We start from the raw sequence: 121,896 nt of genomic DNA, 5'->3' as shown, positions 1-121,896 counted from the left end.
CCCACAAAGGACAACCAGGAGGCCACATGACTGCACATGATGGTGATTCATTGCGCCGTAGACCCGGGATGCACTTTGCTCTTCTTTGTTTCTCCCCAAATCCAAAATCGACCTTACCACCTCATTTGCCTACTCTACACATGAGCACGATCTCAAACCGGATCATAAAATCATGGGCCAAGGGGCAGAATCTCCTTATCCGTCCTTTGTCCAAATCGACACTCCCAACAAATTTTATCCAAAGTCCAAAAAGCATTGATGAAAAGCAGAAGTTGGGTCCATCCCAACAGGAAAAGCAAAACACACTTAGCCATAATCATACAAATCAAAGGCCTAACTTTCTTTGTCCCTTCCTCTCAAATGATTGAAAAAGCCACGAAAAGGTCAAAAAGCTCACTTGCACTTCCCAGATATCTTATGACATCTCTCTCAGACATCCCGTGAGTAATGAGAGATAAGCTCAAGCACAGGAACAAAAAATAATAAAAAAGGAACCTTTTTGTTGTTTCTACAGGCTTCTTCAAGCCAAATTCTCCAAATGCTCCTTCAGCACTTCAAGCATGTGGTAGAAGGTGACGATCCCGATCAAGCTACAGTCCTCCTCGATCACCCACACGTAGTTCACCCGGTGCGCGATCGCCTGAACCATCACCGCCACCAGCGAGCTCTTCCGGTTGCACACGATGGCCTCCGACCTCCTCACCAGCCGAGACGAGTAGCTGAACGAGCGGCTGTTGCACCTCCCCAGCTTCCGCAGCAGCAGCACGCTCGTTGGAGACGTCACGGTATCCTCGTCCGACGACGGCGACGAGGGGTTTGAGTTGCTTGAAGAAATCGCGAGCTCGTTGACCGTAGCTTGGAGACCACGCTCCTCCAGCCTCGCCTTCACCGTCCTCACGAGCTCCTCCGGCGGGCCTCCGCAGTCGATGTACGCCAGTAGATCGCCGCAGGAGAGCGTCGCGACGGCGGCCGCGGCGGTCTCGTCGCAGGAGGCGAGCGCGAAAGGGGATATCTCGCCGATCAGGACTCCGTTCCCGTCGACGACGGCGACGGAGGTCTGGTCGGCGAGGGAGCTGGCAATCGCTCCGACGGCGGAGGAGGCAGGGGAATGGTAGTCCGCGACCAGAACGTCGGCACTGACGATGCCCAGATCGTCAATCGACAAGGCGGGGAGCGGAGAGAAGACTCCGATGGAGTTGAGGAGGAAGCGGACGACGTCTTCCTGCGTGAGCCAGCAGAACTCCCGGCCGTGGTGCAGAGTCGGCGTCGGCGAAGGTTTCTGGTGCTGTTTCCGTCTCGTTTTGGTGGCAAATCTGGTTACGATTGGCACCACTAGATTTTGTGCTCCTTGCAGTATGAGATCAATCGCTTCTAACAAGCTGAAACACGAAGAAGCACAGAACGGATCATCTCCGAAACATTAATCAGACAAATGGGTTCTCAACATATCAAATTTGGCTCAAAATTTGATTTAACGAGACGTCAAGCTTTCACTTCGCACGATTAGACTCTTCATTCTTGTTTAAAAACAGAGAACTCTGTTTCAATTTCAGGGTGAAGTGCATTCTGAGCTGCAATGAAACGACGCGAGCCCGAGACAAGCGACGGGCGACGGAGGACAGACGCGTGTCATATGCAAAAACTCGAATTTCTGGAGAATTCTTTTGACACTGACCTGAATTCAGCATAGATTGTACAGACAAGACACACTTTTTTGGTAAAAATGCACAAACACACTGTCTCCAAAAATGAGAATGATTTGTACAGAAAAGTCAGTAAACTTTAAGTGACGGAAGAGTCAATTGAAGGACCGACTAAAGCTCGCACGAAACGTAACAGCAGAGGAAAATCCCGAGACACAAGCCAAAAAGAAAAGAGACAAAAAGCTACCTGGAAGAAGGGTCGACATGAATGACAAGACCTGGAATGTTGGGCAGGATCGCAGTGAGAGGAGCCTTCAGAGCAGAGGAAGGCGAGGAGAGGCGGCCGTCCTCGCAGAGGTAGCAAATCACGTCCACCATGCAAACTTTCCCGACGCACCTGCAACCGAGCTCGGCTTCGGGCGCGGCCGCATCGCCCGAGGAGTGGTCGCAGCTCCAGACGCTGAGGCAGGTCTCGCCGGAGCTCCTGAGGGCGGAGAGGGCGTCGCCGAGGGTGGCAGTGGCGGGGAGCGACCTCAGCGCGGGCTTCCCGAGACAGAGGTCGGACACGGTGTGGGACAGCAATCCAACGGCCATGCAAAGGATGTGCTCGAGCTTTTTTGGGGTAATGGGGAGTAATGGCGGATGTGGCGATCTGGTGTTTTGGGGTTAGGGATGAGGCGAAGCGAATGCGCTGGGCATATATACAGGAAGACGCTGTGGGGCGACACCTGGGGAGTGGGAAGGTAGCATGTGGGAAGTACGGTCCAGCAGTACCAAAACAACTGTACAGATCGGATTGAAAATGATCCGTCCCAAATTGATACATTTAACCTATGTGACATTTCCATTTAATACAAATTTAGTGGCTTATACACAAATCATACTCAACTCGGCACATATTGCAAGCCCTAGAAAAATTCATATCAAAGCTAAAGTAAGAGTACGAAGCAAGTGAACTCGAGATCTAGTGAAGACGAGAGTCATAAAGGTGGGTTAAGTCTGTCAACTCATTTAACACACATATTAATTTGAGCCTTACCATTTTAAACTCGTTCATGACCCATCTATTTAATATAACAAAAAAAAAAACTCATCGAATATAAGTTAAGAAACGAGTCTATGACTCATTTTGGCAAGTCTAGCTTTTTGCATAGAAAATTGACTAATCCTTTGTTAAGCATATTACCGTAAAAGGTTATACCTTGTAAATCATCATCTTCTGTTAATTGGTTATTAATCGACTTAACAAATAAAAATTGATGTTTTGTTGAATATCTAAATTACGCCTTTCTATCTTTTTGGGCGAAGAAGAGAGGAGTAATTCCAAACTCTAATTATACCTTCTAAGAATAATGGGCAACATGGGGACACAATGATCTCATAAAACCAAACCTAGCACATCACATAGTCTACATAGTTTGAGTAGCTTATCCTAACAAATTAATAAATCAATAGAGATACTAGGACAAATCATCTATATGGACCACTCCAATATATAACGACGTCCTTGATGAATATTCTTCGAGAATATGAATGGTTCGACGAATCGACAAAAGTTGTAGATGGTCATTTATTAATGTTGGACAACAAGATAAATGAAAAGAAACTTAAAAGGACGAACGCTACAAACAATAGTTGCCACTGATGTAAATTGCAGGAAAGTATAGATAAAAAAAAAAAATTGTAGAAGAAAGCTGAGTTCTTAATCTTTTACAACGAATACCCTTGGGTATTTATAACCCTCGCAATTACACATAACAATTGTTGAACTTGAAAGAACAAATTACTTCCTCTTCCTATCAGCAATTACAAGAAGTTACATATCTAAAAACATGCTACTTTGTAGTTATAGGTTGGTGTCGATGGCTTCCATCGCGATGAAATTTCTTGTCAATAACTCACATTTTCTGCCGGTAATTTTATTGGAGAGTTATCGATTCCCTTCTAATTGTCAGTTGTTCCGACTACGTAATCTTTATACACCCAATTTGTCACTTCTTCATAATAACTAGGAGTTTATCAAATTTTTTGCATCAATAATTGCATGTCAGGGCCATGTACTCGTCGTATCATTAAAGGGCATGATTGCTACATATGACTAAGTGCCAAGAGGTTAGTTGCAATTAATTACAGTGTGCCAAATGCTTACTTACAAGATTATAGACTCGGCAAAGATAATGATTAGTTAATGCTCTACATTTATATTGGTGGTAATGTAATTGGCCTCCTGTCAAGTTTCAACTAGCTGTAAAATTGCAACTTGACATCAATTTATGTGGGGCTGAGGATGGCCGGGTCGCTTTCTAGGGTTTTGGTCCATTAGAAGCCTCCAAGGAAATAATGATCAACTTTCTTGCGACGAAATTTACTGTATTAACTAATTACTTCAAGTAATATAATCAATTTTCAAATTATTTAGTTTTTATAAAATAAACAGAGCTTATCTCAAAATGCTAGCAACACTCTAGATATGACCTCCATAGTCCATACCATAAGTCTCAAATTTACTTAATCATCGTATGCAGCGAAATAATATCAATCAAACGAGAATTCTCTCTACGGACAAATCGATTATCTTTAAAGCATAAACCATTCGAAAATGACCCAAAATTACAAGCACAAACATTACTTAAAACCCCACGCATCTAAGCCGGTCTTTACAAGCAACACCAGACGGGGACATAATTGAGAGGGCCGGCAATTTGTGTTGGCATGTCGCCATTGTGTTCGTGATTCGCCTCAATTAATGTGAGTTTGAAATACCTTGATTTTGATTCTACATGCCAAATAATTGAATTACCATGAAAACATGTTGGCTCGTATCGATATGAAAAATTAAGCGTGTCATTTCGCATCGTATTCCAATTTTCCCCTTGTATTTGTACTTCTATTCCGTGTCACACTAACGGGTGGCATCTAGTACCATTAAGCCATATCAAACAAGCAAGTGGGCCCAAGAAAACAAGGAGAGTAAGAAAATAAAAAGGGGCAGGTGAGAAGGATGAAACCGATTGTAGTGATTTAAGTCCATGCTCGAGCTCACACACAGAGTCAGACAAACCGGTTTATCTCAAAAGCTTAAACTTTTAGCAAACGGATCAACACCACATGTATAATGTATGATTTGCCATTGAAAAGGAACATGAAGTGTTTGCAAAATTATGGTTAGATCTGCCACTAACAGCAGTTCTTGCCACTCATTGGTTCTTCTCAAAAAGATGTGATGGCCTCCATCTGAAAGTCCCGCGATAGTAATTGATTGAAACAATTAGGTTAATATAGTCCGCTAATGACAGGGAAAAAAGGGGTTAATCCGAGGGGGACCTTCTTCTTGGAGCTTTTGAAGAGGGAAAGGAGTTTTTTTTTTTTTCTTTTTCTTTTGTTATATCCATCTGGTGGCGGTGATTACCAGCCGAAAGATTCGCAATTGGACCTCCGGACATGATGGTGTCTGACATAAACGTAATCGACTCCTACTTGAGTTTCAATGAAGCTGTTTCTTGAATGGGAGAGAGGTGTCTTGTCTGCTGTTTCGATGTGCAAGCAGGAGGAGACAAAAGGGCAATGATTCATTGACGAGGAAAAATGAGGTTGATATGGAGAGGGAGAATCAAAGCCGGCTTCATGGCGACACCCCTAGTTGTTAGCAACGGCGATTTTGAGTCACGGGGTAGTGCACCAACGCCGTCTCGACCGTTAATGTACAACAAGCCGTCGGATAAACGACACGTATTATTTGTCCGTTATTTCAATTTTGAACGAAGAAAACGGATTTGAGACTTGCAGGAGGTCTCAAGAAAGGCAAAAGTCCTAGTTTATTAATTAGGATTTGTTTTGTTTATATGGTGACAAGGTAAAATTGACTCGTAAAAAGAATTTCGATTGTTATGTGACGTAGATTTTCTTTGTACATAATAAGTTACCACGAGTGATCCAAGATAAAGATTAAATAAGTATGTTATCTCACAATATCGACTAACACAAAACTACTCTGCTCAAATCAAATACATCTAAATCTGATGGTCGAATCAATTAGATTCACCACCATTATTTATGCATAGAGCTTTCCATTCATGTTGGGAAATGATAAAACGACCTGCAGTTTATCGTCCAATCTATAGATTTTCTTTTTTAAACATTTCTGGCAGATATTTTATGATATTTGGAAAAGGAGAGAGAGTATGAATTGGGGGTCCACTGTAATTGTGGTTGTGGGTGGATATGTCGTAACATGGGGACAAGTGGGAAGACCCGGCCATATGGATTCCCTCGCAAGCTTTCAAGCCTTTGGGCAGCCACTGATACCGAAAGGGAGAATTACCAAAAAAAGTCATAAAATTATCAATTTAGTCCTAAGTTCGGCTGACGTCCACGATAGCACCGGCTGGCCCAAATTGATCATATAAATTGAATTGACATAATTATAAAAAATTTAAAACTGAATCTATATATATAACTAAATTGTCATAATTATAATAGATTTAAGACTTTTTTTTATAATTTTTCCGACAACAAGATGTCAACGGGTGATTGGCTCCCGAATCGAAAATCTTCCGCCCCTCTAACCAATTACGTCACCCAAGGGTTTAGACATAAATTTTAATAAATCAAAGGGATAACAAAATAATGTGCAAAGTAATCAAATTCAAGGGCTTTTCGCCGGTGCTTGATCAATTAATCCTAGACCTTGTCTAGGTTACAGTAATGCAAATCACTACAAACTTTTATATTAGGGGCAACCAAGCTCGATAATCAGGTGCTTGTTTGGTAGGTAATATCGCAACATCATACCAAATTTAGGGAGTAGTCCTTTAAGAACCGACTTCGATGACATGAAGAGATTAACACATTGACAGTGCATCCATACACGATTTACAAGCAGGATCATGCCAAACAAGAACGGCAACTGCAATTACTCGTTCGCAGTTTACGAATGACTCCAAACCGTAGTCCGGTCGAACACTACGGTCATCATACCACCTTCTCTTTCCTTGTCTGTTCGTTTTGTCCCTTGTAGCTCGTCTTTATACGGCTCGCATGTAGGTGGGGATGAGAAGCTTTCGTTTTCCCAATCAGTTGTACCTTCATAGAAGCAATCGGTCCATGGCATCCGACGGATTTCCCGACATAGATGTCGATGCCCGTAGTCTAGTTGATGCATTGCTTTCGATTGACCAATCACGATTGATTGATTGAGTGCAGAATCGATGAGAAGTTGGCAATTTTTTTGTTCTTATGTAAACAACTGTGAAAGGAAAATATGTAGTTCTAAGAATGTCGGGTCGCTTTCCGTGGTTATGGTCCATAAGAATTACCGACGAAAATTGCTGGAACGATTATATTGATATTTCGTGTAAAAACATTTAAGATTAAATTAGCGAAATTAAAAAGTTTAAAATTAAATGGATTTATGATTGATTGGATAATTTTCCCAAGCACATGACTATCACATCCCTGTGAGAAGAACCAACGAGCGGCAAGACCTACTGTTATCATGTACGGGTTGGTGAGGCCAATTTATGGGAGGTGAAATGTCATTGAGTTCGACCAAAAATAAAAAAATGTCATCGGGTTCTCTAGACATCGTCACCATGCACTTATGCTAATTAACCCTTTTTTAAGCGTCAATGAACGTCTCATGACAGTCATTGATTGGACAATTAGGCCAATTAGGTCCGCTAATGAAAGGGCAAAAGGGTAAATCTCTGTGGAGCTTTTTAGAGGGGGTGAGGTTTCTCATATGGTGCGGGTGATGATTTCTAGCCAAGGAATTCACAGTCCAATCACAACGACATGATGGTGCGACAAGAAAGTTTTATAAATCGGAAGGACTAAATTGGTAAATTAAAAATTTTAAGATTGAATTAAAAACCGTATGATGAATTTAGGACTTTTTGAATAATTATCCCGCTATTTTGATGTCCAAGTAGGATGGGACGAAGGAAAATTCATTAATTAGATTAATGAGGTGGATATAGAAAATCAAAGCTAATTTTGTAAAGATAAATTATGACTCGTCTTGTTTAAATGGTGAAAAAGTTAAAATAACCAAAAAAAATTTCAATTGCTATGTGACTTAGACTCCCTTTTTGCATAATGGAGTACATACATCATCTTGTTAAGCATCGCCAAAGGGGACAACATCATTTTTCGGTTAGTAAGCGCACAAATTACTCTGGTCAAATCAAATTTGATCTTAAATCCGCCGCTCAAATTAACCAGATTCACCATTATTATCCAAGCATAGAACTTTCCATACGAGCTGATAAATGATGAAGCGACCTGCACCTTATTGTCCAAACTATTCGTGGATGCTTTCTTTAAAGATAAGTATATTGAAAATTCTAAAACTTATCACGAATGTGTAATTGAGTCCTGAAATTTTCAAAAAGTGCAACGCAAGCCGCAAAACTTGTCAAAAAGTGCAATTAAGTCATAAGATTTTCAAAAGTGCAATCAACATAAGAATTTGATTTCACTGACTTGATAAATTTTAAGACTTAATTATATTTTTCAAAAATTTTAAAATTTTCAGCACATTTATTCCTTTTCTTTCTTTCTTATGTGGCAGATATTTTCTGATATCTGATGGGGAAAAGAGAGTGAAATCTGAATCGAGGGTCCACATTATTGGGGGTGGTGGACGGATATGTCGTGTAAAAGGAGAATCACTTGGCAAACCATGTTCGTCTCCTACTTGTGATAATTCTTTCGGGCCTCCGGGCAACCGGTGACGATGAGATGGGAGCAAGCGACCACTTCTTGGACCGAACATCTTCTGGCTCCCCGGCCAACTCCGTCAACCCCGAGGGTTTATATTTTGTAAATTGAAGGGATAACAAAATAGTATGCGCAAGTAGTCAAAGTCAGGTTGGGGTTTTCACTTTTCAGCCTTGTTTGATTGATTAATCGGAGACCCTATCTTAAGTTATAATTATGCTAATCGCGACAAACTCTTATAGAGAGAACGATCGGTAGTTTCATAATCAAGTACTGGTTTGGTAGGTGAGATTTCAAATGTCACATCAAATATAGCGAGTTATCCTTTAAGAACCACCATTGACAACATAAAAGAAATTAACACGTTGATATTGCTTACCGATTTAGCATAGAATTTATAATCTTGATCGATATAGAGGATATAATAATTAATTAGAATCGTAATATTTTGATATATTTTTCGTACATTCGCTTCCTTTCGTTCTTTTAAAGTATTTTTCCGCTTCCTTTCCCAGAAACCATTTTTGTAATTACATGTGTTGTGATTGGTTTCATCCAAAATGCTGGGTCAATCATTCTGTCGGACTAAATATTGGAAAGAAAGCTTGACGAGAGAGGACCACCTTCCCACATCTCATGCCTAACCAAACAGAAGCTCCAATAATTGGAGTTGCTGTCGCCGGCGATGCCTCCTGCAAGACCGGCCATTGCGAGCGACATTGCCGACAGCGGAGGGACACCGTGAATGGCGGACCTCTCACCCTTTCTCCGACTTCTTTACCGTAGAGAGGTTTTCTTTTTTGGCTTTGTTGTATCCATCATCATACAATGGAGAAAAAATTGGCGTTGCTTTATATATATCATTTGTTTATTGCCAGCTTAGCTTTATACGCCCACAAGTAGGACGGGTTCAATGTATGACTGAACTTTGTTGCGTCAAGTGGGCAAGCAAGACTAATTATCAAATGTCACTCAACTGACCAATAGAGATGTCAAGGATTGTCTGCTTGCACATCAAGTTGGAGAAAGAGGCGAGCGATACTTTGGCATCAGCGTGTGGTTGAGAATCGCTGAACAATGTAAGCATTGCTCCTTTTTTTTTTTTTTTTTGATATCCGAGGATCCGTACGGCTTACCCTCACGACTATACCTCGGAAGAGATTAGCCCAACAACCCACCACCAGGGCCCCTCACTTAAATCACGAAACACGATTAGGAATTTCGAACCCTCAACGTGAACGAAGAAGGACACGCTCTCAACCAACCACGTCATGGGTGGGTGGGCCAAGCATTGCTCTTTTTTATTTGCCCTTTTCCTCATCATTTGCACGCCCACGAGCACACGTTTTCTCTCGGAACGATGATCTCTACACTACTATGCCACACCAAGCAATCATTCAAATCAATTGGTCCACCATGGCATGCGCCAGATCCTACTACATGTGCGATTTGAGAAAATTATCCCAAAAAAATCCTAAACCTTTTTGCATTTTTATAAGTTCAGTACTAAATATTTTAATTTTGCCAATTGAGTCCTACATCTTTTCACGTGTTGGCAATTAAGTTCATCTGAACAATTTTGATCGAAAATCGTTAGCATGGACTCGACCGACGCTCACGGGGAAATTTTTTAATAATACTTTAATTTTTTTTAATTTTTATATTTTTTATTTCTCTTTTCTTTTTTTTTTTTTAACAATAGTGGTGGACGAGGTTGTCGGCTGACCATCCGTGGCCATGTTGGTCGCCGATACAATTGTAAAAACAAAAAAGAAGAATAAATAAATAAAATTCGAAAAAAAACATTAGCATATTATTTTAAAAAATGTCAACGTCATCGTTGGCCATGTCATATAAGAAGATCGGTGTCCACGTTAGCAATTTTCCATCAATATTGACTGGATGGACTCAATTGATAAAATTAAAATATTTAGGACTGAATTTGTAAAAATACAATAAACATATGACTTTTGGATAATTTTTCTTACATGCTCTCACGAAAGAAAAAAAAAACGCTAATTTATGAATCAAGTAAGATGCGAACAATAATTTTCGCGAGAAGTCTAAGGGTCAGTATGGTAACATTTTAGAAAAAGTATTTTTATTCCCAAAGTGTTCTCAGAATACTTTGGGAATAGAAACGCATATGGTAAAAAATTATTTAAAAAATGTTCCGAAAACATTTTTGAAAAACAAAAACACTTTTGGAGCAAAAATGAGAAACAAAAAAACTTGTTTTTGAGTTTTGAAACACTTTTTAGAAACAACTCGAGAGCGAGCTTGTGCAAGCCACCACCGCCCACCATAGTCGGCGAGGAATTGAAGCAGTCGTCGCCGCCGATTGCGGGTCGCCGGCTACCGCTACCGGCCACCGGCCGCAGCTGCTCGATCGTTTGCCGCCACCGCCCGGCCGCAGTTCGCCGCCGCCCGATCGCCGCCCGCTGTTCGCTTGCCTCCACCCGCCGCCCGCCCGATCGCCCGCCGCTGTTCGCTTGCCTCCACCCCGGCCGCCCGCCCGCCGCTAGCCACAGGTTGCAAATCCTTCCTTTTGATAAAAAAATATTTTTTTTTTTATATTTGCCAAACGCATTTCGATTCTCGAAAATTGTAGTCGAGAACAAAAATACAAAAAAATATTTCTGTTTCAAATATATTCTCAGAAATAGAAACGTTCCCGTACGCAACATAAATCCATTTATTCATCAGTAAGTCAATATAATGCAATTATCTGATGCGTTATTAGTTTTAAGTACATACAATGTCCCACGACTGGGACAATTAATTACTAGGTGAATGTGATGTCGGGGAAGGAAACCAGGCAGTGAAGTTATGAGCTGGGAAAGCATCCGTACATTTCACATGCGACGGATAGCTAGGAGAACGTGATGGGACCTTCGAAGCACGTTATAGGCAGTGCGACCGATTGCCCAATAAAGAACCTTGCAACGACTCGTCGCTTATCTTCTCTTTCCCGATTGGGCCACCCCTATTGATAAGTCAATCGTACATCACAAGAAAAATATCGACTTTCATTTAATAATTTAAGTTTTTTTAAACAATTGACACTAATCTCATCAAAATCTTACATAATACTAGAACAGAATGTTCTGAATCTAAATTTTTATAAGACCTGATTTGCCCCGCTTACCCTTTTAAACTGGGTGTCAAACTATTTAATTACTAAACCACACGAATCACATAATAATTTAAGCTTTTTAAAACATATTGGAGGGTTGCGGGCCCTCAACTAAAACAAAGTAAATGAACAAAAAAATCATCAGAATATTACCAAAAATGTCCATGTTAGCGCTAGTCGCGCCACGTAGGACGGCTAATATCCACATCGGCGATTTCCGGTCAAGATTGATAAGATGGACTTAATTGGCAAATCATCAAAAAGTTTATGATTCGATTAATACAGTTGAAAAGTTTATGATTGAATTGGTACAAATACAATAAGTTTAGGACTTTATTGATATTTAACTCCCTACAATAAGCTCTTGCATAAAGGACAACCCAACGTTTGATAGATCAGGTGCCAGTTTGGTAGGCAAGATTACAAAATCATACCATACTTAGATAGTTCTAGTTTAAGAACCAAACACTTGATAATGTAAACGAGACCAATTAATATCCAAGTACTTCTTGGATATATATATACACATATTTTTCATGCATTTGCTTTCTTTCATCCTTCTAACGTGTTATTCCGCTTCTTTTGTCGAAAACTTATTTTTTTTTATTATGACCGAGATTCCTCGGGAGGGGCTAACGCAGGAGCCCACCACCACGACCCCCACTTAAGACACCGGCGCCGAGGAGTTTTGAACCTAGGACCTCTCGTGAAAGGAACCGAATTCAAACCAACTTGGCCACCGATCGGTGGGTAACTATTTTCTGAATTACATATATCATAATTGGCTCAATCCAAAATGCTCCGTTCATTTTACCGTCGGATGACTCCTTGTTTCCCTCCATCGTTACACTGTTTCCTTCCTATGGACGAAATTTGCGCAGGAGAGTGACAATGGAGCAGAGATTGGCGTTGCTTATCATCGGCAGTTAGACACGTGAGATCAAGATTCCTCACAAACATTGTTGCTTTTTGGGGTCCTGGCTCGGCTTCATACGGCCCGGGCCCACATGTAGGAAGGTTTTCCTTTGCGTTTTTGACCAAACTAAGTTTGTCGTCTCCCACTCCAAGAAAGGTGTCTGTTTGCTTATGAAGTAGGAGAAAGAGATGAGCGATACCCGCCATCGACGTGTGGTTGAGAATCTTCCCCCTTTTTTTCCCGATCAGTTGTACCTCCACGAGCCCACGTCTTTGTCCGAACAAATGATCTCGGACACTACTACTACTCCACGCCCGAGCAATGATGCAAATCAATCGGGTCCAGTCACATGCGATGAATTTTCGCGCACATGATCTTTTACGGTGGTAAGAGAGAACCCAACTTTTGGTATGTAATAAATCTTTTCATGACATGCCCTAATTTCATGAATCGGATAAGATGCAAATAAAAAAATTCTGAGAATCGGCTCGAATATGAAATCGGTCGCTACGTGGAGATCTAAAATCCATTTATTCATCAGTAATAGCACAACTTCGGCAATGGATTACTAGGCGAAGTATGAGCTGTGAAAGGGCTCCGTACGTTTCGCATGTGACGGATAAGTACAAGAACGTGATGGGACCTTGGAAGCATATGCCATATGATAGGCAGCGTCACTGATTGCACTATGCGACAGTCGTATAGGAAACATCCAATGACATGTCGCTCATCATTATCTTCTCTTTCGGCGTGCCTCAACTTGCGCGGATGTAATCCATCGCCCCTCTCTTTTGCGAGGGGAAGAAGAAAGAAGAAGCAACAGTAGCAGCAATCTCAACCGTCACAATTAAAAGATTTAAAAGTGAATTAATAAATCATCAAAAAATTTACAAGTAAATTGACATAATTAAAAGATTTAGAACTGAGTTGACCGTCCCACAATACATTTAGAGCTTTTTGTACAAATATCCCTAATCTTGGATTCAAAAAATTTGGCTCGTTTCGCTAACATGGCAAGCCAATTCAGTCGTGGGATCGATATTCGCTGGCTGACAAATGAGATAATTACCAAAAGAAGTGCTAAACCTATTGTATGTATATTAATTCAGTTCTAAACCGTTTGATAATTTGACTTTATAGCTCTTCCAGCCAATTTTGGCCGGTAACTATTAAAGTGAACGCCAAGCAGTCCTACATGGTATTTTGGGCATTGATATGAACAATTTTTGTATTTTTTAAACTCTTTTCAAATTTTTATTAACATTTTTTGAATTTTCCCTTCTTTTCCACTGGTCAACATGGTTGGCGACCGGCCAAGCGAGCAAGGCTCACCCTCGCTGGATCCCGTGAGGTCTACCCTCGCCAAATCCCGACAAGGTCGAGTATTGCTCAAGGCTGGTGAGGTTGGCCCTCACTTGTGGCCAATCGCCGGCCATTATTCAAGGCTTGGTGACCTATGGAGGAAGAAGGAAAAAAAAAGCAATAACAAAAAATTTAAAAGTTACAAAAAAATTCCAAAAAAATTAAAAAGATAAAAAGAAAACAATTGTTCACATTAGCTTCAACAGTGCCATGTAGAGTATAAAGTCTCCACTCATCGATTACCAAGCAAATTTGTGAGGTTTAAGACTAAACTAGCTAAATTGAAAGATTGATTAGTGAGTTGGCATCCGTCAATAGTTTTATAACATTTTTTGGTAATTTTTCCGCTGATGAATATTTGCTATTGAAGTGTTCAACCACGTTGAGAAAAAAATTATAAGTAAAGAACAACAAGAAGAGAGAGAGAGAGAGAGAGACGTATGAGTGATATTAAATCTAATATATCTGCGTAGAAACTCAAGTACCCATTTGCACTTTATGTTTATGGCATGATTTGACACCCCAACTAGGTAGCCCAAGACTACTACTGTTTTATACTTGTGCCTTGCAGCCCAACAATATCATGGGCCCGATCTAATCCTATTTCGAAAACAACGTTGATCAAATATGGAACTACAGGTGCATTCGAAGATTTTGGAAAATATTTTTCGAAATTAATTGATTATATTACTTAAAAAAATTAGTCAACGGTAAATGATTTCATTATCGAAAATAATTTATGATTAATGGTTAATTGTTGATGCGATTGCGAATATATTTCTCATTCATTCATTTTTTTCAATCGATACAAACAATCATTTTTCTAGAAAATATTTTTCATATATTAAGTTTTCCATAAAACAAACACACCCTACAATAAAATATTTAATGGGCTGAGCCGACACAAGTTCCTTCTCGTCTCTTATGCGTCAGGAAGTCAAGCTTCATACACCCTCCATGGCCTATGTCATGAGGGTCCGTCCATTGATGAGTTGAAGTTGATGAATAAAGACATATTTCAGTCAATATTAACATGCCCTAGAAATTATTAACTTAGTTTCACAAAATTATTCAGAGGAAAGCAAAGGCCAGCCCACATTCGTATGGTGATCGATTATCGTGAGTGACGATCACTCAATGTTAAATTTGTTTGCACAAGGTCATCAAGAAAGTTCATGCGTGCGGCTTGACAATCTACTTCTCACGTTTCAGTTCAGTAGTAAATTTGTTACATAGTCTATTTTTGAATACATCCAAAGATGGCCAAGGGGGAGTTCGAGCTACCTTTACTTAAGTTAATTGATTATGAGCCAATTATGATATATTAATTACTCTATACCACGATAATTATCCGATGTGAGGCTTTTTTAATGCAAAACATATGTACATCTCAACAACCCCCCTCACATTTAACCTCAGCATTGAATATGTTCTCCCTTAATTCAGATATCCTTCCGTATCAATATGTTTAAACTTGAATCTCTAACACCCACCTTCATCCCTAGTTCCTCTCCAAACCGAACCATGAAGCTACTATTGGGCTTGCATCGTTAGACCACAACATTGACTTTCATCCCGACCAAATCATTATGCCTAGAAATCGTGTTGGTCAAATTTCGTCTTTGTTATATTCACCAAACACCAGATACACATTGAGAGTGATCCACCAATCAAACATTGCCCTTAATATCGGTTGTTGGGAGTGCGCGGTAGAAATTGATACCTTCATCCTAGTAGTGTTAGAATTTGGCACACAATCACAATGAAATAATGTATGGCAAGAAAAAGAAAATCTAGACACAAAGTTTTTATTTCCATTCACCTTTAAATTAGGGTTATATCCATCAAATGATTTCATTATAATTAACACCTCACAGCTCTCGTTACATCGCTCAATTACAAGCAAAAAAGAGTATATAGAGCAGTAATTATTCATGGGCGCAAGCCCAAACTACTAATGAAGAATTATGGGTTCAAACTATAAAAGTTTTCAAGTGTCCAAGGGAATCCACATGCTTTCTTATCATTAGAAAATATGAACTATACCCTAATAGATAGATCGATAAGGGGAGCCGAAGTCCGAACTCGTTAATATATCTAATTGGACCCGTGTTCACTAAAAAACCTAAGTCAAAGAGTTATTAGCCAATTAGGATATGCTGACTACTACACACCACATCAATATCTTTGATGGAGGGTTTTTCGAAATTGCTCACACGCGCATGTCAACGGCTTGTTTTAGTCTTTGCTCCCAAATCGAGGTCCTAAGTTAGCAAACAAGAACATTCTGTAGTCTTAATAAGAGGGGGAATGGTTAAGGATTTACCTTATATGATATCACATTGTTCGAGAAACCCTAGATGATGTCAATGATCAAACCAAAAAGGGTTTCGGTTTTCGAAATGATTATGGCCCACTTATCAATTTCTTAACATGTCGTAACACTCGTCACCATCTCTTAAAATAGCCTATAGTAAAGCTGATGGAGACCGGATTTGACCATAATTACCCTAAAGCTTCCCTTGACGTCCGTCACAAAGAAATCAAAACAAGCGGGCACCAAGTGGCCAACACACGCGCCTAACAAGTAGGCCCGAACATCATGAAAATGAAAGTGAAGCTTTTTTTTCCGTGGTGAGCCCCAAATACACCCACAGAAACCCAAGACTCATGAGCCAGAAACAAATGGCAAATCGCCGGCTGACTCTTCTTCGGTGTCATGGTCACTCCACCTGCGGATGAGATGAACCTCTTGTTGATCCTTTGCTCTCCCAACAAACCATATCTTCGTCCCAATTTACTATCTTATCACAATGATACATGCATCTTTATCACTTCGCTTGCATTAGAAAATTCAGATCAAGCTGGCAACCAGGGAATTTTTTAAGTGATTTTTCGATTTATCTTATGAGTTCTCTCTAGAAAAAGTGGCCATATTTAGTAAAGAACCACAAATTTTAGGTCCAATTCAAATTTTATCTCTACTTTTTTTTTTGTCCTAGAAAAAACCTCCAACTTTAGGTCAAGTACCAAATCTACGTAGAACTTTGTTTTGTCTAAAAAAAACCTAAAACTTTCAGTTCCAAAACTACCCTGAATTTTTTCTTGTCTAAAACAAAATCACAAACTTTCAATATATTCTCAAATTTACCCGGGTCTCAACTTGACATAGCATTTCCATGTTGATAAAAAAATCCAAATCAACAAAGTAGTGGAATGATATGTATGGACCGACGTGACATTTTCACATGAATAATAAATACGCTCCAATAAAAATTATTGAAAACTAGGGACAATTAATAGTGATTTTCGGACAAAGGGATAATAGGAGCAGATTCGAGAAAAGAGCAAAAAATTTTTTTTTTTTTTTTCTCTTGGACAAAACGAAAATTCGAGTTGATTTGAGATTGGATCCGAAGTTTGATTTTTTTTTTTTAGACAAAAAAGTTCGGGATGGATTTGAGGCTAGACCTAAAATTTGAGGGCTTTTTTCAAATGAAAATTTGAGGTAGAATTGAGACTCTATCTAAAATTTGGATTTTTTTTTAGGGATTCGCCCCTAGAAAAAGAAGAAAAAAAAAGGATGTTTGATTTGTCTTGAATTTCCAAAAATCCCATTTTGTGACGTATTGAATGTTGACATGAGAGGCGGAATGGCAAAAGATAGCCGGGAGTGGGGTCAAGAAATTCAGCGGAGAGGTTTCAATACAACTCGAGAACTTGAAAACAACAGGAAAGAAAAAAACAAACAGAAATGAATAAACAAACATTAAAGATAAGAACACCTCGGGCCACGGGAATCCTTATCCCATGACTCTGTCAAAGTCTCTCAGCCCACAATAATATCATAATACAACCTAGAATTGGCTACTCTCATACTCCTCCTCCTCCTCCTGGTCCTGAAAACCCCGTAAATGACACTATAAATTCCAAAGATCGTTTGCTTTGCTACCTCTATTTCCCGTCCTAGCACGGAACCCGCCTCTCAAAGTTGGATCGACGAGTCTTTTCAAGAGGACGATAAGGAATTGCGGTGACAATGTTGGCGATATTTCACAAGGCATTTGCGCACCCGCCGGATGAGCTGAACAGCCCTGCCTCCCACAGTGGCTCGAGGAAGCCCAAGCTCCCAGACGAGACCCTCAGGGAGTTCGTCTCGCGCCAGCCGGAAAACACCTTCTCTATGACGTTCGGGGACGCTGCTGCCCTCGCTCATGTCAGGCCCGACAACCCCTTTTCCCTGCGCCAGAGGTAGGCTCGTGGGCTGTGTGCTTGATCTGGGGAGGGTCTTGTGGGGTTCGACTCATGAAACCCAAGTTCTTACTTCGTTTTTTGGAGTTTCATTCGTTGCTAGGCTGTTTTGCGGGTTTGATGATATATACTGCCTGTTCATGGGGAGCCTGAACAACCTGAATCAGCTGAACAAGCAGTACGGGCTGGCCAAGGGAAGCAACGAGGCCCTGTTTGTGATAGAGGCCTACAGGACGCTGAGGGACAGGGGTCCATACCCGGCTGATCAGGTGGTGAAGGATCTTGATGGTAGCTTTGCCTTCGTTGTCTATGACAGCAAGGCTGGGACCGTCTTCACTGCACTGGTATCATTGAACTTTCTCTCTCTCTTTCTTTTTTTTTCTCTTTCTATTTCCTGCTAAATCAGAAGTGATCATCTGGGCTTTAGATGGTTATGGCCAATCACTGACTGTACAAAAGGGTTAGGGGTTGTGTCCAACTCTACCTGGTAATTTAATTGCATGACGGACGAACCTTTATTTTCTCAAGGTACAGCTATAGTAGTTCAGCTTCAACCTTTATTTTTGGGTGGATAAGATCATGAGTTCATGAGAAATTCGAGCTGAATTGATCTACCCAGTAGCAATCCTTATGTGGATGGTTGGGTTTCAGGGTTCTGATGGAGGAGAGAAGCTGTACTGGGGGATTGCAGGCGATGGCTCTGTTGTGATATGCGATGACAAGGAGGTCATAAAGGCAGGGTGTGCCAAGTCTTATGCTCCCTTCCCCAAAGGTATGTCAAGGCACGGCACACAACGGTAGAGAGACATGATCATATAACATAGACATCGTCTGTTTGATTCACTTTGCGATGAATGAGAGGCGACGAATCCGCGCTGGGTTTTCATTTGCAGGTTGCATGTTCCACAGCGAAGGAGGGTTGATGAGCTTCGAGCATCCGATGAACAAGATGAAGGCGATGCCGAGGGTGGACAGTGAGGGGGTGATGTGCGGAGCCAACTTCAACGTCGATAAGTTCACGAGGGTCAACAGCATTCCTCGCCGAGGGAGCGCATCGAACTGGATGGAGTGGGATGCACATTAATTGACTCGAGATCTTACTCTCGCCACTCATCAACCGCCCGTGACCAAAGTCCTTGTTATTTCCTTCTCATTCCTGTAAACTAGTGATGTTAAATGAGAGGTCATCTAAGCAAAAATTAATTTCCTCCAAGAAGCAGAAATGTTACTGGCTTTCCGTTCTTTAATTTTCTTGACCATGATATTGGACGCTGACCTAAAAAACAAGTAATGTTATTCACATGAATGGAAAGCTATCAGTAGGGAAATTAAGTATAGCATCGATATGCGACAAGGCGGGACATGTCAACACGTCATTTTTAAAAAATAAAGAATTCGGAATACGAATTTAGGGACACGTTGTATGTTAAATATGTACATAATAAATTAATATTTTTATGATTATTTCAATCAAATTAATTTGATTCAAATTCATAGGTGGGTTGTTTTAAATTATTTTCAAATACAATATATTGTATACTTTGCATGTAAATTACTTAGGTAAAAAGGATCATTATTTAATTAATTCGTCGTAATTATGGGAGCTTAAGCTTGACCCAAAAATTAAAAAAGAATTTTAAAAAAAACTAAATAAGATGTGATCGAATCTGCGCCGTCCATCACGAGCAATCTGCACCGTACGTCAGGGGTTACACTGGCTTGTCATGCTTTATAAATCATGTTCTCCATTTCAATAACTCATGTCTCCTTTATGTGCGCCTCCCGACCTTCCCCCGCAACCCCACGGCTTCCCTCAGCATCACTGCCCTCCTCTCCACCGTCTGGAGCTCTCTGTCTTCATTGCTCCTCTCCATCCCCATCGCTCTCCACCTTCTGGAGCACTCTGTCTTCATTGCTCCTCTCCATCCCCATCGCCTAACATCGGATGTTTCTAAGATTGCAAATGTTAGTTTATTATTATTATTATTATAAAAAAATGGACCCTGCATGTCGGGCGTGTCCGACATGCATGTCGACTTCCATCAACGCGTCGGAGCATGTCGATGTCCGGCACGCGTCCGACATCGACGGGGACCTTCTCGACGTGTTGTGCTTCCTTGGAGAGACTTGATCATTCAAAATTATTAAAATTGGATTACGAGACAGCATCAATGCGATGCAATTGCAGCTGAGTCGCGACAAATGGCAAACCATGTACAAACAGAACAACTGAGCGCTTTGGGGATGGAAAAGGAACAATTTTTATCCCCAGTCAATCACCAAATTCACCAAGAATCGCCAATAAGGCACCAAACTCCCGCCATTTCAGTACAATCGAGCGCTTTGGTCTCTCCGATCGAACACATAGCTATTAAACCCCAGCAAAATCCTTGCGGACGAAGAAGACGAAGAAGATAAAAGCACGAAAGTGAGGCCAATTTTGGGCTTGTGTCAAAAGAATGGCCCTTGCAAATCAATGGGCCTAATGCAAAACAAACCAACGCAGCTCAGTGTTCAACTCCACGATCTACCTAAAGATCATGCTTTCATTTGTATGCATTCCGGTTCCCGATTTGTGAAATCGCGATGGGCCCACCTATCGAGGACTCATCCGCCAATCGGACCACTCGATCCCATTCAATTCCCGGTGACCGGCAATTGCAGCAAGTTCAATACAATAAATGCACAAAGAGATCGATACAAGAACCTATGCACCACCGACACTCTTTGGGAGGCTTCATGTCATGTCGGACACCCGACACACTTGGACACACGGTCAACCGAGTGTCGGAATTTCGATACGTTGTCGATACGCTGTCAACACACCGGACATGCCACCGACACTCTCTGGAAGTTCCGTGTCATGTCGGACACCCGATACACTCGGACATGCGGTCAATGCGCTGGACACACTACCGACACGATTGTCTGACTTCCGACATGCTGAGTCAATTTTGGAAATTTTTAGTTTTTTAGGGGTAAATGAAACGGTAGAACGTGGATTGTGGATTGCATGTTGTTTTTTATCTCCAAGTTTCATGGATTATTGCAAGGAAATATAATCGAATTTGTCAATTCAAGACAATGAAATGTTATTAATTTGATGCAAATTATCATAAAAATGATAATTAATCATGTATATATAAAAATATGCATTTGGTATACAACTTGCCCTAACATATCGGTATTCTCTATTTTTTTTTTCTAGAAATAACGTGTTGACGCGTCGTGTCGCTATGTAAACAAGCAGAGCGAGTTTGATATAAGTTCTGTAGGTCCAGCTTTCAGCATGTCAAACTTGGCTTCCGATCATGGCGTGGTTTGCAGGAATCATCGCTCATAAAACACATATAAACGAGGTCCATCAACATCTTCAATAACATGCTGGTTTCATGACCCGAGGTTCTCGTTTCAGGTATGAGAGTGAAAAAACGAGATAATCGGGCCGTACAAACAAGCGAACACGTAGACGGCGTCTTGAGTATTTTACCTGGATTATGCGGCTGCGGTCACGATCGGCCAAAAACAGAGCAAAGAGAGGGAGGCGAGAGTCGAGACTCGAGATAAGACCCAAGAGGAGGCGTCGGGCGAGATGGACCGAGTCATCGAGCGGAGGCAGTCTTCGAGCTGAGGGAGAGGCAGTCTGGACTCGGGTTATTGGGTATACACGTAATGGAACGGCTAGAATTCGACTTTTGGATTTTCAGTTTCAAAAATCAAATACATACGATTACTTGATTTACATTATGGAAGAAAATAGATTTAATTATAAATTTAGGTATGGATCGTCCTAAATTGTATCGTGAAAATGCCACTAAGACCTAAAACTTATAAAAAAATACAATCAAGTCTAAAACTTATTAAATTAATTTAATCGAGTCTTTTCATTAATTTCGTCTAACTAAGTTAACGGAAAATGCTGACTTGTCTTATTTTATAATTTTATCAAATTTAGATGTGGAGCTCACCAAACGCTTGTCAGACAAAATATACAAATTATCTTTAAAAAAGCAAACTGAATTATATTAAGAAAACGTAAAATTAAGAAAAAAAAAAAAGGAAACACAAACTCACGCAATGGACTTGGTCACCGCCATTGGTGTGACATTTTTTTTTTTTTTTCAGTTTTTAGCTTTTTTATTTTTTTAAAAATCTGATTTCATTTGTATTTATGTAATTTTTTTTTTACGGGACGCATGGTGAGTGCCACATCTTCACCGCCACGTGTCTTAATAAAGTAACAAAATAAGACACGTCGGCATTTTCTATTCTGTTAGCCTAGTTGGACGGGATTAAAGAAATGACTTGATTGGAATTCCGTGACAAATTTTATTATGGTTTCCTGTGCTCTTGTTCACGCCAATAAAAATGAATTTAGCTCAGATGTGGTCCAGACAAATTTCTTTTATTTGCTTTTAAGAAGATGAAATATCAACACATAGGAATGGTTACTGTTACTTCCTCGTCCCTATGATCAGGTGGTGAAGGATCTTGATGGTAGCTTTGCCTTCGTTGTCTATGATAGCGAGGCCGGGACCGTCTTCACTGCACTGGTATCATTGAACTTACTCTCTTTTCTCTCTTTCTGTTTCCTGGTAAATCAGAAGTTTTCATCTGGGCTTATTTGGTTATGACCAATCATTGACTGTACAAAAGGGTTGGGGGTGGTGTCCAACTCTAACCGGTAATTTAATAGCATGATGTACTAACCTTTATTTTCGTAAGGTAAAGCTTTAGTAGTTCAACTTTAACATTTATTTTGGGGTGGATAAGATCATTAATTCATGATAAATATGATCTAAATTGATCTACAGAGCAGTAATCCTTCCTAAGCTTTAGTAGTTCAACTTTAACATTCATTAAATTCTTGGGTTCACTGTGGCTGGTTGGTTTTAGGGTTCTGATGGAGGAGAGAAGCTGTACTGGGGGATGGCAGGCGGTGGCTCTGTTGTGATATGTGATGACAAGGAGGTCATAAAGGCAGGGTGTGCCAAGTCTTACGCTCCCTTCCCCAGAGGTATGTCAAGGCACACATCGGTAGCGACATATATCACAGGCATCATCTGTTTAATTTACTTTGTGAGAAATGAGAGGCGACGAATCCGGAATGGGTTTTCATTTGCAGGGTGCATGTTCCACAGTGAAGGAGGGTTGATGAGCTTCGAGCATCCGATGAACAAGATGAAGATGATGCCGAGGGTGAATAGTGAGGGGGTGATGTGCGGAGCCAGCTTCAACGTCGATAAGTTCACAAGGGTCAACAGCATTCCACGTCGAGGGAGCGAATCGAACTGGATGGAGTGGGATGCACATTAATTGACTTGAGATCTTGCTCTCGCTCATCAACTACCCGTGACAAAATCCTTGTTATGTCCTTCTCCTTTCTGTAAACTTGTTATGTTAAATGAGAGCTCATCTAAGCAAAAATTAATCGCCTCCAAGAAGCAGGAATTCTATGGGTTTTCTGCACTTTAATTTTCTTGAATATTTGGACACCAGCCTAAAGAACAAGCAATGTTGTTCACATGAATGAAAAGCTAGAGAGAGGAAAAGCGAAACTTCATACTTCAGAATTATTAAAACTGGACTGTGACAAAGCATCGCCAATAAACTCCCCTCATTTCACATGTTAGTGCATTGAAACGATCTGCTACAGTGACAATGCAACTGGCATTGGAAAGAAAAAACTCTGATACAGCTTTCCCAAAACTGAACTGCCAAAACTACAAAATCACGACAGATAAGATTCCGTCACTTCATGATGACTACAAGATAATAAGTTCTCTCTTTTCCCTTTGATTCAAAGATGAAAGGAGCGTATAGTTTACTCTTTCCACATATCAGCAAATTCATCAGGCTCCAGTGGATTTGATAGCTCATGCATCTTTCTTCTTGTTTTCGCCTTGACCTTCTTGGCATACTTGCCTGTCTTCTGCTTTTTCTGCAATGCTCGAATCTGAAAGAAAAGGAGCACAAAACCTTATTAGCGTGTCAAGATGGAAAGGCCACAATACTAATGCATGTTTTTAGAGGGTACATGCAATGACAGTAAGAATCCTTTAGTGAAAAGAAGAAGAAAAATTAAAAAAAAGAAAAGACCCAGGGCTGCTTCGCACAAGTACCACCCTGAGGCAAATCAGCAGCTTCAATCCACTCAGTAAACTTACCTGGTTTGGTGATACGTAAAATGGATTTTCGTACAACGTAGGGCCTCCAAAGCTACCACCGAATATCTTGATCGGATTCAAACAAAATCTTGGGCCAACCTAATGGATCAAAAAGGTGAGAGCAACTTGAGACTCGAATTTTTCCGCAAGATTTGACACAATTCGGTGAACCATATCAGAAAATATGATCATGCTCATGCTCATGCACATATTGAAGCATGCACCATATGTACCTCAACAAGAGTCATTTTTTCCAAGCTCCCTCGAGACACCTTATCCGATTCGTTGTGGGGAACAGCTATCTGATTAATGAAAGTTAAAACATCAATATATAAAGGAAAGGAAATATTACTCAAAAATGAATCTTCTTGGGAATAGAGTCCTGAGCTGAATTAGCCAGCTCAAACTTCAATTGCCAGCATTGCATCGTGTTCCTACATAGTCTTTAGCAATTCTTAAATTCTGTCCCAACAAATATCACAACCAAGGAATATACAGTCATAGCATGCATTTTGAAACAGCATATAGAAATCTATAGAAGGCTACCTCTACCTAAATGCACACATACTATATATGTATTATCTATAACAGTAGAAGACGGGACATCCACATAATGAGGTGAACTTCTAATTCGAAATGCCTTAAGACCAGGTAAAATGCTCTTTCCAGGTTTTTTTAGCTTAAAAGCTCTGAACTAAAAAGTTATGCATTCAACTTCATAGGCCCATATCCATTTTTGTGGACCGACAGCAAGATGTCTAAGACTGCAAAAAAAGAGGGTCCATCAATTAAGTGGGATTCAAGCGAACCTGGTAGTTTCGGAACCATATATGATCATCGACAATTGAGAAGGCAAAGACATGATCATGATATGGCTTAGATTTCTGATGTCCCTTTGGAATTCCAAAAATCTGGCCAAGAAAATTGAATTGAAAGCATCAGCTAAATTGTACAATCTCCACAAAGTTTATGCAAAAGCATCATCTGGAACTGAAGACAAGCAGATAAATACTCAGCTTCAAGAGCTTGGATATTTCGAAAGGACCAAAAAAAAAAAAGAGAAACAATTTAATAAACAACAAGATGATCGTAAAGAAGCTAAAATGGAAACCACACAAAATGGTCAGATATAATAATGAGTGTTGGACAGGAAATCATCTCAATATGCTAGAGAAGCCTGTGTATGTACCTGAATGAGCATCTCCTTCAGAAGCATCCAATGGGCATCCTTACTGAAATTGGCCGAGAAAGTTAGAAGGGGACGTGAACCTTTCAAATGGTTCCCAGTAAGCTTCAGTTCTTCCATAGTGTGCACTAATATAGCAAAACAAGAGAGATTAGATCAATCTATTTGCATCAGAGCACCCAACTGAAAATGCTACAAGGATCACTATCAAATCCACAGCTCAACGCTAATATAACACCTGCACTGAGAACTACAAAAGAATTACCAGCATTTACTAAAAATTTCACGGATGGACCATTTGGGCACTTTGCCATCCACAGATAGAGATCCAAGTGTTTCCTGCACTGAAGTGGAAGAACAGAGAATGCCTCAATCACCGGAATTTACACACAAGTTGTGGACTTTTCCGAATTCACACCTCTCATCGAAACTGGGATGCAATTCTACCTCAAAAAACAGGCAAGAGGAACAATTCCTGAGCTCAACAAGCTCGTTGAGAGTGGCACCTTTAGTTTCCTTGGACTCGACCTTATTGTCCTTCTTACAATGTGGCAAAAGCGACACCACATTCAACATCAAATGCCGATACCTGCCATCAATGAAAAGCTCAATATCAAAACAACCAGAGCCGCTAAAAGAATAACAAAGAACAAAAAGAAAAAAAAAAAAAAGAACACAAAAATGATTCGAACCTGAAATTGATGCGACGAGAGCACGTGACGAGTACTTTCTCTTTGTTCCTGAAACCAGGAGTAGCGTTATCTTCATTCTCTTTCGGCTTCTCCTTCCAACCGAGGAGTGTCCGTTTAGGTCTCTCCGATGCAGCATCCTCTTTATTCGCCTCTGACCCGTTAGTATCAGATTCAGCTTCTCTATGCTTTCGCTTTTTCCCCATCGCTTCTCGATCACAATATTGAGTAGCTATTCGGAGGACAAATGAAGAGACTAATGAAAAACCCTCGCAAAACCCTAGAAAGGCGAAGAAAATAAAAACATGAAAGTTTCGGGTTCGTGTTGAAAGCACAGGCTAATGCAAAACGAACCAAACCAGCCACGTCAGTGTTCAAGTCCACAATATTACTTCAAAATCTACTTTAAGAACATACTTTCATTTAGATAAATTGACCAAATCAAAAGAAAAATATAGCAAAAGATTACTTGACCAGATTGGCACAGACTAGTAACGAGGTCAATTGATGTCTTCAAATTGCTTTTCACTTGAAAAGGATTGAATCACATTGGACGCGGGGAGGACAGATTAGAGCATTAACTGAGGAAATGGGAATGCGGCAAGTAGTAACAGTACACGATTACTAAGACACATTCCACTTACTCTCCACGGTTCTAAGGTGGGCCGGTTCCACCCCGAAACTGGAACTGGACCAGAAGGGCTGTTCCGACGTATGAAACCAGAAAAAAACTGGCTGTTGCAGCAAGTTCAATACAACAAATGGACAAAGAGATATACAAGCAGAGCGAGGTCCAACTTTTCAGCATGTTAAAATCAGCTTTTGGTCATGGTGCGTGTTATGCTGGAAGTATCGGTTATAAAACTCTGTTCTCTCGGTTCAGGTATGAGGGGGAAAAACGAGATAATCGGGCCGCATAAACAAGCGAACACGTAGAGGGCGTCGAGTATTTACCTCGGCGAGATGCGATTGCGGACACGATCGGCCAAAGACAGAGCAAGAGGGGGAGGCGAGAGATGAGACCGCGATATGGACTGAGGGAGCGGCGTCGAGGGAGAGAGAGGCGGTCGTGGAGCGAGAGGGAGCCGCGGAGCGAGAGGCAGCCGTGGAGCAGAGGGATTATTAGGGTAGCGCTTCTTTGAGGCCCCCTCTTCTTACTCAACTTTCATCATTGGAACATATGGACTTGGGTACAAGTAATGGAATGGCCAGACTTTTAACTCTTGGACGGTTCAATTTAAAAAAAAAAAATCTAAAATATTATTGAATCCAGGATAATTCTCCATAAGGACATGAAGTGTCCTCATTTTTTCAAAAAAAAAAAAAAAGTATAAAATGGATCTTATTTCAAAAACGGGACCTTAATTACATCTTTATTTCAAAGAAAAGGCTGGCCGAAGGGTATTTTTTCTTTTACAATTTTAATTTTTTTTATCTTTTTTTATTTTATCTGGGGGAGGGGAAAAAAGGAAAAGGAAAAAGGAAAAGGAAAGAAAAAAGGAAAGAAAGGAAAACCAAAAAATAAGGAGAGGAAAAAAATTTAAAAATGGTAAAAGATGAAAATGCTTTTTGGCTAGGCCCTTCTTTGAAATAATGTCCATGTCAAGTTTTTATTTGAGAAAATAAGAGTATTTCAGACCCTTATTTGGAATTTTCCTTTGAATCTATATGAATAATGAGTTTACATTTTCAAAAGAGTGTCACTTATAAATAAATAAAAAATAAATCTGATCTAATATGTTTTATACTATTATGAATTAGATAGGGATTTGTCATAAACCTTTATCGCAAAAGTATAATTAAGCTCTAAAACTTAGATATCAAATTGATTTAATCAAGTATTTTCGTTAATTCCGTATTCATTTTGTATTAATTTATTAAGACACGTGGCGATAATGTGGCACCCACCAAACGACTCATCAGAAAAACAATATTCAAATTTTTTAAAAAATACAAACTAAATTAAATTAAAAATGCTAAAAAAGAGAGAGAAAGAAAAACACAAACTCACACAACGGGTACCGTGGCCCTAGCCTTTGCGTGAGTTTTTTCTTTTTCTTTTTTTAACATAATTTAGTTTGTATTGTTTTAATTTTTTGTGTGTATTTTTTTTTACAAATGCTTGGTAGGGCCACATCATCGCCACATGTCTTAATAAATTTATAAAATAAGACCCATTGACATTTTCTGTTAGCTTAGTTGGACGGAATTAAAAAAATAATTTGATTGAACCAATTTGATAAATTTTAAGACTTGATTGCATTTTTTGTAAATTTTAGGACTCAATTGTACTTTCGTGATAAATTTTAGAACTTCTCATGCGCTTATACATGGGCACTTATTCATGCCACTAAAGCTGAATTTAGCTCAGATGTGGTCCAGAATTTCCTTAACGTGCTTTTAAGAAGATGGAATATCAACACATAGAAATGGTTACCCTTACTTCCAAGTTCTCCAAACCAGAAGTTAATTATTGCCTTGTTATTTTACTGCTACTTGGAGTAAACTTTGCAAGAAGACATGAGCTGTTTTATTGCCAAATCCCGACTCACAAGTCACCTACAACTACAAAGGCTGAATCGTTACTGTCTTCCTGATGAACATCCTCTTCTTCCAAGGATGTTCCCTCTGGGTACGATCCAAAAAGCTCATTTTAGGCCAAACCAACAAGTTTCTCGCTGAGTTCCCAAACTTTACGCGCCTTTTCGATGTCGCTAGCTTCCTGGGACAGCTGGTTCTCGAACGATGCTGAATCCTTGTTCCAGCTCCAGTAGACCCCGGACTTTGTCAAGCTCGGGTCACTCACAACCTGAGCCATGGAAAGCAAGCAAACTTAGCATCCAATCACAAACTTAATCGCCTCATAACAATCTAAACAGATCACTGAAGAAGATCTCCTTCCGTTTCTTTATATTCTTTCTACCTGAGCGAGCCTTTTTCCGGCGTCATCTTCGGATACGAAGCCCTTGGTGATGTACTTCTGGAAAGGCGGGAAGAGCAACCTGAAGAGCGGGATGTGTTCCCTGAACAAGCCGGTCGTGGCGATGCAGCCTGGGTATAGGGATGCGAACGTGATTCCGGTATCCTCGTGGTAGCGCCTGTGGAACTCCTGCATTGTCAGCATGTTGCACACTTTGCTGTCCTTGTAGGCCTTGGCGCCATCGAAATCTCCACCATCAACCATGGCCGAGCTGTTCAGCCCGGTCAGCCCTCCCGCCAGTCCTCTCAAGTCACCAAGGTTGGCCTTCGGAGGCACATTCCCAGCCAAGGTGTTTGTGTTCCCTAATTGTAAGAATCAACTTCATTAGCAACATTAACTCAGGAATTCAACTATGTAATGATTGATTGAACTCATGATCATGCACATGGACAACGAATGCCTACCCTTTGCAGAGTCTCACGAGAAAGCGCATGTTTAAAGCATGTCATCACATGTAGCAAGTCCAATGAATAAGGTTATAGTTGAGACCTGTGATTGAGCCGACTATGATGAGTCGCCTCGATGGGTAATCAGATTTGTTCAGGTCCTCAAGCAACAGCCTCGAAAGGAGGAAATGCCCTAGATGGTTAGTCCCAATGCTGAGCTCGAATCCTTCAGCTGTGAAAGTGGGCTCCTTAGCAGTTGGCAGATAAACAGCAGCGTTGCAGACAAGAGCATCGAGCGGCCGTCCCGATCTCCTGAAATTGTCAACGAATTGCCTCACGCTGTCAAGCGAGGCAAGGTCCAAGTGCATGATCGTGTAGTTCTCTTTGGCGATCCCGGCCGATTTGGCAGCTCTTTCGGCCTTGAGGAAGTCTCGGCAGGCCATGATCACGTGCCATTTTCCTGTCTCGGCAAGAGCCTTGGCACTAGCCAGACCCAATCCTGACGAGGCACCAGTGACTACGACACTGCCCTTTCTCAAGGTTTTCTTACCCTCAGGGGCGGCCCGGGTCACCGAGGGAGCTGAAGCTATTGTTTGGGCTCTGACAACGCCATTTCTTCGGTTGTATTCCCTCTGCATTACATACTCGGATACTGTTAACACAAGTTTCACATCCAAAGCAACTAAATTTTCAGCTTGACACATCAGTAAACAGCTTGTATGCTAGAGGATAATGATTTGCTGAAATTCTAAATTCAGATCCTTGAGATTATGTCTCCATTTTTTCCAAGTTGTAGAGTGATAATGCAATGGTCTATCATATGTCACTTAATTGTTTCAGTGCAGTGAAATACTGAAAAGAACCAATGGAGGAGACGCTAATTACCTTGCACCTCAATGCAGAGGAGTTGAAGTCAGCTTTGACATACTCAGAGAATGAAACCCCAAACAAGCTCGAATCTTTGAAGGGTGCACCAGATTTGCCCTGCCAAAAAGAATTTGAAAAGTTCTCTCAACTCTTCAGATGCCCATTATCCACAGTCCTTAGCCCAGCTCAATTTTTACCAGAGACAAGTGTAGGAAAGTACAGAGAGCAATGAGTTGACAGTGACGAACCTCTTTGCGAGTGGTGAAAGCGGATGGAAGCAATGCAGCAGCCTGAAGAGCCATTTGGTACTTGCAAATTGAAAAAGTTTCAATATTTATCCGAAATGGATATGCGAAAAGATCCTCTCTTGTGAACCAGTAGTACAAAAAACAGAGCGAACAGAGCACAAGAAGAAGGGAGCACTGGGAGAGATATTAGTGAAGGGCTCTATACATATAGAGTTCACGGGATCAGACACATGAAAAGGAAAAAGAGTGGGGTCTTTCTGTCATTGCATGGGGTGGGGAGGGCGAGAGTAGATAAGATAAATACATTTTGGAGATAAGCGCCACGTCAGATCATAGCAGCCAATTAGAAATTGAGGTTTGGATTTCCTCTGATATATTTCTCTTCTTGTGCCCCTTTTGGAGGATTTTAGTGGGCCCAAGAAAGGGATATTTTGGTCAGTTCACCTAAATTTATCCCACTCTGCAAAGTCGTGGGCTCAGCGATGAAGTTTTTGAAAGGGATGGGGAATGGAGGTGCAGACGCGGCTATCCTGCCAGTGGATTAGACGTCTGCGGTAGATTTCAGCCGTTACTTGAAACTTTTCAAGCGTTTCTGTATTTCATAATTTGATGTGGAAATCCCGATAAAAAGCACTCAAATATGATCAGTTACCATAACGGGTCGATCTCTCGATAGATCATAGAATTTTCTTATCGCTCTTTAGAGTAACGTACAAGCGGTAAATCCTTTTTAGCAAACATAATCTGTTTGCCTTTTATTTACGATTCAGGCATTGCTTCCGAAGACAATCGACGAAGAGCTGATGAAATTTCAAGCAGATGGTTTTCTGGGCAGATACCCTTCTAGGAATTCCTGCTAGATGGCCATGCGGACACATGGTATCACTACCACAGGAAAGAATTTGAATTCGAAAGGCCAAAATAATAGACCTTAGTACCCCAACAAAGAATTTGAATTGGAACTCAACCGCAAATGAATTGGATGCCCATCTGAAAGGAAAAGGACATTCAGAAATTTTACTCCTTTTAGCTATCAACCTTGCATCAAACTGCATCACTTCATATTATTGTAGTTTCAGCTCCTACTGTATCATGCGAAACGTTGCTGCAGCATGGTAAACGAAGAAAAGCAATACGTGATGTCACAGCTCTTTCATATTGCAGAATGCATATGAAAAGACAATCGGAAACAGAGCGCACGCACACGCCTTTTCATTTCCATTTTCCTCGAGAACTTTGCTCAAAAACTCACCAATGTTCGATAGGGAGAAGATCCAGTACCGGCAACCATGACATCTGCTCAATCATTACATCCAGCACTCAATCATTCAAAATCTACCTCTACCTGAAGATCGGCAAGGACCAAGCATCATGTTACATAAACAAAAGAATAGATCAACTATTCAAAGTTGAATTCTGCACAAGATCTGGGCAAAGTGCAACAAAAAGAAATTTTCATTGACAAATCCAATATGCGTCTTCGATGCTCCTGACTCTACATTTCTTGAATGCAGAAACTCAGTAGTTTCTATTTTCCTGTGTATCTTTTATTTTTATTTTTTGCTTTTCTTTTCTTCCACACTTCTGATCAAATCTACATTTCATTTCTCAATGCCCAATCAGAATATTAGCAGTTCACATTCTATATCTGATGAGCATGAGCACAAGGGGAAAACATAACATCGCCAAAAAAATTACAAATCCCACCCTCTATCCCCCTATTCACACTAACAGCTAAGGGTAAAACAAAATGCATCAGCAATTAATCAAATCTATTTTTCCCAGACCATTCTCAATTCCTCATTCTCTTATTCCTTTCATACCTTAAATACCGAGCGGGAACCCGAAGTTCTGAAATGTCCTGAGTTCACCCCTAAGGCTAGCAGTCACAATCACGAGGCCCCATGCTGACATGCTTTCATTCATCCCATTGGAGAAATCCACTCTGACACGAGGGCTGTGGCTCCCAGCGCCTAAGGTAAGTCTTTCCCCTGAACAAGAGCCTGACAGCCGATGGAGGAAGTAATTGTTGGTTGCACTTGATAGAGTTCCATGGAGTGCGCTGTTGCTGCATCCAGATGCCGAATTTGAGGCCTCGTTACAACGTATCTCCTCAACAGGTGTAGGAGGATGATTGACGGTTGATGCCATGGCAGTGTTAGTTAAAGGCATATCTTGTTCAAGTGACCAAGTGTGACTCAATCCCCATGCATCACCCATGCCGGGCCAAGGTATAGCCACTGACACATCTTGACAATGGAAGTGCTCGTATGACCGCGTGACAGTGATACCTTTGCTTTTGCTGGGTCTCGAGTCAGCTTCATGTTTCCACACGTACACATAAGAATCCTCACTGGCCGAGACGATGTATTTATCATTAGCTGTGAGCAAGGCTGAAATTTGGCTGTTGGTATTTCGAAATCCTGTCACAGGACCAACACACAGATTAATAGGCCGATGGAGAGAATGAAACAGACCAATGAGCATCAAACCCAGCAATTTTACGTCAAGGAGACCATGTCTGGAAAGCATATGAGGTCAATCAGACCAAGATAGATATGATCAGAGAACATGATTATCTGCTCAGGACTTATATCCCATCAAACATCCAGAGCTCTGGGTTTAAGTTGGTTTAGTTGGGAACCAGAAAAATAAACAATTGGTAACATTACTGAATAGATGTGATCACCATGAAATACCAAATATTTGGCTCAGTGTAGGTAATTAAGGTACAATGAACAACGTAATATGCCTACCCTTGAACTTATGAACCAAATCAACTCCATCTACCACCCGTATTCGTGAATCTGCAGATGTGATAAGCACTTCAGACGAACTTCCCAGAGCAAACTGTCAATATTAGAAGCAGCCACGTTAATATGGCAATCGCAGAGATATCTTGATCATACAGCCACTCATTTACCTGAAAACCAGTGATTTTCTTGTATTGAGACTTCTTCTTCTTATTCTGCAGATTGATATGACTCCTTTGTTGCAGTTTGTTATCTAAAACGAAAATACACATTGTAATCAGTAAAACCTATGGATATGCAAACTAATTGCTAAAACAGCTCTACCCATTCCATTAGGGGTATGTGAACAAGCAGCTACCTGCAAGGAAGACAGGAAGAATTCAACTCGTACCAGAAATATCATACAAATGGCAGCTTCCTTTGTATGAACCAACTAATGCACCCTACAAAAGACGGTAGAACTAGCTTTAGTTGTGGGAAGGCAATGTGCAATTTACATTGACTAGGCACACCCATGCTGCTGCAATCCTGACTGGAGAGGTTCTTAAGCTAACCTGACCATCTGGTGTGTAGCAAGCCGCAGTAACCATCTCATGAAGATCATTCCAATCAACGACTTGGTGATCCGGAATGCTCCATATCCGAACCTTAGCATCTAGGGATCCACTAATGAAGTATCTATCATCAACAGGATTAAACTGGATGCAGGTTACTGCAGGAAATTCGTAATGTTAAGATACACATGATGAGCTAAATCTGACAACTTTGCAGAGGAAATTAGGAAAATAAGAAACGTTTACAGGTCTTGTGAACTAGTCCTGCCCCTAATACTAAGTCAAAAATCACGTACATAAGAATCAGAGTGCCATGCTTATCGCAAACAAACTACATTTGAGATTATGTGCAAGCAAAATGGGGCTATGTGGGATGTGAATCGTCTTTTCCAATGAAAGAGGGAATCGCCTATCAAACAAACATATGAACAATAAGATCATGTGACAATACTCAGAAGTCCACCTTGCAGTACATCAATGATCTAGTCTATCCTGAAGGCAATAGATTAGAAGATCAGCGATAGTTAAACAAACGACACAAGAAATTAAAGCAATGAAACTAGCACTTTAACTGCACTCACCGTAGTCACTATGCGAAAAGACTTTCAAGCAAGACTTGCTACATAAGTGCCACAACCGCACTGTCTTATCCATTGATGAAGAGAGCAAGTGCTGAGGAGAAACCAGATCTTCATGAGAAAACATGCAAACTTATTCTCGGCATAAACTTTTGTTTAAAAGAAATATAAGGCGCTGTGCATCATAGTGTCGGATGACGTTATGTGCAACAGTCAGAACCTGTTGATGGTATAGTCCTCAAGCATCTAAGTTGCCAGTTCGTGCAGCAAAAGGTTTGGCTATAACTGTTTATTCCTAATACTGGTCTGTTAGTACATTAATGACAAGGAGCAAGCATTCAGAATTCAAATTATAGATATCACATCTCAGAAGATGACTACTACAGAACATACCCAGCATAAAAAACGGATCAGTGACAGACCTGGGACTTCGACCACGACAGGTCAAGCACGTCATCCAAATGTCCTCGAAATGAACAAATAGGTTTTTCCGTGAGTGAAAACATAGTCTCCGGAACCAGCATATGGTCCACGTTTACTGATTTCCGGCTTACTGATGATCTCCCCCTTCTCTTCCTTTCCAGGTAATTATCCACAGTAGGAGACAGCGTGGTTCGCTCTGGCGAACCAGTAGCGGTAAATAAAAGACTAAAATTGCCCTCTTCTGGTTTTTCCACCAACTCCCCCTTCCTCTCAGACTCTGATACTCTCCAAATATGAATTACGCGGTCCTCACCAGCACTTGCAAGATACCTCCCATCCAAACTGAATTTGATACTCCAAATCGACCCGTTATGAGCGTGTATCTCCTGGCTCTTGTAAAGTGCCGTGAGTTCTTTACAAGATTTTCCATACTGCCTGACCCTAACCCTCTCCGGCCCATGAAATGAGGCATCCTGGCTATCATCTGTTGCTGAGCTGGACCTCCGTCCACCTTTCTCCGACGCAGTATCCTTCTCATCACTACTTCGCCTCTCTCTGTGACCCCCTACCACCGTGCTTGCCACTGTCCTTATACTTTTAAGCCAACTACCTTTCGTCTTCAACTTTGACCCAACACCATTACCCCGATTCAAGCTCAAATCGGAGAAATCTTTGTGGCCCTCTTCCACATTCTGTCTCCTCATCAGTTCTTGAACAATTGGGGAATGCCCGACGGTCATTTCAAACTCCTCTAGGGTCAATTGCCGCCCAGTCCCGACTTCCTTTAGCTTATTCCACGAGCCGTCTTCTCTAAATTCATTCACTACGAATTCTTTCCCATTGTCAAGATTCTTGATTGTGCAAACAATTCCATCATCAGCATTACTATTACACGCCACAACACCACCCCTGAAAGCAATCATTGAGTTACCAGTCAACCCAACAGCAGAGCTCACAGAATCGCACTTTAGCTCATCCATCTTCCTACAATATTTTGCTATTGGCGGCTTGTTGGGCGAAATGGCGCTGGCAACTGGAGATCCAGTTCCCTTGCCGGGGCGTGGTTGGACAACATCATGATCAATATTTACAAACGGACTAACATTATCGACAGCGACAAAAGAATCAGAACCAACACGATGGTGCGTAGGATTTACATTACAATGGTCACCCGACGCAGCGTTGCGGTCCGAGGAAGCCTCTGACTTGGACCGACAGAACACGGAATTGCCACCGTTCTCTTGAGCCCTCAAGCAATGCGATGACACTGACCTCGCAAAGTCCACTTGACCAGCGCCTTTATCGTTTCCTGCCCGCGAAAGAGACGGGTCAGCGCCGAGACCCATTTCCTGAAGAAGCCGCGACCGACGCTCGCGCACCGAGGACGGTTCGGAGATCCAAACGTCGTACTTGGCCACAGTCTTTGGGAATTTGGGTACACGCAACGACTTCAAAGATGCAAAATTGGAATCAGGATTCGGGTCTTCCGGTTCGTCATCGGAGTTGGAGCAAGAGCAAGAAGACGAGGAGGTGATTCGATCGAGGGACTCGAAGAAATGCTCTTCCTCGTCCTCGTCCTCTCTCGTGTCGGCCGTTCTCGTCATCGTTTCGTACCGCTCAACGTTTCTCACTCCCATCGCCAGTCTCGTTTCGCCGCAAAAAGACACGAAATTGAAAACGGGAACGCCATGTTGCCCGAGGGATCCATTGGGCAGTAGCTATAAGGATCAAAAGAATTCAGACGTAAAAGAATCTCTTTTTTTTTTTTTTTATTCCTTCTTCAAGTGGGCAAGGCGGCTGCAGAGCGTGTTTGGAGAGAGCAAGAGATGAGATCGGACGAAATTGAGTAAAGAATACCGGGAATGCAGATCCAGATGATGATTGATGGGGGGAACAGAGATGAGTGCGTTGGAGGGAACGAAGCCTGCTGGGGGGGAACTTCTGCTAAAACTGATGTTGTTGGGTTTGGCAATGTTTTTTCGGTTTTTTTTGTTGAAGTGTGTGTATGGAGAGAGAGAGAGAGAGAGAGAGAGAGGAGAGGTGGGGATTGGAGATTTGAGTGTCGTTTCCCCTATTTTCCTTTTGATTTTATGTTTTGAGCACGGACATGAAGTCTGCTGGGGGAACTTCTGCTAAAACTGATTTTATGTTTTTGTCTAGACGCCGGAAAAATCGAAAAACAATTTCTCGAAAACAATTTTTTTTTTCTCAAATAAGGTGACGAGTCGGGGTAAGAGTCGAATCGGGCTTTTACGCGAGTCGAGCCCAAGAAGACCGATGCCAAAACAAGGTACGAAGACACATCTAACTCCATTACTGTTCCCACATGCTATCCAGCCCAGTTCTGCCAAGTGAGAAAGGTGACAACCCCACCTCCCCCAATTTACACGTTTCAGCTGCAAAATTTGTTTGGGGACCATTTCCATTGAACCACTCCATCGTGTCCCTCGCCTCTTCTCCCCACTCTTCTCTCAACTGCTTCTCCCCGTTGCTCTTTGAATTCCACCATTTAATGAGGTTCAGCTCTCAAGAAAGCGTGAGGCAACCTTTGCCCCCATTAGAACCAAACGGGTGTTTCTCCGATGTTGATTGGACATTTCCTTTTTTTTTCCGAAGTTTTGAATGTTAGGGATGAGTATCAAAGTTACTTAGTACAATGCAATGCACGAGATTACAACGGGGATTGGTTCCTAAAGGACATGTACGAGTGCCCTACTAGAACTCTCCCATAACGTGTAAGGAATACAACGAGAAGGATTAGGAAAAAGAGCAAGGTCGGAGACACTAATGATCGTTTGCTAGATGAGTTTACCGAATATGATAGCGACGGATTCTTGTTTGGTACTTGAATGGACTGACTAATTAACTTGAATAAGCACCTGACTGTTTGCCCATCATTTGAGATTAAAAAAAAAAGAAAAACAGATCATTTTCCCTTTCCATCTTTGTTTGTTTGTTTGCTTTTTTTGCCTAGGAAGCATAGAGGTAGGGAAGCACTCTAAATGTGGACTATCCTTTGCGGGGTCATCTGTCGAGAGACATAATTAGCAACTTCATGACAGAAAGAGAATCTAGGTGCTCTAGAGATAATGCTTTAGGGGTCAACACCAGAACAAATGGGCCAAAATAAGAGAAAGTCAAAAGTCCACATTGCGGAATTGCCATTTGCAACAAAAAGAATTGCCTACTCTACTCTCTCCTTGCTCCTAAGCTCTAAAGCCCTAACTCCCATCATGAAAAAGAAAACTCTTCACCAATCTTTACGAGCGTCCGTGTGTGTGGTTTGCTTCCATTTGGACAATCAGACCATACAACAATCTTATTTCTTTTCCCTTTCAATATGTTTGATAAAAGATTATGTAAGATACAACTCATATAACAAGTCCTTGTTGGACTCAAAGGATGACGTGGAATCCGGTGACATGTTGGAGGATTAGATTATGTTACATGGTTAAACAATTTAGGTTGATGAAGGAGATTGGTTGCTACTTGATGTTATCCCAAGAAAGTAGATAGGCGTGCCAGCTGGAATTTTGCTGGTGACCTAAGTGACTTTAGAGGCTAAGTTAGAAAATGAAAGACTCATTATCGAGGAGGCCAGAGGGACGGCCATGACCTTGATTTACGAGCTCTTTTCTAGTCAAACATGCCAAGCTTTTCTAATGTTGTTAATCTTGATTTTGCTTTCCAGTTCATCACGCGTTGTTGAAGTCTGGAGATGGAAATCTAGGTTTTTTTTTTTTTTGGGGGGGGGGGGTGTGGGGGGGTGGTGGTCGGATGGAGATGGAGATGGAGATGTTACCCACTAAAAGAAAAGAGGGTTTTGACCCTACTCGCACGTGAAATTTGGGTACTCGTTGATCAAAGAAGCACATGAACAAGGTACTATTTGTTGGCTAAAAAGGCTAGCTATTGTTTGTTTCTGTACTAGTAATCTCGTCGAGATCCGGTAAGCAATATGCGACCATTAGGGTTTCTTTTGGTGGTGACTAGAAATCTCCCTTTGGAAGGCAATCACTCCGGTATCAAAAGCAAGAATAGTTTTGGCATGTTTGTTAGATGAATGGCGCAATTATTCAACTGAGGCGTTCAACTCATCCTCGCATGAATTATCCTATTGTATCTATCGATCTTCATTTCACCGATCAAATTTGTAATCCTCATTACGTGCCTTCTAAATTTTTCCCATTTGCCTTTTTGTTACTAGCGATTGAAAGTTTGATGTTGAGTATTGATGATGTACTGAAGCAGCGATAATCTCACCATTTAGGATACAGTTTTTCCTTTCTACTACACTGGGTACAAGGGCCAGAAATTTTAGACTTTCCTCCTAATGAACATCTCAATGTGAATCCCTTGTCAAAGGGGTGTAGCTTTTGGGTTGACCTTGTAATTGAATTTAAAACCCATCTGAGCAAGTTCGTGCATAAACTAACCAATACAAGAAGACAAGGAAAGAGAAAGATCTCTTGAGAATCACAAGAAAATGGCCACGAGAATCCACCATCATCTCTATCAAATTGAAAAGAAGAAGAGAGAGAGAATCCATTGAACCAAAACAGGAAATGCAACTCATGATCCTCATCATACATCAGTTTCTCAAACAATGAACCACTTTCTTGAATTTTTAACACATTTTTCCTTAAATAAATAGGCCTTACAACAGCCCAAACCTTCGTTCATGTGCACCTCATCGTGTACACGAAGTATTTAAGTCCAAGCTCGTGCAAGTTTTATACTCTCCTATACACGTATGCATGGTCAGCATGCCATGATACACGCACGTTGTTCCAACTAATATAAACTTGAATCCGATGTTTATGTTCTTGCCCCTACGTTTCCTCTTTCGGGTGAGATAGATTTAAGTATTCTGCACGAGGTGCTTTTTCCGTAGCTCCTTTGCCTCTACCTGCTGTAAGCTTGTCTTGATTTGCTTTATGTTGGTGTACAGCTTCACCATTTGGATAAAAAGCTCTCCTTACTGGTGCAAAGATCAAACCCCATAAGAGTTTTTCCAAATTGAGGTCAATCAATGCAGACAGGCCTCGTGGATATATTCTCAAACAGGCTGTTTGGGCGGGAACTAAAGGAAGGTCGAAGATGGATTAGGACATATAAAAACATGCTATGCATCGAATTAAATAATGCCAAATCATTAACAATCCCACGAGGATCTCTGAGGAACAATGCTGAGCATGTTCGTTTTAATTAAGCAAGTGGGATTAGGGAAGCAAAAACAGCAGCATTATCAAGACCGCAAGTAGGTTGTCCTTTTTTAAGTAGACTATGTGCCAATGATGAATCGGGCAATGACTAATATCCATTAACTTGGATGCACCGGAGGACCGATCACTCGAGGGACCGTAAAAAAACGGAACTTGAGTACGTGTGAAAGATATTCGCAGCGCCTCAAAGCTAATGTCGGAGAAGTAATATTAGGAGAGGTCACAAAAGTCTAGTTTTCACGCAGGACCTGAATAATTTCTGGCCAAAAAGAAAAGCGGGATCTGAATAGGGAGATTAAGACTTCATCTGAGATTTGGAACATGAAGATATTGTAAAGAAGAAAGAGAGAGGGCTTTTCAAGAAAGCCCTTTTGATCGGTCCATTTCAAGATGGTTAAAAAATTTGAGCCCGGCTCCATAAATTGATAATCTCCACTCCGATCCACCTACTTAACAATTTAGTCAAGCAAAAATATTCGTATTCAAAATATATGTGTAAACTGTCAAGAATGACTTAGTAATTTCACAAAAGCGTGACCTGTTACCGGACCAACAGCTTCTTGGTACTTACCATTTCTTTCAAAAACTACCCGGTTAAGAAGGAAAAAAAAAAAACACTTTTTTCGAAAACAAAGAAGCAGAATCGTTCTTGAAAAGATTGCCTCAAATGATCTAATAGTCATTAGTTTTTCAACAAAATTTGCTTATCATTTGATTCAAGTGAAGTAATCTGCATTACCATTAGAGTGACCCGGTTGAATAGTCATACGACCAATTAAAATATTACGTATCACTTGTAAATCCTGTCTACATAAATGATGTGTCCTTCGACCATATTCATAAACGAGTGTTTGTCCGGTTTTTTATTGTAACATGAGTACTTCGAGTTCGTTGTTTGTTTATATATAATACATGAATGAATTGAATGGATATTTTGGGGGAAAAGTGTTAAAAACGTCCTAAACCTATTGCATTTGTGCCAATTTAGTTCTAAACATTTTCTTGATGACAATTTAGTCCTAAACATTTTACATTGATGCCAATTCAGTTCTAAACCTTTTATTGGTGTCAATCAATGCTAAACCTTTTGCATTTTTATTAATTAAGTCAATCCGGCTAATTTTGGCCCGAAATTCGCTAACATGGACGTCGGTTGTCATACGTGGCATGACTAGCGCTAACGTGAATATATTTTTTTTTATATTTTAAAATATTTTTAATCAATATTTTGGTTTTTTTTTCTTTTTATTTTTCTTTTCTCAATCATTAAAAAATTATTAAAAAGTAAAAAAAAAATTCATGTCGATGCCAGCCGTGCCACATAGGACAACCGACGTCCACGTCAGCCAATTTCCAACCAAAATTGGCCGATTGACTCAATTAACAGAAATACAAAATGTTTAAGACTTAATTGGCACATATACAAAAGATTTAGGATTGAATTGACACCAATGCAAAATGAAGGTTTAGGACTGAATTGGCATCAATAAAAAATTTAGGACTGAATTGGTAATAATGCATTAGATTTATGACTTTTTTTAACACATATCCCGATATTTTGGACACTTCCCTTCACCCCTCTGAACCTACAGTTCTTGTTTTTTTTAACCGTAACATAAGTACTTTGGGTTTGTTTTTTGCAGGTGCTCGAGCAATGCTCGAAAAGTGGTTTGAAGAACTGGTGGGTCATAATGGGAACCGACATTGAACTTTTGGAGAACTTATTGCGCCTTTTTGGGAGAATCCATTTCTTGTTTCACGTTAGAGACTCCCTAATCTTATTGGATTGGAAGTGTGGATCATCAAAACCGAGATCTCGAGCGTTCACCACTTATCCGAAGTTGAGTCATCACTTCCCAATTCCCAAATGGTTAATTCGTGTCTTTAGTCACATTGGTCACTTCTTGTTCATTGAAGGCGAGAGCCAAGTAAAGAACTCTATTCTCTATATTTTTATTTTGTGATCTTTCTAACTAAAAATGATTTTATTTAAAGCCAAAGTACTTTAACTAAGCTATTACAAATTGAGATCAGAATGGACATCAACCTTACCACCATCTTCAATCTTGGACCACCTTCACCTCCATGGACCTCCTGCCTAGGCCAACAACAGTTGGGTCGGGTTTCCCAAACATTCACATTCATTCATTCGACTGATGCAAGCAATCAATCATAATACAACCCAATGACAATTGATCATGGGTGCACATGATGATGATCAGAGGTTCGACTCTAACCATCTAACCATCCGATGTGTGTATGCATTGGCCCCGGCCCTAGCATTCATCCAGCAATTAAGAACTCATGCATGTGAAATCAATCCCACTTGTCCATTAGTTCAGCATAAGAGAATGGATAAAAGAAAGAAATATGAAATCTCATAGAGACATTGGAATCAACCGTCAAGGATAAGAACCTCCCCTCACTATCAAATTTAACTATGAGAGTTTCCAACATGACCGAATCAACTCTCTTCCTTCCCTTCTATAAACCCACCACCGTAGGACCTAAAGGGATGAGCCTAATGAGGATCATTATCATTTATTAAAATGGCGGCAAAGGCAGTTAGGAAAAATAACAAACCACGGTAGAAATGAAAATTTCTCCTTTTGAGTTTTTACTGAAATAATTTGGGTTTTTGAACTGTAATGGGTGGGTATGTTAATTCATTTTAACATTTAAAACAAAAAATCTACAAATCATCAAGAAAAGATGATGCCATGGTCTCCAAAATTGAATCTTCAAAAACAAAAAATCAATGGAGAAACTAGAAGTGAACTAGAAGTGCGAGGTCACGACTTAACTAAAAGATTGAAATTATTAATCATTTTAATAGAAAAAAAAAAGAGAAACAAAAATTCAACAAGTATTTTAGAGAAATTTTGAAGAAACTAGTCAACTCGTGCTAGGTGGAATGAACCTTGACTTTTGTTACAAATGTTTTAGAGAAACCAAAAGACCAATTGGAGCAACTAGAAGTCAGGGTACCAGGCGTACTCTAGTCTAGTCTAATTTGAACAAGGTAAAGTGGTGCTCTCCAAAATTGAAAACAAAAAAAATAGGGAAATTTTGGAGAAACTAGAAGTCCGAGGTGACTTGTTCCCGCAGGCATACTCTAATCTTCAAAATTGAATTCAACTTGACTTTAATAACCTAAAATTGAAATGTTTTTGTTAATTCATTTTAACATTTGAATTTGTTTATTTTTTTGGATTCAGGTGATAGTGCGGCTTACTCTTACTCAAAAATGATTTGCAAAAATTGGATAGGAGTTATCCTATGGGCTATCAAGTAAGGGTAAATTGATTGGATCGCTCATCATCATTCATCATATATTTGAAGTCTCGCAACTACATGTGATATAAAGTCTATTGGAAAGACAGCGTGATAAAAAAAAACGGATATGAGCCAAAAATACATAAAGAGACATGAGCCAATATGAGACTAACCTATTTGTTTCGAGAACTATTCTTATCCGAAGAATTTGAAAAGACTATGTTTTACTAAAAGCTGACCAAACTTTAATCGAGCAAAAATTTTTCGTCTGAGGTCACATTTACTAGAAAGCCCATGTACTTGTTATTTTGAAAATGTGGTTCGATTTTTTTTTCTTAAAATAGTGTTTAGCGTGTGGATTTCCAAGAATCAAAGCGAATGAGTGGCCATGATTATTAAAAATCCGATCACAATGATTGAAAACTGTAAATTTTACTAATCCAAAAAATAACAAATTATATTTCAAATTCTGTAAATTTGTCTCTTTGAATTCTTGGTTTAGTTTATGTATTTTGGGGGAGAACCAACCTTTTCCATGGAGAGAACACAAACGATTCAAGCTATCATACAACAAGTTAGGTTGGGGTTTTTAACTTTTAGTACTCATAGAGTTTCAACATGTTATCGTAGTGATGCCTCTTAAACAAATTAATTGCACTGGTGTCAATTTAGTTATAAACCTTTTTTTTTATCAATTCAGTCATAAACCTTTTGTATTGGTGCCAATTCAGTCCTAAGCCTTTTATTAGTGCTAATTCAGTCCTAAACCTCTTTCACTCGAGGTATGATAGCTTGAATTTCAAGCCAAAATTGACCGAATTGATTCTATTTGCATAAATGCAAAATATTTAGGACAGAATTGGCACCAAGGCAAAAGGTGTGGTCGTGAGCTATTTTAGCCTTTTTGTTAGGAAGTTTTTTATTGTATAGTATGCTTCCTAGTATAGAATCATTCCTATTGTATATCTCCTAATTAGGGTTATCGGATGTCCTATATATATGATAGGATTGAGTATTGTAAATGTATAGAAAAAAATATTCATTGAATGAAAGGAGAGTTTTTTTCTCTTCATGGTATCGAGCCCTAGGGTTTGATCCTTTGGTCGTTTTTTGTCGCGGCGTCATCGTCTCACGCCGATCAACTTCGTCCCGTCCGATCTACTTCGGACTTGATCTCATGGCCGACAAACAGCAGATTGTTCCAACTGACCAAGCGAATGCTAGTGCCTCTGCTACTGACATTCTAGCAGACTTGACCGCTGCGATGAAGCGGCTCTTGACCCAAGAGGCCGCGCCGCCGCGCGTTGAACCTCTCGCTACACCGATTGCTGTCAAGCTTGATGGAAAAAATTATGGCGTATGGTCCCGGGTTGTTGAGATGTATGTCTCGAGCAAAGACAAACTGGGCTATTTGAATGGTGGTTCCCCTGAGCCCCCTCCCACTGATCCGTTTTTTCGACAATGGAAGACCGATGATTCTACGGTGAAAGGTTGGCTTATCAATTCTATGGATCCAGCCTTGATACCAAACTTCATTCGGTTTCCTCTTGCTAAAGCCGTATGGGATTCCGTGGCAACAACCTTTTTTGATGGATCTGACACCTCCCAAATCTATGATCTTAAGAGGCAGATTTCTCAATTGAAGCAAGGCGGTAGACCCATCGAGAAATATTACAATGATCTTCAAGGGCTCTGGCGTGAGATTGATTTCCGACGTCCTAATCCTATGCAATTCCCGGCCGATATTTTAAGGTATAATGCCATTGTTAATGAAGATCGAGTTTATATTTTTTTGGACGGTCTCGATGACCGCCTGGATAATGTTCGTGCTGATGTTACGAAGATGGATCCATTCCCCACTATTGAGCAAGCTTATGCTCGGGTCGGGCGAGAGGATATGCGCCAATCTATCATGATGTCCACTCCCGTCGGGGTTACCTCCGGTTCCGCCATGGTGTCGCAGCAAGGCAAGGGTGATCCGCATCTCCGGTTAGTGCCTTCTACCCCGAGAGCTCGCCCTAGACCTGGTATGCCAATTCAATCCGAGGGGTGCTCTCACTGTGGGAATCCTAAACATACAGCAGCATCTTGTTTTAAACTGCATGGTTATCCGGACCGGTGGGATGATTTTCAGACCAAGAAGAAGAAACAAGGCTCACAGAAGGGGCGGAATGGAGGGCAAGCCTCCTTAGTGACTAGCGGCTTGGCATTAATTCCCATGGAGCCTAAATCTGCTAATGCCAAATCTCCCGAAGGTAATTATGGGTTTGTCTTTGCTAATGGACGTGGTGCTGATCAGCATGGGTGGATAATTGATTACGGCGCCACCGATCACATGACTCCGGAATCCGGTGACCTTCTTACATCTACTACACCACGTCGAGATCATATTTACAATGCCAATGGGCATAGCTTTCCTGTGACGGCTGCTGGGCGTGTGTGCGTCACGCCTTCTCTCTTTCTATCTCATACCTTACTTGTTCCTACATTGTCTAATCGTGCATTATCGGTTGGACAGCTTACTAGTGAGTTAAAGCGTGTTGTGCTTATGTACCCCGATTTTTGCCTGTTTCAGGACATTCTCACGAAGGAGATTATTGGGCGTGGTACTAAGAGGGAGGGGCTGTATTTCTTGGATGAAATTACTTACGGACGAACCTATCATTCTCATGGACAGTTAGCTCAAGAGAAGGAACTTTGGTTATGGCATCGTCGTTTAGGTCACCCATCCTTTGGGTATTTACGGCATTTATTTCCCAAGTTATTTCATGGTCTATCAAACTCTAGTTTTCAGTGTGATACATGTATTTTGGCAAAAAGCCATCGTACTTGTTTTCCTCCAAGTTCGAATATCGGTTCCACTCCTTTTTCCTTAATTCATTCTGATGTATGGGGTGCGTCTCCTATTACTATCGTATCCGGGTTTCGATGGTTTATCATCTTTGTTGACGATTGTACACGTATGACTTGGCTATATTTGATGAAACATAAGAATGAGGCTGAAGCTATCTTTCGGTCTTTCCACCGTATGATTCAAACTTAGTTTGGGGCCAAACTTCGGGTTCTCCCGGTCGATAATGGTGGTGAATACTTAAGTAAACCTCTTGCAGCTTATTTTCGGGAACATGGTTTGATACATGAAACTTCTTACCCTCGGACTCCTCAGCAGAACGGTGTTGCTGAGCGCAAGAATCGCCATCTTCTTGAAACCACTCGAGCACTGTTGGAGGGTGGCCATGTTCCCCATCGTTTTTGGGATTCTGCTGTAGTTACAGCTGCTTATTTGTTAAATCGCATGCCTTCCCGCATTCCGAGCTATCGTACGCCAATGCAATCGCTTGCCGCCCATGTGTCTCTTCCTTCGGTTCTTACATTGCCTCCTAAGGTGTTTGGGTGTGTTGCTTATGTCCATCTTCACAAAAATCAGCGGACCAAACTTGACCCTTGTGCGATCAAATGTGTGTTTCTTGGCTATGGCCCTTCTCGTAAAGGGTATCGGTGCTATGATCTTGCCGGGAAGCGCACGTATGTCACCATGGATGTAACATTTATCGAGACGGAGTCCTTTTTTCCTTCCCTCCCAGGTGTCCTGTTCAGGGGGAGACTGGATGTAGAACCAGACATTGGTGGGAGGTTGGGACTGCAGGAGTGACGGATGGGTGCGCACGGCCGCACGATTCCGAGGCTGAAGATTTTGAACTACTGCCTCACGGAAGTGAGATAAGCGCACGGCCGGGCGGCACAGAAGCAGTAGCAACCGAGCTACAACTTATTGGGTCCGAACAGGTGTCAACCGATTCACAGCTACAACATCCTCCCTCATCTTTGCCCTCTTCGCCCTCTTCAGTACCACTCCAAGCTCCCGAGAATGTACACGAGGTAAGTACTTCCACCGTACTTGATTCTTTTGCAGATATTAATGTGCTTACTAGTTATAAGCTACCTGTTAGGCATAATAGGGGTAAACCACCGAATCGATATTCTCCGGATGTAGAGGACCGTCGATCTCGATACCCTATTGCAGATTATGTATCCGCCAAGAGGCTGTCCACACCACTACAAGTCTTCGTGTCCATGGTTTCCTCGGTTCAAGTTCCAAACAGAGTCGAAGAAGCCATGAAGGATCCGAAATGGCTTCAAGCGATGGAGGTAGAGATGGAGGCGTTGGAGAAAAATCGAACCTGGAAACTTGTGGAACTACCAAAGGATAAAAAGCCGGTTGGATGTAGGTGGGTGTTTATAGTCAAACATAAGGCAGACGGCACTATTGAGAGGTATAAGGCGCGACTGGTAGCTAAAGGGTACACATAGACTTATGGGGTGGATTATCGGGAAACATTTTCTCCGGTTGCGAAGTTAGATACTATAAGAATGTTGTTATCTCTGGCTGCAAACTTGGGCTGGCCTTTGCATCAATTTGATGTGAAGAATGCATTCCTTCATGGAAATTTAGAGGAGGAGATCTATATGGAGCTTCCACCTGGATACGAATGCGCAGATCAGCCGAACATGGTTTGTAAGCTGGAAAGGTCATTGTATGGGTTGAAGCAGTCCCCTCGTGCATGGTTCGGTCGCTTTAGCTCGGTTATGAAAAGGTATGGATACTCCCAAAGTAATTCAGATCACACTTTGTTCTTAAAAGGTGCTCAAGAAAGAATAACGGCTCTTATCATATATGTAGACGATATGATTATTACAGGCAATGATAGTGCAGAGATTATGAGACTGCAGGAATTATTATCTAGGGAGTTTGAGATGAAGAACTTGGGAGGTTTGAAATATTTCCTCGGAATCGAGGTTGCTAGGTCGAAGGAAGGGATTTACTTGTCTCGGCGGAAGTATGTCCTTGATCATTTGACTGAAGTTGGCATGCTTGATTGCAAGCCTGCAGACACTCCTATGGTACAAAACTGGAAGCTTGGAGAGTACCTTGATCAGACGCCTACTAATAAAGAGAAATACCAAAGGTTAGTAGGCCGATTGATTTACTTATCACATACACGTCCCGATATTGCTCATGCGGTAAGTGTGGTGAGTCGGTTCATGCATACACCTAGTGAGGATCATATGAGTGTTGTATTGCACATCATTCGATATTTGAAGTCAGCCCCAGGAAAGGGATTGCTATTTGCAAAGAATGGCCACCTTCAAGTAGAGGGTTACACAGATGCGGATTGGGTTGGAAGTGTGACAGATAGGAGGTCTACATCGGGGTATCTTACATTTGTGGGAGGCAACCTTGTTACGTGGAGAAGTAAGAAACAAAAGATTGTAGCTCGATCTAGTGCAGAAGCTGAATTCAGAGGTGTAGCAAATGGGTTATGCGAACTTCTATGGCTTCGGAAGTTGCTAACCGAGCTCGGGTATCCACCAGGTTTGGAAATCAAATTGTTCTGTGATAATAAAGCAGCCATAAACATTGCTCATAATCCAGTTCAGCATGATAGAACTAAACATGTGGAGGTTGACAGACATTTCATCAAAGAGAATTTGGATGCAAAAGTGATCCAGTTACCATTTGTCAAGTCCGAAGACTAGTTAGGCGATATATTGACAAAGGCCGTATCAAGTAGAGAATTCCATTGCTCACTTATCAAGTTGGGTATCAAAGACATCTTTGCACCCACTTGAGGGGGAGTGTGGTCGTGAGCTATTTTAGCCTTTTTGTTAGGAAGTTTTTTATTGTATAGTATGCTTCCTAGTATAGAATCATTCCTATTGTATATCCCCTAATTAGGGTTATCGGATGTCCTATATATATGATAGGATTGAGTATTGTAAATGTACAGAAAAAAATATTCATTGAATGAAAGGAGAGTTTTTTCTCTTCAAAAGGTTTAGGATTGAATTGGCACTAATAAAAGGCTTAGGACTGAATTGGCACCAATGCAAAAGGTTTATGACTGAATTGACACCAATGCAATTAATTTGTTTTGGAGGCATCACTTCGATGACATGTTGAAACTCTATGAGTACTAAAAGTTGAAACCCAATCCGACTTGTTGTATGATAGCTTGAATCGCTTGTGCTCTCTCCATGGAAAGGGTTGTTCTCCCCCAAATACATAAAAGAATTGTGTGATTAGCTTGTTCATGTTTGATTCCGCCTCTCTGATGTAGTGATGTCTCTCTCGAGTTTGGTCGATAACCTCTTTCACTCTAGGTATGCTAGCTTGAAATGTTTTTGTTAATTCATTTTAAAATTTGAATCTTTTATTTTTTGGGGCTCAGGTGATAGTGCGGCTTACTCTTACTCAAAAATGACTTCAAAAATTGGATAGGAGTTATCTTTCGGGCTATCAAGTAAGGGTACATAGATTGGATCCCTCATCATCATTCATTATATATTTGAAGTCTCACAACCGTATGTGATGTAAAGTCTATTGAAAAGACGGCGCGATAAAAGAAACGGATATGAGCCAAAAATACATAAAGAGGCATGAGCTATATAAGACTAACCTATATATTTCAAGAACTATTCTTATCCAAAGTATTTGAAAAGACTACATTTTACTAAAAATTGACCAAACTTTAATCGAGCAAAAAATTTTCATGTGAGGTCGCATTTACTAGAGAGCCCATTTACTAATTATTCTGAAAAAGTGGTTTGATTTTTTTTTTTTTATAGTGTTTAGAGTGTGGATTTCCAAGAATCAAAGCGAATGAGTGGCCATGATTATTAAAAATCCGATCACAATGATTGAAAACTGTAAATTTTACTAATCCAAATGATAACAAATTATATTTCAAATTTTGTAAATTTGTCTTTTTGGATTCTTGGTTTAGTTTAGAATAATGCTTCTTACGCTAACCATATATACAAAATATTGGCATACGATAAGATGGGTTCTGCTCTATTTGCTTCTAAACTAATAAACTAAGATGGGTAAGGAAAAGGAAATAGCATAGGATTATGAAACATATTTTTGGAATAAGTAGGACATTGGCATTCCATAGATAAAGAAAAAATTGAGTAAATACGACCTAAAACAAAAAACTCACGCTAGATTAAAATTTGGTCAAATTTTGGTATAAAATACACGAATGTCGTTTAGCAAAGTTTCTTATGATTTGAAATAACACTTTTGCTTACAAGTTATATTTTTTGGGAATTTAAGAGGATCCTAAGTTGCAAAAGAACCACTAGCTAGGCACGGCAAAAGACCCAAATGATCTTGCCCGGGGCACTTTTGATTAGTTGCAAGGCCATTGAACGGTTTGATAAGGCTTTTGCAAGATTGATTTAATCTCTATATTTTTTACCGAAAGTTGACCAAACTTTAATCGAGCATAAATTTTTCGTCTAAGGTCTCCATTTACTTGATTATTACATCTATGGAAAGCCCATGTCGTAATTATTCTGAACATGTGGTTCGACATTTAAAAAAAAATAGTGTAGAGTGTGGATTTCCAAGAATTGAAGTGAATGAGTGGCTATGAAAGATGATGTCCAGACAACTACGTCGAACTCCGATTCCAGGTGGATCCCAAGGTGGCTAGGGAAAGAATGGGATAGTAGAATGCTATGGAAGGAATGTTGGCGATATAATGTTTGAGCTAACAAGAACATCCATATTAATAAAATCTAGTATGATGTTCTTAAATACTGGAATATTCTTGTCATTCAAACATGAACGATTTTGTACATAAATGAATATCATATTATGGCCGTCGTTCGGTCCGATTCTTGAAATTTTGATATCCCAACACTTTTTTGTTTAAATCGAATTACATTTTGAAACAATCGCCTCACTGGTTTATCGTTGATGCAAAAATCGAGTTTGATATGAGGTCGTAAGGAAACATTATAGCTAATCATTGTTTAGCCAAATTTGATAAAAATACATAACTGCCACTTTTTAAAGTCTATTCTAATTAGATGATTTTAAATACATGCGTTTGTGAGATTTAGAATTTTCTAATTATTTAAATTAAGGAAAAATTGTCAAAAATGTCCTAAACCTATTGCATTTGTGCCAATTCAATGCTAAACCTTTTTTTGGTGTCAATTTAGTCATAATCATTTTGCGTTGGTGCCAATTAAGTCTCAAATCATTTGCATTTATGCTAATTGAGTCAATTCGATATTTTGGGTTGAAATCGCTAATGTGGACGTTGATTGCCCTACGTGGCATGGTTGGTGTTGACATGTATATTTTTAATATTATTTTAATATTTTTACATATTTTTAATGATATTTTTAGAAACATTTAAAAAAAACCCAAAAAATGCTTTAAAATGTTCTTAAAAATATTTAAAATAATATTAAAAAATGTTCACGTCAGCACCAACATTGCCGCGTAGGGCAAACAACTTCCATGTTAGCAATTTCAAGCCAAAATTGACCGAATTGACTCTATTGGCATAAATACAAAAATTTATGACTGAATTGGCATAAATGCAAAAGGTTTGGCACCGAATTGGCATTTATAAAAGGCTTAGGACTAAATTGGTACCAATGCAAAAGGTTAATCAGTCAAGTGGTTCGGGTTCTCAATCAATTCCCGTTTGCCTGCCCCCCTCTAAGTCCATTAGTGGGTAGTGTGGTCAACTTAGAGGGTGCCGGCCTACTCTTCAGACGTGTCCTCGACAACATGTTGTTCGGTCTTTGCTTTTGGGGGCGGGAGTGCTTGGTCACTGGGTGTCGACCTAAGGACTTAACTATTAGATGAAGCGGCTTTTGCTTTATGACCTCTTGAATCGATTCCCCCCAAATCTTTCCTTCTTTTTTAGTAAGGAGGTCAGCCGCAAGTATGAGGGGATATTCCCTATCATACAGAAAGTAGGATAAGTTTACTAAAAACTTCAGCTTCTTGCCAAGCTAAAGATCCACCTTGTCTTCCATGTGGGGTGTCTAAAGCCATACCATCCAGACATGGAAGACCCTACAATGCAATTAATTTGTTTAGGAGGCATCACTACGATAACATGTTGAAACTCTATAAGTACTAAAAGTTGAAACCCAACCCGACTTGTTTTATGATAGCTTGAATCGCTTGTGCTCTCTCCATGGAAAGGGTTGGTTCTTCCCCAAATACATAAACGAATCGGTGTGATTAGCCTGTTCACGTTTGATCCCGCCTCTCTGATGTGGTGAATTATCTCTCGAGCTTGGTCGACAACCTCTTTCGCAAGGATTCAGCATCGTTCGAGAACCAGCTGTCCCTAGGAAGCTAGCGACGTCGAAAAGGCGCGTAAAGTTTGGGAAATCAGCGAGAAACAGAGTCTATGGAGTTGTCCTTGCTGTAATAACACGTACCCCATGAATGAGAATTCGAGGCGAGAACTAACCATCATTTGGCGGGGTATCCAAGGACATCAATATTTGCCCATACGTTCCCGCAAGTACGACAGATGCTTATAGAGTAAATAGGGAATTCTACCGCCTTCGTGTTTGCGTCCTCTATCCATCGTTGATTAGACATCCTCACACTCCACTGCCTCAATGGCCTCTCTTGGTTCCATTCTATTCATTGGGTCTGTTGGCTGCTGCACTAGGAACACGGCTTAGTAGCACCCTGATGGAGCAGGTGTCACAAACCTTGATCTCTAGAGTTTTCTTGAGTACTTTAGAATATTCTTAGGGCGGACGATACAGTAAATGTCTTATGTCTAGAATTCCCGTTTTTAATGTCGATAGTCGTTAGATGAGGGGTAGTTGTTAAATAAAGAGATGCATTCTAAGCCAATAGATCAAATAGTGGATCAACGATTGTAATGAGAGGTTTCTTGTATAAATAGGGACATCTCCCTCTCATTTATATCATCCAACACTTGACCAAGAATTTTCTGTCAAGACTTTTCTCTTTGAACTCTTTACGCCTGCTGATAGAGCAACTCTTCAATACAGGTTCCTCTCCATCAAGCGAGTTACATGGATGATTAAAATGATATTAAATTTGGCCATGTGTTGGAGAGAGAACACAAAGATCGAGATGCCAATTGAAAACAAGAATATCGCGAGATAATTGAGTAACACCGAAACTTTGGGAGTTGTAACTGCTTGTACATTGGATCAGCTTGTGAATAGGAAGCCGAGAATCACGATACTACATTTGTAACTGTATTTATGTGTGTTTGTTTGAGGGGAAGTGTTTTCCCGGAATTAGTTTTCTGGACTTTCAATCATTTGGTTCAATGGAAAACACTTTCCAGTGAGACTTTCCCTACTCGATTTCACCCGGGTGATTTCAACGATTCCTATGGAGACCTTCTTGAGCAAGTCGAGCATGTCGGCACAAGGTGCGCTGAACTTCAACACACAATTCGCTTCGGGTCAAATTCCACAAATCATACTCAAGTTCGAGACATAGTCTAATTTGTGGGGTACTTTTGTTTTTATTCTATGATAGTCAGTGGCAAAAAAATAGTCAATCGTTAAACCAAACTTGAATATGGTTTTTGCTCGCCCTGTTGATTCAGAAATTTCAGTTTAATTCATGCTTCGTGCAATATATTCAGGCCTTTTTTTTTTTTTGTCAATTTTTTTTTTTTTTTTGTTTTGCTTCACTCATCCATCATTGTAAGGATTTTGTCTGTCTGTCGAGTGCAAGCGAGTTGTTGATATGCATAGCTTTGTTTGCTATAGTCTTGTCCTAGGGCTGTTTTTGCTAGCTTAATACAACGTGATTTGGAATGAAGTTCGGGTCCTCCACGGTCAATGGATTTGTCCTAATAGACTATACCCACGAATGGGAATTCAAGGCAAGAATCAAACATCATTTGGCGGGGTATTCAGGGACATCAATATTTGCCCATACATTCTCGCAAGTATGACAGATCGCTTACGGAACAAATACGGAATTCTATAGTCTTCGTGTTTGCGTCCTCCTTCATCGTATCCATTGTTGGTTAGGCATCCTTACACTCCACTGCCTTAATGGCCTCTCTTGGTTCCATTCTATTCAATGGGTCTGTCAGCTTCTACACTAGGCAACATCTGATGGAGCAGGTGTCACGGACCTTCGTCTCTAGGGTTCTAGAGTTTTTTTGATTACTTTAGAATATTCTTAGAGATAGGCAATAAGGTAAATGTCTCGTATTCTAGAATTTTCTCGAGCTTTTCTTTTTTATGTCCTTACGCTTGCTGATGGAGCAACTCTTCAACACAGGTTCCATCCTAGAGGAACCTGTGTTGACGAGCCTGCTCCCTCAGCCGGCGGAAACTGTGTTCCGAGTTTAAAGGCCAACAGAGCTTCTTCCTCTTCAAATTTTTAGGTGTTATTTTTTGAACTGTGTTCCGACTGTATATGTATATAATACATGGATGCTCTGTTTTTGCATTGAATGGATATTTTGGAAAATGCTGCCCTTCACCCCTCTGAACCTATTTCTTCTCAGCGTGGTGTTGAGTAGTAATCCAGGTTTTGGGTTTGTTTTTTACAGGTGCGAGTAAAGCTCGAAGAATGGTTTTGAAGAACTGGATGGTCATAATCGAAACCGACATTGAATCTTTGAAACTCTAGAAACTCTTAACATTGAACTTTCGGAGAACCTACTTCTTGTTTGTAGCGCCTTTTGGAGAACCGGTTGTGGATTGTCATAATTCTGTTTTTGCATTGAATGGATTGAATGGATATTTTGAAGAATGCTTCCTCTTCACCCCTCTGAACCTATTTCTTCTCAGCTCCTCTGTTTGTCGGGTGAAGGAACTCTCACGTACCCACATCCCATATCCGAGGATTCGTGTACAGCATCCCAAGATCAAAGTTTGTTTTAACAGTTATTGGAGGACATAAGTTTGACAGCAGCCTTTCAAGAGAAACTCATCATTGGCAACGAGAAATTTACCTAAATGAGAAACCAGAATGCATTACGCCAATTAACTATTACAAGTCATCAACAGAATGAATACAAACAGATTGTTTCTGCTTTTCTTTTGTCCCATTTCAGCACACAACTTACAAGCAAGAGAAGACAGTTTTCACTGTATGTCACAGTGCGCAAAGAAGCCACTTGCATCCCGCGCTGCTCAAGGAAATCATGCTTCGATAAATCACAATAGGCAATCCACGTCTCCACACAACTCGCCAACAACCAAATCATTATTATGCATGTGAACTATCTAACTTTGAATCCCAAAATCACCATTCTTCAATAAATAATGATCACACAAGAATTTACCATCCAATCTGACTTGGCACGTACCTTGAACTGCGGCACAAAATTTGTAAGCTTGACCATGCACATAAGGTTTTGGGGAGTTCAAGCTTTTCTTCGACCAAAGAATAGAAGCTTTCTGAACCCTTTGGCAGCTTTAGGAGAGTGCTCATCACTATTCCATTTCTTCCTCGAGTGTACTGGTTCGGGGGTGATCTCATTAATAAGCGTAGGGGTTGCAAAATGTACCCGAGGGGTGTGAGAAACTGGAGCCTTTTTGGACACTGTGGAATCATCAGCTTCAGAGCCATTATTGGTAGGAGAGCTGTCCAGTGATCTTGCAATGGATGGAGATGGAACCGGGTGGAGAGTCACTTCAGGTACCGTTATGTCTTGGCCAGGAACTGGAGATGATATATATGCATGCGCATGATCGCTTTTGAAAGGACTTGGTTTTGTAGAGTCAGGCTCGGGAGGCACCGACAGGTTATTGCTCTCAACATTTCCACTATGGCTTCCGTCTTCCGATGCCTCTTTGGGAGAAACTGATTTCTCTCTGCTGTTTTCGACTTGAATGTCCTTAAAACCATCATCCACTGGAGCAGGTTGAGCCGTTTCTGCTGTCGGTAATTCCAATGACCCCATCCTGGCTTCTGCAGTTTCCTTCTTTTGTTGGGTGTTGGAATTGGGCAGAAGTTGTTCATTTGAACTTTTCACAGTATTTTTCTTGTTCAAACATTCCGGTTTCTTTAGATCTGCTTTCTTAGTTTCAGGAGGGATGGGCTTCTGTGACAAGGTAGCTGGAGTCGACTTATTCATTTTCGAGGAGGCTTTGACGGGTTGACTTGGTTTTGAATTCACAGGTTGAACCTTTTGAGTTGCTCGCGCAGCAGCTAGACGCTCTATGGTGGAATTCCTGAGGACTGGCTTATTCGACTTTGGAGTCTCCTGAGATGGGGACCAAGTAGAATGACTTCGGATCTTACTAGGTTGGCTAGGTGTAGTGGTTGGTTTAGTCTCAGTTGAACTCTTCTTAGAAGCAACTGGTGTAGATCCACGGTTGGCACTTCTCTCAGCAATTCTCTTCTGACGCTGAGCAAGCAACTCCTCCCTTCTCTTCCTATTTTCTTCTTCCTAGTCAAGAAAAAAGAAACCACATTTAAATAGGAATAGGATTCCACTGGATCTGCATGAACCCCTAGATAATATCAATATATGAGTTTTTTTATTTTTCTGAAAGAAGGACAATAGTACGGGCAATTAAAATGTTTTGAGCCATTTCACTAGTAAGTGAGAATCACCGCCATATCAGAGAGGAAAAACTACAGTTTAACAAACAGGCAACATTATGGAAAAAGTAAACATTCATATACGGAGTATTTATTATTTGTAATTTGTAGTGATCCAAGATTCCAATTACCTTCTCAGCTTTGCTCTTTGGAGCAGCTGTCCTGCTTCCAGGAGTTGGCCTGCCCTTCGGTATTGTATCAAGCCTATTCTTCGCAAGAGAACCATTTGTAAGCCTAGACCTGGCTTCTGCATTTTTCTTGGTAAAATTGGATGATGATTCATTTTCAGCGGAATCTTTCAACTCATTCTTGACATGCTTTTGGATGATCTCTGCCGACAAGCTATGATTTCTGTACTCCAGTTCTGGTGTCCACGTTGCTACAGCCTGCTCCGCTACAGAATCCTGATTGAGCACCATATGAAGGTCATCTGGTTCCCAGGACTTCTCCTGTGAAATTTCGGGTCTGCTGTTCTTAGCGTTGATAGTGTCAGGAACCATGTTTATATCCATCATCGTCAGCCTAGAATCAGATTGATCATTAAGTATTGGTCGACCTTCAACCATGAAAGAGTCGTCAATTAGGACATCCCCCTTCTTTATCTCAGTGCGCAAATGCTCTGCACCATATGATGAAACAGAATCAGCTTCAACCATCTTGAGGTCCATCCTAGCTTGCTGATCTATCGCTACTTTTTCTCGATTGCTGATTAACCAATCTCCTTCCTCGTGAATTTTCTTGATAGAGGATAGGGCAGATGACTCTGTTAGTGATTGATTGAGATAACTAACTGACTCTTCAGCCTTCTTCGAATATAGTAAATCCTCATATGGGCTGTCCCTTCTCTTCGTAACTGGCTGCACATTGTCACCACCTTCAAACTCCTCAAAGTGAGTCGTACCCTCAGCAGCCCAATCCTTCTCAGTAATTGCAAGGGGATCGGCAGCAACAGATTTTCGTCTTGTGCTTCCTGATTCCAGATCATATGCAAATGATGTCCCCTTTAAAGATTTCTTACTTGCTAGGTCTTCCTCATGAATCAATGCTACTTGTGTTTCCGAACCTGAGACAGCAGCTTCCCTGCTCTCCATCAGGATGTTCTGAAAAGCACCCCAGCTCTCGTATCTTCTCTCTCCCTCATAGTTATTTGCATCTTCACTCTTATTCTTTCCATCAGCTGCATCGTTCAGTTCATTCGTGTTGACGTGGTGCGTCGTGTGTCGTTTACTGTGAAGACGTGATGCTGAACTGTTCCTTCCATGTAATGGTCCAACGGCCTTTTCCACCTGCTGCCTGAGGGACTCCTCACTAATAAAATCATCCTCATTAGATGAACTTCTTTCTGACATGTCATTCCTTCGGCCATCTCTCTCGGAAGTAATGTAGTTGATGTTGCGAATGACAACTTTCTTTGAAGACTTCTTTCCGTGTCCTTTCCTTGGCAGCTGATCTGTTGAAAAGTACCTTTTGCCACTGTGATGTCCGTCCAATTCTCTCTCACTACCACTGTCACTGGCTTCGCTGGTATCATCTTCAGATGCATTTTCATGCGAATGTTTCTTTTTATTTCTTGACGATGACTTACGAGCCCGGTCATCTGCATCTTTACCAGAGAAAATGCTGGAGTCTTCATTTGGAGGCCAGCTTTTATTCCCCTGGTAGTATGAAGGGGGAATCTGCATTCCAGGGTAGAGGTAACTGGGAAACGGGTGCATCTGTGAGAAGAAAGGACCTTGAAAATTTTGCATGTACTGTGAAATGTGATTGTGCCATGGCATCGGAACTTGCCCCTTTCCATCTGGGAATGACATTGGTGCTGTTGTTGGCAACATAGGATCTGCACCAATCATTAATCAGCATGAAACGCAGAAAAAAAAAAAATCCAACAAAAGCGAGGAGAAATGCAGAAACCATATAGTCGGTTATTGACAAGTGATCAATTCTTAAATTTTTGGAGATAACTGCCAAGAAAGCAGTAAGGAATTAAACCTCGTGTGTGCGCTTCCATTGGTGTGTCGCTTGAAAGGGAGAAGGTGGCCAAAAGAGAAGACAGCAAACCACTAAAGGGCATGTTTGTCATCAGAACAAGCTCAAAAGGTGTAATCATTTTCGTCAAGATGTTACAGAGCCTTGACTGATATATTGATATCTCTATGGATGGGCACTTTAGTGAGAGCGACACAGATTACTAGTTATGCGGCGATGGCACAACAGCAGAAGTGAAAGAACATGCATGTCTCGACTCTTAATTTTTTTTTAGGAATTTGACGTGCATCACCTGGTAGGTGAAATGTATCATGACAAGTGAAAACATATGAAGTTGAATGTAGTCCATAACAGGTCTACCTGCACTCAACTCTGTAACATTGAAATCAGTGGAGCCATTTGTTATCTCACTTGACGGACCACTATCCTGAATGCTTCCAAGGCCGTTCTCCTCGCCGGCGAGTATGATTCCAGAAGTTGGCAAGTAAGGTAAATCTGGCCTGGACAGTGCCTGCATTGCTGCTATCTCATCCATCCAAAGCCCATCTTCATTCTTTTCCTTGCATAAATTCATGAAGTTTATGCATGCCTCCCTAAACAAAGAATCTAGATTAACATCAAAGGACAGAACATACTCAAATTGGAGAATGAGAATTGGAGTGTGCTGTTTGAACAATTACAGGCCGCAACATATGTAACCTCTTCTTTTTCATGGAAATAATAACAGTAATCAGTTTACTAACAACGAAGTCAGGCAATCCTCATTTTATTCTATCAGCGTAATTTAGGCAAAAACGAAGAGTTATTTGTGAATTTCAAGTTCAACAGACTTAATTTAATGATACCATACCTAGTTTTCATTATTTGGCACCACATTGTGCACCGCAGTGAGTTTTAATGTCCCCATATCTCAGATAAAATACCTTCTCCAATCGAATCACTAGGGTAAAATTGACACGTTCATTTAATTTTGCAGATAACAGACTCCTTTCTTGCACCCATACCTCAAACGCAAAGCTCCAAAGGCATCAGCAAAATATATGAGATCATCTATATGCTCCAATTCAAACCCAGCAACCAGAGCACGAGCATAAGCCATTCCTTGCTCCTTCCGAAGAACTGCCTTTCGAGTCTCCAGAACTCGCTGAAGATGGACCCTGTCACCATCCAGAGCGAAAAAGGCGATGAGCTCAGAGATGCATCTCTAATTGGACTACACATTGACCAAATACATTGACAAGGTGGTTTACTTGGAATTTTCTTCCGAGGCAGTGAGGGTATTGTCAGCTCCATCATATTTAGCTTTGGACTGAGAAGCAACATCACAGCATAGATCTCCACCGTCATAATGTGATGTTACTGCGTGACATTCCATTATTTGCTAGAACAATCGCTTACCTTATAGGACACGGATGACTTTGTGATGTTTCCCCCAGAAACTGACGCATTTCCTGTCAAAAGAGAGTATAGAGCTTTCAGCTTATCAGTGGCTAAGAATAAATTGAATGCCAAATCAATTTGCAGTTCATTAAGGCAAAGTTTGATTAAGAAAACTTTGTGCTTTTAACAAGAAAATTGAATGCAAAGCAATTACATTGCTCTTTCCTTTCCTGAAAAACCTCTTCAGAGTCAGCATCATGCAGGTCAACTGACTTTTCTATGTAAGAATACAGAAAGTCCTACTCACAGCTAGGTCATTCGAGCATGTAATACAGACCCTACCTTTCGTTGCCGTGTCAATGTTCTGAGCTTCATTGGATTGGATTGATTCTTGTATCTGGGCTATCTCCCTCTCTAATGTGACAAATCTCTCTAGAACTTCAGGCGTGCTAACAAACCTTACAAATCTGCAAGCGCAAGATGCCAGGAAAAGAAAAACAGAGAAATTTCAGTACAGTAGACATTGCTACAACCATAGAGCATATTTTCTTATATTGTGTCATATCAATCAACAATCAGGGTAATGGCATTCACGTATTATTATTTTTTCTGCATTTTCGATTGATCTCCTAGACATATTCCAAATTGAATAGCATGCTTAGAACAAACTTCTAGATTTTACAAGTAGTAAGCAAACCAAATGCAATTCAATGCAGACACAGTTTACTGGAAGCATGCTTGCTAGATTACCTCTCCAAAGTGGCTTTAGTGAACCAGGAAGCATCTGATCTCAGAGTGATGGAGTAGCCACCTTTAGATATCTGATCTTTCGCGGATTTAAGATGCGAAAGGAACGGTTCAAGTAATCCCGATGCCAACTTCTCATTCGCCTTACCAGCATAAATCACCAGATCACACCTTCCATTCGTACACACATAAAAGCACACGACAGAGTTAGGCAAATACGAAAAAGGACCATAATTTCCATAACCAGATGAAACCCATCATGCAATCGCGATGCAGACAAAAATCCATCGTCCAAGATTGCTCATTTTTGACATTGCTGAACTGCAAAAGATTCAGTTCCTTAAAAGGTTCAGCATCCATGAACATCAGACCAATGGGTAGGCAAAATTACCTGGTTCTCGTAGGAGTGAGCTGAAACAGGACATAGTCCAGATGAGTTCTGGAGTCCATAGACATCAGAGAGGCACCGTTCACTATCCTGAAAGAGCTCAAAGAATCATAGCATTGCACTTCGTCTGCACAGTTTTCCAGCGAACTCCGACGAGCAGAGGGGCATGGTAACGAAGTGCGAGAGAACAAGGAAGAATGAGAAGCAAGCGAGGGGATTTGATGCGTTTGGAGTGCGGGTCCCCCGAAAAACACGCCGACATCTCTCACAACTGTTGGGATGAATCTAAGGTATGGAAAGAAGACAGAAAAAAGAGAGAAAATTAATGAAACGGTTAAAAACAAAAGAAATGCTGGAAGGAAAAGGGTGTCTCAGCGATGAGGAATTGAGGTGGGGAGTGTTCTGGTGTGGTTGAGAAGTCACTTCTGATCCAAGTAAAACAACCTCTCTCTCTCTCTCTCTCTCTCGAATTTGTAATGGAGTTTGCAGGTGGGAGAAGAATCACAAGGTGCATTTGCCAACTGCCAACCGCCGGAAGCTTTATTTCTGAATGGGTAACCGCTAAAGTTCCTAAATTTATTGTTAGCGTCTTCCTAGGAAAAGTGCTCAATACACTAAGATCACTATTTGAAATTGATTACTAGATGATGCAAAAAATTTGTGTAGGGTGTTAGTAGGGCCACTTATGTAACGATGGCTATTTACAATATGTTATATTACTTAATTTGATATACTCAACTTCGTTCTTGCGCTTATCCGATGATAAGGATGTAACTAAAAATACAAGTGAAAATTCTTTTTTAATTTTAATCTCACGGAAACAGAAGGGCCGGCTTTAGCTGAGTAAATAACATCAATAATGAAGTAATTATCGACTTTCTAGCAAGGAAAAACAACGGAGTAATTATTAACACCGCAACCTTGAGCATCTGAGCTTAATTTATGGTTGGTACATGGCTTTCGGATAAGACAATGGGAGGGGTCTACCCTGTGTTGAGAAGCTTTAATCATTGTTCTTGATCTCAAACTCTGTACTTCCTTCCAAAATTCAAAGTAGATAGAGCAATAATTTAAGGCCCAAAACGCTTCTGTCCTTACCTAAATGAGTTCAACAATCCCCTAATGGGAATTACAGGATTCTCTTGAACTACCAAATATCCATGACCTAACAATAAGAAAACGATTAAAGATAACACGTGCCCAAGTGGGCTGTTCTTTATTACTTTGCTTCTGAGTCATTTGGAAGGTCTGATGCAAAGAGCAACCGGTTCTAACTTTGATTAGCTGGATAAACCATGACAGATTGTCCATTCTGAAAATGACCAATCAACCATCTATGATGAGGGGCATATTAGTGGCCCCATGTTTTGTACTAATCAATATATTCTTCAAGCAACCATTGACATTGAGGCTTCAACCACCACCCCCGACCACATATGACAAGAATCACCATCATCATCCAATCAAAATCTCCAATCCCCAAAGAGGCAAAGCCAAAAGGGTCATTTGATCTCCTTAGCCATCATGCTATCTGTATCTTATGGGATGGAACTCCACAGTACCTTGCATAATGAGCTGAGGTCAAGCAAACCTTAGCTTGGTGGACCTGTAGTTATATAGAGATATGGGCCATGATGAGGTTGAGAATGGCATGGAAGGGTTACCCCATTTATTTGGGGCTTCAGGACTCGCATAATATATTATGGACAAGGAATTTAGTACCAAGGAAACAGGGCATATACTAAATCAAATTATTCAAGGTCACTTGCTCCATTCTTCGTATGCGACGTACAGTTATAGGGGTTGAAGCTAAGTTTTTACCAAATATGATACCTTCACAATCTTTCACCATTGGATTGAAATGTTGCACATCACAGCCGTTCAACACATCTCGGCCTATAATTTGCTGTTACATGGATTGTCAACTAATCCTAACAAATCAAATTGGAAGTTGCGGATATTCTTTTCCACAACTCTTTAATATCTTCATCTGCTTTTGTATAATGTAAACAGCGTATAAAAACTGACGGTTGGAATTTATGTGGGATTCTATGTCCTCATGCATCATGGGTAATCAGATGCGTCAGAAAGTAAAATTCAAAGAGGTAAACAATGCAAAACATTGGTTAAGATGATACATGTACAACATGTCATCTTCATACTATAACTCTGTGTGCTGTAAGTAAAAACTTGAGGAAAGAATGTGCATATGGATCGCTGCTCCGGACCCGAACTCCGACTGCTTTAATGGGCTCTAAACCGGGCCCATGCAGTGGATCCGTGGGCTTTGATAGTGGGACCCATGGATTATGCTTTACTTGAATTTTAAGCAGAAGGTGGCCAGAGTGAGCTTGGCTTTAATCGGACCAAAATTGAAATTTGCTTGCTGAAAAAGGAAAGTCTTTCTCACCATTCTCCACAGCCACAAGAGTCCCCAACACGACTAGGAAGAACCTTAACATGCCAAACAGGATTGCTGATGCATCTGAGTGATGGGAAGAGCATCGAAAGGACGGTACCGAGTGCGGACAATTCATCCGCTCACACGTTCGAATCACGAATATTGCAGCAAACGAAGAACTAAATGAGAGCGTTGTCATATGCTCAAACGGACTCACGAAGCATCAGCAACAATTATTGCAGGACGAATGGCGCCCATCTCTCTTCCCTCAATTTGGAAACTACCTAACTGGAAATTGTTGCCGATGCCGAGACTCTTCTGGCAAGGACATTGCCCGTGCGGCTGCCGGCGAGTCGGAGCACCTCAGCCTTGAGGAGAATTCGGACCCGTGACATTTACGATCCGAGACTAGCAATGTTTATGATTTTAGCAAGCTGGTGTGGGGTGAACTGAACTTAACTAACATTGCCACAAACCTGCGCACAGAAAGTTAACTCTTACTCTTGTGCGCCATCTCAGCTCAATTCCTACCCAATCCAACACGAGGATTTGGGGAAGACGAAGGAAAAGATGGCCTTACTAGAAGGAGAACATACAAGGAAGGCTAAGAAGAGGAGAAAACAAAAGAAGCCCTGCCGCTGATGATTCTGCTCACCGCGTAACCCACGACTTCGAACATCTCGCCGGCGTATCTCATCATCCGCGGCCGCAAGTAGACCGCCCAGAGCCCGACCACCGCCATTAGTATCTCTCCTCCCAAGCTCATGGCCTCTTCTTCTTGCTTCCCTTGATTTCCATCCCCTCTCTGTCTCTCTGCGGATCACATCTCGTCATGACTCGAGAGAGTTCGCCTCCTCGATGCTGAGTCGGACTCGAGTTCGGACACTCATTGTACCTCGGAACGACATGGCCACGCACTAAGATTCTGGAAGTGTCCTTCCTTACCTGATCCACACAAGTCTCCCCGCAGCTGCCATTCCCAACTAATGTTCGTGTCCTTTTTCCAGTTACCCTCCATTTTGCCAAATTGATAATACGGAAATTGACTAAAGATGTGACGTAAGTATATTTTTTATGTGGTACTACCCAATTCTAGCGTGCTAATTATCGCCGTTCCCCAGCTCCACAAACCTATTTATGCGTCAAATCAAGCGGCTAAGCATCTATAATGTGATTATTAAGTATGTGTAAACTACTAGGGTCGTGCCATCTTTTTGAAGATGTTTTTTATGCCCCGGTGAGGTCATGAAATCTCACTGGAAAATTGTTTGATAAGCTACCGTCCATCCTTATATTAACTTTCCTGCCAAAACAATAAAGATTACGAACAACCTTTAAAATTAATAGTACTTGTCCGGATTAAGACCTTTTCTCTTGTCAGCTCATTGTCGAGGACTTGATTGGATAAAATAAAATTTAGAGGGTCGAATCATATAAATGGAAAAAGCAAATAGATAACATGATTGCACTGAATAAACATATAACGGGGTCGGATTTCTTAAAATTGGAGTTACGTGACCCGAAAGTGGACCTTCTCCATTGGGAGCCCTTTATGTTTTAAGCTCGACCGACCGAGAGAACGTTGACTTTTTTGGGTTGACCATTTGACTCCAGACCGCCCAATCGACATAGGATTCTAAATCTCTATAGGACTAGCGTGGTTTCGATTGGATCGAGATGGACTTGTTCTAAGAAATGTATGTAGAGTTTCAGACAAAGAAGGTTGTCAATGCCCCTCGTTGTTGTAGGTCCCAAAACACCATTTTCTAAGGAAATAATGGCATAAATAGTCTCCCAACTCTAGCCTAATAAACAATTTAATTTACAAACTTTTAATTTATTCAATGTGATCGTAAACTTTACTCGATTTATAATGTGGTCCATAAACGTTACTCAATGTATAATGTGATCCCTAAACTTTTAGTGCATATTCAATTTAATCTCTAAGATATATGAAAATGTTCAATATTGTCTTTCCATTAATTCAAGTTCAAAAACAACATTAAAGATTTTCATATAATCCATAGATTAAATTGAATATATACCAAAAATTCATGGACCATATAGAACAATTAAAAAGTTTATGCACAAAAATACACATTGAGCTAAATAGATCACATTAAACAAATTAAAATAGTTCATGAACCATTTGTATCATTCTCCCTAACCTAAGTTAGAAAACGACGATTTCTCATGTAGGCTGTGGACGTCCAATTGATGTCGTGAAAATAGGAATGTTGCAAGGATGAAAACATCGTACTAAAACTCCACAAATCGAATTGGATAATTAGGCAACCCCGAGTCCAACTTGGGCTGTCTTTGCCTTCTTAATCCTAGATCCATGTCGGATTGTGATATTTCCATTAGACGGAGGTGGCCCTTTACGTAGGATATTTAGGGTTGTCAATGGGTTGGGTCGGGTTGGGTGGTATTTCCATGATACCCCGATTCGACTTGGCCGGAAACACTATAGACAAATTACTCAAGACCGGTCCGGGGTCGTCTCGTGTCTCGAGTTTCTTTTTTTTTTTTAAATTAACTATTTGCAAAACTTCATCTTACACACAAATCAGATGGAAAATGGCACTTTAATTTATTGTTGGATGGCATATGAGCGCAATTAAACTCGCCACTCATCTAATAAACTGAGAAATAAGCATTTAAAACTGAAGTATATAATACTAAGTGCTGCAATTTTGAATCCCAAAATGAAAATAAGGAATTATTCAACAATAGACGAGACGTGAACCGACCCGATCCATTGACACGGATTTTCTTTTGATGACATTGATTTTGTTTTAACAACAAAAAAATTAGTGTTTTTTTTTTTAAAGCTTTCCATTAGCAGAATCAATTTTCTAATTTTCTTAGGTCATACCCGGAAACACAAAACCGAAATCTTTATAATACCCATAATTTCAAGTGATTACCTTATTCGAACAAGACCCAAGGTTAAAGTACCCTGAAATTCAGGTCCGGTCGATGCGTGTTTCGGTTCGCGTATATTGTTTAATTTTGACACCCCTAGCGATATGAATAGAAAACCTCGTAAAAAGAATATGACAATTTTTAACAACATATGAATCCTAGATTACAAGCTCTCTGTTTTAACTTTTTAGCATTTAAATTCCTCTCTCAATTTGACAATAAATACGTTTTTATTAAGATTAAAGACAGTCGAGCTCGACGCGACCATGCAATCTTGAGTCTGCCGAACCGGACTTTTGGACGACTCCATATTCGTATGAACTGAATATGTGAAACTGACTACATCAGCTCAATTGCAAATTTTTTCGGATGGAGTGAGACCGATTGTTGCGACAATCTGTGGTGGGGTAACATGCCGGAGAGTAGACTGCAAGTGAGAGTGATACTTTCTGCTCCCGAGTCGGATTGGGCTTGGCTCGCTACTTCGGCCCCAAACTCTGACCGCTTTATGGGCTCTAAACAGGGCCCATGAAGCAGATTCATGGGCTTTGGTGGTGGGACCCATTGGTTTTGCTCAACTCAACCGAAGCCCTTCAGCATTTTTTTTTTTTTCCATAAGCACGTATGTATATATATGCGTAACCCAAGTTTTGCCATGATAAATAAGGCGTTGTTGTTGGTTTTTTTTTTTTTGGGAGGTCCTAACATTTTCCCTTTTAAAAAACAATCATTTTTTACTGCCGAGTTTTACCGGAAAACTCGCCCCTCTATCTCGAACACGATACGTAAACCGAGCATTTTAGTTTTAACATAAAGAGCACGAGCGCTTTCATATAGGTGCTTAATTAAGCAATCCTACGAATTTTGAGTACCAAATAAAGGAGATTTGACCTAGTAGTTATAAGGTACCAATCAATCATCACATTTCACCCTGGGAGAAACTAGCTGGGATCTGATCAAAAGGTAAAACACGTGCATGCACCACCGACTGTGCAATGTTAAATTAATTGAATATGTTACACGTGGTTGACATCAATTCGGACCTTTTTTAAGTCCCCATGACATTTTCCTCGTGAAATTCCCCGGAGAAACACCAAACGACATGCCGTCGATGCATTGGCTGCTGATGCTGGCATATGCCCCGGGGTCAGCTCCGTTCTTCGGCGTTCCAAAAGCCCTAAGAGGAAGGTTCGTGGAATGTACTAAAACGACCGAAACGATCAAAGCCAGAGACCCATTAAACAAATGTCCATTAGTCCTCCCTCGCCGCATGCGGATGACGATGAGAAAATAAGTAGAAAAAGAGAAAGAAAGAAAGAAAGTTGGCGGAGAATTGTAAAACGTGTGTCTATAAAATGGAAGGGAGGAGCTGTTTTTAAATGAGTTTTTCCATGGCGCACATGCAGTCCAAGACTCGAACGAGGGCTTCTGAAACTCGTCCTTTTACTACGCTGTTGATAAAAGTCGTTTTGGTCTTCGAGCAGCCATCTCTCTCTGTCTCGCCCAAACAAAGGTCAAAAGCCAACACGAGAGCAGCAAGCGGGTTTTGAACGCTGGACTTGAACTTTGATGATTCGGGTTTTCCTTTCAGCCTGTTCACATCCTGCCCGAGCCAGCTGTATCTTTGACCTTACCCTTTGAAACTCTTGAAAGAAAAACCCTAGTGCATGGAGATGTTTTAGTAGCTTACGGTTCGTGTTAGGTCCTATCTACTTGATGCTCGAATCGCCACGTGATGGAAGCACGGTCGCGACCCCGCAACATGAGACGCGCTCGATCATCATCATCACCAGATCACACAATCGATATTGATACGCGCATGGCCAAAGAGATTAATATTGGCACCTTTTATTCTTTAAAAGGGGGAGAAATACGCGCGCATAGCAACACTTTTATTCTAAAAATTAAATTCTAGCTTAGAAGTCGATTTCTTTACTTTTAGAGAAAAGTAATTTTTTTTTTACTTTTTTAAATAGCTCCAAAACTACTTTCAAAACAAAAAAAAAAAAACTTCAAAAGTGAAAAAATAAAGTTACGTAATCAAACTGATTTTTCCCCCCATAAATTGTGTTACTAAATAAATTTCTACTCCATATATATTGACATGTGCGCCCGAAATCAAACTTTGAACTCCAGGATAGGATGGCGAATGATACTATATCCATGAAAGAAAGCAAAAGAAAAAAACACGGCAGATCAACTTCTGCATTAAATTAATAACTATACATTTTGGGTATGGTTTCCTTTTCAAGCAAGAGGTAATATACACAATTCCAGACATAGTAATTTCCAACTCCAAAAGCAAGGTTTTTATTCTAACCGTTGAAGCCGATTTGGGTTTAATTCCGCAGCTGGGCCACTCGAGTCAATTCAGAAAACCTGCTTTCCAGAAAGAGAAGCTGCCAAAAAAGTCGCCATTCGTTTATCAATAAACAAAAGAGATCTTCGGGTCGAAGCTGCTGGAAAACAAGGGCGAGTCAAGCGCCAGGCACGATCCAATCTTCTTGGCACGCCATGAAGAAATTTTTCAACACCCCCACCAATCCTGTCCCGACATCTCCCCAACAATCTCATCTGCACGTGGCATAAATAAGTCCTGACCATTATCGCGGAAATCGTCGGCCAGCACTTCTCGTTCGCTTTCCCCTTTTTTTTTCTTTTTTGTTAACCTTTTTCCTTCATCCGGGGTGATGACTTGTTGGAATTTCACCTTAAATCTTTCGAAAGTCCTTTTGGACTTTTCCACGTGTCGACCGCCCAAGCCCCCCTGAACGGATTTTCTACGTGTCGGTTTGACCACCGAACGATGCCCCGGAGGGGCCATGCCCGTCAAAATCCCCAGGAACGCTCCACGTTTCACAAGATTGTTAAAGGAGCGACGTCGATCGTAGACAAGAGAAGAGAGCAGTCTAGTCCTCGGAAGACCATTCTCCTCCTTTGGCCCACCCCGTGCAGCAGCGGCGGCGTCGGCAGCAGCAGCAGCATCATCATCATCAGCATCATCGCCAATTCTTGCAAGACATCATTAACAAAAACCCTAAACACAACCATTAAAAAAATACCTTTGAAAACCATGAAGCGACAAGCTAAAGATGCCAGAAGCCAGAAGTTGATGAGTGGAAGAAACCCTAAACACATCGTTCGGACTCATACACGAAAATAAAATAATAATAATAATATTATTATAAAGAACGAACTCTGCGAAAAGACGCGACGTGTGGGTCTTCGATCTCGTTTTCGGGGCAGTAACGTGGCGCGTGAATACGACGCCGTTACACCACCTTTGTCCTTCCCCCTGTCGCTCTCCTCCCCCTTTTTGAACAAACTCAGGCCTAACTCTCCACTCTCCCCCGCACCACGTGTGGGCACGTGTCCTCGAAGCATATGACGACGTGGCCTCTTCACGTCGCGCGTGGGAAACCCCCCCCCCACACTCCCAAATTCAGCATGTTCCCTTCGGAGATTAAGATTACCCGTTTCGAAACCTATTTAATTACGAGGCGTTAGGACAGAAGTCTTCCGTGGCTGTACTTGCGGGGCAACAAGAGACACCCCACCTAACCCCATACTTAGATAGCTGAACGTTTGCTATTCGGCTAAGCTTAATTCATTTTTAAGAATATAGCAAAGGTCCTCAAGGATCTGCAAACCTCGTATACCCTGAAAACTTGGTAACAACGAACGAAATTCATGTAAGTGCTGACGCACATCTGAACACTTAGCTCTAACCGATCATCGCCGCTAAACTTGTTTACCAAACACGCTTAATCCTCCGTATTCACCGAACAGGCCTCCCGAAAATGTGCCTTCTCTAGGGCATTTTCCCTAACCTTTTTTGAAAATGGAAGCGGACACGTGTCCCCTGACGCACTCCCGGTTTGTTTGTTTCCTGGCGGTTCATGCACCGAAGGGGAGCTAATACCGGCCCGGATAAGGTCGGCTGGACTCCGATTCGTCTCCATTTTTGTTTGGGGTTGTACGTGGCGGAGTTCTGACAAAAAGTGGGCCCATTGAGCCAGAACCCCAGAAAAAGACGACCGTACTCATCGCACTGCCTTGGGGTTGGAGCCCTATAAATACGTTCCACACCTCGCCATTTTCGAAAAAGAAAAGAGATTTTCAATGCCAAATTAGAAAAAATTTGGCTGACTCTCTCTCTCTCTTGATCGATCTCGAAATATCCCCTCCCTCCCCTGTCTCTCTCTCTCTCTCTCTCTCTCTCCCCAGATTCGTGAGCTGAAATGGGAGTTCCGGCGACCGACCCACTGGCCCAGCTGAGCCTGCCGCCGGGTTTCCGGTTTTACCCGACCGACGAGGAGCTCCTCGTCCAATACCTCTGCCGAAAAGTGGCTGGTCACCAATTCAATCTGCAGATCATCGGGGAGATCGATCTGTACAAGTTCGACCCTTGGGACTTGCCAAGTACGTGTGTCGTAGGGAGCCCGTTACGTGTCCTTTGTTTGATTTCTTTGTGTTGTAAGTCATTACGAGAATTGTGTGTTTCAGGCAAGGCGATATTTGGTGAAAAGGAATGGTACTTTTTCAGTCCTAGAGACAGGAAGTACCCGAACGGGTCCCGGCCGAACCGGGTCGCCGGATCCGGGTACTGGAAGGCCACCGGCACCGACAAGATCATCACCACCGAAGGCCGCAAAGTCGGCATCAAGAAGGCCCTCGTCTTCTACGTCGGCAAAGCACCCAAAGGCACCAAGACCAACTGGATCATGCACGAGTACCGCCTCTTCGAAACTTCCCGGAAGAGCGGAAGCTCTAAGGTATTACACCTCGGCCGTCGAACATAATTTGAATCTTAAAAATCTCCTTTTTAACGAACGTGATTAAATCGAGCGGTATTCATCTTAGCCATTTCGACTGATGGTCTTGGTGTTCACGCAGTTGGATGAGTGGGTCCTGTGTCGAATCTACAAGAAGAGCTCGGGCTTGCAGAAGCCGACCGTGTCGACTTCTTCGAGCAAAGAGCACAGCCACGGGTCGCATTCGTCTTCCTCATCGTTGGACGACATGTTGGAGACTTTGCCCGAGATCGGCGACCGGTTCTTCGCGTTGCCGCGCATGAACTCACTCAGGATCACGCCACACCAACAGCAGCAGCAGGACCAGAAGCCCGACCTTCAGACTCTGATGGGCTCGGGTAGTTTCGACTGGGCCACGCTCGCCGGTCTAAACTCGGAGCCCCAGCAACAATTCGTCCCGGTCAACCAAGCTCAGGCTCAGGCTCAGGCTCAGGCTCAGGGGCTCGTGAACTACGGTGGTAATGACGTGTTTGTCCCTCAGATGGGCCACCTCGATGGCCCGCAGAGGCGGCTCGGTAGCTCGGCGGACGAGGAAGTACAGAGCGGGGTCAGGACTCAGCCGCTGGGGGCTTATCAGCCGAGCTCGGGCGGGTTCTCCCAGAACCCGGCGAACTCATCGCTCGACCCGTACGGGTTCCGGTACCCGACACACACCGCCGGGCTCGGGTTTCGGCAATGAGAAAACAAGGAGACTTGTACGTGGGAATTGAACCGGACGGGTCAGATGGGACACGCTAGGATGGAAGCAGGGGCAGCTCTGTAAATAATTGGAATTCCGGGGGTGCTAACATTATGGCTTTTAGATTCCAACAAATGGAGGGGGTGGATTTATTTTTATGGTCGGCTGAGGGAAAAAAATGGTTGGGGGGTGGGTTATTTCTAACTTCGATTTTTGGAGGACGGATTCAATGTACACACACATGAATACCAGACAAAGTCAGTTCAAACTTCAAAGGTTGTTGTTTGTAAATATAGGAAAGTTGAGGGACAAATCTGCAACGGCGTGATGAAGGCTTGGTAGGGATAAAATAGTGGCCGGGGTTCTAGGATTGGTGACGTGGTAGGGCCAGGGTTGGATGTGGTTGCAACATTAGGTGGGGGTTGATGACTATATTTTGATTTATTTAGTCCGTTACATTGCCATATGAAATGTATTTAAGCTCTTTGATTTTATCATTGACATTGGTCGAATATGGTTCGTGTTATGAGACGCGAGGCGACTTTTTAAATTGTGTTCCCGTACATTATGTTTCCCTGAATAAGCCGTTGATTTTTTTATTTTTTATTTTATATCAATCAATTCATATGACGGGATTTACACGTCAGTAGAGTTTTGGTCCATATTAGGAGTTATTAGGGATAAAGGATTTATTAATCGGTGGAGTTTTGGTACATATTAGGAGTAATTAGTAATTAAAGAGGGAAAAAGGTTGTGACTAATAAACGAAAATGGGTAGCAAAAATTAGATGCTGCGGATCAAATTTTGTTTGTTTCTATTCTTTTGCAATGATCTTTCTGCTCAAGCAATTTTTATGGATAGGACAAAGGGTGTGACTAATAGTTGGAAGGATTTGGAAAGTTGACGTAATTTTAATCACAAGTGTTATGAATAATAAAAATTATTTTATAATTATGGCGAGACTCAATTTTGATCTTATACCAAGCGTTTCACTGTTATATTTGTTACATTATCATGTTAATAGAATTTTAGCTAAAAAGGGATAGCAATAATTAAATGATGCAGATCAATATGGTTTGTTTCTTTTTCTTTTGTAATAACCTTTCGGCTCGAGCAAAATATTTATGGACACACAAATCTTTCCATTCACATGTATCGGGCAATTAGATGCACGAAGAGGTATGTCTATCGATGATATTAGCATATAAGAATTTGAGCACTTCCGTCGAAGTGAATATATTGAGAGCTATTAAAGAGTAATCGGGGATAAAAAGGAATCGAGTCGTGTATGTGATTTGATAAAAAAAACTCTATTTGACCGACTACTATAAACAAATCTTTTGATAAGACAGGTCAAATCTGTTGCTCTACAATTAGATGTTACAGGTCAATATTTTTCATAACATGAAAATTGTGACTTTTCCAATTTTCTAATCTTTCCTTCTCCATTAAAATTGGCCTTCGTTCGCTTGTATCGGATAAGGCTTCCTTCGCGAAATAACTCCATCAAATATTATCTAACCATTAAATTTTATACAGCTAACTATCTAAAAGTGACCGACATAAGAAAAAACCGGACCGAACCGATGTTTTTGCCCGCTTCTTATTCCCAATGGAAAACGACGAGAGCGAGGCAAAAACTCCCAAGTTCAATGAATTGCGGCCGGATCGATAACCACGAAGGGAATGGGGAGAGAACAGCATGGACGATGCCCTTGGAATTATACCTTTCTTTATGCCAAACAGTGTTCGAGATGAGCATTGACCTTTCGACGTTTTCTCGATTCTTGCACGTGTGGTTAATTCGGCTGCTGAAAGGCAGATCTTTATGCAAATTGATCTTTTTCTTCTTTTTTCTTGTGTTTGACTTTTGACCGGGATGCCGCTCGGGACATCAAATTTCAACCGTGTAAGGTAGTGCTTGCCAATGCATGCACGCCATGTGAATCCAACATGTAGGACGAAACTTTGTGGTTTGCGTGTGTCTGTCCCGGTTTTTGATCTTTTCACCGTCGAATGTCTGATAAAAAATTGAGAGGGAGGGGGTCCAAACAGCCTTGTACGTACGCCGCCCACGTGAAGAAGTTATTCTCTAATTCCAAAAGGTCAAGCCACCATTCTTCAATGATGAGCTCTAACGAACAAATATAGAAAGATTATGTTTTTTCCCAAAGGCTATTAATAAATATTCGATCTAATCCATGCAATGTGATTTCTAAACTTTCATCTGTTTGATATCATCTCAATAGGCTATTAATAAATATTCGATCTAATCCATAAATTATATCAAAGTATTTAATATCATCCTTTCGTTAAGTCTAGTTAAGTTTGAACGATGGACATAAAGAAAAAGTTGGGTGTGAATTATTCACATTATCCCCAAAAGCAAGGGATGATATCAGGGGCCTACGTTTTTCTTTCCTATCAATCTTAATTACCATAACACAGTGCGTTTGTTCCAGGGAAAGAATTTTTTCGAATTCAGTTTTATGGACTTCCACCCATTTAGTTCATCGAAAATTACTTAGTTAATGAAAAGCATTCTCCGATCAACGGAAAATTTATGCATAGGTTGAGGAAAGTGAATTCGCAAATCTAAAGAGTTGAAACACTTTACGGACTTGTTCCTCTCGATTTTTTTTTAATTTATCAATTTTTTATTTTTTATTTCATTTTATTTTTTTTTTTCTTCCTCCTCCACCGCAACGATCGACGGAGGCCACGGGCGAGCTCGAGCTCGAGCTCCTCACCGGTGGAAGGTGAGCCCGTGCTTGCTGGCCAAAGGAGAGCCTTGACGTTGAGCTCCTCGAATCTAGCGAGCTCGAGCTTGCACGTGGCCGCTGCCAGCCGTCACAATGGAGGAAGAAGAAAGAAAAATAAAGAAATAATATGATTTTTTATGTTGAGATAAAGTCATGAGGTTAAATCAGTTTTGTTTTCAAATGAGATTCAAACACCAGACAACCATTTCGTTCACATATCACCAAACAAAAGGAAAACAAACTACTTTGCTAGAAAATAATCCTTCCTAGATAACTTTTTTATTAAGTTTTTCTCCAAATAAACACACCTCTTTTTTATAATAAAAAAAAAAAAAAAAGGCAAATCCACTTTACCTTGTTATTTCTTTGTTCTCGGGGCAAGACACTGTGGCCCATATGGACCACGCACTTATTGCAGCAGTTTAAACCATGTGGTAGTAAAAAACATCCCACGTGGGTGACGAATCGAAGTACCAAGCATTCTCCACGTTTCGCAGATAGAGACCAACTCGGTACTTAGTACTTATCCCTAATCTCCTTTCTCTATTTCCTTTTTTTTTTTGGGGTCGGAAAAAGAACATTTCCTCTGTTTCGGTGGATGGCTTTGGACTTCACTGTTCCCCCCCAGGAAAAAAAAAAAAAAAATTGCGATTGGCCACGCGAGCGACACGTGCCCCTATAACACTCCGTAACTTTTTTTTTTTTTGGGTAAGCTCCAGCTGTCGGGCGTAGCAATGACGGGTGCGCTTACGTCGCCTCATTACATGCTCTCTTGGGCGCCGAGGTTCCATGCCATGAATTCCGCGTCAAAGATATCTGCGAGGCTGGCGCCCCCCAACCTCGTTTCTTGTCTTTTCGTTTCGATCGCCTTTTAAGAACGTGGCCGTCTGAAATTGAGAAACGTGCTGAATTCACTTTCCCCGAGGCGGAACCATATTCCTTAATCTCGTCAAATGAGAAAAGAGAAAGAAGACCAAAAAAATAAATATATATAAGATAGGGGATAAGAATGCGATTCCTCCTTTTCTCTTTTGGGGGGGATTTTGGTTGGCGAAAATCATCAAGTGCGTCTCGATTTTTCAAACCACCACGGAAATTGGAAAATCCGCCGGCGTCCGAACGGACGAACTAGTCAAAAAAGAGCACCGAGGACGGAAAAATCTGGCCATTCGCGACCCAAAATCCTTTGCGAGAGGCTTAGTTCTACCTTGTGCTGATGGTGTCGGTGGCCCATAATGACATGAATGGGCTAGCACTTGTTCCCTCGTTTAGGAACCAAAAATGGGTCGGGCCGGGCTTATTACCCTAGCCCATGCATCATGGTGACGTCGCTTAGAAAGCGCGTGATGCCGAGGCAAGTCTTTGGTGGGCCCCGGGAGGGTGCACGTGAGCCTGGCGCCCCCTTAGATCACGTAGATCCCATGATAATTAAATCTGTTAAATGGGCGGGTCAAGAATATCATTTAACCCCGTTTACGACTCATCAATTACAATGCAAATCTAGTGACCCATGTCTAATCCAATTCATACCCAGTATATATCCAAACAAACAAATATTCCTACAACACTTCCATATTTAATCAAATACAAAAAAAACTCATATCCAAACCGAGGGAAGAGTGTGGAGTGAGCAAGCATGAGATTGAGTAAAGGCGAGAGAGAATCATAAAAAAAAATGGGTTGTGCCTAAATTAGTTATAAACTCATTTATGACTCATTTTATATTGTATTTAAATGCATTCATTTCCCATTTAATGAATATAATTAACCCATATTACAACTTGATCCATCATATATGAGTTAACAAACAAGTTTATGATATATTTTGAACGGTTTAACGACAACAAATGATCAAACCTTACGCAAATCTAAGCATGATTTGTGAAACAAAACCCTGGTCTGCTCATTTAATTCTTATGTTGGCCGAGTGATGGACCAGTTCTTTCGTCGAAGTCCAATCGCGAAAAGGCCGACTTGCTGCGAGATAAGTCAGTGGGCGAGCTTTCCACCATACAGTCGGCCATTCAGGTGTCATGCTTTGTTTCTCGAATCACCGTCATTCGTGGAGAAGAGACATTTCATGCGGAGAGAGAATATCCATCCATAGTTGTCGCTCCTGTTGATTAATTGGAGGACCCTCTTGGAGAAAAGTTTGTAATAAAGAGTAAGCGGTGGCGCAAGTGCAAGTCTGAGTCCCAATGGGCCCTCTTGACTTGATTAACATTCATAGTCTAGGAAGATTCCGAATGCCCGTGCAAGCCCCCACCAGCTTATCAAAAGGTGACAGCTGCAACTCCATTGGAATGAGATCTATTGTTTATTCATGATGTTCTAGAAACATTTTAAGTCTAAAAAGATTACCAAACACTTTTACCTAAGTACGCATATATTATCTTGTATTTGAATGGGGCGGCTGAGATAAGTATCATGTTCTGGTTGGGATGAATCGTATTTTCCAAGGATAAAAATGATAGCTGAAATAGCAAGAAATAATACTTGAGTAGTCAGAAAGAGTTTACGAGGGATAGAGAAAGCACCGACAATATACATATAATGCATTCACAAGGAAAATTACCAAAAAAGTCTTAATTATATTGTAATTGTGCTAATTCAGTACGAAATCTTCTTTTTTTTCAATTGAGTCCTAAACCTTTTACAATTATGTCAATTCAATCCATGTAGCCGTTTGGCACCGAGATGGATAATTTTTAATAATAATTTAATATTTTTCAAATTTTTTATTATTTTTTAATGATTTTTTCTGTTTTTTTTTTATTAGGTCCGGCAGGAGGCCGTCGGCCATGGACCAAGGGCCATCGACCTCTATTAGCCACCGGGAGAGGGCTCGCGACCCTCGCCCAATGTCCAGCTAGGGCCATGAATCCTCACTAGCAGAGGTGCCCTAACCAAAAAGAAAAGAAAATAAAAAGATGGAAAAAAATTATTAAGAATTATTCACATCACCTCCATCCGGCCAAATTGACTAAATTAGCACAATTACAAAAGACATAGACTCAATTAGCAAAAAAAAAAAAAATTAGGATTGAATTGTTTACACGGTGTACTCAAAGCTTTCCACCATCCTTAGTCGATGAAATTTCCTCCGACCATATTTCGAATTGAAAGGTAACAAACATGGACATCACTCAATCTAAATTCAAATTAAGGTTATATGTGGTGTTCATAGCTAATAACCCACCAATCAAAAATACCGGTTGTATAATAACATATATCAGCATCCAATAATTTGTATACAAGATTCCAAGTTGCACACACACACACACACGAGGCATACACATTAAGTTTATTGCAAATGTAAAATCTTCCTTTTTCTTTACTCTAAGTTAGAAATAACTTCACTATCAAGGCCAGAGCTAAGGCAGATGTCTTGGATAGTCATCAGTCAATTACTTCGTTAGGTACGCACGACAGAACAAACACAATTGAAAGGAACAAAACACATGGGAGAAAGCACTCTAAAAACCCTAGTCCCCAGTAATGACTCTGAATCTCCATAACAAAATTCCAGTCTCGATTTTTTCTCAAATTTGTCATCAGCTCGATCACAAACATTTAGATCGAATTTCCCGCAACGTCTCTACTTCAGACATATCGGTACATACCTACTTCGTGAATAAACCAACTCTACGTATGCGTATTTCGGGTTGGCGTAGAAATGTGAAATTGTGGCTTCTAACCTCGAGCAGAACGTGCAAAAATTCGCAACTTCCTATTCACGGTAATGACCGCTCATCAAGTAAAAGAAGGAGTGCATGCTCGTGGAGGTATTTTCGGGGAAAAGAAAATTGACATCAACCACATCATCCAAAAATTGACCATTGACATTGATGCTTCCGATTCAACCTGAAGCACTTACCTACAACTGGCTAATACCTGGAAAGTTGTGAACTCTCCTCCTTCAGTAGGTTTATGGAGAATTGGCCAAAAATAAAGAGGTTTACGCAGAACAAGCTCATTAGGCCCTGGGGAATGTGTTTGACATACAGGGTTGTGAATTTTTAGACCTTGCATGTCCAATTAATTGTTACAGTGGTATGTAATTATACATTAAAAACGTTTAATCGTTGCTCTGGTATAAAAAAATTTGTTGCATAAGGTTTTATTAGATATAGTGTTGGAAAAATAACGGAAATTGTGTCTTTTTAGTGCAAACCTAGTGTGGGGTTGGCAAATTATTGATATACGATTGACTTGATCCAGTAAAATGAGTCCGAGGATGATTACTTACGTTTGGAGACATTGATCAATTTCGCTATAGTATAATTTTTTTTCGGTGAAGTACGAAAATTTACTTTGTAAGTTTTATTATTTTCGTAACTCGTGAAGTTATTACACTTGTCTGGTGTTCGATCTCTTGAATACAAGAGAGATTATAAGTTTCCTAAATGTGATTAATAGTGCTTCACGAAGGTCTTGAGGATATAGGAAATTTTCCATTTTAGAATAAAAATTATCTCCGGATATATCACCCCGAAAGATCCATATATAGATGCATCTCTTCGACCATCTAATTTTTTCAGATTAATTAATGCGCATCCTACAAAGATTTGGGGATGAAATAGAATTTAAGTACTTAACCAAGTCTATCCCACTCTATATTTCGGAAATTTTCCTTAACGATACCAACAAAAGATTTATACTCCTAGTAAAAACACACTTTATTCTTGAAGACACCAGACACGAATTTTATTTATTCTCGATGTACCAGGGAAAATGACAAAAATCCTAAACCTATAACAATTGTGTCAATTCAATTCTAAGCATTTTCTTTTTTTGCCAATTGAGTCATGAACATTTTAAAATTGTGCCAATTCAGTTTATCCGCCTACTTTTGGCTAGAAATCGTTGACATGGACGCCGGTTGTCCTATGTGTTGCGGTCGACGCTAACTTGGACACTATCTAACAATATTTTAATTTTTTTTATATTTTTTATATTTTTTATATTTTTTAATTTTTTCTTTTACTTCCCTCCTTCCTCTAGCCAGTCACATGGTGATGGCTCGACCTCGCCAGGGCTCACCTTTGGCTGGTTGCCAACAACCGACCATAGAAAGAAGGGATAAAAAATAAAAGAAAGAAAAAGAAAAAAAATTAAAAATTATCCACATCAATACCGACCGAGCCACGTAGGACGATCTACATTCATATTAGTGATTTCCAGCCAAAATTTATCGGATGGATTGAACTGGCATAAATGTAAAAGGTTTATTACTTAATTGGCAAAAAAAGATAGATGTTTAGAACTGATTTGTACAAATGCAATATGTTGAATCAATTGGCCAAAAAAAAAAAAAAGGATTTAGGACTGAATTGACACAATTGGAATAATTTTAAGACCTCTTTAGTGATCTCCTCGCTATACCATTGTTGAAGCAATAATTACATTGTTAAATTGTTTCTCACTTCAAAACCGGGTTTCCTAATGCTGCCATAAAGACGTCGACTAATCACGTAAGCCTATCCATTTTTCCCTTTCGATCCATGGTCTCCGCAAGTTAATCCGGGAAAAGATATCATGTGAATGCAAAGAGCTTCACTTTCAAAGAAAATGCAGGCGCATCATACAGGGATGGTTTGACACTGTGCTGAATGCTGATGGATCGAAAGTGATGGATATCAGAGCAAATGGCCTGAGCCCAAAAAAAAAAAAATTAGGGTTTCAGCGCGTGCTTCACTGTGCATTTTCAAAGGGCGTGATCACTTCGGGACGACGAATTAGGTGAACTGCAAGGAAAAGCTGACGATTCCGTATCGAAATCAAGGGGAAAAAAATTCAATGAATTCTGCGCTAACTGACTAAACCAAAGTCTCCGTCACGCGATTAGGACTTGGCCAAAAATCTGTTACAGAGAGGCGAGGAAATTAGGCCGGCCCCGTGGCTGAAAGCTAGGGCTTTTGTCTCCACCTTGCTTCCAGCTTCGAGAAATCCATGGGGGAGGAGAAAGAGGGAATCGGATTTGCCAGAAACATTGCATGAACGACACAATCCCTAACTGAGAAAAACAACATCATCATGAAATAATACCTAACCATGTCCATGTGCTCGTCGAAGAATGCTTTTCATGACTAGTCCGCATCGAGCAAATGTCGATCGAAATGCATCAGAATTAATATTCCCCGAAAACAACTGTCGATCCATATCTTCTCGTCTTGCGATAAGGGTGTCCACGAGTAGCAACCCAACTAGCTTTCTCAGCTGTGCTTCCATAGCCAGATAGTGCGTGAAATGTATTTTCGGGTGGCAAATGCATTACTACATCAAGCTTGCTGGCTGTATTTCCAGGGAAACCCTAGTTTCGATGATGACAATATGACTTGCTCGCCGTAATCGGTCTCCTAATCATCCGAGAGGGGCTGTTCCAGGAAATGGGTTTGCTTAGATTTTCTGAGAGTGATTTACCTTTAGCTCTTCCACATTCGGAGAAATGATAGTTTCACGCCTCTTGTAGCTTTAGCATTTAGGGATCACGAGATGCCACAAGAAGCCTAGGACGGTCTCGCCAAATGCACATTTTCCTTTGCGCTTTTGATCTTGGACGAGAAATGGAGCGATAAAGATCGAGTTAGGTTTACCACGAGGGTATGAAATCCGACCGCTACCTTATTTTTATACGACGTAGGGTTTCTCACATGGACGGCTAGAAGGGATGGCCGCTCATCATGTTCGTTTTTTTTTTCCTCAGCCCACCCATGCATTCATACATTTGTACGAGAGAAGATAACATTTCCTATGAGGGGAGCAGGATGTCCAAAAGTTGTCAAGCATCATACCGGTTATGGACTGCGAGAGACTACAAGGCCAACTCGGGAAGGATCATATGTTTTCCTCCGTCCCTGATTGAAGGGAATTTTCTCTTATCATTCCTACAATAATTTGGGAGTTATAAACATGAACACCACCCGCTTTTAATTTTGATTTAATTAATCGTGTATGTGGCGATGTTCATAAATTGGCATAACCACCCATAACAGACATGGTTGGAGGAAAATATAGCCGTACGGGAAACTGTACGCACGTGGACACGTCTATGATGTATATTCCTCCTCTTACATGCTCCCGATTGATCTTGTAATGAGACGTCGAATCGTTTATGGATGAGGCCGCGTTGTGTGTCTCCTATTCCACTTTGATTGGTGGGATATGCAAGCGTGTAGGGAGGGGGAAGGGAGAGAGTGAGGTTTGCAGGGATAATTGCCAAAAAAATCCCAAACATATTGTGCTGATATCAATTCAGTCCTAAACCTAACGATATATCAATGTAATCATTTCAGCCAATTTTGGCTTGAGATCAATGATATCGATGCCGTCAGTCCCGCATGATATATATGGCACTGTCGTGGATAATTTTTTTATTTTCTCTTTTTTTTTCATTCTTCCTCCACTAGTTGCTATGGCCAACTACCGGCCACAGGTGAGGGTTAGCAAGGGCAAGTCTTGCAAGATCCGATGAGGTTAGTGAGGCTTTGCCGGCCCACCCTTGCTTGTGGATGGTTGCCGGCCATGGTGACCAAAGGAGGAAGAAGGGGAAAAAGAAACAAAAGAAAAAAAGGAAAGAAGAGGAAAAATCATAAAATAATTATAAAAAAAAAAGTGAAAATGTTCGTGTCGGTGATGACCGTGCCACGTAGGACATCGGTGTTCACGTCAACGCTTACCTACCAAAATTGACCGGAAGGATTATATTGGCAAATCGTCAAAAAACTCATGACTAATTTGGCCAAATTAAAAAGTTTAAGATTGAATTGTTATCGTGCAATAGATTTAAGACTTTTCGGGTAATTTTCGCAAGGCTTATGAGGGTATTTTTGGCTTCTTTTTGCATTACTTTTGATCAGGTTCAAATGTAGGTGATCAAGAGGACAAATGATCGCTGAGTAATCTTGTCCTTTTTAACAATGGAAGATAGTGCATGGGAAAGTCACTTGTTCCATATTATGATGTCGTGCACTACAACAAAAGTCGTCAAAGAAGCCAATCACCTGTCTCCGTAAAGATTGTTTATCAGCCTCACAAAAGATTTGGAGGCAGACTTAAAAAAAATATTTCCGTACAACCATACCTCCAATCGGACAACTAGCAAGAATATAAAAATGCAAAGCGGTTCGCTCTTCAACAAATTGCGTCATTATTTCGATCCTTTGAACCCCTAAACGAATTGTTATTTGGATTCGGTGACATCATATCGTTTCTTGCCGTTCAAAGAACGTTGGTTCGTTTGCTCTCGTCTCATCCATTTTTTTTTCTCTCTAAGAGTATTAAAATCAAGGTGGAGATGTCGCGCGGGATCCACAGAATCAGGAAGATGAAGAAGAAGATCACGTAGGGCACAGCATGAGATCTTGCATGGGGCCTGTACGGTACAAATTGGAGTAATTTTCTTCTGAATTGCTATCGTAATTCTTGAGGGCGGTGACATTTCTTGTTTTTCTTGTTCGCGAGCTTAGTGCAAGAACGGCACAACGGAGAGACCGGCATCGGACGTAAAGGCGCTCTCCGACCGACCCGCGGTAATTGTTGAACGGCTCGAGGATGCAACAAAATGTTCACATGTTGGTCCAATTCGTGACGACATCGGTAAGATTGGGGTCGCCGATTGATGTCTCTCGCCGTGCCCACGTACCAACCGCATTGGAGGAATTAGGAAAGGGTTTGACCTACGGGACCACCCGGTTTGCCATTTTAGAGGTGGGAAAGTTCTAGGGTTAGAAGTTGGAAAACGCATGCTAGTGTTCATTTGAATCATGAAGGCATTAAACGGGCGAATGAGCAATAACAATACGTAAATGGATCAAGAAATCGAGACGAGTCAAAGTTGAGACTCTTGACTATGGTATGATTATAAAATTTTGTAAAACCGCTCTTGCATAATGTCTTATTTCACTAGAAGAGTAAAGATTTGTTACACATGGATGAAATAGATGCTCGATGTAGATGGTCTCAACGGCATATGGCATTCACGAGATGAAGAGGAGCTTAAGATATGCTCGTGTTGTGCCGACATTAGGATACACTATAAAACATGTCGACTTCTAACTATGACACGAGTAATCACTTATGCTCGAGTTGTGTTACCGTGTCATATTAGAAATCGCCGTGATTGAAGAGTGGGTGAGACGAAAATCCATCAACCAGTACATCTCCGTCCCGTTAGCGCCTTGGAGCTAAACAAGTAGCCAAACGAATTGAGCTCGTGCAGACCCAAATCCACGTCGAATCAATTAGGCGCGGTGGTGGGTTTTAAGCTAGTGAACAATTGTGATAGCCCTCATTTCATGTCAGGCAAAAAGGGGGAATGTAATGTCTAGGGCTTGGGCCAAGAAGGGATGAAGATGACCACCGTGGTCATGTCGTGGGTGCGTCACGGACAACCCGTGAAGCGATCCCACCCCGACCGGTCAATGTCGAATGTGGTCGTTGCGATTTAATTAAGGGCGTGCCCGGTTTAGGTACGCCCATTAGACAGTGTTTGAATTTGTTCATTAAGTTATTAATCCTTTCCATAGTACGAGATGGTGGGGATAACGTGGGTCCCGGTGATAAGAAATGGACTACAAGATATGACATCCGGTGGGGCCCTCCTGGTCTTGACCGCCCGCAACCAGCAGTGGGCCCCGCTCCAGCATTGTTCCCTCCCCACATCTAGATTTTTTGCGCACCACCGGCTTTGAGCCTCTCTCTTGTCTTTTCCGGACCCATTATCCTACTAAGGGCCATGGAGCACCAAGTTTAGGCTTAATACCACAAAAAATTTTAAGTAATACATCTCTGATAAATTAATTTTAAATTATTTTTTATCACAAAAAACTTTGAATTTATGCATATGTAATAAATTCATTCCCAATTATTTTTTTACCACTAAATATTTCAAATTGATACACACGTGATAAATTTATCTTAAACTGGTAATTTGTAACAAATTTACCTCCCATTAATTTTTCGTTAAATTTATCATCAAATTATTGGATTGGATGACACGTGGTAGTTGACGGATAAACCAGTTTGGATTTTCACCCTCTGTTCGAATTTGAGATTTTTTGTGGTATTAAACTGAGTTAATAGAAATTAACGAATGGTACATTTGTCACATATGTACCAATTTGAAATTTTTGGTTGTCAAAAAATTTAGTTTGGAATAAATTTATTACATGTGTCCTAGTTTGAGGTTTTTGGTGTTAACAAAATAGTTTTTGATAAATTTATTACATGTGTACTAATTTATTTTTTGTGATCAAAAAAATAGTTTGGAGTAAATTTATCATAGGTATACCAGTTTGGATTTTTCATGGTCAAAAATATAGTTTGAAATAAATTTGTCACATGTGTACCAGTTTGAGATTTTTCATAGTATTAACCAAAAATTTTATTATGTCAAGACAATATCTTTTAAGGAGACTTAGGGCATGTTTGGTAACGATTCCGATTCTCTTATTCTACTTCCCGAAACAAAAAAGAATGAGACACCCGCTCGGTAACATAAATGATTTTGATCCTAAATTTTTTTATTATGTTTCCGGAAACATATTTGGAGCAGAAACAAGAATAAAAAAAAGTTAATTCTTTATTCTAGAATCACTTTTGAGAAACAAGACTGTCACCATTTACCATTGTTCTCCGCCGATCACAGGAGAAAAAGGAAAATAAAATATAAAATAAAAATAAAAAATAAAATATTTTTTAAAAATAAAAAAAATAGTAATAAAAACAATAAATTTTTTTATAATAATGAAATATTTTAATTTAAAACTACTGTTTTGATATATATATATTAGAAAAAACAAAAAACAATTATTTTTAAAAATAAATTCCATTTTTATAATAAAAAAATGAAAAAATTTCTCTAGAATTATATTGCATTCTTAACAAATTATAAGAAATAAATATGCATGATTTGATTAAATATATAAATGTTTAAGTAATACAGGTCAGGTCAAGGCGGATATGTGTTTGGTTAAATATAAAAGTGTATAAGTGCAAATTCATGGAAAAAGTTCAAGCGCAAATTGCCTACTGATGTTATGTTCTTTTTTAAAGATCTTGCATATGTATTTATGCTTCATGAAATAAATAGCTTATAATTATGCATGATATATATATTCATTTTATTAGTGATGTTATATAGGTTGATTTTGTAGTGACAAAACATAATTATTTGACTAAAATGAAAGAAAAAATGGAAAGAGAAATTGCTCTTGAGAGCAGAAATTTCAAACAGTCACTAAACGCATTTTTGTTCTAGGAAAAAAAAAATTGTCCGGTTACCAAGCACATTTCTATTCCAAGTAAAGAAATTATGTGTTTGCGAGTTGCAGCTCATGTATGTGAATTTAGTATTTCTTAGAATTCGTATCATCAATTATTTCTAGGGTTAATACCACGAAAAATCTCAAACCGGTACACATGTGATCAATTTACCCCAAATTATTTTTTATACTACAAAAAATCTCAATCGATACACCTTTGATAAATTTATTCTAAACTATTTTTTTGACAATCAAAAATTTCAAACCGATACACCTTGAGAAATTTATTCCAAACTGATATACTTGGAATGTATTTACCACCATTTAGTTTCCGTTAAATTTTACCGTCAAATTGATGACTTAAATGACACGTGGCTGTTGATAGGTATACCGGTTTGAGGTTTGTACTTTTATTTGTCACAGATGTATCAATTTGGAGTTTTTCGTGTTACTGAACCAATTTAAAGGAAACTAACGAAGGGTAAATTTGTCACATGCATATCGATTTGAGGTTTTTGGTGGTCAAAAAAAAATTTTTGAGGTAAATTTGTCATATGGGTACCTGTCAATTTTAAACTTTTTGTGGGCGAAAAAATGATTTGGGTAAATTAGACATAAGTATAACAATTTGAAATTTATTGTGGTCGAAAAAATGATTTGGGATAAATTTACAACATATGTACCAATTTGAATTTTGTGCTGTGAAAAATGAGTTTGGGGTGTTGTATTAACCCTTATTTCTATTGCGTGTGACAATTGAGCCATCAATTTCGTAATCTCTTAAGCTCGATTCCTACGCTTTCACTAATTGATTTTGGTCCATGATCCTTATTTTGCACATTTTCTTCTCGCCCGATTTTCTGCTACAATCGTCAGCTATTCTCATTGAGGACATTAGAAAAGATACTCCCATGTCACGATCCAAATAGGAGGGCCGGGGATAGGATCATAACAGGTAAAAAAGAGGATTTTCATCACTTTCTTGGTTTGATTCGAAAAGGTTGAGCGGACATCGATTCATAGAGTCTTCACAAAACTAATATTACAGATTGAAGTGAAGTGATGAAGTTGAACGTAATTAGTGAAATCTAACTACTTTTAATTAATGCATTAACTAGATATAGGATTATAATGACGATGCCCTGTCTACCGTCTTGAAATTTTGATTTGGGATATAGTTTTTCCTTTTATTGAAAGAAAATTATACGCATTACTCAAAATGATACATGATATATACGCAAGACTTCCATAGCAAAGTAAATCGAAGCAGAGCAAAGCAAAGTCCAGAATTCAATAGTACATATTTGTTCGATATCGAAGGTTTGCTTTTGTATTGTTTTTTGTTTTTTTTTTCTAAAACCGTACCATGCTCATCTGTATACTTTTTCAAAATTTGCGATTACCACTCAGATATCCTTATGTGTTATATTAACTTCACAGGTCTGAGTCACTTACATTTTACGATAAATAGAAGATGTGAACTTGTAGACTTATTTGCCAGCCCTCGCCAGCCGTCGCTTGTAGCCGGCAACTTCTATCGACTATCATCCAGGCCCAGCAACTGACGTGGGGAAATAGGAAAAACAAAATATTAAAACTTGAAAGAACTGAAAAGAAAAAAAAAACGATACACAATGAAAAAAATTAAAGAAATTAAAGAAATTGCAAAAATGTCTACGTTAGAGTAGGCCGTGTCATGTAGGATAGCTGTCGTCAAATTGATCGTGGCGTCGGTTGTTTATGACCACAATTGATCGGGATGACTATTTAAGATTAAATTAATCAAATAAAAAATTTTATGGCTAACATTCCTATAATAGATTTAGAAATTTTTTTGGTATATGTTTCCCTTAAATGTTCTGCATAATGGTCTCGAGAACTTTATCAGATTACCTCTAAAAAGTTTGAGAATATCTTCTTTCTTACAAAAAAGTAGAAAATTATCCTTACGATGGATCTCTCCCACGAGATGCGGCGGTAATTCAGAAATCTGACGATGCAATGAGTCTATAACATAGTACCACAATGATATAGATTGGAGTAATTAAGATAAGCATTACCCTTTTCCTAACCATGATTAGGTTGTAGGCTAATCCTTTTGGTCTACGACATGAATAGCTGATTAGACGATCATTAAGAGGGCAACCAAGGAGTATTATTTTTCTCCTTTCACTCTCCGAGAGGAATTCAACATTTACTAAATCATGAATCCTCCTTAATGATAATTTCCCGACCACGCACGTGAGAATCAAACTTATACGACTTTCGATGTTAAATGTAGGATGGCTCAAAGTAAATGAAAACAAGGCAAAACACAATTGTGCGTGCGTGTATCCCATCCTAACTCTCTTTTCTTTGACTTCTGCTCTACCTCTTAGCAGGGCGTAGGAGTCGGATCCCTTACCCGTGATACTAGCGTCATTACTCTCCAATATACTTCAAAGATTGGTTTTCTAGAAACTAAGTAATATAAATCTATTTCATTTTTGTGAAGATATAGATAAAGAAGTAAAACCTAACAATCTTTATCTTAATGATCATCATCCTATCGTCAATCGTCAACTCCACTATAAATAAAACAGGGAACCATAAACTAATGTCAACACCGAATTTAACTTTATGCTAAATGACAGATTCCTCGGAAAATCACGAACTTATGCTCATTTCGTCTTAGTCAAAAGCCTAATAATTAAGGGAATATATTCGTTATACAAAAGGTGTGCTCACGCTTGTTTTCCCACCATCTATTAAACCAGTATGGGATTTAGTGGATATCAAAATTCTCACCAAAATATAAAAGACAAGTATGACGAAAGTTAATATTCTATTTGAAAAAGACATTCCACCAGTTTGTTGATAATCAAAATATGTGTAACTCGGTTTGTGTGGGATGGATTGAGTGAGTCTGACATTGAATTTGACTAAGGCTATGGGATTGGGATTCCGCTTAGAAGGATGGATGATTCTTACTAATTTTGCAGTGGAATAGTTTATGATTTCAGTATTAGACTTGCCTTGAAAATATTTAAATTCTATTGAACCAGTTTCGACTAGGATCTTTTCATAGTAGTCAACCGTTTTAAAAGGATCATGCGGAGTATAAAACTAGTTTTCTTCATACATACATACATACATACATACATACATACATACATACATACATATAGGCGTGTAAAAGGCGCGCATGATAATACTTATAGAGTATAATTTCCACTCTAAAAGTGCTTCTAAAGTTAAAGTAAAAAATCCATTTGGTTAATCAAACTCATTTTTCTACTTCTGAAGTATTTTTTTGCTTTATAAATAATTTTGGAGTCACTTGAAGAAGTAAAAGAAAAAATTACTTCTTTTCAAAAGTAAAAGAAATCAACTTCTATTCAGAAATAGAAGTAGAAAAATCAAATTTTAGCCGGAAGTTAAATTTGTAGAGCAGAAGTGTTGCCATGCACGCCTTCTAAAATAAATGTTACTGTCTGAAAGGAAAAAAAGCGACATCAGGGAACGAGAAACTGAAAAAGGGCCAATTAAATTAAAACCTTAATACTTCTTCAATCTTTGACATTTTGGGTGATTACTTTTGCACACCAAAGGCATGACATCGCCGGGCCCCACTCTCCTCTCTCTCCCCACCCGTCCCCTTTATATCCTGTTGTCTTGTTGCCCTCTACGGGGGTCCTGTGGTCCCCACCCCCCCTCGCCCACGTGTCGTCCTGTCGAGCCCCCACTCCGGACACGTGTCGACCATCCGGCGGCTCTCGCCCCAGCTTGACGTCAGCGTCAGCGTCAGCGCGCGCGTTCCCTCCATCGCCTCCGTCTCACTCTAACGCCCCGTTTACTGATCCCTCCACGTCCACGTCGGGCCGTGCATGGTTTAGGCAAAAACTGCGGGGGCCATTAACGTAAAAACCCACGCTTAAAATCGACTAACCATCTAGCGGGCTCGTCAACGTGGCGCTCGGTCATTCGTTAACTCACAGCTCGTCTTGTAGGCGCGGCGTACTGAATCACCGCCCGCTCATCGCTTCGGTTGAGACTCGCCGCTCCTCCTCCTTACCCATTTATTGGACGAGCCAAGCCAAAACTTCACACTCACATTTTTATTCTCTCTCTCATGTGTTCTCTCGGTGATCATTCTCTTTGTAAATTCTAGGTGGGTTTCGAGTGATCGATTGCAGTAGGGGTTGCCACGAGAGTAAGGTTGTCAATGGAGAGCACGGACTCATCGGCGGGGTCGCCGGCGGGGCCACGCCTTCCGCCGGGCTTCCGCTTCCACCCGACCGACGAGGAGCTCGTCGTCCACTATCTCAAGAAGAAGGCGGCTTCGTCGACGCTCCCCGTCTCCATCATCGCCGAGGTCGATATCTACAAGTTTGATCCATGGGAGCTTCCAGGTATATATACACAGCGAAGGGGCATATGCTTTTCCTTTTTCTTTTTTTCTCTTTTTCTGTTGAATCGTTCGGTGCTGCTGAGATATCAAATCTACTTCGCGAATACGAGGAAGATATTTTCGATGACCCAGAAAAAGGCTTCTTGGCTTATCTGAGGTTGTTGGATATGATCTTTGCATCAAGAGTGCTGTATACAGGAGACTATTTGTCGGTCAAAAAACCAAACTTTATTCTTCGTATACGTCGATAGTAATCGGGTTCGAGTCTCGCAAATTCTTTTAGCCCTTCTTTACGTTCGAGAAAGAAGCGGAAAGTGTTTGCAGTTCGTACGAAGCAGTGGAAAGATTATCGTCGCTTACTGGAGTTTCTTTTTCTTCTCTACTTTTCCTTTTCGCTTTTCTTCGTTTTACAGCGAAGGCGACGTATGGCGAGCAAGAATGGTACTTCTTTAGCCCAAGGGACCGGAAGTACCCGAATGGGGCGAGGCCGAACAGGGCAGCGACGTCGGGGTATTGGAAGGCCACGGGGACCGATAAACCAGTGCTGTCCGCCGTCGGGAATCAGAAGGTCGGTGTGAAGAAGGCTCTGGTCTTCTACGGCGGGAAACCCCCGAAGGGCCTCAAGACGAACTGGATCATGCACGAGTACCGTCTCATCGAGAACAAAGTCAGTAACAGACCGCCGGGATGCGACGTGGGCAACAAGAAGAATTCCCTGAGGGTGATGATCGAACCAAGTGGTTTTGTTTCGTTTCTTGGGTTGGTTTGTTTATTTGATTTAATGAGCATGTAACTGTATAACAGCGCGTTGAAATTAATTTGGTTTTCCATAGCTGGATGACTGGGTGCTATGCCGAATCTACAAAAAGAACAACGCCCACCGGCCAATGGATCACGAGAGGGACGACTCGATGGAGGACATGCTCGAATCCATCCCTTCTTCGTTGACGATGATGAATCCTCAGAACATGAAGCTGCACCTCCCGAAGCCGTCAGCCACAAGTTACGGCTCATTCTTCGAGCACGAGCAGAACCTTTTCGAAGGGATGATGGGGGCTAATGGCGGCGGCGGCGGCAGCATCGCCGGCAACGTGATCTCTCACCTCGCATCACCCTCGGGCTTAAAGCCAGAATTGACCATGGTCCAAGCGCCCAACAGTTCGAGCCCTCTTCCCCTGAAGCGGTCGCTTCACTCGCTCTACTGGAACGGCAAGGACGTTGCCACTGCCGAGGCGAGTGACCCTTCACTGGTCAAAAGGCAGTTCGGCGCGGACAGGAACGATCCGGGGAGCGCCGACAGGACTAGCAATGAAGGGACTAGTTCCATCGCATCTCTGCTCAGCCAGATCCCTCAAACGCCGTCGTTGCACCAGCAGACGGTCTTTGGGCCTCTCGGCGACAGCGGTTTCCGACCGCAGTTCCACGTGCCGGGACTGAATTGGTATGCTTAATCAGTCCAGAGTACACCTTGAAATTGATGGTGGGCATTGTGCGATAGCTGAGAAGCTCAATTAAGGTGAAAGTTTCGCCACATTAACAAGGGATGATGCCATATTACTATTGGTGCTACAGTTTGACGAAGTTGTGAAGGTGTGGAGATTGGTGCATGTGTAGAGACTAAGTGGCCCCCAAAGAATTCCTTTAGAGAGGGTATTGAGAGGGCCTTCCACTTTCAGGCGAGGCCAATAGAGGCAAATTACAATTAGGGTCATATACATGAATGTGTATCTACACAGTTTAGGGTTTGTTGTATACATGCATTGAATTCGGATAGGAGGGCGATTCATAAGACAAAAGCGCAATAGCTGATCCTCATGTAGACAAATGAAATAGATGAACCATTATTATTTGTTGCTTTAGGATATAGCAGCACCAGAAATGATTGTATATAAACCTGATAATATACTTGAGCGCATCGTTTATTGCAATGGATGATCCTTTATGGTTTTATTTATATTTGCTTACAAACGTATCATCAGTTCGTATTGTTATGGTGTCTGAATGACATTTTTGCAACTCAAGATTGCCTTTTGATACCTTTCAATTAAACCCTAGAACGCAGTAGTAATTGATAAGTCGAGAGATGATTTTTCTTCTATAATCATCGAGAAAAAGAATAGTTTGACTAAGCAAAGGGTATATTGCGAAGAGCCATTAATGGCCTCGAAGAGTTGCAGTCGTGCAGTTACACACAAGAGTGCATCCGATTTCTTCTCACAAACAGCTACTCACATCTCGACAAATGTTGTATCAAACTCTCGAATCCAAGTTGAAGAACGTAAATGACTGTTAAACTAGATGGATTAACTCCTAGACTATCAAACTAAATATTTTCCCCGTTCGATGTCAAGATGTAGATATGAGGGTGATAATGATGTTAATAAAGATGATTATCGATGAGAATCATTGGTATGGTTGGATGTGACTCCTGGGTGATTGCAACGTGGGATTGAATAGAGAAAGAGAGATTATTTCACAACGTGAATGCTGTGGGCCAATTTATAATATGCGGGTGACGTGGTTATGCCATAGCAATCATCATCATCCGATAATCCTTTGTTAGATATATGTATGTGCACATATATAAATATCTAGATGAAACCTGAAGATTTGACATGAAGCAAGGAATACCCATTTCTTGTTTAATCTTAAAATATGCTACAGTACAACGTCTCTATATTGTAAGGTCTAAAGTCTAATCGAAGGTTTCGGTTACCTTTCTTTTCATTATGTTTTTTCCTTTCTTCTAGTTTCATATATGTAAAGTAAACCCTACCAACTCCCAAGCATTTTTCTTTTCGATTACAAAGTAGGATGATTGACTAACTTTTACTAGAAAGCTAAACAGTCATTAAGCACGTTCAAAGGCGAAAAGGAAAAGTGATTCTGGGAAGAATCTTTTCTCCATCTCCTTTAACGATCAAAACTTCCTAGGTCTCCAACGGCCGAACTTCGCTGACCGAACAATGAACGCCATAACGATCATATGCGCAGGTTCAGCAGCCTGCATTACTCAACACGAGGTTAACCGGAACCGAAAGGGTCCCCGGCGACTTTGAACAAGAAAGCACGAACGATTCTCTTCTTCGATCAGCCTAACCCCCACGCATGCACTAGAACCTTCGACCCCAACCACGTTATCGGTCATCTTTCCTCGATTTCATCGCACCCGGAAGAAAAATCTCAGAAGAAAAAAAGGGAGAAAAAGAAACGGAAGATCATTGGGATTCTTGAGAGTCATTGTCGTTCATGGACTATGATAAGACATGGTTCAAGTATATTCCACGGCCTAGTAGATGTCGCACCCTTCACATGAATTGACAAAGATGGAGGAGGGGGGTGGTGTTAACCTCATTATAATTTAAGTGGGGCTTTCCTCTTCTGTGCTGCTGACCGAGGTTGGGGTCCATCTGGGTGGACCCCTACCAGGAAGGGGAATCGTCGCCTCAAGACCACACACTAATCACACCCCCTCCCGCTCTAATTAATTCCCCATTACTCTTTCTAGGGCATGAGTACAAAGGAACTTTATAAGCTTTCCCTTATCATAATTACTTAGTTTTGGCAATGTAGATAGCGTCGCTATGCGCCCTTATCCTTCCTTCTCGATCCATTCCACCCCTCGTGAAACGATGCTTTCTCCATCAAACCCTAGAAAACACTCCACCCTCCACCCAGATCCGATTCTTTTTCTCTCGTTTCTTTTTGGGAGATTTTTTTTTTTTTTTAAAAGAAGCCGACTTTCGTTCGTACACAAAATAGGAAGAGGAACGGCGCAATGTTTTCAAAGAATCCCCCGTTCAAGGACGCTAGACATAGTCATTGTGTTCCGCATCTTCGGAGCGAGACCGTAATTTTGACCGATCAAGGGAACTTTATGGGGATGCGGGCGTAACCGTCGGGTGTCGAGTCGGGGTATGCCCTTGTCGATCGCCGATTCTCGAAGAGATGGCTATCCGACTCGCGTACGTATTCGGTGGTTCTTATCCACATGGAAATCTCACTTACATTAATATATCCGATACAATACCACGGAAGAACTTGATTCTTTGAATGGCACTTTATAGCAGAAATCAAAAGAATGTCCTTGTGCTGTAATAACTGACGTCATAAAGACGCGAGGTGCTGCTGTGTTTGATATTTCACCTTCGTTCCTTTCTTCTTCCTCTTTTTTTTTTTTTTTCCATTTGCTGATTGGCTTAGAGCGCAAGAGAGTTGGCAAGACATGATTCTTGAACCCCCTCTGATGAAGAATAACGACGCAATCTATGAACTATATGGACCAGCTTTTGGACCATTTAGTCCAAGTCTCAGCTAGCAATTTAAGTCGGCACTAGGATTCGATTCGATTCGATCCTTGCACCGTCCAAGCACGTGAGAGGAAGAGATTATTTCAAGAACGCCCTTAATAATTTCAAGGAATTATGACAACGTAGATCAATAAAAGTGCCTAGGGGCTCGATCGAGGGAGATGACGAATTTTTCAAGAATCTCGTCATTCAAGCCTCGGGCCCGCATTCGAAGCTTATCAATCGGGCCACGACGTGATAACGGCAAACTAATGTCCTTTGACGTAAAGGGTGACGCAATCTAGAAAGGGCAAAAGGATTGGGTAATTTACATGGGAAAGCGATTGAGGGAATAAAACCATGTAGATTAACAAGTTTTTACTTTGGGCAGGAAACTCCGGCGGAAGTGTGCTCAAAAGAGCCGGGAAGGAGAATGTCAAAACGGAAGGGAAGAACGGGGACCAGAAGTGATTTTCATATTGAGAGCGGGTTGATTACCAAAAAAAAAAAGAGAGAGAGAGCCATAAATTATACGGATGTCAATTCAATATTATTATTTTTTTAATTTGGCAAACTTAATCCTAATTTTTTTGGCGATTTGTCAATATGATCATTTCGGTCAATTTTGATTGGAAATGTGCGACGGCCGTGAAAATTGATGTCATGTAAGATGGTGGGCGTCCATGTCAATAACTACCGGCCAAAATTGGCCGGATGAATTACATTGACAAATTATTAGAAGATTTGAGATTGAATGTCAAAATTAAAATGCTTATGACTGAATTAACATTCGTATAATAAATTTTTCGATAAACTTCCACGATTGAGAGTTAAAAAACCAAAGTATGTAACAATGGAGAGCAGATATCCCCATTTCGGTCTAGCTATTAGGTAAAGTACAAATCAATGGAGGATGAAGATAGTTGTTAAAACTTACCAGTTTTGCTCGTTAGAATGAACACCTCCATAATATCTCTTGTTCTACCAACTACAAACCTCGCCTCCGCCCAATCGCGCCAAGTTCTTTATTGGACCAGACCCATGCTGAGTTAATTAGATCGGACTAATGACGTGTACAATATTTGAATATCCAATGTAAATACTGTGTAACCGATTCTCGTCCTTCAGATATTAATACTGCGAATGTAATAGATGCGTCCATCGACTAACGGATCGTTCCAAAGATCATCATCTCATGACCACTGAAAGCGAATAAGATCTGGTGGCTCTACGGAACCGAGGTCAAAATGATTGAAAAAGGAAATCGCTCGTTCGCGACTCCCGGTGAATGATTCCAAATGCAATCACTGATGATATCTAATGGAGCCCTCAGAACCGACGAATACAATTGATGACCTGCTGATGGTCTGTTCTTTCACTTGGTTCAGATGGAAAAGGGACAAGTACATAAACAGTTCAAGTCGTACTGCTTTCTTTCTCTCCCCTAGCCTCTTTGGGTTTCTCTCTCTCACACACACACACACAAAAATGGAGCCGCTGTCCATCACCGCAGTTGACAGAGAGAGAGAGAGGTCCCTCCTCCCTTGCCACTCTCTCTTTTTTTTTTTTTTTTTTTTTTTTTTTTTTTTTTTTTTTTTTTTTTAAGTTTTTTCTTTGATTTAGTCTAGGACCTGTACGACTTCCCTCTCATTTTGAGAGATTTCTAACCCAATTTAGTTTAAATTTGAGATTTTGGCTTGCATATTTTCGAAGTTTCTCTTTTCTCAAGTTTCGTTAATGAATAAGTCCAATTTTGAAGAAGGTCATTGAAGCTTTGCGAAGGTTTTGCTCTCATAAATATTAGATCTATGTCCGTTCAACCTTTTTAATTTGCTTGGTGATGATGTTGAGGACGCCAAACATAGGAGTGCATCGCCGAAAGGCAAAGCCGCTGCATTGGATGAAATTCTCGATGTGTGCTCGTTATTGAAAACCGATTTGGTAATCGGCTGTCGATTTTGATGTGAAGAAATCATAGATTTGCTCTTTGAGCACGCGACCTATAACTTGATTCAAATATTTCTCTTGTTACATTATGAAATTGTCTCAAATTTGTCTAGATTTGAAATTGAGCGTTTTTGAACTGAGATATTTTCCTCTTGTATCTCAATGAGGAAGCGAAAGAAATGTTATTTTGAAAAATAAAAATAAAAATAAACGGTCCATAGAAGCCCGTGTGGTTGCACTGAGGTGATGTGATGGAAAAACTCCTGTTCCTGTTGGACACCTTGAATGTAACCTGATAACTTAAAAACCACATTACCTCCACCGATCTCATCACTCAGAAAATCTGACTACTCAATCCATATACAAGATCATTGTGTTGAATGTGCTCAATGTAATATTTACTGATCATCTGCATATTCTTGCAGTTACGCGGTAGGACAAGCAGTTGGGTCAAGAAAAACCAGAGACACGGAGAGAAAACGTGGCTCTGCAAGCAGAAATTCCTACAAGACACTCATCGGGATGGTTTTTCTGTTTATTTTCTATACCCCCCCTCTTTAAGAATTACACAATGCAAAAAGAGATGATTGCCTGATGATAAATTTTGTACACACGCAATAAGAGAGGAGGATTGGTGGGTATAGGAATTATACACTAAAGATATCCGCGGCCCATGTACACCATTGATAATCCCAACACCTCTAGACCCGCATTTTCCATTGCTACATCGATGAGCACGGTTCCTCTCTCTCCCACTGTGGCCAAGTTTGAAACATCGATGCATAGTCAAGACTCTACTGTTTCTGCTTGTTCCGATGCCTAGTGCTCCTGCAGACGAGGAAATTTTACAGGTGTAAGATGGCCTTTTCCTGTCCACAAAAACAAATGCCCCACGGTGATTCTTTTTACCTCAGGGAGGATTTAGCAACTGTACGCCAGGATTGGCTTCGGCTGGAGCCTCGGCGATTCTTGCTTCTGACTTTTCATTTGAATAGCTACAGAGAGAGAAACCAACAAATATCAGTATGGAACCTGAGTAACATATAAGCAGCAAATAGGGCAATGACCTATGCTGTAAAGTCCCAACAATTCTTGCTAAAGTGTCACAACCGAGCAATCAAAATTCAACAGACACCACTTCAAGAACAAGCCCCATTTAAATAATGACCATTCAAGCAATTGGCAATGCAGATGCACACTCTTCAAACCCAATGTGCGGGTGCCTTTGTTTCACTGAAACTTCACGATAAAAGAAAATAATTTTCATGAAAATCACTTTCAAGGAAAATTGTTACTTTTCATTTGCTTGGTGATTTAGGAAAAGTGAATTCCTTTTTGCCTGAACGGGATGTTGTTTTCTCCCAAATCTAAACTAGTTGTTATCAGTCCATGGAAAATATTTTCCGAAGATTGGTTAGTTTTCCATCATCCGAATACCAGAAAAGTTGGAAAACAATTTCTCAAAAATAGTTTTCCTTCAAACAAACAGACCCTATAATGAAAAATAATTTCACTATGTGCTACAGGCATGTCTCCCTATCAGACACGTGTATTTAAGCTATAAAATAGCGCACTACTTCCAATACTACATCCTATGCAGGGACCTAATTTACAAGCTAGATGATTCTTATCACACTACAACGATCCGCCATCAATCAAGTCAGAGTCTATATAATTAAAACTCACGTTGAGAGGATTGTCACCCATATGAGCTCAACACAGTCCACCCAAAGAAGCCTTTGTTCCACTGGGACCACACCATAGGTAATCAGATGAGCAAATGGCCAAAGCTTCCATCCAGCCTGCGAAGAAAAGCCATGAAACAAGTAAGTATGCTGGGCAAGGTACAACAGCTGCAGGTGTAGGTTAAGGAAGTTTGATTATAGCCAGATTACTGATGAAAAAAAAAAAAAACTGTGAGCAGACAAGCTTTTCTCATAAAACCAGCAATAGGAAAATGTCTCTGCTTTCCTTTTCTAGAATTTCAACTGTTTATTTGGATCTTTGATCAGTTCACCATATGAACAAGACAGTAGCTTGACTCCAACAAATTAAAAGATTCATTCTCTAAAGTGTTCAATGCCTCTCAGCACAATGAAAGAAGGCCAGATCAGATTCATCTTCTACAACTATGCCACCAACTTGAGGAAAAAGAACGACAAAATACGGATAGGATTACTCACTGTTAACATTGGCCAGAAAGTCGCTTTCAGCTCGGTAAAGATGCTGATTGGGGACTCTAGACGTAAGAAACCCAAAACGATGTAATATATGCTGTTCCAAATAGCTGCCCACACTGTTTGATCAAACGCTACTTTGGCAGGTACCACCCACCAGTCTTGAAAAGGAAAAAGGTCCTGTAGAATACAAGGGTGGAGCTCACACAACAGTGGAAAGAAATGCTCTTTGAATGCAAAAAGGGGAAGTTTCAATTACCTCGCAGAATTCATAGTAATAGTGAGAAAGAGACCCATGAAGAGTGAATCCAACGAGGCCCGATCTAAACATCCGTGATCTATCGAACTCAAAGAGTGGTTTTCCTTCAAAGCACTGCAAAAGTTACGAGTCAGCAATTGTTGAATGAAGCCCAGTATACTGAAGCTTGAAGCTCTTAAATTTGTCTGATAGCAACAAACCTGCGCGATCCAGTCCCCGAGGGAGTATACCACTCCACTAATGACCATCTTGGCTAAAACAGGGTTTGTCTTAAGAGCTTCCTCATAAGCACTCCAGTTGTGTAGAGGTGCATACCGCAGTATCTCAAAAACAGTCCATCCCTAGAAGAACACCAGAAGCGATTCAACAAGATGCACCATCATGATAAGTTGCATGAACAGGCAATTACAACCCCAATATATAATGAAAAATGAGGTCCATTCTCAAATCTGAGGTCCTCTCAGTATTTAGTAGGCAATTCATAAAATGTCAAAAAAAGAGAGATTTTCCCAAGCACCTTTGAAGAATTACATGAAAAGACAACTAATCACTACTTTCACGTGCCTTAAGCTGGATCAAGCTGTGACAAAAGAAACACTCTTGATAAAGCTATATCAGGAAACCACATAATTCCAGTTTGGCAGTCACTCCCTTTATCCTCATCAACCACCAACTTGAGGGCAACCAATTTCTATGTAGAGCACTACTCAACAATATTTCTATCTAGGCTTCTCTCGGCCTTCAAACCATCCCCCAAGTTAGAGCATATATCCATTCAAGCCACGTATTAAAGGATGCCACCAATTACCAGTTTAAGTTGACATAACATCATACTAGGAGCTCTTCTTTATGAGGCTCCCTTTACTCATTTCCCTCCCCCATCAAAGCCAATTTCCAATTCCATGCTTTTTGGCCCATGCAATTCTTACAAATTCGAGATGATACCAATGAGTTGTCCCACCATAAAAGATAGCTCTGCCAAACAACTCAATCCGCAAATTGACTATGCATCAACAAAAAAAAAAAGGCATCAACATCTTTACCGAAACAAAAGTTGAATTGCATCCTCTGGTCTATCCTAAAATTGGCATAAAGATTCAAACATAGCTCAAAGTCCTGACAATTAATCACCCAAATTACGGAGCAAAAGGAACAACGAACAAATATGAACTCACTCACATGCCAATAATCTCTGTCAATCGTGAGCAGCTTAGAGATGGCATAGGTACCGGCGGCCAACACGATCATCGCATTTATAATCCGATCTATCAACCTCTCCATCTCTTCGCTTCCGTCCTTCTCAACCCCGCTCGAAGACGGCGAAGCGCCCGAAGACGACGAAGAGAACCCATCGAACGAAAACTGCCCTTCACTCGTCGCGAACCCACCCACTTGACTCACCAACTCGGCCACCTCCACTTCCCTCTCCAGGCTCACCGCCAAGCCCTCCTGCTGGTCCGTGCTGTCCCCGCTCTGCACCGGGATGACGTCGAGCTCCTCGATGACTGAGTTGGCGACGAATCTCGAGTTGCCGAGCCTCGGCCTGCTTCGCGAGAAAGGCGGGAACTTTGCGAGCTTGGCAGGGGAGAGAGACGGAGGGTGAAGTGCCTTTGGGCCTATTTTCGGGAGAGGGAGGAGGCTTCGCGGGGAAATGGAAGCCATGGATGGTGGCGGGTCACTGAGTTGGAGGAGAGAGAGGGAGAGACCCGAGTTGAAGTAAAACTATCGACTCAGCTCTGCGGTTTTCCCCAAGTTTTGGAGATGGAAGGGTGGGACTATATATGTGACCAATTTTTTGTGCATGCAGTGGGTTTTGGTTCACTATGGTCATATCCACAGTGTTTTGTGTTGGTTCGTGGCGAGATGAGGCATAGGTCGAGTTGACTTGGTGAAGTCAAGAAAAGTCAAAGTCTATATTTGAGGGGTGATTGGGTTTCAGGTGGTGGTGTATGGGACTGGAGTTAGGCTGGGATGCAGGGTAGCTTTTGCTATGTAGTAGGCCGTAGGCGATGTCCATCCAGCTCAGCAAATGGAGAAGAGTCAGAGATCCAGACGATGAGCAGAATAATGAAGAAGGAACTGGACCCTTACCCTAACAACGTAAGGTAACCGATTATTAATTATTATGGTGGCTGGAAAAGGAAATTCAGAACTTAAAAAAAAATGGACCGACATATAATGTAATGGGCAGAATGACATTAAAGGTGTCAAAATTTATATACGACGCTCTCTTCGTTAACACTTCAATAATGATTTTTGTTTTCAATTTGATATTAAAAAATTTTAATACCAAAGCGTCGTGTTTAATGTTCTTTCGCCTAATTTGGAGGGTCAATGATACTCCACAGCGAGATTCTTCTCCAACTTGAGAGGAGGAAACAACCACGGCTTGCAAAATCCAAGATTCGACCAATGAGAGCCTGACATCTCTAGCATCACCACAAGTTGCCTTGTCATGTGGACCCACGTGAAAGAATTGCTCCCACAAATTTCTGTGGGCGAGAAAGGATTGCATCCCCAAAAATCTCCTCATCCTACAGATTTTCTTCTATTTTTCCCACCTACGTTAGCCATTCAAATTTCTGAGGCCAGAGAACGGCACCAAATGGATAATTTGTTTGGGAATGCGTTGGAAGACTTGTGCATCATCTCTCTTCCGGTTTCAGCTGAATCTTGACCCGACCCACTTTCATGTCACCGTCTAATAGCCATAAGAAGACAAATTGCGGGTTTGTTCTGTTCTGTTCTGTCTTGTAACAAGTTCAACAGGGAAAAACCTAAAGTTTTCTGAAAATTTATGGCCATCTGTATCTACATCCGCCTTGCTTTCTTCTAGCTACTGAGAATTTAAAGGACAGGTCAGCGCAAGAAGATGTGTTTTAGTGTAGTTGGATTACATCCAGTGCGTTGGAAGAAATGAAACAAAGGATGAGCACGAAATATCCTTTTCGCAGCCAATTTTTCCACCGGTAACGTGAGATCGGAAGCTCAGAAAATATGAGGTTGTGAGCTCATGGCCACAACATATACGATGAAGAGTGATAATGATGTCTAGATGAGCGGAGAATGTTCAAGAATTACGATATATTTCGATCGAAGCAATTGCCCCGAAGCATGATAGCCAAAAGGGTTCCAACAAGACATATCTGATATAAAACCGGGCAAAAGTATGAATCCTCGTATATGAACAATTCCATTCCTTGGTTATAAAACAAGCAGATTAACTCTCACTAGGGACTACAAGGCGATCTTGGCCTTCCACTAGCTTCGCCGATCGAATAACATCTCCTGTTTTAATCTGTGAAAGGATATCTCTACCTGTAGTTACGTAGCTGTCAAACAGAGAGCCTTGTTAGACAAGGAAAGAATGGTTGTCCATATTAAAAAACAAAATTCAGGTCCGCATTACAAGGGAAAAGCTCGAAGGATTAGATACCTACCCGAAAACAGAAAATTGCCCTTCTTCAAAAGATATACCTCCGAGGCCGGACTGCACCTCCAAAATGTAAACACATGAGGACACTTACTCATTTTATAATCATTGAGTTCCAATTGAATATAGCTCAACTCTACTCACGTTTCTTTTATCATACAAATAGAAGAAAAACTGATAAGGCGAAGAGTATTCATCAGAGTCAGCACTGTGCGCCATTGCAACTGCCCCATAAACAGACATGGGAAGAACTGGCAATTCACCATCCTTCAATGCCACCAAGAAACAGTATTGTCAGTTTTAACAGATTTGAAATAAGGAGGAAGAGGAGTTGTTACCTGTATACTTAACATCGTCTTGTACAATGGTTCGAATTGCCCAGATGGCATTATCTCTAAAGGAACTCTAAAGCTAGTGCTCTTATCAATGCCACTATCTGTGAGAACAGCTTGGTTGGCACAACTGAGCTTTGCTCCATCATATGCTCCATCAACTACCTACAGATTTTGACGCCACTGTGAAATTGTCCAATGGGATGTTGGTGCTTACTGTTGAGAGTTTCGCCTTAAATACAAATATGAAACATAAATACACCCTATGGAAAGAAAATTATGGCTTCTTGAACATATTAGTAAGTTCAATGCCTATGATATTTTACGCACATGATTGATTCTGAATCAATCAGCTCTCTGGATGCCATTATAGAAGCGTTGACTAGTAAAACTCAAGACTTGAAGACAATGGAAAAAGCAAACTCATATAAGCCTCCTGGATTCTGCCTCAAAAACTGAAACGAATATCCAAATGGCTGACCACCAACCTTTTATTTTCCCTATTTCCCATGGGAAATCCAAGAATAAAGAGCTAACTCATACTAAGCGGTATGCCAGTATATGTCAACTAACTTTAAATATTTTCCTACGTAGCGTTTTTAAATTATGCTAATATTAACCATGTTTTCGCTGTCAAATGTGAGGAAACATCTTTGGCATGCCACTTTCTTCTTCTTTTTTACCATATTCATTTCATTTATCCCCTATAAACCTAAGCAAGCGTATGCCGAGACAAAATAAAACCGACCAAACTCTAACATAAGTAAAGTACGTATATGACTTTCACTTCTTTGCATGCCACATCCAGATCGGCACACAACACGTCAAACATCAACTGAACTAGACATTTTTTTTCCGGAGGCTAAAAGAGAAGTTCGAGCACCTTACCATTTTTGCAAAATTTCCTGCAGTCAATGGCGCTGAGTATCCATCAATAACCATCTGCATAAACCATTTCACGTACAGCAGTCAGAGCCACACCATGTGGAAACTCAAGTTGTGAGTATCTAACTTGACGCTGGCTCCACTAGTTAGAGCGCCTGAAAATACATGAGCAGGGCTCTGCAAATTGATAACTCCATGGGTTCATAAAATCCACCCTATAGTAATCCATTGAAAAAACTAATATTAATCCCCTCAAATTATCTGCACCCAGAAAACTGTACAGCTGGCTAGCCAAGCACATGTAGTTCAAGTGCATAAGAGCTGACAGATGCTTTCTTCTTTCTTATGGTCCTCCTTGAATAACTATGTTTTAGTTTCAGACAGTGGTTACTTCAGTGAAGCATGCTGGAAGGTGATCAAGCGAAGGGAAGCACACTGGACAAACTTATACAGTCAGAAATACTTCCTACTAGACCCAGTATCCCCACATTGTCTGGTTAGTCTTAGTCTGACCATCACACAGCATGCTGTCATTTGTGGTGAACACTTGGATGAATGTCTCCGGATATTTCTGCATGCTGAGAAGTGAGAATCCATAGCAGCTGTGACCTGAGATTCTTCAATTTTCCTCTACCTCTACAACATGATTTATTAAGCACCAAATTTGTTGCTAATAAGAGGCCAGAAAGATGAACAATGGTAACTGCCAAAGTTTTCTCACTGATTTGTTTTGGGATATGGGGAAGAATCCAAACTGCTCCAAGAATTTTGGTATCAAAACTTAAAAGAAATTAGATATCCTCTTTAGCAGTGAAAGCGATTTGGTTGCAGTTTCTCCATGCTAGATTATGCACACAGGGTCGTTTTCCTGTCAACTAACTTATGTTGAACTTGTTAGTGTGTGATTCATACTCCCCCTCGATAGGAAGGCACGTGGGTCCCGCTCATGAATAACTACTGCTATATATACTCTTTTTCGCTTGTAACTAATTGATGTAACGAGAGATGCAAGGTGCTAATTATAATGGAATCCTTTACGGGACGTAACCCTAGTTTAAAGGTGAACCAAGATAAAATCTCGTGTCTCGATGTCTCTTTCTCGCATTTTTGCGCTTTACTTCGTTGTGATTGTGCGCCGAATCCTAACAGAACTGTGAATACCTGAATTGTGGCAGTCTTTCTTGGCTCACCTCCAGCTTCAGGTGAAAATGCAGTTCCATCCCCTTTCTCAATTGTAAGTTCAACAGTTGCTCTTCCCGTCAGTCTACAAGTGGTAGAACTCAGATGTGCAGTTTGTTGAAGTAATAAACATCAATGAGAACAGCAGATAGTTACACATAGGAAGTATGACATGTCAATTGAATGGTCTTCACATCGCAGAGCAGTTATTGAAATAGGAACTGGATAATGGTATGCAATTGTCATCTTGAAATTATGCAACGCTAACTAGTAAATGAAGTTAGGTCATGTAAAAAGACCATCATATCATCGTCGAGTTACAACGAAATTGACCTGCAATGAAATTTTTGGAAAAGATATTATCTTGCCCTATATATTAATCCACCAATTCAGACAGGAAAAGAACTGCGTCAAAAATCCTAATGCAGCCAAAAAAAGTTCGTTTAACAAGATATCGAGACAGGCAATCCTACTTATCCTATCAACCTATTCATATTTCATGAGACAAAAATGCCAGATCTATATTAGACCTAAGGCCATCAACGTCAACAAGTATTCCAGAAACAGGCAAAAGCTATTAGTTGGTAATATCTGTTTGAGTAATATTCATGTAAGAATTTCAATTGTTAGAAAACAAAATAGTTATTCACCATGTCTCAAAAGGACTGACCTAGGATATTTCAAGTATTGCTCTGGCAAAAGAAAAGACAATCCGGGGGCCTGTTGCAAGTTATAAGTTCAGAATCTGGCCATTCTTACATTCTCTTGCAAAACGAATTGTAAGAAAGTGCAACAGTTTAAAGTCTGCTGATGCAAGAAGGAGCTGGAAATTTAATGCGTAATTATTACCTGCAATAGTTCGATTTCTGCAACAGTATCCAATGATGATGAAAGCCCTACAGATACTTTATCAGGGTCCTTATCATTGATACATTGAAGGAGGTCTTGCAATCCACCCTGAGAAATGGAAGAAACTTTGGATCATTTTGGTAGATGTGGTAAATGAACCACCTACAGCCAAATATGGTTGAGAAAATTTTGATGAAGCACTGTATCACTAATACTGACAGGTACCTAGGCCGAGATCATATAGAATTTGCTTGGGTGCCAGAAGAAAAATTTTGTCCTCTCCTCTACCATCCGTACTAGATTGAGTTATTGCTGTCCAACAGTTTTTGACAGCGGTTATGTAGTAAAGTAGTAGCAAAGAGGACTGGAAAGAATTTTGAGAGGATGGCATAACACAGGGGTCTCTTTTTTCTGTTCTGCTAATCGACTGGGTTTATCACCTAGGGCAATCCATAATTCATATGTCCTATGTTTATATTGGTATTCATGCAATCCACTATAGAGTTATAGAACAACAGAGCTTACATATCCTCGAGTACCTTACCATACCTTCCCGTCAACGAGAGATGCATACAGCAAGGAACCTTTGTCTCTCAGCTCTGCTGGGATACTGGCCAGAATAGAATCTTTCTCATCCTTTGCTATCTAAAATAGGGGACCATTACATTAGGTTTGGGAGAGGCTATCAAATGAGCCACGAGGAGAATGTTCCTGATTTAAAAGTAATACAAACTGATGGTAAATGAGAAAACACCCAAGACCAGAACAGTATGGCTACCAACTGAAAATAGTTACTGCAATTCTCCAGTAAATTTTGGCACAAGATAGGCCAGGTTTGGGAAGAGATGGGTGTTTCTTGATAACATAACTTCCAAGAATGAAAACGCTTTGGACAACCAACTCCTATGCAGTGCACCGAATCAGATAAAAGAGGAAAAGATAATGGTACCTTAAGAGCTTTCTTGACATTACCCTCCATGGTTCCATATGGCTTTCTCTGTGGTATTCTCAGTAAGTACGAGATGTCCTCCAACGATACCTATAAGAAAATTAAGATAGGCCTTACTAGTCTAGTGAGAGAGGATCTTAAGACCGACAGAATGTTGACCAATTACCTGTATAGCCTTCAAATTTGTGTTCGCAGGGATAGCTCTCCTCAAAGCAAGTTCCCCAGTTCTGGGGACTTTGGTGTCAGGAGAATAGAGAACAGCATTGGCTGGAGCGATAGACCAATAATCCGAGCCCAATGAAGTAATTGGAGAAGCGATATTAACAAAAATAAGGGCTGCGGCGACGAGACTCTCAAGTTTCTTTAGTGCATGTCCATGATTTGATAGGAAAAAGTTGTAAGGAGAGCCTTTACGCTCCAATTTATCCTGCGTGACTGAAAACCCATTCCATAGAGCAGGAAACACTTACGAGAGAAAGAACATGCATGTAATCTTGCCCAGCAACTTAAGAACTATATCATTACTCAGTAAGATAGCTAGCATTCACTAAAAAGAGGTTGATCGCGGCTTAGTTTCCTTGAATTAATCATCAGGAGCGAAATCACAGCTCCAAAAAAAAAATGTAATCTTTCTTTCCCAATTACAATGGACAACAAAGTCAGACTTTTATTTTTAGCTACAACCAGTGAAGCAACTCTTCTTTAAGTGACACATTTCCTCAAATATTTCATCTGCAATATCATAACTGTACTTATCTCATTGATAACACTATCCCACAAAGCACATAGCGTCATTTCGATTACTTCATAAAACTCAACATGCTCGTTTTAGGTGATTTCTCTCCCAGATAAGGGCATTGCGCAAAATTTGGCGAAATGAGCTCCCAATGTCCATTAAAGTATAGAGCCATTAAAGAGAAGAACTCGCTAGTCGATGAGCATATACCACCAAGACAGTGAGATTATGAAACCCATCAGCCAGTGTCATGACAAACGAAAACTAAATAATTCAAAACCGACCTGTACAGTCTCGTCCGAAGAACCACAGTAGATCCTGAGACTGCCTGAATCGGCACCATTTTTGCTGTACTTTCCATTGAGTAGCGGAAACGCCAAATGGGCGTTGACCGAAGTTTGTTTTGGAGAATTGGAGAGAAAATTAAGAGAGGGTTTGAGAGTGTGAGAGAAGGATGGGGATGAGGATAAAGGGGAAGCCATGAATGGGCGTTGGTTGTTGGTGGAGAGGGTCTTTTGTTTCCTTGCTTCCTTGTTGGTACCCTTTTCAAATGCTTATTTATGTTGCTGGCAAATGCTTAAGGCGTCGCGCATTCAACCGTCCAAGTTGGTCGGACTCCCCTAAAATTTCCTGACGTCCTTATTTTAAATGGTTCGAACTATTATAACCTCTGCAATCCACACCCCCTCTTAATTTCTCAATAGGTCAGTTTCAAGAAATCACTAAATTTCTTGACCGTCAATCCATATACTTGTTCGGGAAAATTTCAAATCAGAGCATGAATTTGGGGTTGTTTTCTTAAAAAGAAAAAAAAAAAGGTTCACGTGATTTTGTCTTAAATAAAATCGTAGAGTGACCAATTTAGTCTCAAATAAAAGCCCGAGATCAATAACCAGTAAAATTTTTCCCGACGGACTCTTGGAGGAAAGGCAATTTTGTCGGAAATTTTCTATTTTGATCTAAATTGAAGAAGCTTCGGATTGACCCTAGAGCCATAGCTATTTCATACCCTTATTTGAAGTTTTCCGTATTTTCTTTCTCTTCTCAAGGAGCAAAAAAAATTGAATGATTTAGCCGGTCTGAGTGAGAAGTTATCATGATTAGTGAAGACTCGAGATTGAGGGGCCCCTATATAAAGCTTAACGAAATCCAGACCAGCCCTGCTGGGCTTGAGTCGGCCGGCTCGGCCCTGCAAAGTTTCTGTGGATGGACTTAGTCAGCAAGTCAGGCCCAATGGTCAAACTCTCCTTGATACCAAACTTAGAGAAAGGAAAAGATGGAAATCAATTCAACAATTAGGGGGAATCAGAGCGAGGAGAAACGATCTTTTTATCCTCGGCTTAATCTTTGGTCCAAGACTAAAGATGAAAAGATGGGCGGATCCAAAGATCAATAATTCAAACCGGTCTAAGCAAGACAAAACACATTACATCATAAAACCCGACTCGACTCGACTGGACTGGACTAGACTTGACATGAGTCAAGCTCGCCCGCCTCGAAACGTTTTGATTATTGGGAAGGTGGGGAAGGGCAGGAAAAATGAGGGATGCGAGTTGCAAATAAATTTTTGCATCAATTCTTCTTTTTGCGCCCACTAAATAATAGAACCGTTGTCCACATGGATTCGCACCCTTTAAATTTTTTCTTTACGCGAGAAAGGCAAAAAACATTAAAATCAACGAGGAAAGCTATTTGAAACTGAATATACCCAAAAAAGAAAAGAAAAAAAGGAATAAACCAGCTTCAATTTGAACTTCAAAAAAGTTGAATGGAATTTTTTTTTTTCGTCTTCTTCTTTTTTCTTTTTGCGCTTTGCTTTTCACCTTTTTGGCTACGCGCTTGAGACTTTACATATTGTCCATGTCCACCATCCTTTTCAGCACGTCACTTTCTGTTCCACTGCTTTTCGGGGACGAGAAAGCAATTTAAAGGGACATGATTACGATCGTTCGCTGTGGCTGTGGACCTCTTTATTCGAATGAATGAATGAATGGATGGAGCACGGTCTATTGCGATACAAATCTGTGAATTATTAACCACTTTAGCTTGCAGCAACTTGTACTGTATTTTATTCCCGAGGGCAATACTTTCCCTACAGAAAAAGGAAAAAAAAGAAAGAAAGATGGAATGGTCGATATCGCGATAACTCAACATTCCACATTTCACGATAGGAAATAGCCGCTTCGTGGCAAAAGCCACATCTGTCGAAATCGGCGTTTATCGACCATTCTTTTAACCAGACAAAATTCACTTGAAAAGTTCCACATTTCACGATAGGAAATAGCCGCTTCGTGGCAAAAGCCGCATCTGTCGAAATCAGCGTCTATCGACCATTCTTTTAACCAGACAAAAATCACTTGAAAAGCGTCGGCACGTACAATATCACAAGGTTTTTTTTTTTTTTTTTTCACGTTTCAGATTATGAAAGAAAAGCCAAACTCATGAATAAACCAGGCAAATTAGCTTAATCACAAGGAATTTAGGTTCGGGCAAGCGTTTGATTTTGGCAGTAATTTTTGCACCGTAGCATTTCGAATGCGCATAATAAGCATTCAGAAAATTTCGCATAAGCATTTGATAATGAATATGTACAATACCAAGTCTTCATCAGATTTTTCCTGGCCATCAATCACTGATTTTTTTTTTTATGGCCATAATTTTACCTACTCTCTTTCTTTACCTTATATGTTGCTCCGAGCAAATTCACCTGGTTTGACTTCGCCTCCCCAGACACTTGACCAAATCCAAAAAACCCCATACCCTTAAAAAAATATATAAGTTTTTTTATTTTTTATTTTTCGCTCTTTCGATGTTTTTTTTTCCCACCAAAAGAACGATTGCAATTAAAATATTAAAAACTATATGGTATATACCCCGCCTTCATCTCCAGTCCAAACGGACCTCACCGAGGCCCACAACGTGCTCGCTGGGCTTGGTGAACGACACGATGTGACTGCTCATCATGAAGGCCGTGACCCGCTCCGACACCCGGATGTCCTCCATCCTCAGCTCCTGCAACCGCCGCACGTACTCCGCCGCGTGGACCATGTCCCAGACGACCCCGACCCCGCCGGGCTTCAGCACCCGCACCAGCTCCCCCACCACCCGCATCCTCTCCGCAGCCGCCTCCGCCGTCCGGTGGCCGTGCTCCTTCCCCACCGTGTGCACGAACGCCGCCGACACCACCACGTCGAAGTAGTTGTCCGGGAACGGCAGCCTCCTCGCGTCTCCCTCCCGGCACGTCACGTACTCTTGCACGCCTAGCGATATTACATAGAGAATGTTTTCCCGTGAGAAAACTGATGAATTCGGATTTGCAAATATACTATAGAGGAGCCGGATGTGATTTGAGCAGGATAAACTCAAAATTCATTAGTTCATATTCATCCTCCGTGGACGATCAGATGTGAAGTTATGTGTAGGGGGAGTTAATTTCAACTTTCCATGTGAAAATCTGATAAGACAGTGAAAAAGAAATTACCTTCCATATTTGCGGTCCTTAAAGTAGAGAGGGCGGTCCTCTTGCACTGGGCCAACCCCACGACCCGGCCTGAGCTGCCGGTCTTCTTGAGCTGCGTCGCCACCGCATTCAGCAGGATACCCCGGCCGCACCCGAGGTCGAGCGCGTTCTTCACCGTCGACCAGTCGCTGACCGCGCCGACGATCCGCTGGGCCATGTCGTGGCGCAGCGGCAGCGCCGAGTAGAAGAAGTTCCCCGCGGCGTAGAACATGCAGACCGCCGACAGCGCCGTCACGCACCCGGCAAATCCGGCGGCGAACCGGGCCCAGGCGGCGGAGGAGAGGAGGGTCGCCTCGAAGTAGGCGCAGATGGGGTCGAAGTAGAGGAGGAAGAGGACGGACATGGAGGAGAAGACGACGGCGTGGAGCAGGAGGAAGAGCAGGGTCTGCCACTGGTCCATGCCGTATATCACGTAGATCTGCGACCAATCCCTGTTCGTCGATGGCTTCCCCATTTTTACTTTTTTATATTTTGTGGGTAATTTTGATTAGTGGGTAGTGATCGATTTGCAATAGGGTGGTGAGGTATGGCCAAAGTTTGGTGCTTTTTCAGTGAGGTTTCCCGTAAATTGCGAGTACTGATGGGGGTTGAAAGGGAATGAGGTTTGGTTCCTCCAATTCAACCTGCGAATTCACGGAAATCTCAGTTCAGACAGTGACAGCTATCGATCTGGGAGTGATCTACCGGGTTGGAAAGTGAGAGGCGCCCTTTACTGAAATGCAATGAAATCGCAAAACAGAAAAGCGTTCAGATTCGGTGTGGCAGGCGAACATCAAGATGCATTCAACAACAAACGAGAGAGGGAGACTGACCAGAGGATGCTTGAAAACTTCTGTGGGAGGAGACGAACAGAGGCCAATCCAGAGAGTGTGGAGCCCTTGGACGTTTGCTATTCACAGTGATTTACACATCTTGAAAACAGTGAAACAGAGCCACAGCCGCGGATCCTGGAGATCCCCACGCGGAAAGCGGGAGAAGATCACAACGAAGGAACCAAATTGCAGCAAAGTACTGCTAAAATCCCATTCTCTGCAGATCAGAGACTCGCATATGTAAGAGAGAGAGAGAGAGAGAGAGAGGGGAGAGAGAAGGGGCAGTAGGCCTGCAAGTGTCGGGTTAAATTGATAAATTCGTGATAAATAATCTCTTTTTTTTTTTTCTGTGGGGCTTTGAATTTTCAGACCTTCAATGAAATTCTCTCTCTCATTCGCAGTGGCTGATTTTAAGGTACGGCGGCAAATGGAATGATAACATGAAAGAACACACGAATCAGTTAGTTGCGGCAAAGCCGGTTAACCCGGTCGCAGCCGAGCCAAGCCGACGCGGTCTTGTCGAAATTTTCCTCCGACTTTTTTAAGGAAAAATTTTACAGGAGCTCGGGCATGTATTTTGAAATCTTTGCTCCCCAGGCCGCAATGGCTAATCAAGGGCGCAGCGATTGGTTACGGTCTGCCCATATCTATCTATGCCTTCAAAATCTGTTTCGGATTAACGAAAATCACGTGCACTAATCACCCACTAATCTTACTTGTGGCAACCAAGACGAACCCCCCTGCAAACGTATTACTCTATACAGATGGATCATTTACTTTTGTGGTATTGTGCTTTAATGCCTATATTAATGTTAATGTGGTATTGATTATTCCTTTCGTAGAGTCGGTATCCAATGGGAAATAAGGTATTGTAGCTCGTGTAAGCGGGATATAGAGACAAAATAGAAAAGATATGCATGGAATGATATGACTTTTATCGCATGAGATTTTATTGACATAAATGCTTGCAAGTAATACCATTTTATATAAAGTTACGTAGTTGCCAGAGGGAAATGGATCGTCTAACATTGGCATTGGGTGACATTGATCAAATTGGACCGTCTAAATCAAAATGGACGACCCGATTTGATCCATGTCACATCTTGAAAAGGAGGGAAAAATTTTAGAGGGAATTTTTTAAAAATTTTGAAGAGATAACATGGATTAAATTAGACTCGTCCATTTTGATTTGGACGGCCCAATTTGATCAATGTCACCGATAACATGGCAATGTTAGGGGATCCGGATCCATATCCATATCCGTAGTACCTTCTTTAAAGTATTATAAACAGTTTCAGAAGATTGACTGCCTTTTTCAAGAAAATATAGAATAATAGCAAGAATATATAAATATGTGACCACGATATCTCGTTGCCTTTGAATAGGAAGCGATATTGAACCAATAGACCATGTGGACTGCAAATGGGGAAAGTTGTGTATCGACCAACTTCAAGGGCGATGCCCCTTTTGCAAATGAGTCTCTCGCCAGTAGACAAGTAAATTGTTAAACCCCATCTATTTATGTAATGGTATTATGAGGCATCTGCTACATTCTAAGACACATGCTTTGTGTGCCCGTATCGTCATACCATTCACGCTAGACCGTCGAGTGCCCGAATCATGTGAATCGAAACGAGGTGAAATTGATCGATGAGTACAAGTTATCATTACGACTAAATTGAAGCTAATAAAAGTTTTGCCTATTTAAGCAACTAGTTATCCTTGAACAAGTTTAAATATCTTGCTATTTTAAATCTAGAAAACTCGTTTACCGAGCCAATGATTGCTCGCTCATCTTATATCTTTTAGGTTAGGCAGGAGCTATGCCGGTGGGTTACGACGGATCTTTACAAGGGGATTTTGGAGCACTTGCTTTCTGGAGTTGTGGATTAGGTTGTACTTAGGGAGCAGTGGCCATATAATTTTTGTTCTCTTTTGATGCTTGTGGTTAAACCTTCACTCCTAGACATGTTCTATCCAAAGCGGACACGAGACCCATCAAGACCCCAAGACAAAACGTTGCATACGATTTCGACAACTTTCGTGGACCAACCGAACAAGATTTAGCTTCGTATCCTTGGAAAGAGGTTTTGGCTCCACGAAAATTTATGGCAAGTAATGAGCCCTCACTATTAGGTAAGCCTCTTGAATGAACGACCCTCCCCACGTGGCATTGAAAGTGATGCAACTTCGGTGCGAATTAAAACACCACCCCCTCCTTCGCTAAAATTCACCACACGAAGATTCGATTCTTGGGTTTGTCTTTCCCTTTTAAACTACGAAAGAGAGCATAAAATATCGAGGGGTATGCCGTAACTTTCAAGCTAGAACGTAGCTTCAAGAGGAAAAAAGGGAAAAAAAGGAAAAAGAAAGGGGGTCACCGTCTTGAAGAACGATGTCGGATTTGACCGCTTCTTTCTTGTCCTTCCCACTTACGATCAGTCACCGCAAATCAAGGAAATTAGGCCAAGACCACGTCGTACTACAAAGGGACCCATCTCAGGAATTGACTGATCCAATAGCTTTTACTTTGATGCGTATATCATTTTTGACACAACACACTCCGCTCTCGCAAACAAACGAAAAAGAAACACACTTCGCACAGTATTCCTTAAATCAAAAGTACGTTACCGACAGATTAATTCAAAGGCACCGTGCGAAACATGAATCGACGACAAAGACCATCTAGAAATTGATGGATTCAATAGCTTTTACTTTGATGTGTATATTACTTTTGGCCAAGCACATTCAGAGTCCCGCAAACAAACGAAAAAAAAAAAAAAAAGTGATTTTCGTCATTGGCTTCAGACTCGCCATCGTCTTTCTTATGGACCCACCCGAAATGTTTTTTTTTAATTATTTTTTTCATGCTCGTGTTTGTCCATACGCTCTTGGGTTGTCGTTGCTTTGCGGGGTTTTGAAGCAAAAGGGCTTCTAAAATTAAAAAAAAAAATTTAAAAAGCCTTTTGCAATGGCAATTTGAAGTCAAATTTGCGCCAAAATTCCACAAACATGTGGACACGGGAAAACGCAACCTCGGATTTTATTGTTATTATCGAACATGAAACATTAGACTAATCGAAATTAAAAGGAGAGTCCAAACAAAGGGAAAAACGCGGGAATGAGTAGCGGTAGTGGTGGTTGGTTGTATGGGTGTGGCCCGTGTGGGGTGGGAAGCACGAACTCTGCCCGCCGGTTTTGACGATGCGCCCAACGCTCCGTCAGCTGAATTTCGTATGACGCAACAATTTTGTCTTTTTCGTTATTTAAATTTATATATGTTTTGTGGAATTTAGTGCGACCTCAATATGTTATTGAACGTGAATTCCGGCTACCCAATGCACTAAAATGACCCCATACAAATTCGAATTAATTTTGCGTATGGTCTTAAACAACACATAGCGATTAATATTAACAAGTAGTTCTTCAATGGTTTCGACCGCGTCTCCACGATTCCATGGCTCCACGATCCTCAATTTTGCGCTTGCGTCTCGCGACACTCCACTTGTTTCTAAGCAATGACTCCTTCGAAATCGCATTTTTACTCTTTGTGCTTGTCCGTCAACGTTGTGACTTGCACCCGGGTCGTTATTCGCAGTTCAATCACAGAACCGCCATGTTACATCGCCTTTTCCACCTTACCCTCGGCCGTTTGCAAGTCCTAATGTCATTTTTTAAATGGTTAATCTTCAATTGATTTCTCATCCCGTTATCGATATTTTCAAACGAAGAACATCCCTTTTCGACATTTGATCAAGGCCACACCTCAACTGATCCCAGATCTCATATTTGCTCGAATGAACATCCCGTTATCCTTTTGCTGTTCAGTCCGGATGCTTCCCATTAACGTTCGAAGACCTTGCTGCCGACACTTCGTCGCGATGGGGAAAAATGGGGCTCTTCAAATGCACGGACTTGCTAGTGACACAGCCCATAAGACACGGACACAATCATCACGTGCTAATCACGAGGTCGGCCTGGCTCGTTCATTAATTCCCCCCAAGTAAACAAAATTAATTGTTCTGACCCTGTTTGAGTGAGATGAAGGGGAAGCAACGTGCTTCTTTCTCGTCAAGATTAACGAATCTACAAGTGTCAAACACTCCCCTAAATGTTAAAACATGGTTATCATGTGCTGGAAATATTATATCCTCGTACTTTGACTAATCTCTCCCCCTCTGTTGCTCGCTCATATTTTAACGATAGTCGCAGGCGTGAGGTCAAAACCTGGTTGGTGGGGAAATCAGAGAAACATGGGCTTGGTCCTCACGAGCTAAGTACGAGATCCCCCAATAGAAATATCGAACCTAACATTGACTTACGTTCTTCCTCTTCTCCAACTAGGGTTTATAATTACAGGCAGGCTCTCTCTTTTTTAGTGTATAAGCACCAAACTGTCTTATAACTAATATTTGAGGATTCGTCAAAGAGGGACATCAAGTTGATTCGTCACCAACCTGAAGAGAATGCCTGCTGCACGGGGTATTATCCTAACATGGACTTTTGGGAACGAAAAGGTCAAATTCAGGAAAAGATGCACTCGCGGATTTGCTTGGACTTACATGCTTTAAAGCTAGACCGGTCAAACGGGGTGTGTCGGGTCGGGTGATAGATGATTCGATCCAAATAAACTCATTTAACATGTTTATGACCCATTTATTATAATGTAAATCTAGTGACCCATTATGAAAAAAAAAAAATAAATTTCTAGTGACCCCATGTCCGAACCCAACCTACATTTCTAAAATACTTTCGTAATTAATTTGATATAGAGAAATTCATACTCAAACTAAGGTAAGAGTGAGAAAGAGCGAGCACGAGATCGAGAGAAATTATAAGGGGGTTAAAGAATTATTACAACTACACACATAGTTTACTATTAACCTATTGAATATACAATATTCAACAACCATCCATCAATGTGGGTTAAAAATTGTTTAGATAACCAATCCATAACACGACATCAATAGTCGGCTATTGTTAGATAATTATGGTAAACTAATCTCCTCCATATGCAACAACCTATTTTGATCACAACATTTAAGTCGGGTTTATACTCTCTTGACGCTCGTGACCTAGAGAAGAAAGACGAAAATTGATGGAAATTGGCGCAATGAGTTCGCCCAGCCAATTTTGGCCGTTCATTTCAAAAAATTGTGCATCACGCGTTTCGATCGAGACTACTACATTCACCCTAAATAGTAAGGATCTGGGCACATTGGCACATAGTGTCAAATTTATGGGGAGGAAAAATCGATTTGAGATAAAACTTCAGCTTAGTGGCAAAGTGACACAAGACACTTGTTTTTTTTCTTATCTTGCAAATGGGGCTCAGAAAGGTTTGCCCATTGCAGACGAGTTTCGTTGACTTGGACCATGTTAGACATCTGCGTAACCCTAACCCAAGGGAATCGACGGGCCTTTTAGATTGTTTCCAGCCCATTGCGAGGGTTGGATGTAGTTTTCCCACGAACATTGCGTACGGGGAAGGTTTAAACAACTTAGAGATCGACAGTTCGGATCGCTCCAAACTATGAGATGATCGTCACGTGCAACACTAGTGACTAACCTAACCAGATATGTTGTGCAAAATTAGGTAGTCTCGAGTAATCCTTCAAGCCAATGTTTTGTCAATGGAGATATTAATGACATTAATAAGTATCGATTCCACAGTATACCCTTATGGGTCGATACACCCATCCAGTAGTCAAAATGTCAAGCAAAAGTTGCGCTCTCTTCAGAAAATTAAAAAGGGTGCCCTCTTCCGACATACATTCGCATCCAGAACAGCAAAAAAAAAAAAAAAGAAAAAAACATACAATATAAAATACATCGTAAAACATCGCCCTAATGTCAATTGTTTTTCTCAATTACATCGGCTTTTTATCAACTTGGAGTTCCATTAAGTTAATCAGGGATGAAGACGACTTTTTTTTTTCCTATCGAAAGTTAAGAGGTAATTGAAAAATCCATAAACGCGATTTTCCTCATTCGATTGACTAAGGGTCCGGCTTGTTTGAAGGAAAATTGCTTTCGGGAGATTATTTTACGACTCGTCGGTATTTAGATAATGGAAAATTAATCGATTTCCTATAAAGAACGTTTTTCATAGAATGAAAATAACAAGTTTAGATAGGAGGAAAACAACTTCCCCTTTTGACAAGAATAAAATCACTTTTCCTAAACCATCAAGAGAATGAAAACTAAGGTTATTTTCCTTTTCCATAAAGTTTTCAAGGAAAATGAAAACGCACCACCCTAAGGCTGCATTTCACAAAAAACTAATGATTTTGAAATATTTTCATAAAATTGATCACTTGTAATACAAAAATGCATGAATAACGTACATTTTCATTGTTCACGGAAATATTTAAACATAAATTATTGTTAATACGAAAATATTTTTCATTGACTAATTATCTTAAGTTATACAAGTGATTATTTTCCATGAAAATATTTTTCAAAAATTCATTTTCTATAAAAGAAATGGAACCTAAGAAACCTTGTGTTTATCGCTCGTTCGAGCATTGTCCACATATCCACCCATGGGAAAAGTACTAAAAAAGTCATAAACTTATTGCATTGATATCAATTCATTTCTAAATATTTCGATTGGACCAATTTATTCCTAAAATTTTTGCATTCGTATTAATTCAATCTATTCGACTAATTTAGGTCGAAAATCGTTGACGTGGATGATAACCGTTCTACGTGGCGCGATCTGCACTAACATATACATTTTTTAGTATTTTTAAAATTATTATTTTGATTCCTTGTTTTTCCTTAAACTTTGGCCAACAAGGACTTGCTGGCCCATGTCCAGTGGCCAACGAGGTTGTCGGTGATCCTCCCTAGCCAAAGTAAAAGACAAAAAAGTAAAAAATTTTAAAAAAAAAATATTTTTAAAAAAATATTTAAAAATGTCCACATCGGCGCTAGCGACCTACATAAGATAGCTAGCATCCATGTCACCAATTCCCGGCTAAATTTGGTTGGATGGAATAAATTGGTATCATTACGAAAAAGGTTTAAGACTTAATTGATTCAATTGAAAGGTTTATGAGTGAATTGTTACCATTGCAATAGGTGTATAACTTTTTTGGTTCTTTTCCCATCTGGGCAGCACCACAAAAGAGCTTTTTGAATCCTTCGTTAAACTTGTCAGAGTTGTTGATGAGAACTCATTTTATCAAGATCACGCAGAATGCATATTCACCACTTGTTCGGCTAAATCAACAAATTTCTTAATCTATTCCAATAGAGCAATAGCCATATATTTGATAGCTCTAAATATATTTCGATGTCACCAAAGCTATTAGTAAGCCATAGCCACTTGGGAACCTAGGAACGCTTTAACGATATTTCGAAAGTATCGTGAGGACATATGGGTGGATATCTCTTTTCATAATGAATAATTTGAATTACAGGAAAGTGCTTCAACAAAAAGTAAAAATTGCTTTCAAATAAGCGAAAAATTGTGAGAAGTAGAAAGAAAAAAGGAGGGAAAATTGCCCCCAAAAAAAGTCTTAAATCTATTGCAATTGTATCAATTCAGCTCTAACCTTTTGTATTTGTGTCAATGAAGTTTATCAAGTAAAATTTTGACCAATGGACAATGAGGTGAATTTTTTAATAATATTTTAAATTATATTTTCTTTTCTTTTCTTTTTTTCCTTGAGTTAGGTTGACAAGGGCCGCGACGCCCTCGCCGGCTAGAGAGGTGAGGTCGTCGCGGGCATCACCTATAGCCGGCGATCCTAAGTGGAGGAAAACAAACTAAAGAAATGAAAAGAAAAAAAAAATTAAAATTTTAAATTTTTAAAAATTATTATTAAAAAAGTCCATGTAAACGGACTTGCCAAAATTGATCGGATAGACTGAAGTGGCACAAATCCAAAAGATTTATAGCTGAATTGGCAAAAAAAAAAAAGAAAGATAATCACTAAATCGACACAATTATAATAGGTTTAGAATTTTTTTTGGGCAATTTTCTAAAAAGGAGAACTTCAAACCATCTCATTGGGCCACGTGTAAGTTTCTTTTAAAATAATCCTCAAATTTTGATTACGAGCCGCTCCACTTCTTATTTTCTAAATCGCAAATTTCGTAAAAAAATTCTCAAAAACCCCCTTTTCCATCATAGCATGCTGCTCCTGCCTCGCGACAACAGGCGGACAGACTTCCGCCGATCGGACGTCAACATAGGTCACATTCACATCTCTCATTCCCGCAATGAATAACGAAAGGGAAATGTGCTCGACTCTAAAGTGATAATTATCACATTACATAGGAAATTCTAGCTAAAACAAAGGACAACCCACGACTTGTCTTCCGCCTACCGAAATTATTTCCTAGACTTATTTTATTATGTCAAGAAAGCCATTGAAATATCTTTGTTTCTTCCCGACCGACACAGCTCGGCCTTTCAAATATGAAGAAACGGCGGAATTCAGCCGGAATGTCAAGCATACAAAATATGCAAAATTTCCCCCATCTTTTAAAATTTGCGATTGTTTTGCTGGGCGCTCGTGTAAAACATACCATTTTGTTTTTTTTCCACCGATGTCATAGGAAACGTGTGCTGCCTATGTTCCATGTATGAATGCGAGGATTTGTGGACGAGGTCACGTAACATGTCGTTCTTAGCAGAAGAACTTGGTTTCGATTTCGCTTCAGAAACACTGCTCAAGGACAAAGAAGGGGGCATTAAATGCATTTTCACAACCATAATACCTCTCTGTTTAACGTGGCAATTTTGTCCCACACGATTGTACATGGGTCATCGTGAACCCATGATGGGCAAGCAGGTTCCTCTCCGCAAATACGTGACTTCAGGATCAGGATCAGGATCAAGATCAAGATCGGTGCCATCGTACCGCTCAGCGTTCCACGTGTCGGTCATCTGACGGCCAGCCTCGCGTGATCGTGAAGAGATCGGGCCATCCCTCAACCACTCAAGACTACAAGTGTGGATGGATGATGGCATGTGGAGCGATCGCTGCGTAAACACTACTGGAATAAGCTGAGGTGAATTTTGCAGATCGAGCGAAATCTCGTGGGTTTGAATCGGGACCGAGTTGCGCCGGAGCATTTTTTCGATGGTGTGTTTCTGTTTCCTGGTGGACCAGGAGAGGAAGGTGAGGCGGAGCAAGCCGGTGGCGGGGACGTGCTCGCGGTGCGGCCGCGGGGCCAGCGTGGCCGACATGAAGACGGCGACCCGGTTTTGCCACGTCCCGTTCTACTGGAAGTCCTGGAAGGCCGTCATCTGCACCTTCTGCGGTGCTATTCTCAAGTCTTATAGATGATTCCCGGGCGCGCACGATCATGTGGGTTTTCTTTTCTATTTTCCACGGTGATATCTTTGCTCCTCTTCTAGGAAATTTGGTGGGGATTGATGGTTTCAATATGAATCGACAACAGAGGTAGGAGTTTGGATAGATGAAGAAGGTTCTTATGCTGTTTTCGGCTAACTTTGCAAGTAGACTCGGTTATGGACAGATTCATATGATCATGAGCTGGTTTGATGTCTCTTCTTCTTCTTCTCCGGTTGGACTCTTTCTACCCTTTCCTTTTGCAGAGCCCGTGTGTTCTCTCTTTTTAATATTGGAATTCGATGAGCTGCATATTATTTTCTGTTCTTTGCGGCACTTACCATACGGAAAAATTTGCAGTGAGAGAAGGCGGGGAGAGTGATTGAGTTTTGATGTCAATGAGAATGGTCCGTCCAAGCACAAGTGATTCATGCATCTGAGCATACAGACACTCGTGCCCGCAACGTTGTTTCCCGTCGCTGCCGTGTCAACAACCCCGTCGTCCCGAGCGCGTACGTTGGGATGCGATGAAACCATACATAGGTGATATTAGGCAAATTAAGAAATCCCATCAAAGCCCTCTTGCTAAACCGTGGTTATGGTCTGTTAGGAAAGTTTCTCGTGCGGGATCGGTGTCACGTTACCTCGCTTTATCTTAGAAATAAATGTCGAAAGATCTCTCGGGAGTCGCGGGATCTAAAAGATGGGGCGAGCTTTGTGTGCGTTGAGTG

The 121,896-nt window shown here is 40.8% G+C and overlaps 12 protein-coding genes and 2 long non-coding RNA genes across 17 annotated transcripts; 5 read left to right on the top strand and 9 right to left on the bottom strand.

Annotated features, from left to right (window-relative positions):
* Positions 1-255: 255 nt before the first annotated feature.
* On the bottom strand, positions 256-2,314 carry LOC115729027 (CBS domain-containing protein CBSX5-like). Its single transcript, XM_030659453.2, has 2 exons — positions 1,891-2,314; positions 256-1,379 (listed from the first exon to the last, which is right to left on the bottom strand). Exons 1-2 carry the CDS (start codon positions 2,235-2,237, stop codon positions 521-523), a joined length of 1,206 nt encoding a protein of 401 aa, XP_030515313.1. The 5' UTR covers positions 2,238-2,314; the 3' UTR covers positions 256-520.
* Positions 2,315-17,702: 15,388 nt separating this feature from the next.
* LOC115755681 (stem-specific protein TSJT1) lies at positions 17,703-23,458 on the top strand. Of its 2 annotated transcripts, none has more exons than XM_048275123.1 (4): positions 17,703-18,028; positions 18,132-18,372; positions 18,680-18,800; positions 23,154-23,458. In XM_048275123.1, the coding sequence occupies exons 1-4, from the start codon at positions 17,817-17,819 to the stop codon at positions 23,342-23,344; spliced, it is 765 nt and encodes a 254-aa protein (XP_048131080.1). In that variant the 5' UTR covers positions 17,703-17,816; the 3' UTR covers positions 23,345-23,458. The 2 variants fall into 2 exon arrangements, with proteins under 2 accessions (XP_048131080.1, XP_030551022.1); XM_030695162.2 differs by lacking the exon at positions 23,154-23,458 and adding an exon at positions 18,922-19,202 and having other exon boundaries at positions 17,716-18,028.
* A 178-nt stretch (positions 23,459-23,636) lies between these two features.
* LOC115755682 (ribosome biogenesis protein BRX1 homolog 1) lies at positions 23,637-27,042 on the bottom strand. The gene is made up of 9 exons (XM_030695164.2): positions 27,025-27,042; positions 26,074-26,350; positions 25,829-25,970; positions 25,647-25,725; positions 25,385-25,509; positions 25,005-25,106; positions 24,429-24,497; positions 24,196-24,294; positions 23,637-23,984 (listed from the first exon to the last, which is right to left on the bottom strand). Exons 2-9 carry the CDS (start codon positions 26,274-26,276, stop codon positions 23,853-23,855), a joined length of 951 nt encoding a protein of 316 aa, XP_030551024.2. The 5' UTR covers positions 26,277-26,350; positions 27,025-27,042; the 3' UTR covers positions 23,637-23,852.
* A 1,532-nt stretch (positions 27,043-28,574) lies between these two features.
* On the bottom strand, positions 28,575-30,741 carry LOC115755640 (protochlorophyllide reductase, chloroplastic). The gene is made up of 5 exons (XM_030695109.2): positions 30,552-30,741; positions 30,322-30,420; positions 29,540-30,068; positions 28,994-29,352; positions 28,575-28,879 (listed from the first exon to the last, which is right to left on the bottom strand). The coding sequence occupies exons 1-5, from the start codon at positions 30,603-30,605 to the stop codon at positions 28,724-28,726; spliced, it is 1,197 nt and encodes a 398-aa protein (XP_030550969.2). The 5' UTR covers positions 30,606-30,741; the 3' UTR covers positions 28,575-28,723.
* Positions 30,742-31,988: 1,247 nt separating this feature from the next.
* LOC115755639 lies at positions 31,989-36,920 on the bottom strand. The gene is made up of 8 exons (XM_048274621.1): positions 36,717-36,920; positions 34,859-36,577; positions 34,440-34,530; positions 33,859-34,016; positions 33,696-33,747; positions 33,475-33,557; positions 33,308-33,401; positions 31,989-32,974 (listed from the first exon to the last, which is right to left on the bottom strand). The coding sequence occupies exons 2-8, from the start codon at positions 36,494-36,496 to the stop codon at positions 32,376-32,378; spliced, it is 2,715 nt and encodes a 904-aa protein (XP_048130578.1). The 5' UTR covers positions 36,497-36,577; positions 36,717-36,920; the 3' UTR covers positions 31,989-32,375.
* An 18,224-nt stretch (positions 36,921-55,144) lies between these two features.
* LOC115755630 (COP1-interacting protein 7-like) lies at positions 55,145-61,928 on the bottom strand. 2 transcript variants are annotated; one of them, XR_004017144.2, is made up of 10 exons: positions 61,252-61,928; positions 60,864-61,031; positions 60,456-60,580; positions 60,132-60,184; positions 59,984-60,042; positions 59,738-59,890; positions 59,094-59,326; positions 56,879-58,584; positions 55,456-56,592; positions 55,145-55,381 (listed from the first exon to the last, which is right to left on the bottom strand). XR_004017144.2 is itself a non-coding variant. In XM_030695093.2 (9 exons), exons 1-9 carry the CDS (start codon positions 61,314-61,316, stop codon positions 55,564-55,566), a joined length of 3,591 nt encoding a protein of 1,196 aa, XP_030550953.1. In that variant the 5' UTR covers positions 61,317-61,928; the 3' UTR covers positions 55,145-55,563. The 2 variants fall into 2 exon arrangements, 1 of the variants encoding a protein (XP_030550953.1); XM_030695093.2 differs by having other exon boundaries at positions 55,145-56,592.
* Positions 61,929-63,612: 1,684 nt separating this feature from the next.
* LOC115755634 lies at positions 63,613-64,632 on the bottom strand. The gene is made up of 2 exons (XR_004017145.2): positions 64,230-64,632; positions 63,613-64,125 (listed from the first exon to the last, which is right to left on the bottom strand). It is a non-coding gene; the product is annotated as an uncharacterized LOC115755634 (long non-coding RNA).
* A 6,062-nt stretch (positions 64,633-70,694) lies between these two features.
* On the top strand, positions 70,695-72,078 carry LOC115755632 (NAC domain-containing protein 72). Of its 2 annotated transcripts, XM_030695096.2 has the most exons (3): positions 70,697-70,999; positions 71,084-71,352; positions 71,474-72,078. In XM_030695096.2, exons 1-3 carry the CDS (start codon positions 70,819-70,821, stop codon positions 72,068-72,070), a joined length of 1,047 nt encoding a protein of 348 aa, XP_030550956.1. In that variant the 5' UTR covers positions 70,697-70,818; the 3' UTR covers positions 72,071-72,078. The 2 variants fall into 2 exon arrangements, with proteins under 2 accessions (XP_030550954.1, XP_030550956.1); XM_030695094.2 differs by having other exon boundaries at positions 70,695-71,352.
* Positions 70,769-92,415, top strand: LOC115755633 (NAC transcription factor 56). The gene is made up of 5 exons (XM_048274204.1): positions 70,769-70,796; positions 82,366-82,370; positions 90,201-90,488; positions 90,901-91,208; positions 91,321-92,415. The coding sequence occupies exons 3-5, from the start codon at positions 90,302-90,304 to the stop codon at positions 91,936-91,938; spliced, it is 1,113 nt and encodes a 370-aa protein (XP_048130161.1). The 5' UTR covers positions 70,769-70,796; positions 82,366-82,370; positions 90,201-90,301; the 3' UTR covers positions 91,939-92,415.
* Positions 92,416-97,035: 4,620 nt separating this feature from the next.
* On the bottom strand, positions 97,036-100,925 carry LOC115755679. The gene is made up of 7 exons (XM_030695159.2): positions 100,339-100,925; positions 99,360-99,500; positions 99,160-99,273; positions 98,907-99,080; positions 98,410-98,525; positions 97,633-97,718; positions 97,036-97,551 (listed from the first exon to the last, which is right to left on the bottom strand). Exons 1-6 carry the CDS (start codon positions 100,819-100,821, stop codon positions 97,634-97,636), a joined length of 1,113 nt encoding a protein of 370 aa, XP_030551019.2. The 5' UTR covers positions 100,822-100,925; the 3' UTR covers positions 97,036-97,551; position 97,633.
* A 1,225-nt stretch (positions 100,926-102,150) lies between these two features.
* On the bottom strand, positions 102,151-108,034 carry LOC115755648 (peptidyl-prolyl cis-trans isomerase CYP37, chloroplastic). Its single transcript, XM_030695121.2, has 12 exons — positions 107,807-108,034; positions 106,953-107,213; positions 106,787-106,876; positions 106,387-106,482; positions 105,838-105,945; positions 105,659-105,708; positions 104,971-105,073; positions 103,813-103,866; positions 102,931-103,089; positions 102,737-102,859; positions 102,600-102,649; positions 102,151-102,491 (listed from the first exon to the last, which is right to left on the bottom strand). The coding sequence occupies exons 1-12, from the start codon at positions 108,002-108,004 to the stop codon at positions 102,380-102,382; spliced, it is 1,404 nt and encodes a 467-aa protein (XP_030550981.2). The 5' UTR covers positions 108,005-108,034; the 3' UTR covers positions 102,151-102,379.
* A 1,826-nt stretch (positions 108,035-109,860) lies between these two features.
* LOC115755650 lies at positions 109,861-110,265 on the top strand. Its single transcript, XR_004017146.2, has 2 exons — positions 109,861-109,911; positions 110,094-110,265. It is a non-coding gene; the product is annotated as an uncharacterized LOC115755650 (long non-coding RNA).
* Positions 110,266-110,347: 82 nt separating this feature from the next.
* Positions 110,348-112,136, bottom strand: LOC115755649. Its single transcript, XM_030695122.2, has 3 exons — positions 111,855-112,136; positions 111,004-111,665; positions 110,348-110,782 (listed from the first exon to the last, which is right to left on the bottom strand). Exons 2-3 carry the CDS (start codon positions 111,494-111,496, stop codon positions 110,403-110,405), a joined length of 873 nt encoding a protein of 290 aa, XP_030550982.1. The 5' UTR covers positions 111,497-111,665; positions 111,855-112,136; the 3' UTR covers positions 110,348-110,402.
* An 8,695-nt stretch (positions 112,137-120,831) lies between these two features.
* Positions 120,832-121,382, top strand: LOC115755656. Its single transcript, XM_030695133.2, has one exon. It carries the CDS (start codon positions 120,953-120,955, stop codon positions 121,157-121,159), a length of 207 nt encoding a protein of 68 aa, XP_030550993.1. The 5' UTR covers positions 120,832-120,952; the 3' UTR covers positions 121,160-121,382.
* Positions 121,383-121,896: the final 514 nt, after the last annotated feature.

This window comes from Rhodamnia argentea, chromosome 2 (genome assembly GCF_020921035.1).
Source record: "Rhodamnia argentea isolate NSW1041297 chromosome 2, ASM2092103v1, whole genome shotgun sequence".
Classification (NCBI taxonomy): domain Eukaryota; kingdom Viridiplantae; phylum Streptophyta; class Magnoliopsida; order Myrtales; family Myrtaceae; genus Rhodamnia; species Rhodamnia argentea.
The sequence above is the reverse complement of the archived record's forward strand: the minus strand, read 5'-3'. Positions and strand labels throughout refer to the sequence as shown.

Excerpts from the sequence above, each read along its gene's own strand:
- LOC115755682 (XM_030695164.2), bottom strand. The coding sequence starts at position 26,276 with ATGGGGAAAAAGCGAAAGCATAGAGAAGCTGAATCTGATACTAACGGG. Across the intron at positions 24,295-24,428 it reads AAAAAATGACTCTTGTTGAG|GTTGGCCCAAGATTTTGTTT; the intron begins GTACATATGGTG and ends TTGATCCATTAG. Across the intron at positions 23,985-24,195 it reads TTTACGTATCACCAAACCAG|ATTCGAGCATTGCAGAAAAA; the intron begins GTAAGTTTACTG and ends CTTTTCTTTCAG.
- LOC115755679 (XM_030695159.2), bottom strand. The coding sequence starts at position 100,821 with ATGGCTTCCATTTCCCCGCGAAGCCTCCTCCCTCTCCCGAAAATAGGC. Across the intron at positions 99,274-99,359 it reads TCGGGGACTGGATCGCGCAG|TGCTTTGAAGGAAAACCACT; the intron begins GTTTGTTGCTAT and ends TAACTTTTGCAG. Across the intron at positions 97,719-98,409 it reads TGGGTGACAATCCTCTCAAC|CTATTCAAATGAAAAGTCAG; the intron begins GTGAGTTTTAAT and ends CTCTCTCTGTAG.
- LOC115755633 (XM_048274204.1), top strand. The coding sequence starts at position 90,302 with ATGGAGAGCACGGACTCATCGGCGGGGTCGCCGGCGGGGCCACGCCTT. Across the intron at positions 90,489-90,900 it reads TGATCCATGGGAGCTTCCAG|CGAAGGCGACGTATGGCGAG; the intron begins GTATATATACAC and ends TTCGTTTTACAG. Across the intron at positions 91,209-91,320 it reads ACAAGAAGAATTCCCTGAGG|CTGGATGACTGGGTGCTATG; the intron begins GTGATGATCGAA and ends GGTTTTCCATAG.
- LOC115755681 (XM_048275123.1), top strand. The coding sequence starts at position 17,817 with ATGTTGGCGATATTTCACAAGGCATTTGCGCACCCGCCGGATGAGCTG. Across the intron at positions 18,029-18,131 it reads CCCTTTTCCCTGCGCCAGAG|GCTGTTTTGCGGGTTTGATG; the intron begins GTAGGCTCGTGG and ends ATTCGTTGCTAG. Across the intron at positions 18,373-18,679 it reads GGACCGTCTTCACTGCACTG|GGTTCTGATGGAGGAGAGAA; the intron begins GTATCATTGAAC and ends GTTGGGTTTCAG.
- LOC115755656 (XM_030695133.2), top strand. The coding sequence starts at position 120,953 with ATGGTGTGTTTCTGTTTCCTGGTGGACCAGGAGAGGAAGGTGAGGCGG.
- LOC115755639 (XM_048274621.1), bottom strand. The coding sequence starts at position 36,496 with ATGGGAGTGAGAAACGTTGAGCGGTACGAAACGATGACGAGAACGGCC. Across the intron at positions 34,531-34,858 it reads TGTCGTGGTCGAAGTCCCAG|CACTTGCTCTCTTCATCAAT; the intron begins GTCTGTCACTGA and ends GTTTCTCCTCAG. Across the intron at positions 34,017-34,439 it reads CTTTTCGCATAGTGACTACG|TAACCTGCATCCAGTTTAAT; the intron begins GTGAGTGCAGTT and ends AATTTCCTGCAG.
- LOC115755632 (XM_030695094.2), top strand. The coding sequence starts at position 70,819 with ATGGGAGTTCCGGCGACCGACCCACTGGCCCAGCTGAGCCTGCCGCCG. Across the intron at positions 71,353-71,473 it reads GGAAGAGCGGAAGCTCTAAG|TTGGATGAGTGGGTCCTGTG; the intron begins GTATTACACCTC and ends GTGTTCACGCAG.
- LOC115755630 (XM_030695093.2), bottom strand. The coding sequence starts at position 61,316 with ATGTCTATGGACTCCAGAACTCATCTGGACTATGTCCTGTTTCAGCTC. Across the intron at positions 61,032-61,251 it reads CTCACTCCTACGAGAACCAG|GTGTGATCTGGTGATTTATG; the intron begins GTAATTTTGCCT and ends TACGAATGGAAG. Across the intron at positions 59,891-59,983 it reads GCCTCGGAAGAAAATTCCAA|GGTCCATCTTCAGCGAGTTC; the intron begins GTAAACCACCTT and ends GGATGGTGACAG.
- LOC115729027 (XM_030659453.2), bottom strand. The coding sequence starts at position 2,237 with ATGGCCGTTGGATTGCTGTCCCACACCGTGTCCGACCTCTGTCTCGGG. Across the intron at positions 1,380-1,890 it reads CATGTCGACCCTTCTTCCAG|CTTGTTAGAAGCGATTGATC; the intron begins GTAGCTTTTTGT and ends TTCGTGTTTCAG.
- LOC115755649 (XM_030695122.2), bottom strand. The coding sequence starts at position 111,496 with ATGGGGAAGCCATCGACGAACAGGGATTGGTCGCAGATCTACGTGATA. Across the intron at positions 110,783-111,003 it reads AAGGACCGCAAATATGGAAG|GCGTGCAAGAGTACGTGACG; the intron begins GTAATTTCTTTT and ends TAATATCGCTAG.
- LOC115755640 (XM_030695109.2), bottom strand. The coding sequence starts at position 30,605 with ATGGCTCTTCAGGCTGCTGCATTGCTTCCATCCGCTTTCACCACTCGC. Across the intron at positions 29,353-29,539 it reads CATAGTCGGCTCAATCACAG|GGAACACAAACACCTTGGCT; the intron begins GTCTCAACTATA and ends TCTTACAATTAG. Across the intron at positions 28,880-28,993 it reads CCGGAAAAAGGCTCGCTCAG|GTTGTGAGTGACCCGAGCTT; the intron begins GTAGAAAGAATA and ends TCCATGGCTCAG.
- LOC115755648 (XM_030695121.2), bottom strand. The coding sequence starts at position 108,004 with ATGGCTTCCCCTTTATCCTCATCCCCATCCTTCTCTCACACTCTCAAA. Across the intron at positions 105,946-106,386 it reads CATCTCTCGTTGACGGGAAG|GGTGGATTGCAAGACCTCCT; the intron begins GTATGGTAAGGT and ends TCCATTTCTCAG. Across the intron at positions 102,650-102,736 it reads ATTTGTATGATAAAAGAAAC|TCCGGCCTCGGAGGTATATC; the intron begins GTGAGTAGAGTT and ends TTGGAGGTGCAG.